The 144,179-nt window shown below is 41.5% G+C and overlaps 5 protein-coding genes across 8 annotated transcripts; 4 read left to right on the forward strand and 1 right to left on the reverse strand.

Annotated features, from left to right (window-relative positions):
* Positions 1 to 25,224: 25,224 nt before the first annotated feature.
* On the reverse strand, positions 25,225 to 34,377 carry zbtb49 (zinc finger and BTB domain containing 49). The gene is made up of 8 exons (XM_083906365.1): positions 34,344 to 34,377; positions 33,818 to 34,026; positions 31,201 to 32,303; positions 29,502 to 29,548; positions 29,328 to 29,401; positions 29,029 to 29,111; positions 27,793 to 27,954; positions 25,225 to 26,148 (listed from the first exon to the last, which is right to left on the reverse strand). Exons 2-8 carry the CDS (start codon positions 33,967 to 33,969, stop codon positions 25,442 to 25,444), a joined length of 2,328 nt encoding a protein of 775 aa, XP_083762491.1. The 5' UTR covers positions 33,970 to 34,026; positions 34,344 to 34,377; the 3' UTR covers positions 25,225 to 25,441.
* Positions 34,378 to 34,710: 333 nt separating this feature from the next.
* On the forward strand, positions 34,711 to 44,872 carry lyar (Ly1 antibody reactive homolog (mouse)). 3 transcript variants are annotated; one of them, XM_083906020.1, is made up of 8 exons: positions 34,711 to 35,347; positions 36,448 to 36,562; positions 37,934 to 38,041; positions 38,146 to 38,226; positions 41,590 to 41,905; positions 42,135 to 42,224; positions 42,360 to 42,445; positions 44,659 to 44,872. In XM_083906020.1, the coding sequence occupies exons 1-8, from the start codon at positions 35,226 to 35,228 to the stop codon at positions 44,794 to 44,796; spliced, it is 1,056 nt and encodes a 351-aa protein (XP_083762146.1). In that variant the 5' UTR covers positions 34,711 to 35,225; the 3' UTR covers positions 44,797 to 44,872. The 3 variants fall into 3 exon arrangements, with proteins under 3 accessions (XP_083762146.1, XP_083762147.1, XP_083762148.1); XM_083906021.1 differs by having other exon boundaries at positions 42,156 to 42,224; XM_083906022.1 differs by lacking the exon at positions 34,711 to 35,347 and adding an exon at positions 36,238 to 36,362.
* A 2,773-nt stretch (positions 44,873 to 47,645) lies between these two features.
* Positions 47,646 to 76,135, forward strand: tmem128 (transmembrane protein 128). Of its 2 annotated transcripts, XM_083905514.1 has the most exons (6): positions 47,646 to 47,797; positions 53,066 to 53,198; positions 54,921 to 55,082; positions 74,395 to 74,503; positions 74,636 to 74,665; positions 75,863 to 76,135. In XM_083905514.1, the coding sequence occupies exons 1-4, from the start codon at positions 47,695 to 47,697 to the stop codon at positions 74,492 to 74,494; spliced, it is 498 nt and encodes a 165-aa protein (XP_083761640.1). In that variant the 5' UTR covers positions 47,646 to 47,694; the 3' UTR covers positions 74,495 to 74,503; positions 74,636 to 74,665; positions 75,863 to 76,135. The 2 variants fall into 2 exon arrangements, with proteins under 2 accessions (XP_083761640.1, XP_083761639.1); XM_083905513.1 differs by having other exon boundaries at positions 74,636 to 76,135.
* Positions 76,136 to 80,651: 4,516 nt separating this feature from the next.
* On the forward strand, positions 80,652 to 87,019 carry otop1 (otopetrin 1; the record flags this gene model as incomplete). Its single annotated transcript, XM_083906416.1, has 6 exons — positions 80,652 to 81,027; positions 81,490 to 81,626; positions 81,924 to 81,982; positions 82,851 to 82,981; positions 84,854 to 85,758; positions 86,849 to 87,019. The coding sequence occupies 6 exons, from the start codon at positions 80,652 to 80,654 to the stop codon at positions 87,017 to 87,019; spliced, it is 1,779 nt and encodes a 592-aa protein (XP_083762542.1).
* A 9,979-nt stretch (positions 87,020 to 96,998) lies between these two features.
* Positions 96,999 to 98,421, forward strand: drd5a (dopamine receptor D5a; the record flags this gene model as incomplete). The annotated part of the gene is made up of 1 exon (XM_083906335.1): positions 96,999 to 98,421. Exon 1 carries the CDS (start codon positions 97,030 to 97,032, stop codon positions 98,419 to 98,421), a length of 1,392 nt encoding a protein of 463 aa, XP_083762461.1. The 5' UTR covers positions 96,999 to 97,029.
* Positions 98,422 to 144,179: the final 45,758 nt, after the last annotated feature.

A 144,179-nucleotide genomic window follows, 5' to 3' on the forward strand; every position in this document is an offset into this window, starting at 1 on the left:
GTTATGTTCACTTTTTAAGGTTTATATCATGTGGCAGGAGAAAAAAATGAAAAATCTCCAAATGAGCTTAACTCACTTTAATGTACACATGAACATGGAAAAACAGAAAACAAGTCCAAACAATGAAATAATTGCAAAATTTTACACTGAGTGTCCAGAAGTAACATTGTAAAGATGTTATGTTCACTTTTTAAGGTTTATATCATGTGGCAGGAGAAAAAAATGGAAAATCTCCAAATGAGCTTAACTCACTTTAATGTACACATGAACATGGAAAAACAGAAAACAAGTCCAAACAATGAAATAACTGCAAAATTTTACACTGAGTGGCCAGAAGTAAATTTAAATAGATATTATGTTCATTTTTAAGGTTTAAATCATTTGGCAGGAGAAAGAAATGGAAAATCTCCAAATGAGCTTAACACTGCAATGCGCACATTAAGATAGAAAAACAGAAAACAAGTCCAAACAATGAAATAATTGCAAAATTTTACACTGAGTGGCCAGAAGTAACATTGTAAAGATGTTATGTTCACTTTTTAAGGTTTATATCATGTGGCAGGAGAAAAAAACGGAAAATCTCCAAATGAGCTTAGCTCACTCTAATGTGCACGTTAACATAGAAAAACAGAAAACAAGTCCAAACAATGAAATAACTGCAACATTTGACACTGAGTGTCAGGAAGTAACATTGTAAAGATGTTATGTTCACTTTTTAAGGTTTATATCATGTGGCAGGAGAAAAAAATGAAAAATCTCCAAATGAGCTTAACTCACTCTAATGTACACATAAACATAGAAAAACAGAAACAAGTCCAAGCAATGAAATAATTGCAAAATTTTACACTGAGTGGCCAGAAGTAAATTTAAATAGATATTATGTTCATTTTTAAGGTTTATATCATTTGGCAGGAGAAAAAAATGGAAAATCTCCAAATGAGCTTAACTCACTGCAATGCGCACATTAAGATAGAAAAACAGAAAACAAGTCCAAACAATGAAATAATTGCAAAATGTTACACTGATTGTCCAGAAGTAACATTGTAAAGATGTTATGTTCACTTTTTAAGGTTTATATCATGTGGAAGGAGAAAAAATGGAAAATCTCCAAATGACCTAAACTCACTCTAATGTACACATAAACATAGAAAAACAGAAAACAAGTCCAAACAATGAAATAATTGCAAAATTTTACACTGAGTGTCCAGAAGTAACATTGTAAAGATGTTATGTTCACTTTTTAAGGTTTATATCATGGGGCAGGAGAAAAAAATGGAAAATTTCCAAATTAGCTTAACTCACTCCAATGCGCAAGTAAACATAGAAAAACAGTAAACAAGTCCAAACAATGAAATAATTGCAAAATTTTACACTGAGCGTCCAGAAGTAACATTGTAAAGATGTTATGTTCACTTTTTAAGGTTTATATCATGTGGCAGGAGAAAAAAATGGAAAATCTCCAAATGAGCTTAACTCACTCTAATGTACACATAAACATAGAAAAACAGAAAACAAGTCCAAACAATGAAATAAATGCAACATTTTACACTGAGTGTCCAGAAGTAACATTGTAAAGATGTTATGTTCACTTTTTAAGGTTTATGTCATGTGGCAGGAGAAAAAAATGGAAAATCTCCAAATGAGCTTAACTCACTCTAATGTACACATAAACAGAAAAACAGAAAACAAATCCAAACAATGAAATAATTGCAAAATTTTACACTGAGTGTCCAGAAGTAACATTGTAAAGATGTTATGTTCACTTTTTAAGGTTTATATCATGTGGCAGGAGAAAAAAATGGAAAATCTCCAAATGAGCTTAACTCACTCTAATGTACACATAAACATAGAAAAACAGAAAACAAGTCCAAACAATGAAATAATTGCAACATTTTACACTGAGTGTCCAGAAGTAACATTGTAAAGATGTTATGTTCACTTTTTAAGGTTTATGTCATGTGGCAGGAGAAGAAAATGGAAAATCTCCAAATGAGCTTAACTCACTCTAATGTACACATAAACAGAAAAACAGAAAACAAATCCAAACAATGAAATAATTGCAAAATTTTACACTGAGTGTCCAGAAGTAACATTGTAAAGATGTTATGTTCACTTTTTAAGGTTTATATCATGTGGCAGGAGAAAAAAATGGAAAATCTCCAAATGAGCTTAACTCACTCTAATGTACACATAAACATAGAAAAACAGAAAACAAGCCCAAACAATGAAATTAATGCAACATTTTACACTGAGTGTCTAGAAGTAACATTGTAAAGATGTTATGTTCACTTTTTAAGGTTTATATCATGTGGCAGGAGAAAAAAATGGAAAATCTCAATGCACACATAACGTAAAAAACAGAAAACAGATCCAAACAATTAAATAATTGCCAAATTTTACACTGAGTGGCCAGAAGTAAGTTCAAATAGATATTATGTTCATTTTTGAGGTTTATATCATGTGGCAGGAGAAGAAAGTGAAAATCCGAAAATAAGCTTAACTCACTCTAATGCACATATAAACATAGAAAAACAGAAAACAGATCCAAACAATGAAATAATTACCAACTTTTACACTGAGTGTTCAGAAGTAACATTGTATAGATGTTAAGTTCATTTCTGAGGTTTATATCATGTGGCAGGAGAAAAAAAGTTAAAATCCGAAAAATAAGCTTAACTCAATCTAATGCATATATAAACATAGAAAAACACAAAACAGATCCGAACAATGAAATAATTACAACATTTTAAACTGAGTTGCTACAATAAAGATTAAATAGATATAATGTTAATTGTTGAGGTTTATATCATGTGGCAGGAGAAAAAAGGTGAAAATCAGAAAATAAGCTTAATTCAATTTAATGCCTATATAAACAGAAAAACACAAAACAGATCCAAACAATGACATAATTACAAAATTTTACACTGAGTGTCCAGAAGTAACATTGTACAGATGTTACGTTAATTTTTTAGGTTTATATCATGTGGCAGGAGAAAAAAAGGAAAAATCTGAAAATGAGCTTAACTCACTCTAATGCACACATAAACATAGAAAAACAGAAAAACGACGCAAACAATGAAATTATTACAAAATTGTACACTGAGTGGCCAGAAGTAACATTGTATAGATGTTAAGTTCATTTTTGAGGTTTATATCATGTGGCAGGAGAAAAAAAGTGAAAATCCTAAAATCTGTCATTTTCAGATGTTCCATTTTTTTCTTCTGCCACATGATATTTACCTTAAAAATGAGCATAATATCTATTTAAACTTACTTCTGGCCACTCAGTGTAAAATTTTAAAATGATCACATTGTTTGGATCTGTTTGCTGTATTTCTATGTTTATGTGTGCATTAGAGTGAGTTAAGCTCATTTTCAGATTTTCTATTTTTTTCTCCTGCCATGTTATGTGCGGCTGCGTGCAGCTTCTCTTTCCTCAACCTCTCCCTCCCCTCTGCCTTTTCCTCTCCACTCATCTGTGTCTGATTTCAGCAATTACCTCCCTGCGCTGTGAGTGGAGAGGGAGGAAGCGTCATCGTGGGGAGGGAAGTTCAAAAGGAGGAGGAAATAGAGAACGGAAGAGGATACGGAAGAATGGGCAGTCGGCCGGAGGACTTTTTCCGCACCGATCCTTCCTCCACAGACCATCTTTGCTACCTATAATTATGAGACTGATTTTTCTCTTAAAATACATTTTTGTCTCAGTTGGGTGGAGGTTGCCGGCAGTCCAGTTTTAGGGTTTAGTTAAGTAGATCCATTTTTGTTTGAGGACGCACTAGGTCCTACGGACCATTGTGTGACTGGCCTGACGTTACTCATCTTTTGTTTATTTTGCCGGGATCTCTAACCCTTTCTTCTTTTTGCGTCTGAAATGACGTTTGTTAAATAAAACAATCATTAATTTGGCAAGTGTTGTGGTGTCCTCTTATGTTCGGTCTCCTATTTCGAGCCATACCTTTATTCCTCAGGGAGGCCGTAACATGCCACATGATATAAACCTTAAAAAGTGAACATAACATCTATACAATGTTACTTCTGGACTTTCAGTGTAAAATGTTGCAGTAATTTCATTGTTTGCATCTGTTTTCTGTTGTTCTATGTTTACGTGCGCATCAGAGTGAGTTAAGCTCATTTTCAGATTTTCCATTTTTTTTCTCCTGCCACATGAAATAAATCTTAAAAAGTGAACATAACATCAATACAATGTTACTTCTGGACACTCAGTGTAACATTTTGCAATTATTTCATTGTTTAGATCTGTTTTCTGTTTTTCTATGTTTATGTGTGCATTAGAGTGAGTTAAGCACATTTTCATATTTTCCATTTTTTTCTCCTGCCACATGATATAAACCTTAAAAATTAACATAATATCTATTTAAACTTACTTCTGGCCACTCAGTGTAAGATTTTCAAATGATTACATTGTTTGGATCTGTTTGCTGTATTTCTATGTTTATGTATGCATTAGAGAGAGTTAAGCTCATTTTCAGATTTTCTATTTTTTTCTCCTGCCACATGATATAAACCTTAAAAAGTTAACATAACATCTATACAATGTTACTTCTGGATTTTCAGTGCAAAATGTTGCAATTATTTCATTGATTGGATCTGTTTGCTGCTTTTCTATGTTTATGTGTACATTTCAATGAGATAAGGTCATTTTCAGATTTTCACTTTTTTTCTCCTGCCACATGATATAAACCTTTAAAATGAACATAACATCTATACAATGTTACTTCTGGACAGAGTGTTAAATGTTGCAATTTTGTCATTGTTTGGATCTGTTTGCTGTATTTATATGTTTATGTGTACATTTCAATGAGATAAGGTCATTTTCAGATTTTCACTTTTTTTCTCCTGCCACATGATTTAAACCTTAAAAATGAACATAACATCTTAACAATGTTACTTCTGGACACTCAGTGTAAAATGTTGTAATTATTTCATTGTTTAGATCTGTTTTCTGTTTTTCTATGTTTATGTGTGCATTAGAGTGAGTTAAGCTAATTTTCAGATTTTCTAATTCTTTTTTCTCCTGCCACATGAAATAAACCTTAAAAATGAACATAATATCTATTTAAACTTACTCCTGGCCACTCAGTGTGTAATTTTGTAATTATTTCATTGTTTGGATCTGTTTTCTGTTTTTCTGTTTATGTGTGCATTAGATTGAGTTAGGCTTATTTTTCGGATTTTGACTTTTTTCTTCTGCCAAATGATTTAAACCTCAAAAATGAATCTAATATTTATTTAAACTTACTTCTGGCCACTCAGTGTTAAATTTTGCAATTGATTCATTGCTTGGATCTGTTTTCCGTATTTCTATGTTCATGTGCGCATTAGAGTGAGCTAAGCTCATTTTCAGATTTTCACTTTTTTTCTCCTGCCACGTAATACAAACCTTAAAAATGTACATACCATCTATACAATGTTACTTCTGGACACTCAGTGTAAAATTTTGCATTTATTTCATTGTCTGGATCTGTTTTCTGTATTTCTATGTTCATGAAACGACTTTAGTTATCGGTGACTCTTTTTTACGGAACGTGAAGTTTTCAACTCCAGCGACCACAGTCCGTTGCATTCCTGGGGCCAGAGCGGGCGACATAGAATCTCATTTGAAGCTGCTGGCTAAAGCTAATCGTAGGTTCAATAAAAGACAAAGTTTATTAGAACCAAAACATGACAACAAGCAGTCGGGACCAGGAAACAGAGCTGCAGTTTAACACGCTTCTCTGTGCTTCCACTTGTTCAGTCGCCCCCTATAGATAAAGATAAATATAAAAATATATAAATATATGCTATATATAAAGATAAAGCTATATATGAACATAGATTTAGGATTAACACAGTGTATGCCTCAAGGGCTCCATACAATAGACAGTCACGGAGAAACAGGAGAGGACTCATTCATAGTAACCTCGTTAAAATAAACACGAGGACATTCTCCGAGCCGAGAACGAACAGTTTTAAGTGCGGTTTGTTAAATATTTGTTCTCTCCGCTCAAAAGCATTGCTTGTGAATGAATTGATAAACGAACAGGATTTTGACTTGCTCTGCTTAACAGAAACATTTTTTTTTTAACCTGTAATACAAACCTTAAATTGTAATAGTCAACCAACTATGGTTGTTGAACAGATTTTGCTGTTTGCAGGGCAAGTAATTACGGAGCTGTAATGCCCGTCCTGCTATTTATGTATTTTTTTTATTGATTTATATATTTATTACTTTTTTTATTGTGTGGGAGGACCGGGCCAGACAGGGGGGTGGGGGTGAGGGTGGGTAGACAGACAAGGGAGGTGTGAGAGAGATGGGGAGAAAGAGGGAGAGAAAGAGAGAGGGAGGGAGGGAGAGAGGGGGAGGGAGGGAGAGACACTAGATAGAAATTAACAGCATAACACACTAAGGCAATAATGATAACATTACAACATTAATAACACTGATATGCATTTGTATAAGTACAGTACCATTTTAGAATATAGAAAAGGTGATCTTGTTTATAACGGCTGTACTAGTTTATATTGGTTCTATCATGAACCAGAGTTTGTCTGTGTGTGTATCTGTATGTCGAGCGAGCACCCCCCGCCACCGGCAGGGGCCAAGCCCACACCCGTGACTTCAAGTTAATGATTATGTATCTATAAACGAAGCAACGCCCCCTTCCCACACCAATGTCCATACCCCCAGAGGGAATGGCAGAGCTGGAGGGGTCGCAGCAATATTTGACTGTATACTTTCGCTCACCACTCGACCCACGGGTACTTATGAATCATTTGAGCACCTTACTCTAAGTCTGTTAGACCCAAGTATTAAACAGAATAACAGACTCCAGTTTATTGTTGTATACCGACCACCGAACTCCTACTCTGAATTTTTAAGTGATTTTGCAGATTTTTTATCTGATTTAGTTCTCTGTTCAGATATAATCATCATAGTAGGTGATTTTAATATTCACATAGATGTAGCCAATGATAGTCTTGGCTCATCTTTTAAAGTTTTGCTTGACTCAATTGGTTTCAGGCAGCAGGTTAACAAACCAACACATCGTCATAGACACACACTTGACCTTATCTTGATTGACATACATAACTTGGTAGTATTTAAAGGGACACTGTGTAGTATTTATGGGTTTATATAACCCAAAATCCACTTTTTTATACATATTATGTGCTCCTGCATTGTCTAGTCGCTTTATAATAGTTTTTGTTTCATTTTCGTAGTGTTTCAAAAAGTCATGTAAAATAACATGGTCGCGGGCCGCGGTTGCATTGACTGTTAGCAGCGAGACGGCATGTTTCAACCAGAGCCTGTAAGGACAAACGCGAGAGAACAAATCAAGCGTCGCTTTATTTGTAGTGGAAGTCCCGCCTCCATTCTCTCAGCTTCGTCTGCTACGGCCGCGGTAGCTCGCCCTCTCCCTCTCCTCACGAACCTCATCTGCTGACACGGAGGTAGACGACGAGGACGACATTTGACCGGCTGCGGATACCGTATCGCTCAGGGAAGGGAGGGGGTGAGCAGAGGAGCAGTTCTTTGTTGTAAATTTCAGCCTTTCCTCTAGATGTCACGTTAAACTACATACTTCACCTTTAATTGAAAATTGGTAAATTGTGCTGGTGTGCACATTGGAATTTTGAAGGTTTGGATTTATTTTGTCCACCTTTACAAGCGTTTTCAAGGTGGCTTTTTGTCTTAAAACCTGTATTGTTTTGACATTTTTGATGCGCTTGTTTGTTTTCTCACTTTGTATAATTTTTCAATACGAATTAGTTAGTAGCCATAGTTCAGGACGGAGTCTAGTTTAGAAGAGTTTGTTAAGCAGCCTTGTTTTGAGGTGTTTGATAAATGCACTAAAGATCATTTGACTTTTATTGCTGATCATTATAGTATCATCGTCTCAAAGACAAAAGCAAAGAAGGTGATAAAACATGAATTATGGGCTGCATTGTTTGAGAAAGGCATGTTGCCTGACCCTAGCATGGCCGTTTCGCCAACAAACAGGCCTTTCCTGATCAAAGTATTAGGAAATTGGAATTGGAGCTCGAGCTGCGGCGGTTAGAGTTGCAGGACAAAGCTAGTGAGAGGGAGGCAGCAGCCAGGCTTAAAGAGCAGGAGTTCAAGTTTAAACAGATGGAATTGGAAGAGCAGACTAAACGAGAAATACGCTTAAAAGAGCTAGAGCTAAACCAGGCCCCTCCCCCACAACATGGCAGTGGTGCACAAGCTGATTTTGACGTAAACAAATGTATCCGTTTGATTCCTCCATTTAATGGTAAAGATGTTGATAAACACTTTATTCTGTTCGAGCGCACGGCTAACACTTTAAAATGGCCCATAAAGGTTTGGCCGTTACTACTGCAATGTGTGTTAACTAGGAAAGCCCAGGAAGCCTATACATCGTTGTCACCAGCTGACAGTCTTGATTATGACAAAGTCAAGGCTGCCGTGCTTAGAGCATTTGAATTGGTGAATGAAGCCTATAGGCAAAAGTTTCACCGTTATAAAAAAATTAGACAATCACACTTTTTCTGAGTTTGGTCGGGAGAAAGAGGCTCTGTTTGACCGATGGTGTCATTCATCTAAAGCATTGGTTTTCAAAGTGCGGCCCGGGGGCCAATGGCGGCCTGCAGAAACATTTCTAGCTGCCCGCAATGAATTACAGTTGATAGTTTTAATCCAGGATCTACTAAGCTAGTTAAATGTTTATTGGACATTACTGGATACAGACCAACAAGTGTAAACAAAAATACTGGGTATTTACCTGGTTTCTATATGGTGAATTTTAGTGTATTATTGGGTTATAAGCTGGTAATAAGCAGGTAGCTACAGCCCCCAATTACTAGCTATTTACCCAGTAAATATATGGTAACAGAAATGTGTTACTTGGTATTAACCTGTAATTAGAAGGTAAGAACAATGGCCAAAATTCTGGGTAATTACCCAGTAAATTATAAAGCGTTATTATATTAATGCTCAAATAACATTAAAACTTAAATTACATTATATTAACGCTTATATTACTTAACACTAAACAGTAGAACTGCAATCTGGTCATTAAAATTATTACAAATGGGATTTATTTCTGGTTTTTTTCCCTTTTTTTTTCTTTGGTGGCCCTCAGTCCAATGTTGGGTTCCAAAAGTGGCCCTCAGGTATTAAAACTTTGAGAACCCCTGATCTAATGTAACAGAGTTTGAACAGTTAGGTGAGCTCATCCTGCTAGAAGTGTTTAAAAACTGTTTATCAGATAGGCTGGCAACCTATATTAATGAGCAAAAGGCTTTGACACTCTCAGCTGCAACTGTCCTTGCAGATGAGTATGTGCTCACCCATAGGGACAGTTTTGAGAGGACTCCTGTGTCAGAGTGTAGTTCTTACTCATGGCGCAAGTCTAACATTCCTCACTCGGACAAATATAGGTCTTCTCACTCAGACAATGTTCAGATAAAAACCTATGTTCCATTTGTTAAACGGGAGGGTGAAGAGAAGCCTGAAAAGTCTGACAGTGGGGAGAGTGTGAAGGAGAGACCAACTTGCAGTTATTGCACCATTAACGAATGCTTTACTAGTCTCAACCACTGAAATATGTTGTTAATTAAAAGTGAGTCTTTTATTTCAGCTTCAGCAGAGCCGGTGCGCATTCCTGACCCTGAATTCCAGCCCTTTTAATGAAAGGTTTTGTCTCTTTGACAGAGGGGTACCCTAAAGTACCAGTTCATATCATCAGGGACACTGCTTCCAACCAATCTATAATCTTGGAGCATGTGTTGCCATTTTCAGATAAATCTGCCGTTAAATCAGATGTGCTTGTTAGAGGTTTTGATACGCAATATGTGGGCCTGCCGCTTCATAACATCTATCTTGAGAGAGATTTGGTCAAGGGGTGCGTTAAGGTGGGGATCCGTGCACAACTCCCAATCGAGGGGGTGACTCTGCTCTTGGGCAATGACTTGGCTGGGGGCAAATTGCTCATTAACACAGAGGTAATTGCTGTCCCTCTGCTGGAAAACTCTAATGATTTGGCATTGAAATTTCCCAAAGTGTTTTCTGTCTGTGCTGTGCTGGGCAATGGCCGGGCGCCAAAAACTGGAGGCTGAGGTGGAATTGTCAGACAGTATTCTGGTTGCCTGTTCAGCTTCTCCACCTGCCTCTCCAGAGTTCCCTGTCCGTTCTGTTTTGCCTCAACTTGACTCCAAGGTTTGCATGTCACGTGAGCAGCTAGTTGCAGATCAAAAGCGGGATGCGTCACTCGCTCCTCTCTTTGAATGTGTGACTTCAGAAGAGGAGTCGGATGATTTGCCAACAGGGTTTTTCCTAAAAGGTAACGTGCTCATGCGCAAGTGGACACCTCCACAGTTGTCTGGCCATGATAGTTGGGGGGGAGAGGAACAGATCGTTATCCCTCAAACATATTGAGGTGAGATTTTGAAACTAGCACATGATAATCCACTTTCTGGTCACCTAGGAATTAATAAGACTTTTGATCGTATCTTGCGGTACTTTTTCTGGCTGGGGCTTAAAGGGGACGTCCGTCACCATTGTAAAACTTGTCATGTTTGCCAGCTTGCTAAAACTCAAGCCATCTCTCCATATCCACTTTATCCAATCCCTGTTATTGGTGAGCCGTTCGAGCGTGTGCAAATTGCCTGTGTTGGGCCTTTCCATCGCACCAAGAGTGGTAACAAGTACTTATTAACTATAATGTGTACAGCGACTCACTTTCCCGAGGCCATTCCTTTGCGTTCTATTACAGCTCCAGCTGTTGTTAAAGCCTTGGTCAAGTTCTTCTCTGTGTTCGGCCTTCCCAAAATTGTCCAATCCGACCAGGGAACTAATTTTATGTTGCGTGTTTTTGAACAAGTTATGAAAGAGCTCAACATCACTCATTTGTGTTCGAGCGCTTATCACCCAGAGAGTCAGGGAGCCATCGAGCGTTTCCATAGCACATTAAAGTCTATGTTGCGCACTTACTTGAGTTTGACAGGGACTGGGACGAGGGTGTCCATCTCCTTCTCTTTGCCGCTCGCGAGGTGGTACAAGAATCCCTCGGCTTTAGTCCCGCAGAGCTGGTGTTTGCACACAGTGAGAGGGCCCCTTAAACTCTTGCAGGACAAGTGGTTGGGTGAAAGCAAACCACAAAATCTGCTCGACTATGTGTCAAAGTTTTGTTTCAAACTTCAATGTGCTTGCGAATTGGCAAAGCAAAACATGACCGTTGCACAGGGCAAAATGAAGAGATGGTTTGACAAGGATTATTTGACCTATTCCTGGCTCTTCTCTGCAGGCGCGTTATAGCGGCCCTTACCAAGTCAAAAAGAAGGTGGGTGATCAAGACTACATCATTGACACCCCTGAGCATCGATGGCGTGGTAGACTATGTCATATTAATATGTTGAAGCCTTATTTTGACAGGGATTCTGAGTCTGTGTCCACCCCTTCTGATGGTCCAGAGGTCAATGTTGCACCGGGGCTGGCCAGTGTAGGAATTGCTGATGGTGACAAGGTAACTCTGGCGCTGTCTAGCAATGCCAGCGTTCTTTCTCCTGAATCTAAGGATGACCAAGATGATATTGTAGGTATATCCAGTGATGTAATTCCTGGCCGACACATTGTCACGCTCTTTTTCTGATGAGTGAATGACCTCATGTTGCACTCCTGGTATTCGCCATCATAGGGTGGATGTGTTGCATGTGGCCATGACATCACTCACTCACTCACTCAGACAGTCCTTTAATCGCTGTGCTGTGCCTTAACCTGCATGTCCTTTCTTTCCTCATCAGGCTGGCTCACAGATCCAGAATCGTTGCCACCCAATTACCAGCCTGCTATATAAGCCAGCAGCTCAGTTGCTCAGGAGTCTCAGACCCAGCAACACCTTAGTCCCACAGTATGATTTGTTAAATACTTTTTCTGTTTAGTAATCTTTGATTTAGTTGTTATTTTCCTTTGGCTTGGAGATGGCCGGTAGTCTTACTTTTCGCTTAGCTTTAGTTCATAATTTGGTTTGTCAGGGAGGGAGGGGGAACCAGCTTCGGCGTCCCTATAGGGGGTGGCCTGGGCCCCCCTCCATTTTGCTGAGTTTGGCAGGCATCTCCAGGTCCTTTTGGTTTGATGATTCTTTCTTTGGTAAGGTATTTATAGTTTTCTTAAAAGATTTTTTTTCCCTGTGGGAAAAGGTTGTAAATAAAACATGTTAAAATTTTCCATTTTCTGGTGTCCTTCTTTTATGTTGAGGTCTCCAATTTGAGCCACTGATTTATTTAATTGTTTGGAGACCGGGTTATAGCATGTTACATATTTGTTGTAGTTTTACAACACTGGGTCTTGGTGGTAGCCAAAATAGCAGTTTGTTGCAGTGGGCACAAACGGGTTGTATTCCCTCTACAACACCACTGCCTGAAACAGAGTATTTTCCTTATACATAAAGAGTATACATTACATACATTATACCCTTGTGTTGTGTTCTGGTCAAATTTGACTGATTTAAAAGTTGTATGTCTAAAAAAAACTATATAGTTAATTTCATCAGACTGAGCTAAAATCCAATGTCTTTGTCCACAAAGAGGATATCAACAGACAATTCAGTTCTGGGAAAGGTGAAAATGTTCCTGAATGTGGGTTGTGGATGTAAGTGGGAGTATGCATGTTTTCCTTTTAGTATGATAAGTAGTGAGCATAGGCTAAGCCATTTACATTTACATTTACATTTAGGGCATTTAGCAGATGCTTCAGTCCAAAGCGACTTACAATCAGCAGACAGTATTGTCTGCCTTGAAAGCATTTCTACCCAGATGACTTGGTCCACCACCACCATATCTATTCCTTCAGATTATGTACTACTATATTAAAAGCATATTTATACATGTTAACTTACCTAATTGCTTTTTTTTCCCAGAATGCCACCAGCAAGAGCCGTGATACAGTGTGCAGGATGTGATTGAGATCATCCAACAACGAATACCAACCACCCATGGACTGTCCAGGGGTCTGTTTCACAAAGCAGGTTCAACAAACTCTCAGTCTAACCCTAAAATCTGAGTCGATCTACTCTGAGATAGAAAACTCTGAGTTTTCGGTTCCACAACAGCCGTGAAACAGTTCAGCTCAAAAAGATAAGTGTGTGGAAATGTAAGAACATCTATGCGCGGTCTGATAATCATCTCCCGACGAATATTTAATTATCTGCGCAGTAATGCTGCACCTTCATCCACGGGATCACTGTCAAAAAGGACATGGTAGTGAAAATAGTCACCACCTAATATAACTCCTAATGTAGACGCAGAACAGACGGAAGAACTCGCCTGCTGACTGAATGAATGAGGAAATCAAATACCGTGTGTGACTGAAAGAGGGCGGAGACAGAGAGAAACTCCAGGTTTGGCTAGCAGCTCTGGCCGAGTGTAGCCAGAGCCAGGCTGCAGCGGAGCGGAGCTGCACTGCACGCACTTCGGCCTGGCACTGGCCGGGTCTGGAGCATCTCGGACGGACGGGCAACGGGGGTAGCGGACGCCGGCCCGGTGGATGAAGGAAACAGGATAAACGGCCGCCTCCGTATAAAGTGAGTATTTTGTTTTATATTTATTTTTACCACCACATTTATATGTAACGCCAGCTGAACTAATGTTAGCATATTTGCAGTTCATTTATATGTAAGAACAGATACTTCGATTCGATAACGCTATAATCATTGTTTTACAGACAGTAACATCACCGAACAGCATACCGTCACTAGATGGATCCACAGACTGGGGAAAGACGATCGTCTTGTTTTACCTGCCTGTGTTGCTGAAAACAGTACTGTGTCTATGAAGACTGTTGATAATAAGTCTGATTTATCTTTTTATGACTATTAATATTCCTAATGTAAATTCGTATATGTTGTGGTTTATTTTCTAGCCCTTAGCGTTCCTCCATTACAGTATTATTATATGAAAAGTGATTTAATTTGGAGAAAAGGGTTGATAAACACTTAAGAATAAGAGCTACTTTGTTTACTGATGACAACTGCATAATTTTTATTATGTAACTCTAACTTGTCTAGTATAGTAATATAACAAAATCAGTAACTATTCAGCTTCCTTCCACAAGTCTTTACTTTACATCCATCCATCCATTTTCTACCGCTTATCCGGGTCTTTACTTTACACAAGTGTACAAATGCATGCAGGGTGTGAAAAAAATAACTTTATTATTCACAAAGAAAAATGTTTTACCTCATGTTTTTTCTCATCTTCTCCAGTAGGGGCAGGATTTTCTTCGTGGAGAAGAAGGACGGATCCCTTCGTCCATGCATTGACTATCGTGGGCTAAATGATATAACGGTGAAGAATCGTTACGCCCTCCCTCTTCTTGACGCCGCCTTTAACCCTCTCAGTAAGGCCAGAATCTTCTCCAAGCTCGACTTACGCAATGCTTATTACCTGGTTCGCATCAGAGAGGGGGACGAGTGGAAGACGGCGTTTAACACACCCATGGGTCATTTCGAATACCTGGTCATGCCTTTTGGCCTCACATACACTCCTGCCGTGTTCCAACACCTGGCAAATGACATTTTGCGCGACATGCTGGACAAGTTCCTCTTCGTATATCTGGACGACATCCTGATATTTTCTGAGACCGAAGAGGAACATGTCCAGCATGTCCGGCTAGTTTTGCAGAGACTCTTAGAAAACAAACTTTTTGTGAAGGCCAAAATGTATGTTTCACACAAGATCAGTTCCATTTCTTGGATTTATTGTGGAACAAGGCAGCCTTGCACCAGATCCTGCTTAGATCTCTGCAGTCAAGGACTGGCCGACACCCACCACCCGGAAGCAACTACAACGCTTCTTGGGTTTTGCTAACTTCTACAGAAGATTTATAAAAAATTACAGCCGTATTGCTGAACCACTTACCAGACTTACCTCTCCCAAACAGGCGTTCCTGTGGTCCGATGATGCCGAGACTGCTTTCCTCCGCCTCAAGGAGATGTTTACTTCGGCCCCTATCCTCTCCCACCCGGATCCTGAGCTCCAGTTCGTGGTCGAGGTCGACGCTTCCGACACCGGAGTAGGGGCGGTTCTCTCCCAGCGAAACCACAACGACCAGAAGCTCCATCCCTGCGCCTTCTTCAGTCGCCGTTTATCCCCTGCGGAGGACAATGATGACGTGGGAAATAAGGAGCTCCTGGCAGTCGTCTTGGCAATACAAGAATGGTGGCACTGGCTGGAGGGGACCACCCAGCGTTTCATAGTGTGGACCGACCACAAGAACTTGGCCTACCTCCAGAACGCCCGTCGCCTGAACTCCCGCCAAGCTCGTTGGGCTCTGTTCCTAGGCCGCTTCAGGTTTTCGTTGACCTTACGCCCTGGTACCCGGAACGTTAAGCCTGTTGCACTCTCTCGACTCTACTTACCAGACCCTCCAGAGCTGTAGCCTGGGATCATCCTGCCCCCGTCCTGCATTTTGGGCGCTGCAACGTGGCCTGTGGAGGCAAGAGTCCGCGAGGCCCAGCTGACCGAACCTGACCCCGGAGGAGGACCTCCTGACCGTCTCTTCGTTCCAGAGGCTACTCGCTCGGAGGTTCTCCAATGGGGTCACTCCTCTAAGTTGGTCTGTCATCCTGGTTCTGCACGCACGCTCCAATTTCTGAAACAACGCTTCTGGTGGCCCACCATGTCCCTGGATGTCGCCACCTTCGTCTCGGCATGCCCCACCTGTTCCAGAGGCAAGTCGTCGAACCACCCACCTGCTGGACTCCTGCATCCCCTCCCCATTCCCCATCGCCCCTGGTCTCATATCGCTGTTGATTTCGTCACTGGACTCCCTTCCTCCAATAACAACACGACTGTTTTCACCGTCGTACACTGTTTCTCTAAGTCGGTTCATTATATCCCCCTCTCCGCCCTCTCCTCTGCCATGGAAACAGCCGAGACGTCGGTCCAACACGTATTCCGGATCCATGGTTTCCCTTTGGACATCGTCTCAGACCGTGGGCCCCAATTCTCCTCCCAGGTCTGGAAGGCTTTTTGTTCAGCACTGGGGGCGTCCGTCAGTCTTTCGTCCGGATACCATCCACAGTCCAACGGCCAAACGGAAAGAGCTAATCAAAGCATGGAAGTGGCGCTACGTTGTGTCGCCGCTCGCCACCCTGAAGACTGGAGCTTTTTCCTTCCATGGATAGAATATGCACACAATTCACTCACCTCTGCTTCTACTGGCGTCTCCCCATTCATGGCTTCCCTGGGCCCAGCTCTTCGACTTCCAGGAGAGCGAGGTAGTGGTTCCTTCAGTCCAGGCCAACAAAACGCTGCCAGGCTGTGTGGGTGGAGGTCAGAGCATCTCTCGAGAAGGCATCACTTCAATCCCAGAAGCAAGCTAATCGCCATCGCATCCCCGCCCCAGAATACTTACCTGGCCAAAAGGTATGGCTCTCTTCTAAGGATCTCCTTCTCCAAGTGGAATCCCGAAAACTGGCTCCGAAGTTCATTGGCCCCTCCCCAGTTGACAAAGTCATCAACGCCACCTCCGTCCGCCTCAAGTTGCCCCAATCCCTGAAGATCCACCCGACGTTCCATGTGTCTCTCCTGAAACCTGTGATCGAGTCGGACCTGGTTCCTCCCTCTGACCCCCCTCCTCCACCCAGGATGATCGAAGGCGGTGAGGCCTTCACAGTTAACCGAATTTTGAATATTCGCAGACGCGGCCGGGGGCACCTGTGGATCAGCGTCTGGTCCAGGATTTCCACCGTGACCACCCAGATGTTCCTGCCTTGGCGCCAGGTGGCACCCGTTGAGGGGGAGGTACTGTCACGATCCACATTTCATGGCTTCTGTTTTTATTGTTGTTTTGCCTGCTGCTCCCTGTTCTTCTCTCTCTGTGTTCACCCTGCAGGGGGCGTGGTTGACCCAGTTTCCTAATGACACCAGAGATGACTTCCACCTGCGCAGTTCCTGCCCAGCTGCGCCTGATCAGCGATCATCCAAGCATATAAGGCGGGACTTCGCGTCTCTCTGGTGTCAGTTCCATGTTTTCGCTTAGCTGGTAAATGCTTCTCTACTTCGCTACTAGAATTCCTGACGTTTCCAGTCTCAATCTCCATATTCAGGTCTCCACGTCTCCTGCCGAGAGAAGAACACCCGCGGAACACCCACTCCTGGAATCGCCTACTCCTGTTCTTCTCCACCGCATTCGTCTCTTCCACCACGACGACGCGGCTTCGCCTCTCCTCAACCTTCGTGGATCATCAAACCCTCCTCGATGTACATCTCGAGTGAGTCCGTTCCTTGGGAACGTGAAAAACGAACTGTGTTTGCCACGAAGGAGTCGCTGAGGATCTGGCCTGCTGCTCCCTGTTCTTCTCTCTCTGTGTTCACCCTGCATCTTTACTCTATCTTTACTCTTCCTTATACTGTCACATTCTACACCCTCCCTAGCGCGTATATTTGTGTATATATATATATCTATATATTTATGTTTTTCGTTTTTAATAAATATTATTATTATATATATACTCACATGTGTCCTGCTCTGCATTCGGGTCCAACTCCCTAAGTTCTAGGTTTTCTCTTTAAAGGGAAAACATAACATTAGCATAGCTTAGCTTTCAAGCTTCAGCACCGCTCTGAATCTCTGACCTGCAAATAATGAGAACTTACTGCTTGTCCTTTCCTTGTTTTTACTGCACGTCCTGGTATACTTTAGCACAATAGAGAACAATCCTGTGTAACCTGCAGGTCCATAATGTGTCCGCCAACTAAGGGATTTGTGTCTGTGTGTCACGCTGGAAGCTTGGTTGCGATTATGACACATTACGCCAGCACGGAATATTATCGGAGACTACGCCGGCAGCCACACGAGAGAGGAGGAAGCGTAAGCGGTGCAAGCGTAAACAAAAGAGGGGTAAGCGAGCCAGAATCCATGCTAGGCTAAAAGCTAACCCCTTCAGACCAGCAGTACCGTCTCTGCTTCTCTCCAATGTCCGCTCCCTCGACAACAAGCTGGATGAGCTACGTCTACTGAGAGAAACCAACAGAGGGTGGAGAGACTGCTGCTTTCACGGAGACATGGCTACAGAACACCCCAGCCACGGCCATTCAGCTGGGGGGGACGACATTGTTCCGGGCCGACAGAGAGGCAGCGAGCTCCGGTAAGAGTCGAGGTGGGGGCTTATGCATCTACATCAACAAAGACTGGTGTGTTAATGCCACGTTAGCCACAAATCACTGCTCTCTGCTGGCGGAGTTCCTCATTGTGAAATGTCGGCCATTCTATCGAGGGAATTCACTAACGTGATCATAGCAGTTGTTCACATAGCTCCGGGCGCAAATGCTAATGCTAACGCTAATGAGGCACTCGGGGAGCTACACGACTCCATCAGTGAGCTTTTGACCAAACACCCAGACAGCTTTGTTGTGGTCGCAGGGGACTTTAACCACACAAGTTTAAAGAAGGTGCTCCTAAAGTTCAAGCAAATTGCGGACTTTAAAACCAGAGAAGAGAACATTCTTGACTTGGTGTATACAAATACCCCAGACGCATACAAGGCCACACCACGCCCTCACCCCGGCCGTTCTGACCACCTTTCTGTGATGCTGGTGCCCACCTACAAACCCCTACTGAAGCGCAGCAGACCAGTGAAAATACAAACCAGGACTTGGCCAGAGGGTGCAGTTTCGGCCCTTAAAGCGGAACTAGACCGGAAGTTCCTATTAACGCTGTTTTATTGGTGTGTATCTGCGTCATTACCTTGTTTATGAAGCCCTGACGGTTCGAAACAAACAGTTCAGCCACTGCTGAGAACGCTGTGTTTTATTGTAATCTCGGGGCTCAACGAGATCACTGAAAATCCTGTAATAGTTACGTAAGCAGCGGTTCTCCTGAACAACCGATCGTCCTGCTCCGGGCGGTAGTCCGGGCACATCCGGTTGCGTACATTGAACCGCAGAAGAAGAATAACATCCGTTGTGGAGGTGTTTCACGAGCAACAGTGTCTTCTGACTCTGGGTCTGACTCTGGTTTAAAGTCATAAAAGGGACTGCGGCGGGGAGTGGTGACGAAGCTATTTTTAAACACTGTTAAAACAATGTTTTGATAATGAGGAGAAGTGCATCCACCGTTCAAGAGGGAGGCGCTGCGCTTCTGAGAACGGATGTGCTGGATAGTACTGGCCAATCACAAGACTCTGTCTTCTGGGGGTGAAAGTTCACTCTGAAATCTCGCAGCAGAAAAACACCTGTGGCGAGTGTAAGGAGGGAACCAAACAAAGTAACGTAATATTGCTAAAGCTAAAGTTATTAGGACTAACAAGGTCCTGTTCGTAGCCTACTAGAGACTGACAACGCCACCTTGGGACACTTCACCCAGACATTTACCCCAATAAAGGACACGCAAGTAAATTCTACTCAGGATGCAAGAGACGTGGCTCAGAAATGTAAGAAAAATACAATTTATTGTTTAAATCCTTTTTAAAAAAAACACAATTTAACCATTCACACCAGAAAAAGGAACATGTTTTAAACTGAGGCTTGGGGTGAAATGGGGCTAGTGAGGGGAGGAGTCCAAATTAAATTTAACTCAATCACCCAGATATGTGACAGACACACGCACACACACACAGTGAATACCCAAATCCCAGGGGACCACAGCACACAGGGAAAACGAACACCGCCACCCAGGTCACCAGCACCACCACCAACGGCGTCGGCAACTAAAACAAGATAAAGAAATTAATCACACAGAAAACAAACTCAATATTCTCACAAAGACTGGGCAAATTATACAAAATATAAATTGCATAGAAATAAGAACAAATCAAACAAATAACTCAAGCGATATAAAGAAAATTAATAAACAAATTAAACAAAATAATTACAATAACGACTGGGCAAATTATACCAACTGAACGACATAAGATTGCCCAAATTAATTAAACAATAATTAAAGAAAAGAAATAACCAATATAATACCTAAATCTTAAACATATGACCTAAACAAATATCTGTAACAAAAAAAATAAGAAATGAATCAGATCAATCCAACCAAAATAAATATTGGGAATCAAAACAAAAGGACAAGTGAACAAACAAAACCAAGTTAACAAAATAAAGAAATCAACCTAAACTAAGGCATCAAACTAAGACAAGCTGACACACGACAGTCCCATGCAGTACATGGAAACGGCAGTGAACGAAAATGAGGAGCAGGAGTCACGCCTAGACGCGCCAGAATTTAGAATGAGATAAAGCCGCCTTCATGGAGAGACAAAACAGCAGCGGACAGCTGATCAACAGCTGATTGTGACATCATCCAGCGGAACAAACAGCGCACCTTGAGCAAGGCGTGCAAACCCAGTTGCTCTGCAGTACACAAAAGAAACTCCATAAGCATACAGGTAGATGAACGGTAGAAACGCGGAGCAGCACACAATCCTACTCACCAAGAGCCAAACACTCCGACAGGAAGTGACGCGTCGGGAAGGAGTGCAAAGAGTGAAACCGGGGGCGATCTACCATATTTATACGTGAATTCAAATTGACTATAATGCATGCGTTGAAACTCATTCATGCTGCTACACACCGTTGGAAAAGAGGATTTCTATCGGCTCGTTTACAGAAACTAGGAGGTTTTTAACCATAAAAACAAGTTAATATATGTAAGTAGACCTCCATAACTAACATTTATGTGCAACAGGACCACTCTATGTGAAATTAAGGACTGCTTTGCACGTACGGACTGGGGGGTCTTCAGGAGTCCAGATTGACATTCATGAGTATGCTGAGGCGGTAACAGGCTACTTCGCTAAGCGCACAGAGGATGTTACTGTACTGAAGACTTTCAATGCACGTGGCAACCACAAACCATGGATGACTTCAGAGGTGCGCTCGCTACTGACAGCCCGTGATGCAGCCTTCAGGACGGGGGACAAGACTGCTCTCCGTTCAGCTAGGTCTGCGCTCTCCAAAGGGATCAACCTACACTCGTACCTACACTGAAGAAATCCAGGGGCACCTCTGTGACACAGGGAACACCAGACAGATGTGGCAGGGGGTCGAAGGGCTGACGGATTACAAGTCCAAGCAGGCGGTCGACGACGAAGACGCTTCTCTACCAGACAGGCTCAACAACTTCTTTGCACGTTTCGAAGCACCACACTCTACAACCAGAGGGAGGCACGGCCCTTCTCCAACTGCTACAGGGCCAGCGCTCATCATCAGCGCAGCAGACACACGGAAAACCCTCATGAGGGTCAACCCACGGAAAGCGGCAGGCCCAGATAACATCCCGGGACGTGTGCTCAGAGACTGCGCTGAAGAGCTGGCAGAGGTACTGACTGACATTTTCAACATCTCCCTCAGCCAGGCCATCGTCCCCAGGTGCTTCAACACGTCCACCATTGTACCTGTTGCGAAGAAACCAGTTGTATCCTGTCTAAACGACTACTGTCCCACCGCACCGACATCTACTGTGATGAAGTGCTTTGAACGGCTCATCAAATCACACATCACAGCCAGCCTTCGCTGCAACACTTGATCCATACCAGTTTGCCTATTGTCCAAACCGCTCTACAGAGGATGCAATATCCACCACCTTGCACTCCGTCATCATTCATCTGGACCATAGAGACACGTACGCCAGAGTCCTGTACATTGACTTCAGCTCAGCCTTTAACACGATTGTCCCCCAGAGACTAATGGAGAAACTTCTTCTACTTGGCCTTAACACCGCCATATGTCTCTGGATCCTGGACTTTCTGACTGAGAGACCACAGACGGTCCGTGTTGGAAAAAACATCTCCAGTTCCATCACACTGAGCACTGGATCCCCCCAAGGCGGTGTGCTCAGCCCACTGCTGTTCACACTGCTGACACATGACTGTGCAACCAGACACGAGGGGAACCAGATGATCAAGTTTGCGGACGACACCACCGTGTTGGGACTCGCCCACGGAAATGAGGAAGCTATGTACAGGGACGAAGTTCAACACCTGAGGACTGGTGCAGGGAAAACAATCTGCTGCTCAACGTGGACAAAACGAAGGAGATGATCATCGACTTCCCGAAGTCACAACCAGAGCACACCCCTATCAGCATCAGCGGCCGTACAGTGGAGAGAGTGGAGAACATCAAGTTCCTCGGAGTGCAGATCTCGCAGGACCTAAGCTGGAATAAGAACACCTCTTATATCACAAAACGGGCCCAGCAGAGACTATACTTCCTGCCCAGCATCCTCACGACCTTCTACAGAGGTGTAGTTGAGAGCGTCCTGACATACTGCATCTCTACATGGTACTCCAGCTGCAGACAAAAAAGCACTGCAGAGGATCATCAGGGGGGCGAAGAGGGTCATCGGAGTTTTCCTCCCCTCTATCCAAGAACTATTCCAGACCCGCTGCAAGAAGAGGGCACTGACCATCGTCAAGGACCTCTTACACCCTCTCAACACCCTCTCAACAAACTCTTCGAACTGCTGCCATCAGGCAACGCTTCCGGAGCATAAAAGGCAGAACCACCAGACTGATCAACAGCTTTATTCCACAAGCTGTCAGAATGCTGAATTGCTGATATGAATCTGGACGACGATCACTATTGCACCTTAATCTGTTTTGTTTTATTTTTCTCCAGCCTTGGTGATAGCTGCAGTTTAGATGATCTAACTGTATTGCTCCAGTTTTTTCTTTTTTGTAGTTACATATCATTTCACTTGGCACTTAAACCGTACTGCAATTTAACAGGCTGCTGCTATAAATCATTTACATTGATCACTACACTGACAATTGCTGCTTAACGTCTTAGGGAAGTGTGAATGTGTGTGTGTGTGTGTGTGGGTGTGGGTGTGGGTGCTGCTTAGGTGTAAATGTGTATTTAAATATTTAAATCTTTAGATCCCTGTGAAACGCTCTCTCTTTTTGTTGCACTACTGTTGTATGTACAGCTAAATGACAATAAAAGTGATTTGATTTGATTTGATTTAATACATCAAATCCATCTTCTCAACCGTGAAATATCCCTTTAAGTTTTTTTACAATATAGACATTAAGAGAATTAATCATTATGCAAGTACTTTTACTTTTAAAACTTAGCTTTTATTATGTTTCATCTTCAACTGCTGCCAAGTGCGCTTCTCTCCCGCGGGATTGCACTTTAATGAAATAAATTAATAGGCTACCACTCAAGCAGTTTCCCCCTATGATATTACTGTGATTTCAAATGACATTTAAACTTATGAGCAGCAATGTTCTCCCACACCGTCTTACTCTCTTTTGCTGCTGCAGCAGTGTTACACTTCCTTCTAAAAACTTGCTCAAACTCACCTTATGAGCACATTAATATTTCCAACTCCAGTAGGGTGAAGAACGTCGCCCTCCGCTTGCCCGTTACCATGGTGACTCGTCGAAACGGGGCTCCATTGATGCTGTCTTTTTATACTTGTGGTGCACTCCAGGTGTAACTACTCCGAGTTCAATTCCTATCTTAACCCTCAAGCTCAACCCTTAATATTAACTGGCCCTCAAAACCAAGTGTTGAGGGTTATTTTGTCACTTAGAAATAGGACACCCCTTAAATGCAGATATACGTCTTCAGATTGTGGGGGGCAGAATAACACAAAAGCTGCGTCCAGTCTGTCAACTCCAAAAAAGAAGAACACATTTACTTCACGATTATTTATTACGATCCGTTTGTCAGTCAAGTTATAAGGTTGTCAGTTAGTTATAAGATAATACTCATACAAATACCACAACCACGGACATATTCAGCTGACAGTTACCACACACTACGGCTTATTGAAAAGTAAACGATAGCAAACGATCGCTTGTCCACACCGGCAGGCTATTGACAATAGATCGTAAAATTAAAATAAATGTTACACAACAATGACGTAAGTAATCCATAATATGGGCCTAAACTAAGATAATACAATGGTTTTCATAATTTTTTATATCTCTATTAACAAAGAAAAGAATTGGTAGCATACTCGTTTCGCTGCTTTTGGCGCCATCTTTGTTATGTCAAAACACGCAATGCATTCTGGGTAGCCCTCGCGCCCAAGGGTGGTCTCGGAAAATCTCAATATTGAGGACGATACAGGCCTTAAACTTGCCCCTCAACTTAATTTTTCTGAGAATCGGGACAGCACTTGCACTAGCGGGAGTGCACATTTTTGAGATTCAGGGTTAAGATTCAGGGTTAAGCAAGGAATTGGAATTCACCCCAACTCAGAGTTCAGGGTTAGACTCTGAGTTTGTGTGTGAGCGCGTGCGTATGCGAGCGTGTGTGTGTGCGAGCGAGCGTGTCTGTGTGCGAGCGTGCGTGTGTGCGAGCGAGCTTGTGTAAGCTGCGTGTGCGCGCGTGCGTATGGGAGTGTGTGTGTGTGCGTATATTATATACAGACCTTTTAATGTGCATTCATTCTTATGTTCTATAATATTCTTATGTTCTATAATATGTCTTTGCAGAGACAGAGTTCAGTTTTGAAAGAAGCTGATTTGCTTGCTTTGATTTATCCTTATTCAATAAAGCAGCATCGTGTTACTCTTTGATGTGTTTTTAAATTTCTATCGTGTGTATAAATATAAAATTATTATTAATTATTTTTGAATTATTGTAATCAATGATTACAAATGTTTAGATAATGACCATGGGTATAGTTGAATGTGAAAACATAGTGTAGTGGACAGTGGAATAACTATTAGTTTCCATTTGTGGTGACTGCTGGCTGTGATGAGGGATGAGATTTAATAAATCCTGGAACTTAGCATGCTCCAGACCAGGCTAAGGCCACAGGATAAATCTCCATGGTAACTTATGTCATAACATATCCTGCGTTCCCCTATCCTGCTTTTGAGGAACCGGATCACGGATAAGTTAAGCCAGGATAAGCAACATAGCCCGGCTTAATCCCTTATCCTACTTTTGTGGAACGGGCCTCTGGACTGACAATATTGATTCATTCATCTTTTCTTGCTAAAATAACTATAACTGTGCGATATGAGGGGTACCTACAGCCTTCTCCCTTTCAGTTTTCTATTTAAAAAAAAAAAAAAGAAAGAAGAAAAAAAAAAGACAGTAGAAGTTCCTTTATTTATTTATCTAATTATTTATTGTTTCTGTTTTTGCATCTCCTGTAGAATATGTGAACTGCACATATTTTCCAAGAAGAATCACTTGAGGCACAGGTTTTATGTGAGCAGTGTGGCTGCTCTAATACGATAACATGTGCCTACATGAAAGTAAGATATTCCACAAATCAGGTTTGAGGTCCCCTAACATTTAGTAAAATGTCTCCCAAAGCAAGGTTGAGTGGTCATAAAGACTAGAAAAGCGCTAAATAAATACAGACCATTTACCATTTAAAGCTAAATCATAAAAGACATTTATCCAATCAAGAGCAATGTGGTAAATTTCTAAATCGAAAACACCCGAAATGACTGGACTGTGCTGGATCCATTGCTGAAGTCTTTTATTACTGCTCCATGTCATTGTCATTCTGCAGCGTTTTCATTGCCAGGCCCCACAGAGTCACACTGGAGATAAACTGACCATCACTGGACCTGTAGGACTGACCACTGTTAGGCCTGTTGGAGGATGTCAGTGAACTACAGTGATTGTCCGTGGGAGGCAGGTAGGACCTCCCCACCACACCTCGACCCATCTCCAGTGACATACTCCCAGTCTCCACATATGGCCCATACACAGCCTCCTGACACAGTTGCTGTTTGGTCAGCTTGGTGTGGTCACTTTTCTCCTGGTGGTTGGAGGAGAGGAGATGATGTGGGACCAGGGAGCGGAGCTCTGGGAGGGAGGTTGGGGTAGAGGCTGGGCTGAGGTGCATGGTGGGAGACGGTGAAGGTGTGGGTGGTGACTGTGAGGGTTTCTCCAGTCCTGAGTGGGGCATTATACTGGGGAATTGCTGTCCACTGGTAGAGGCAGAAGATTTACTGCGGCTGACAGCTTTAGAGAATGACACTGTTCCATCTGAGCGATATGTCTGATCTGTCGTGTTGGCAGTCAGGGTATTGGCTGGCGCTCCCTTGCAGTGCCTGGAGCTGTGTTTCCTCAACATGGCTGAGCGGCTGAAGGTCCGACCACAGGCGTTACAGATGTATGGTTTCTCACCGGTGTGAGTGCGTATGTGACGTTGCAGGTCACCTGAGCCTGCAAAGCACTTTCCTGTGTTAAAGAACCAAAGTGAGTATAAAACACTGGGCAGACATTCAATTCAAATTTAAAAGAAAAAAAAAAAAGGAAAAGAGAAAGTATTTGGCCCCAGCGGCAAATCAAGGCAAAACTAAATTCTGAGAAGTTAAGAGTCAAAATAAATATAAATATAAAAATCAAAATGCAGTATTCACACAAGGTGCAAAAGGTTTGAGCGAGACGTTCAATTAATCACTGTAGGAGCATGGTCGGTATAATCTTAAAATAAATAAATAAATAAAGGTGCTGCAGTGGCAGATCTAGAAAATTCTACATGGGGTGGCAAAGCGGGGGCAAGAGGTCTTGGCAGTGTGGCATGGGAAATTAAAGATTGTTCTACAAAAGAATCACATGTTCACAATGAAAAAACAGATGTTCTAATGCTTCTGTCAAATGATTGCAAAAGGTTAATTTTTCATTTGTATAAAGGATATATTTATAGATAACATCATTTACATTGTATTTTTCCAAATAAAATGAATTTCTGATGTGTGGTTGAACTTTCTGTCAAAGATGAGGATTCCGTTCACAGTGATGCTATAATTGGTTGTAGAAATATTGTCAGAAATTGCAAGTTGCAGCGTCATATAAGTATTATTGTCAGTTGGCAGTGCATTTACCACAGTGTCATATTCAAGTTAGGAGGCAACATATGGATACAAATCTCTGTTCGTGTCGAATAGCTGTTTTACAAGAAGAATGTGTGTTATTGAACTGCTACTCAAAGAACAAGGACTTCAATGTGATATTGGCAATGTTCCATATAAATCGCTTCTGTAGGATGTACAACATGTCAAGCTTTGAGGAGCAGTTTCAAAATGCAACCTTAAGGATGAAGCACCATAGCAGTTCAATCACCCTGCTAAAACAGCCTTGTTCAGAACGGTGGGTTTTGAGTGCCCATCTCTTTAAAAGCAAATGAGACGCATGAAACTACGTCACAGTATACAAGACTGAGGCTCCGGCAGCTAACAGCAGTTAGCATTTGGAAAAGCGATCATTTGCCAGCTCTAGCAGGCACGCTGCCATCGCAAATAAAATGTATCCACTGGACACGCAAATCCTCTGAGGCTGGAAGTTTGTTTAGAACTCTGTGCTGCACTGTGCAGCCAAGAATAGAACACTTCACATACTTCCGCTCTTCCGGATACTATTGCTCTCGTCTGCACTCTCGCACTTTTTAGGGACAAAGCGGAGCTCCGCGAGACAACAATTCCAGGAATGTCTCATTGTGACGTAGCAATGAGACAGAAGTCAACATCAGATGTTTTATCTCCTGTATTTACATCGAGGTGGACCACAAAACAATCATCTTTTTTCACACTTTGCCTACTCATAGGGCCTCCAGAGACCCAAATATAAGTATTAACATGATATTAATTGATTTTACATAATATGTCTCCTTTAAAATCACAGTAAGTGACTTTATTTAAATAATCAAGTGAATAATTGAATAACTGAATACACCTATACACCTTCCCTTTTTTACAATACGTTTAAACATACTGGAACTAAAGTGGATTGTTTTGAAAGAGACTTTTAGATATTACTACATTTTTTTAGTAGAATCTGCAAAATAGAAAGATGAAAATACTTTCATAATAAATAAAGACTTACCACATGTGGCACAAATGTGTGGTTTTTCTCCAGTGTGTCGAGTATTGTGCTTCAGAAGCTTTCTGTGCGTGTTGAAAGATTTTCCACACTGGTCACAGTTGAATGTCTTGTCTATGGCATGTGTCCTCTTGTGTTCCTTCAGATTGCTTAAGTTGTTAAATCCTGGGCAATAAACATGCGAGTAAAACAGCAAAAAAAAAAGTGTCACTTTTCGCCAGTAAATTGTACAGTGCAGCATGAATTAGAAAAACTTGATTCTTAGCTGCGCTGTACTTCTCGCTCTTGTAAAATTAATTTGATGAATAAATGTATGCAGACAATAATAATAATAATAATATCTATTTGCATCATGCTCTCTCCCACCAATGTCATGTAATAGTCTCTGATTTAAATACTAGATGATTTACAAAAAAACACTAAATTAACAGAGTGGTAAATACAGCTGATCTCTGCAGTGCACATGTATTTTAGCCAATAATTTTGCTGTCCTCAATAATTTTTTTTTTTAAATAAAGCAGATTGGTAAATTCTGCTTACTTGCTGAATTATTTTCCATTGAAATCAGTGGGGGAGCCATGTAGTAACAATTGATCTCTCTGACCTCAGCTGAAACATATCTCAGCCAATTATTTAAAAAAAAACAAAAAAAAAAACTTGAATCCTTGAATTATTTTCTTATTCCCAATATTTTCACATCAACAAATAAGGGGAAATGTTGTGCTCCCACTTGCTGTCACTATAATTAAATAATTATGTATTAAACCCTGCTGTTAGTGGCACATCATCGTCTCTTGTCCCTGGTTTCCTCTGAAATACGTTGTTTCATGAGTACAGGTTCCCACACATCGTAACCAACTCATTTTCAAAACTTTTACACAATATTTTATGCAATTTCCATGTCTCAATTTAAGCAGTTAGACAATGGTTTGTCCCTATAGGGCCCAATAATGAGGATCTTACTTTGATGCACTCACCCAATTGTAGGCTTTGTTGCAAAAATGCAACATGGAATATCTGTCTCTCTTTTGAGCCACATCCTATATTTGCCATTCAAAAAGCAAACATTATTAATCCATGTGATTAATTACTTATGGATCATTTAATACACTACATTTCAATGAAAAAAAAATCAGGTGCACCATAATTGTTTTATGATCCAATAATATCCTTCTGAATTGGAATATAATCTAATCAAATCATGAAAAAGTAAACACTTGGTGGTCAAAGAAGTCATACCTCTACCACATATATCACAAAGATGTGGCCTCTCTCCTGTGTGCACAACTTTGTGACGGTGAACATCTCCTGATGCTGTAAAACTGAAAATCACAGGTGAAAATACACTTGAAATGAGCTTGTTCAGGTTAACGTATTAGTGCAACTGAAATCCTTATACTGCCCAGCTTTGAAAACTTTCAGCATATTTTACATACACCCATAAAGTAAGTGACAAACGCACACAAAAAAGTAAAAGGAGTATGTAAGTAAGGACAACTGAAATATAAATGGGAAGGAATAAAAAGCAGACACTTAACCTTTTACCACATAACTCACAGATGTACGGTTTCTCTCCAGAGTGTCGTCGCAAATGAGTCTGTAAATTTCCAGCCTGTAAAGCAAACAAATCATTTGTACTGTAATCATGTTATAATAGTTTGCCCACATACGAAAAACGGTTTCAAATCAGAAAAAAACACACCAGACTGTACCTGTGAGAAGTTTCTCCCACAAATGTTACACTGAAAGGGCTTCTCACCTGCAACGACAAACAGATTTAAGGCTTGCACATACTCTGCAAGAACAGAAACATGTACATTTTCTTGAGGTGGCAAGAACAAAGTTAGTTCTGGCCAGGACACTACATACTTCATGAGAACCTTCTGGACCCCAGGGAAATCATAAAGAATAGGTTCTGCCCAGATTATGCATTACATTACATATCATTTAGCTGATGCTTTTGAGCGACTAACATTGATCAATTCACACATCTGAGAATGGCAAGTAGCATTAAGGGGCTTGCCTCAGGGCCCACACTGAAGGACAAGCTGCAAAAACTCCAAAATGAGGGCTGCAAGAATTTAATGACGTCATTATTTTCTCTGCCCTGGTAGAGAGAGATCAACAGACTATGTGCAGGCCTTGAGGCAGCAATGTAAATGTAAACTGCATTTTTTGGAGAGATTTTTCTGTAATGGTGCATTCCATTTGGAACTCAGAATTTCTGAGGTAATGGGTAGTTGTAACTTGGATACCTAGAGCAACCTTATGTACCACCAAGGTAGAATTCCAAGATATCTGCCACATACAATCACTGCTACTTTTACCACTAATACCACTTCTGTCGTATTTGTTTCACAATAAATCAGTTGTACACATAGTGCTGTTACATCTTTAACCGTAGACATGTTGCTACTCTGCTTGTGTGCAAAATATCACATTGAGAAGCTAACAGAAGGGACGCCGAAGCTAACAGAAGGGACGCAGGGATATTAAGCTGCACCTTTACCACAAAGTGTTGCTAAATGTTTACATGCTTTAGTGGTAGCAATCAGTAATAGTATCATAGTATTCTAACTGACTTTAAATTTAACCAACATAATTATCTGATGTCATGCTGGTACTTTTACTGAAGTTTTCCTGTACTCCATATACCAAGGCTATTCAACTTAAGGCCCGGGGGCCAGAAACGGACCTTCAAGCAATTTGGGCCGGCCCGTGGCCCATTAACCCATAAACAATGAATGTCAATAAAACCGTAGGTCGCCTATTTCTGGCACTTTGCGACACTTTGCGTTGCTTTTTGGCAAATACTAGTACAGCTGTAATTGTAGGCAGCCTATGTATATGTACCAGAATATTTGTGCTTTTATTTTTTGCACTAAAAGCCAACTGTAGCAAATGTACTTGAATATTATTGGTACTGTTACTTATATTTCTGCAAAAATAGCCTATTGTTCATGTTGTTTCCTCTAATTTTGTAAGAGCCAATTGTGACCGTCATATGCGAATGTTGGTGGTACTGTAACGGTAACCTTTTTGCACTACACACAAATTGCATTATACCTGAATGGTTGGTTTTGTTACTTCATTTTTTTGCACAAAACTATCAGCCATTTCAAAAAATAAAAGCTAAATAATTTCTAACATTTTGTATCTATTTGTATCTGTTTAATGTACATACAACACAAAATAGTAGTTCAGGGGTTGACCGGCCCACTGGCTAGACAGCCTTCCGAAAAGCTGGCCCTCAGGAAATTTTAGTTGAATAGCCCTGCAATATACCACTGAAATTAAGTGTGTAAATACTAATACAAAAATCATACTAATGATTGAACAACATTATCATAATTAATGAATGTGTTAATGTAAATCATGAGTGCTTATTGGGCGATTATAAACCGTAAATACCAGTATGTGAGCGCTTGTGTAGCTCCAGGTTGCTCGGGTGCTTGAAAATCTTCCCACAGACATCACAAGAGTATTGTTTGTGCCCTGGCTGTGGCTGTGGCTTCAGACTTTGCTCTTCTTTGGTCACAGGTGGAAGACTGGGATGTTGTGGAGCTGTCTCAGTCTCAGGAACTTTATACTCGTCTGTGGCAGTGCTTTTAATTGGAGCCTCTGAGGTTTCAGTCTGGACTACAGCCTCCTCCTGGTGACTCTCTTTGGGACAGCTAAGGACGGGTTCACTCACAGACCTAGCGCACATATCTTCCAGAGCTTTCTGAGACCTCAGGTAGTTGTATTTTTTCAGGTACACAGCCTTCTTTGGGCGGACTGGCCTGTTGAGCATGGAATCTGTTGAGTCAGAGTTGATAGTGTTTAGATTTTCTGATGGTGTTAAAGACGACACAGGGTTCTTTTCCACGGCCACAGATGCACTTGGTGGATGAGTTGGCTGAACTACAAGTCCGTTGTTAAGTCCCTGGCTGACCCCAAGCTGACACTGCTGCTCTTCCACCACCACCAAAGGACATGGGCATTGGTTTGAGGATGTACTATTAGTCTGAAGTGCAGACTGTTTGAAGTACTGTTTGCTGTAGAAGTTCCGGAGCTTGTAGCCATGGACTAACTGTTTTTCTGCAGGTGCCTGAATGTTGCTCACTGTGTCACAGCTGGAGCTGCTGTTAGACAAAGAAACTGGCACCCTCTTGGTGTGATCTGTGTCACTGCTGGGGCCGTGCCGCTGGGATTCAGGGGGACAGTGGAGGTCAACGTCGTGAGGAAGATTGCTCCCCAAGAGGCAGTCATGCTCAGTGCCCAGCATGCCTGGGAGAGTAAATGTTTGGATTTCCACTGGTGGAGGACAAGGCTTGAGGAAAGAGTTACACATGTTCTGCACATTTGGGACCTGTAAACACTGGGCGATATCCAGGAGTGCTTGTACATTATCCTGGTTGATATCAAGGTGGGAGGTGTACATGTAGTCCAATATCTGGCCAATGCCACTGACATCCTGGATGACCAAGTTGAATACCTCATTCTTCTGACTGGGGGAAGTTTGGAACAGAGTCCTGGAAAAATTCAAAGTAAAGATTGGGGAAATGTTCACAAATTCACAGATGTGCCATTACATTAAAGGGCACATATTAGACCAATCACAATTGCTTAACGATAATTAGTCGTCCAATCGACTTTACAGCCCTAGTTAAAATGCTTTTAGTTTATGTCACAGTTTATGTTTATGTTTGTAAAAGTTTACATCAGTGTTAAAGTGTATAACTTATTAATATTTCATACCTTAGCTTTTCCCATACCATTCATAGGCTATATACATATATATTCAGTTCACTGGTTTTTGCACTCTGGTTAGACTGAATTGCATTGCAATGACAATAAAGTTGAATGAATCTCATCACATTTTCATTATTAGTCTATATTAGTCTCATTATAGCACACCAATCATCTGTTTTTTTTATTAAAATGTAACATGCAGTTTTCACATATTCTTCTCTTCGCTCTTCAGATGCACTTTTAAAATATTTCAGTACCACCCCCAGTGACACAGCATCAGGTGCTGCTATCCCGTCTACCTCTGCACAGCCCAGTGACACAGCATCAGGACTAAAGGCTGCACCTATAGACCCTGCTGACTGGCCATCACTTCTTATAGACAAAGTAAGAAGAGAGTTAGTCCAGAGGACCATTTCAAAACAAAAACAATTTCCCCAAAACAACGATGGGAGAAGTTGTCAACATGACTTTTAAAAAAAAAAAAAGAGTCTTAGTTAATGGGGAAAAATCAAAAGGAGCTGGCTGATGTACTCCAAAAAGAATGATAGCTTGCACTGATTCTGCTGCAAAATGTTCTCTACATAAGATTAAGAGTATTTTTAATTAATTTTACGTCACTTGTTTTTATGTGCAGTGTTCGACTTAATACGTCTGCCTTATTTATTTTATCACTTGTTTCTTTCTTTAGTTTTTATTTGGTGTGATATTTTTTACTCAAAAAAATAAAAACTTGAATACACACATGCAGTTTTGTGTGATTGTATGAAAGTTGATTGTGAAATTGACTGCTGCGATGCAAGGGGGCGCCAGCTAAAATCTTGCCTAGGGAACCAAATTACTCAGGGCCGGCACTACGTCTGGCGAGTGGCGAAACACGCGTTCCAGCGGAGAGTCCGCTTTTTTGCCCCTCATTTATATTATCTCTGTTCTGATGGTCAAAAATGGACATTACAGCCATGTTTTTGAGCCTAAAATGAATTATACACCCCGCATTGCTGCGGTTTAAAAAAGAAGACAAAAAATTAGACACGTGGACCTCGACAATCGACTCTAAAAATGTGTGAAATTCCCATCCCTAGTTTTCACAAGTACGGGAGTTCACAAGTATGCACAAGTATGGATATTGAGAAACGGCAAACGTGTCTCAAGCTAGTTCCCAGCACAGGGATCAAGCCAGAGGGTGCACACAGCAAAGTCAGTGCTTAATATGAGTCAGTACCACAGCAACACAGTTCAAAACTATGTAAAAACCTGAACTATCCCTTTAATTAAGAAAGAAAAGACAGTACAACACCTGAAGTAGGAGCTGAAAGCAGCCAGGACATTTTTGTGGGCTTTGAAGCAGACCCCTTTGACCACCAGCATGCAGTCACACAGCAAACCCTGGATCCTCTGCTCCTGGAGCTGCTGCAGCAGGTACGAGCTGTGGCTGGAGAGGCTGTCCATGGTCACTGTGTTGATGCTGAAACTGCTACTGCACTCTGCTCCGATGTCCCCATCAAACTGTTGGTCAATGACATACAAACACACAAATAAATCCCTCTCCTTATCTAGTTAAAATACATGAGGGGTAACGCGTGCTGGCAACCTTAAACCGTTTGAATATTGATAGTCACAAGTCAAATTAAACTATCTGACCATGATAGTATTTTAAGACCTCCCATGCAAAAATTGGAAAGCACAAACAAGCTATGCTAACGAGTCACAGCGAGACGAGGTGTGTGTGTGTGTGTCATTAAAGACAGACACTCTTAAGCGAAATACAAATTCCTTACTTTTGGTAAATTGAGTAAGGTTCGTAAAGACAAGTCCAGACTTACTTCAAAGATTTCCACCTCTTGTTGGGATGGTAGGTCGCCTTTTAACAGAAGAACGTTGCGTCACTTCCTGGTGCAGCAGTTCGTATGACGACCAGAAAACAGCCAACAGCGCAACAAAAAAAAATCTGTGTTATATATTGGCCACAAAATGGTGTACATTGCACGATACACGTGTGATGTACGCGTACACTACATGGTACACGCATGTACATGCATTTTCACCGTAAACAATATTAGAACAAATTCGGCACACTCAGGTAGGAACTAATGTTAGGTTGTTTTTTCACCCGGAAATCTAAGGATGTAGCAAATGCGCGTCGGTGCGGTCACGTGTGTTTTGAAAAGTTAATGCGGATAAGTAAAGGCATGCGAATCAACGATGCGTTTAAACGAGACGCTGAAACGGAAACAACTTTAGCACGATCGTAGTGTTAATACGATTTGATAGAATACCAGCTGCGGGTTGCTGCTGGCTTAGTTGCTCTCGGCTCTGGTGTTAGCGTTAGGTTTGTTTGGGCATCATTAGCTCTTATTAGCGCAGGACCGTGTCTCCCGCTGGAGTTTCAGTAGCAGACTCGGTTCATCTTCGGGAAGCCAACATTTATTAGTGTCTTTTTTATTAGGATTTTTATAGACGCTGAAACGGAAACAACTTTAGCACGTTGATCGTAGTGTTAATACGATTTGATAGAATACCAGCTGTGGGTTGCTGCTGGCTTAGTTGCTCTCGGCTCTAGCGTTAGCGTTAAGTTTGTTTGGGCGTCGTTAGCTCTGATTAGCACAGGACCGGGTCTCCCGGTGGAGTTTCATTAGCAGACTCGGTTCATCTTCGGGAAGCCAACGTTTATTAGTGTCTTTTTTATTAGGATTTTTATTAACAAAATGGTGTTTTTCACGTGTAACGCGTGTGGTGAATCCCTGAAAAAGGCTCAAGTGGACAAACATGTGAGCCTGTGCCGGGATTGCCAGGCCCTGTCCTGCATCGACTGTGGAAAAGACTTCTGGTAATGTCCAAATGCTTCCTGTCTTCTCGTTTTTATTTCTCCTCGCCTGCTGAAACAATGAAGAATACAATAGGAACAATAGGCATAATACATACGAGGGTACTATCCAATTACGCATGATCATACAGTGAAACAGCGATGAAGCGGTACTGAATAGTCTACAGTACGGTGGCCCAAGGTCAGGGCGCTGAACACAGCACATTAAAGCTACCATAGAACGGAAAGACCAATTAACGCTGTTTTTGGTGTGTATCTGCCATGGATGTATAATATGAACTGGATAGAGCACCGCCCCCTCTGACTTTAAGACAGTTTTTATATGGTGGCCACCATGGATGTATTATATGAACTGGATAGAGCACCGCCCCCTTCGCCTTCCGTTCATACCTATGAAGCTGCTCACCCAGCGCATATACCAAAAATGTATGTAATATGTTTTTTGACTTCCGCGTTTATTTCCGGGTTATGGGGACCATAGAGCATGCGCAGTAGTGTCACTACCATATAAAGATCTATAAAAGCCCGTGTCCATGTCTCGAGGTGTCCTGTGGACACTTTTACAGGCGTCTCTTTTACTATTGCGGTCAATGGGATAATTGCTTTTTGGGCTTTTATGGGGTTTTCTGTTGCAGTACCCACAGTGGCCACCATGTAAAAACTGTCTTCAAGGCAGAGGGGTCGGTGCTCTATCCAGTTCATATTATACATCCATGGTGGCCTGCAGTGAGGACTATAGCCTCAACATGGGATGGCAGCTCTACGTGAGCTATATGCTGCCCCGGAGCACTTTTTTAATATACTATGAATATTCACAGTAACTGAGTGGCTTTTCTTACAATGAAGTGAATAATCAAATACTCCATCGCTAACATCTTCTCCATTTCAGCATCAACAGATTTTCCCTCTGTTGAAAACGATGAACAAAACATATGTATCTGTATTACTCAAACTGATATAGTCAGAATCCTGGCTTTGCCCAAGTGCAACCAAAAAAGCCAAGTTGCACCGCTGTAATGTGAGTGTTTCTGAATGCTGCTCGTGTGATCTCTGCTTCATGGTATGCCTTTGGGAAATTACATTTGTTGTTTCTCTGTGAACAGGGGTGATGATTACAAGAACCACAATAAATGCATCAGTGAAGATCAGAAGTATGGAGGCAAAGGCTATGAGGCCAAGGCCAACAAAGGAGATGTGAAACAGCAGCAGTGGATCCAGGTATGATATGTAAAACAAAATGATGTCCATCAGGCTAGGATTTAGCTAGTATTTTTTTAGCAAGAGTCCCCCCTTGCTCCTCTTGCGGGCATGCAGAGCTTTTGAAAATTTGTGGTAAAAATGGGGCATTTTGAGGCTTTTTGAAGGACCATTATGGTCAGACTCATGAAGTAAGGGCAAGTAACTCAAAATGGGAAAAAAACCGAAATTAATTATTGTGCCAATTTTGTAACATTTGTTTTATTTTATTATTTTTTTAAATATAATTTTGTTGTTATGGCTGGGACTGGGTGTACTGACATCACTGAAGTCAAGGCATTGCAATTATAGAGGGTGCCCCGCATCTGGTGCGGGCCTTTTTTTTCTGCGCACCGCCCCTGCTGACTCTGCTCTTCTCTCTCCTGCATTGTGTGCTGCTGTAAGCAGACCCTATGGATGGAATATATCATTTCTCTGTGCGCAGTTTCATCCCCATATGAGACGTACATACTGATCTTTATGACGAGGATCAATTACAGTCACAATGAAATACAGGGGATCCGAGTCGACAGTAAACTGTTGACAGATTCTCAAAAGCGCACTTTTCATTGTTTTTAGTCCGTGGTCTCATTCTTTCTTTAGAAGACGCTTTAGCGCTGTAATTAAGGGAATAACAGATGCATCAGATGAGCTGATCTTTTTAGTTAACTGCTCAAAGAGAGAGAAGAGAGTGTCGCGGGGAGTTCATAATCAGCGCTGCAGGCAAGTTTCGCTTTTGCGCAAAGAGACTTTCCAGTAGGGACGGGACTTTTTTCTCGACAAAACGATCGGCAATCGACACGTGCGCACCTCGACAAAAAAGATGAAGTGTCACAAACACGTTAAGTTCAAGACCAACGTGGGTTGAGGAGGCTGCCTGCGCTCTCAGATGATGGTGCATCACCGGCTCGTTCTCTCGAGTGGCTGTGCGCGTCCAAGGGTGTGTGTGTGCGTGCAGTGCGAACAAGGTTGCGCTAAAGTTTACGACGGGGTGGTGGACATAACACAAGCGCTACACAAATGAAGACGGCATCTCATCCAGTCAAGATCACTGTACTTCACTCTGGTGGACACCTAACGAGCGCGTGCTGGCAGCAAAAACTACGGCCAGCATGCGCCTGTCTATACCCGCGTGTCATCACAACATCGTTTCGGTGGTTACCGGGGGAAAAATAGGGCGTCTTTAGGGTGTCCTGCCTAAAAGTAGGGCGTCTAATTTCTTATTATTTTCAGTACAGGTGCCCCCAGGACACCCGGACACCCTGCTGGATAAAAGCCTGATGTCCATATCTGTGAAACGGTTCTGATAGTTTGTTTTGTCAATGTTACTCTTTTGACTTTTTCTGACTGCAGAAAGTCAATGAGGCCATGAACAAACCTGGCATCGGTGCAAAGCTAAAGGATGTGCTCAAACAAGTCAGTGTGTATGAAAATATCCCAAGAAAGAAGGCAAAGTTTCAGGTGGGTGTTTTATTCGATGGTAAAATTGTAAGCACTGTCAAGTTCAGCAGTCGCATGAAATCACTCGCACAGGTTCATGTTTTTCTTTAACTTTCACTCTTCAGAACTGGATTAAAAACAGTCTTAAAATAAACAACACCAGCCTTCACGATGAAGTCTGGAACATTCTTGCTGCAGCTGATGCTGTAAGTTTTGCCACTTAAAGGTTACTTCTGTTGTTTCTTGTTTGTGTGTTCCATTGTGCATTTGATTTGGTTGCTGATAAGATTCAAGTAGGGCTGCACCGAAATTAAAATTGTGGATTGAAACTTGAAAATCAGGAGACACTTGGCTGAAATCCAGATATAAGTTATTATGCCAATTCTGTACAATTCTTTTTTTTTTTATAAATTTTTTTGTTATAGCTGGGACTGTGTGTACTAACAGCACTTAGGTCAAGGCATTGCGATTGTATAGATCAGGGCTATTCAATAAAATTTCCATGTACAGTAAATGGATACAAATAGATACAAAATGTTTTCATTATTTAGCACTTCTCTATTGAAATGGCTGCTAGTTTTGTGCTGAAAAGGTAAGTAACAAAACCACCAACATTCAGGTACAATACAATTTGTGTATAGTGCAAAAAGGTTACAGTTACAGTACCACCAACATTTGGGTGTAACAGTCACAATTGGCTCTTACAAAATTAGAGGTAACAATATCAACAACATTAAGGTGCAAAGGCCACAATTGAACCACAGCGAAACATGTTAAATGCAATCTCTGTGAAGCACAACTCTCATTCCATGGTAGCACTACGGCGATACACAAACACCTTAAGCGCTGACACCCGGAGTCGCTGTATCATCACGTACCGCAGAGAAGTGATTTCACAAATAACATTGATACCTCGTAGATATTTTTAAATCACATGCTCATTTATAAATTAACCATCCACCTATGATGCAAGTCAGGGATTAAAACTAACTTTTTTCACCACCGTCCCGGAAACGTCCCGAAAAACATTTTGAACTGTCCCGAATCGTCCTGAATCGTCCCGAAAATCTTTTTTTACATTTTGAGTTGTTACTTACTGGTAATATAATAAAAACACAATACCTTATGTTGATAATAAATAATATATTTATTTCCAGACTAGATTTGTTGTGTTGTAGATGACAACCAACACACTCAGTCACAGAACTGTGGTCTACCGGACCTAATGCCACTACTCCACCATTTAGTGACTGCATTTAGTTGGTTGTAATCGTCATGAGAAGGGCCATGCATTGAGAATTGCATGAGGCTGTTTAGGGCTGTCAAAATGACTCAAAAATGACTTTTGAAAAAACACAAATATTCTAATTGTATTTGCGCATGATATCAATGACGCTCGCATCTGGTGTGCGCTGCATCCGCTGCATCTGGGGGCTTTAAATCAGCCAGACTGTCAGGTGATGACAGCATGACGTCAATAACAGGACGAACTAATACAACCAGACAAAACTACTTGTAGATGTAGTTTATTTAAGTTTAAACATATTTCACAACATATTACCTTCACAAAAATAAGTAAATGAACTAATGACCAAGAGCGCAGATCTCGCTCGCTCTCTCTCTCTCGGCGCGCATACTGGTTTAGAGACTTTCCAGCGTTTAACAGGTGATGTTCCACAGTGAACTCGCTCTGTTTCGACCGCCGAATTATCGGTGTATCCCTAAATATAACATCTTTATTGACAAGAACGATGTAACCGTAATAATGACGCACTTGATAGTGTGACTTGAGTTTCAATCGGCACCTGGACATTCACTGCGCTGATTACATGGGGGCGCATGCGCTCTTGTTCCCCGATATAGAAAAAGCCGGGGTGTATAAAAAAATCTATTTTAAATAAATAAACAAGCAACACTAAGCCTGGCGGAGCTTCATTCAGTGATTGAAACAAACATGTCAACATTAATGAAATGTTTACATGCAGTGCGGGCGCGCAAAGCAGACAGCAGAGCTGCGGCTCGAGCGGCGCAGAGCTGCGGCTCGAGCGGCGCAGAGCAGCAGTCTCTGCGTCTCACTGAACACAAACATGAGCGCGCAGACATTTACCTTTTCACATAAGTATTTCCCACCCGTTCTGGTTCACAGAAAGTGTTGAAAACTTAAACGGAAAAATTTAGTCAGTCAAAATTCTCTTTCGTCCCGTTGTCGTCCCGAGAGAGAATATTGATCGTCCCGATGACAATTAATGACGTCCCCGGGACGACGGGACGGTGTTAATTTTAATCCCTGATGCAAGTACATAATACGTTTGTGTCGTACGTCCATCAGTCGGAAAATCATGGAAGAAGCTTGCTTTGACATACTTAATTTCAGCCCCTGTCGATACTAGCATTTATAATGAATTGTAAACCTCTTTCACTTATCAACTGTGGGATTTGGAACATATTAATTCAATATTTAAGCTGTAAGAAATCTGTGATAATTTGTTTCAGATATTTAAATGTGATAAATGTTGTGTTATTAAGGAACACACGTGAGTCCACTGTATGTAGGTTGAATAGAAGTCCAAAATAGGTGCTAATCATCCCTACAACCCCTGGCAAAAATTATGGAATCACCAGTCTTAGAGGATGTTCATTCAGTTGTTTAGTTTCGTAAAGAAAAAGCAGATCACAGACATGACACAAAACTAAAGTCATTTCAAATGGCAACTTTCTGGCTTTAAGAAACACTAAAAGAAATCAAGAAATTGTGGTAGTCAGTAACGGTTACTTTACCCAAAACAAACGCCTGCATCAGATTAGATCTGCACGTTAGTCTGCAGTTAAAAAAGGAGTGATCATACCTTGGAGAGCTGTTGCACCAAGTAGATTGACATGAATCATGGCTCCAACACAAGATATGTCAATTAAAAAAAAGGAGAGGATTATCAAACTCCTTAAAGAGGGTAAATCATCACGCAATGTTGCAAAAGATGTTGGTTGTTCACAGTTAGCTGTGTCTAAAATCTGGACCAAGTACAAACAACATGGGAAGATTGTTAAAGGCAAGCGTACTAGACCCATCTGATGCAGGTGTTCATTTACAGGGTGATTCCATAATGTTTTCCCTCTGCGTGGTCTAAAAAAGTAACTGTTACTGACTACCACATTTTTTTCTTGATTTCTTTTAGTGTTTCTTAAAGCCAGAAAGTTGCCATTTGAAATAATTATTGTGATATTGTGTCTGTTCACAGGTTTCTGTTCATTAGCTAAATCTGGTAAAAGCATGTTTTCTCTTTCTGTGTTTAGTGTAAGTTGGTCAGTGTCCCTGATACAAATAAATGTCGTAAACATGTGCTACATTCTAAATTTTATGCACATTTTGCTCCGTTGTATATTGAAAACATTAATGTTTTGCATAGAGGTAACATGACATGTAGGCCATACAGTACTTGAATGCTTCTTCTCCAAGTCCTCTCATAGCATTTGACTTGACTGATATTAATGTAGTTCTGAACTGAGGACCTTTGACCTTATATTTTCGATATCCAAGCTGATTCGTTTTCCCCAACCCACAATCTTGTCAGGCTCCGGAGGTCGTCCCACAGCAGACCAAAAAAGACGAACACACAGGAGCTGAGGTCAACGTGCTCGGTAATGGGAATGAGGAGCAGAACGGTCAGGCAAATGTTGAGAAGAAGAAGAAGCTGAACAAAAGGGAGCGTAAAGAAGCTCGTCAGCAGAAGAGTGGGAAAGCCATGAAGGCTGTTGTGACGCAAGAGGAAGACCATGCATGCAAGAAGAAAAAAAGTGATAAAAAGAGAAAGCACAGCAGTGAGGACAGAGATGAAGAGCAGAATGGCTGCAATGGTGGAAATGAGACATATAGCAAGAAAATGAAGAGTGAGTATCATGGTTAGTCAAGAATATCATAACTAATTTTTGTCTGTGTTACTGATGGGAAGTCACTGGTAACCTTTGTGGGGTAATTATTATGTTTATTGATGTCATGTTTTTTCATTCACACCCTCAAATCACAGACTCAAAGAGATGACTGTTGTTCTGTCTCTCTGCTGTATTCCATGTGCTCACTCACCTATTTATAATTGAGGTCTTAATGCATGTAATTCAGGGTTTCATTCATCTACCCTAGTTGTGGAAATGGCAGAGGTTGCTGATATAACCATGTCAGAAGAGACTGAGGATCAAACGGCGTCCAAAGGTAACATTGTATTACGTCATTTAAAATGTTTTTTAATAGCTATAGAATAAAGTTAAATCGCGAAGCCATGATTTTTCTAGGAAATTGACTTGCATTGAGGATTCAAGTTAATGCATGCTTCTTATTGATTTACAGGCAAATTCAACTGGAAGGGGAATATCAAAGCAGTACTGAGAGACTCGCCTGACCAGGAACTGTCAGTGAAGAAACTAAGAAAGAAGGTGAGGCATGGACAGTTGTAATTACCAGGATTTCCACACTTTTTAACCAATTAATTTTCAAACAATTTCCACAATATTTTCCCCAATATATGACTAAATTTTAGTAGTTTAACAAAGGTATGTTCCTATTGCGACTACAGAACCCATTATTGAGGCTCTTACTTCGATGCGCTAGCCCTATCAAATGGGCTGGGTCTCGCCACCAGTTTCCTCAATCGATTCAATTCACAAGGTCTCAATTCAGTTCGATCCATCGTTCGATTCAATTCTGATTTATTATTATATTGTTACTAATATTTCAGGTAAAATACCACTCTTGGTTAGGATTTTTGACAGAATCAAATTCTGTTAATTATACAAATATTCCTCACAGCTGGTATATGGAGCATATTTGTTTCTAAATTAACAACAGAATCCAAAGCAGTTACATGAATGTACTTTTTATTTAACATGACTAGCCCACTGGTCACGTGACATTCAAGTGCTACATTTAGAACTAAATAAATGTGAACAGCTGTCCAGTCCCTGAGAAAGAAATTTGAATTCTAAAAATGCAAATAAATTACATATTAACGAGCACATACATTTATACTATGTAACAAACACCCTAGAATTCCTATTTCCGTGAAAATCGGCCGGTTCCGGTCACTGGCTGATTAATCGGTGCATCCCTAATCATTACCTAAGGATCCTGTCTCCTGAACAGCAGATCCTCCTGCTCCGGGCACTAGTCAGGGCACATCCGGTTGCGTACATTGAACCGCAGAAGTAGTAGAAAGTCCGTTGTGGAGGTGTTTCACTTGCGACAGTGTCTTCTGACTCTGAGTCCGACTCTTGGTCAAAGGTGTAAAAGGGACTGAGGCGGAGGGGGGGTGACGAAGCCATTTTAAAACGTTGTTAATACAGTGTTTTGATGAGTAGAAGTGCATACAAGGACACGTCTAAAATCTCATCATATAACAGAGGACTCTGGTGTATTTAGCGACAGCACTGCTGAAAACCTGCAATCCCGAGCGGTGAGCCGAATGCAAACCTATTTTTGGGCACAAGCTCGGGTCGGGTGGTTGTGTGATTCTCGTCACTACCACCTAGGTGTTTGTTGTGGAGATTTGATTATTTAGTGAGTCGACCAAAGATGGAGTTTCCTGGAGTCGGAGATGAGTTAAGTTTAAAAGCTTGATTGGAAGCAACTCAGATCTGAGGAGAACTGAGACAATGCCGAACATAAAACAAGTCTGTTAACAGTTGGGCATCCTCTGTCAGTCTGCCTGTGAGTCCCAGAGTTAGGATATTTAAAGGTGTTACATTGAGCTGCCCTTTTTGGAGGACTGCGCTATAGCACCAGTCATCTGCCCCAGTCTGGTTAGGCTCAGCGAAAATATGAAGAGACAAATTCTGTAGACAACAGACTGGTGCCAGTGCTACACCAAGGCTGCTGTGATTAGATAGTTGTGGCACACACTGTCCTGAATTTTTTAGGCTTGTGCTTAGGAATGGGAGCTGAAACCTTTAGAGAAGCGCTGCTGCGTTTTAACTCTTAACTGCAGACTCTACTGAATCACATGTTGCTTCATGTGGTGAGTAACTCTGAGAGGAAAATAGGATTGTGTTGTTTTTATTTGCGATGCTGCTCGTGAAATAAATGCAGAACGATCATTGTCATTTAGCAATGACATCACATGTAGTTGTGAAACGAGATCACAGTTTTTTACCTGTTTATCATGCAGCCCAAGTTTGCTGCTTTATCATGCGGTAAGACAAACTTTTCTAAAGGGGAATTTGTGTATCACTGCACCAAAACCCATAGAAAAAAGGTTTTAGCTTGCAGGAACATAGGAGTTTCTGGTCTACTGTAGTCTCACTCAGTAGGTTTGTATCTGTTTGTTCATTCCAAACAGTTTCAAGACTAACTGAATTGGTTCAATGATTTGGCACCGTTTCACAGGCAATGGTGGATCAACAACTTGTATGTGCCATGAATTTGCTGATTTTGACTATGGACCCTGGTACAGGAGAGTGAGTAGTAATAAACTAACATATTTTAGGCTGTTTAACAGTGAGATAAAGCAGCAAACTGATTTGTAAGATTTTCAACAACTTCAACGGTACAGTATATCTTTTATGAGGTAAGCCTTTTCTCCAGTGTGTTTGTACCTATTACAACAGCATTAAAAAACCTAAACTACCCATTAATGTTTGTTCCCTTTCCACAGGTTTTGGCAGCCTACTACTCTTTCACTGGTGAAGGAAACTTTAAAACAGAGGAGGAGGTGTTCGCACTGTTCAACAAGAAGATCAAAAATAATCCCAAATTTAGAGTTTTAAAAGACAAAGTTAAACTTGCAAAGTAAACTTGTTTATCCCATCATCTGATTTTCATAGACTTGTAAAATTATAAAATGTAAGGCTATTGATGCCTGCTGTTCTTTCCAGGAAGTTTTACACATTATGGCATAATCTTGAACATTAAACCATTTTCTTAATAAGTGAATTGAGTGTCTTGATTCCTGAATCCAGGTTCCTGGTCAGCGTGAGTTGTCCAGTGTACACCAGAATGTGTCTGTTTTTGTTTAACACTTGTTCAAGATGGTTACTCTCCTACATTCCAAGGCCATGGTAAGGCTCGGAAGTGGCATCTTATCTGCAGGATTGGATGTTGGGAGTGGGGGAAGGGAAACGGGAGAGGTGCACCTGAGGTGAATTTGACTCTCATACGGGACAAAGCTAATGCACATTCCTCGGCACCCACGAACGGGGTTCACTTGGCCAAGGACACAGAAGCTCCATAGAAGCAAGATGCTTGGTGTCAGCCTCAGGTGAAGTTTTAATGCCGTCTGATTTTTCCACTGCTAGAATGAGCAGCCTTTTTACCCTATGTGCGCACACACACACACACACAAGAAGAAATATGGTCAGCTTTATGAAGCTCCGCTAATCCCAGCAGGTTTAACACTGATGCTCATTCATCACACTGTTCACCTGTAATAGTATATTGCATACTTTGGGTATTAGTCAGGCTGTTACTCGGGTTTGCTTGTATTAAAATGGTGTTTTCTAGTCTGCAGTGAGACTCGATATGACTTGAAGCTTTTTGTTTTAGTCCAGACCCCACAGGATACTCCAGAGAAAGGGAAACCAAGCCCCGTCTTAACAGCTGTAAAGAAAATATGGATTGACAGATTGTGATTTAATATCTGACATTAACTAACAGGATTAACAGTGTGGATAGTTTTCACATCGGAAGCAATTTAATCTACAAACTCTGAACTTGATGGCACTCATTAATATATAGGGCTGCAACGATTAATCAATTGCTAAACTAATCTAAACTAATTTCATAATCAATTAATTGGTCTCAATGTTTTGTTTTTCATCTTAAAGTTAACCTTTTCTGGTTTCTTTGCTCCATATAACAAATAAACCATTAAGAAAGAAAATGTATGTTTGTGGACAAAACAAGACATTTGAAAACCTAATTTTGAGCTTTGAAAAACACTGGTCAACATTTTCTGATATTCTATGGACCAAATTATTACTCGATAATCTGGAAAATAATCAACAGTTTATTTGATTAATATGATTATTATTGTTAGTAGCAGCCTATTAATGTTTAAATGGAATAAACACATTTATTCTGATGGTTCAGGTTTCATAAAGTGGCTGAATGAGGAAACCTTGAATCTCAAATCAGAGACATGGAGGCTCACTCATTATGTATGGCTGCTGGCAACAAAAGGCCCTGCTAATAAAAGCTACACCAACTTTAGTATATAACTTCAGAATATGTTTTTTTTTCACGTAATTCCCCTGTTAAACAGCCTTTTCTTAAATTGTACTACCAAGTCCCCCACACAAAAGTCCACAAAGAAAATCATAATTTTGAGCTTGTGAAGGTCACTGGAGCTTCTGGTGTACTTCTGCCATTTATGGTAAGTTTGTGGCACTGAGGTAAATCTGAAAGAAAAATTCTAGGTCACAAAATAATATATTTGAAATGATGGAGGACTCTGGTGCCTGAAGTGAGTGGTTTACAAAGTGAAACAAACTTTCTTCTTAGAAAAGACTGGTCAATGGTGAGATTAAACGGCAAAAAAATATTAAAATATGATAGACTAGTAATTAGGTGTAGATTTTATTATTATTATTATTATTATTATTATTTGTTCCAGCAATAGAAATAAAATGGATGTGAGGCCTGCTGTATTGGTTCACATTAATTGAGAGTGAAATTAGATGAAGATAAATTCTGGCATAGAGCCAGCTATTATGGTAAATGGTTTTGTATTTATATAGTGCTTTTCCAGTCTTGATGACCACTCAAAGCTGCTGTACACTACAGTTTTTATTCACCCATTTACACACACTTTCATTTTTCTATGACTCATCTTTCATACCCACTCACACACTGCCGGCACAGCCGTCAGGAGCAACGTGTGGTTAAGTGTCTTGCCCAAGGACACATCTGCTTGTAGACAAGCGAACCCACAACCTTCGAGTTGAAAGACACTCGCTCTCCCACTGAGCAACCGTCGCCTACTACCATTCTGTTGCCCCAGTTTATTTATGTTGTTTGTCCTTGGGGAAGATGTAAACCAAAAAGTGCACTCAATCTGTGCAATTTCTTTTGTTTTCTGTAGATTCCATACTATACTCTGTGATGTCAGGTTTTTCCTCTCATTAACACCTGCTGCAAACACAATTATGAAGGAAATCCATCGCACTTCAGAGTGACACAGCAGTGCTTCATGTGCAGGATCATTGCCCTGCAATGTTGTCCATAGATACACGATTGCAGTGTCAAAAATGTTCAATTTACAATATGAACTGCAGTCACAGCTGAGTGAGGATCTGGTTGGATGTCTTTGCGTGTGAGCGCCCCCAGGGGGCATATCCCACAATTTGAGAACTTAAAGGTAGTCCAATAGTCTGTTTTGGAACACAGCTTGAGTCTGCAATAAACTGGTCTCGCCTTATTGAAAAAATGATAACGCTTTCTGAGCTTTACACGTTCAGGTCTCATAGATCGGTGTTGAATAAGCTGCTTCTCCTTGCCTGCTTTTGTATTAATACATGGATATAAATAGAGAAAAACTAAATATTTTTAAGCTACCAAAAAAATAGATTCCATAAAACGGATGAGGGTGCCGCTGTCAAATGCGTCATAAGAAGGCGACTCGCACTGAAGCAGGCATTTATGAGGCAGCTGCACTGCTAATTCAAGTTACTTATATCATCATAACGTTAACATAATGGAGCTCAACGACAGTGAACTGACAACGCTGCGGAACAGATTCAAGAAGAATGCGGAGTTTCTTCTGCAATCAACGACAGCGGGGGACGAAGATGAAAAGAGTAATGTCCAGAAACGTCCTGTTGGCTAACGCTATTAGCTATAATAACTTTGACTACTTTTCTGCTCGAAGCTAAGTGGTATGTCTCACAGCTCCGGTTTAGCTACGAATATCCTGCACGTAGAAGTCACTGGGTTGGTGTGCAAATAAATGCAGCCTGTTGGCTAATATTGCGGTCAGAGAAAATGTGGCTTTCATAGTTGAATGTTACTGTGCGTAGTCGTCAGTTTTTGTAAATTAACTGACTTTCTTTTCTCTAAAATAAGTTACCTGACGCTAATTATACAAGCGCACACAGTGTTCGTATTATTGGGTATTAAGGTGGGTTAATCTGGAGACATCTACTTCAAACAGATCACAAACCCTTAAATTCTATTCAATTAAATTCAATTAAAATTATTCTGAAAATTAACACTATCAAAACGCAGCACCAATGTGGCAGCTACAATGACTATGAATATGACTGAATATGATTCAGGGACCAATATGCCATCCATGCTTAGCTTGTCCTCAATGTTTAACATGGGTTTGATAAAATGATACAGATACCTCTCAGTGCCACAAACTCTATCCTCCAAAACCACCTCTAGGTTGAGTCATCAGTCACAGGTTTATGGTGCATTCTCAGTGTTATTTTTCCTGAGCTCAGATTTCCAACTGGAAAACTTGGAGCAACCTCACTAAACTCCGATACGTCCCCCCCCCCCCCCCCCCCCCAAAAAAGAAAAACATTTGATGTAAAAATGGGGCATTCTGAGGCTTTTTGAAAGACCATCATGGTGACTCATGAAGTGAGGGTAAGTAACTCAAAATGGAAAAAAAATATATTAATTGTTATGCTAATTCTGTAACATTGTATTTTAATTTAATGTTGTTATGGCTGGGACTGTGTGTACTGACATCACTAAAGTCAAGGCATTGCAATTATAGAAGGTGCCCCTCATCTGGTGCGGGCCTTTTTTTTTCTCCACACCGCCTCTGCTGACTCTGCTCTTCTCTCTCTCCTGTATTGTGCGCAGCTACAAGGGGGCTCTGCATATCCAACTCAGAATGAATAATTTCTCTATGCGCAGTTATATCCACACATCCATAGTTGACATGATTTATTTATGATGAGGATGGAGTACAGCGATGAAATACAGGGGATCCAAGTAGATCTTAGTAAAACATGTTGACAGATTCTCAAGAGCGCGCTTTTCATTGTTTTCACTCCAGTCTCAATCTAGAAGAGACTTTCCAGCATTTAATAGGTGCTGGCTGCAGTTTTGGCGTGCGTCATCACAACATCGTTTCGGTGGTTACCGGGGGAAAACGGGAAGAAAAAATAGGGCGTCTATAGGGCGTCCTGCCTATAAGTAGGGTGTCTAATTTCTTATTATTTTCAGTGCAGTACAGTCCAGGCGTTAGTGCTGGGCGGTATGACCAAAAATATATGTCACGGTATTTTTAAAAATTCGAACGATTTCACTGTCACTTTTTTCATGCATAATCAGGTGTTCACAGCATTTTCTACTGGTTGAGAACAGAATTACTGCAGTAGATTAACTATGGTCTATTTTACTGTCATGAATACACATAAAAAAACACAGATATTAAAATATATTTGCATAGTATTTGCATTGCGCATCTTGCGTTTCATCCGCTGCATCTGGGGGCTTTCAATCAGCCAGACTGTTAGGTGATGACAGCATGACGTCAATAACAGGACAAACTAGTACAACGAGACATAACTACCTCTATATGTAGTTTATTTAAGTTTAAACATATATCACAACATATAAGTCAATTAACTAATGACCAAGAGCGCAGACCTTACTCGCTTACTCTCTCGCCCGCCCCTTGTGCTCTCTCCTCACACTGGTTTAAATGACAAACAAACAAATGCTGAGTGCTGATCAAACGTTTTGTGCAAGTGATTTTGTGCAAGAGTGGGACTCTTGTCCCAAATATGACAGGCTTCATTCAGTGATTGAAACAAATCTATAAACATTAATGAAACGTTTATACGCAGAGCACGCCGAATGTTGTAATCCAATACACCCGCAATGGCAGTATATTAAAGATTCATCCATCCATCCATCCATCTTCTTCCGCTTATCCGGGGCAGGGTCGAGGGGGCAGCAGTCTGAGAAGGGACGCCCAGACCTCCCTCTCGCAGGACACTTTCTCCAGCTCTTCCGGGGGGACCCCAAGGCGTTCCCAGGCCAGCCGGGTGACGTAGTCACTCCAGCGTGTCCTGGGTCTTCCTCTGGGTCTCCTCCCGGTGGGACATGCCCGGAACACCTCCCGGGGGAGGCGTCCAGGGGGCATCCGATACAGATGCCCGAGCCACCTCAGCTGGCTCCTCTCGATGTGGAGGAGCAGCGGCTCTACTCCGAGCTCCTCCCGGGTGACAGAGCTCCTCACCCTATCTCTAAGGGAGCGCTCTGCCAGCCTGCGGAGAAAACTCATTTCAGCCGCTTGTATCCGGGATCTTGTTCTTTCGGTCATAACCCAAAGTTCATGACCATTGGTGAGGGTAGGAACGTAGATTGACCGGTTAATCGAGAGCTTTGCCTTTCGGCTCAGCTCCTTCTTCACCACAACGGACCGATACAACGACCGCATTACTGCGGCCGCTGCACCGATCCGCCTGTCAATCTCACGCTCCATCCTTCCCTCACTTGTGAACAAGACCCCAAGATACTTAAACTCCTCCACCTGAGGCAGGATCTCTCCACTGACCCGGAGGGAGCAACCCACCTTTTCCGGTTAAAAATTCATATCATAATGAAAATATAAACCTCGAACTTCCCACTAACGGGCCATTGATTCTGTTGAACACCGCTGTTATATCCTGTTTGCAGTGAGTGTTGACTGACATCTTCTTCCTGGCACCTGTGGGTGGAGAGACTGCAGCTCTACGGGTGTGACGGGCCAGGGCATGCGCAGACTCACGTTTGAATCACATATAGGCTGCTGTAGTAACTTGACAGCAGCTGAGACGCTGTGACATAGATGTGTAACTGCTGTTTTGAATCATCAGCTGCTACAGTCTGCAGCTTTTTTTCTCTCCCTCTTGCACCGCTCTTCCTCATCGTCACTGCGGGCCACACTTACATTAAACTTTGATATAAAGTGGGGGGCCACAAAATATCGTCACGCGGGCCGAATGTGGCCCGCAGGCCGCGTGTCGGAGACTACTGTCTTACACATAGTAAAGTTTATTTCTAATGTTGCCATGTTGCAACACTGTTTGAATACCATGTAGAGCAGGGGTCGCCAACCTTTTTGAGACCGAGAGCTACCTGAAGGGTAAAGAATAATATGGAGGGCTACCATATAAACATTTTATGCACCTTTTTTTTTTTACCATTTACCAAATGATTAATATTATGCATTCATTTGCATACACATTCATTCCAGTGCTTACTCCTAACAATTATCAGTTTTTATAAACAATATCAATGATATTTTACCGAGTGAATATATGGATGCATGCAAGTGAGTTGAGGTGAAGTGAACCCGCGGGCACCATATCGGCTGCCCGAGGGCTACCAGGTGCCCGCGGGCACCACGTTGGTGACCCCTGATGTAGAGCATTGTTATCAACTTGTGTTGCTATCTATGGCTAGCCAGAGATATGTTTGCCTCCAAGTGTATTTTTTCCAACTGTAATGCAGTGAACTCGGGTTTGACTCCCAGTTCCGATTTAAATGGAATGCAGTGTTAGCTTGGTGTACCAAATAAACTGGCACAAAACAGCATGATTGTGACTGCATTGTTTGTAGCCTCAGGGGGGTTTGTAGGCAACTTGTACTGTGCTCAATGGTCCATCTTTGAGTCCTTCACTGGAACAATTCTTGATTGTTTTGACTGAGCAAACGCTGTTTAAGCTTAGCAACACAGTACAGGGGAAAGCATACCTCCTATGCTGTCCTTGGTCCAAGGGCTGTCTCTCTGCCAGTGTAAACTGATAACTGTAATACAAGCAACAGGCCAAACAGTTCATCCCATGTGATCATCCCTTTATTATTAAGGTGCTACAGTGTATCACGTATACAAGATTGTCCACTAGACAAAACTTTGATTAAAGATGTAGGCCAACTATTTGTCCGGGGACATGGCATGGAGTTCACCGTGAACTCTGCACAGAGTAGAGAGCTGTAGACAACAATAGGCTCTGATATGTTTAATCAACCAGAACAATTATAGATGATTAGATTTTGAGAAGTAAGATTTTGTCTTGGAAAACAATCACTTTTACGTTGAAAGCTCCTTAAAGGTACAGTATTGTATGTAATTGCATGAAACGTATTTAAATATCCATCATTAAATACTCAATTGTATGTATGTTGTTGAAGTGTTAAAGTTTGGTCTCACACAGCATAACATACTATGTTTTGTGTGGCTTTTGTTTAGTTAACCAGTTTAGTTTGTGTCTGCCCCATATATTATAGAAGCCAAACGTTTTCCACGTCATCGTTTAATCCTGGTTGTGTTGGACTTTAGCCATAGCTCTTGCTCAGCCATTGTTTCTAAAGCTTACAAGGTGAAGCACGCATTTACACTGTGTGACGTTTAACCAGTTCATTGGTTACAGTGTATTGGATGTAATTATGCAGTGACACATACTTTTCTTGCATCTGTCCTTTCAATAGTTGGTTGATTCAACAGCACAGTGTTAAAACGTAAAATGTTTTTCTTTATGTATTTTTCCAAATAAGACTTTTTCATAATCAATTCATAATCATTTTAGAGTGAATCACGATAGGAATTCTCCCACCTCTAGTACTGTAGATAGGGTTTGTTTAATAATTTCATGAGTACCTTTCACCAAAATAGCATCACGGGTAGCTAAAACCAATCACAGGACAGTTCAGAGTAGGCATAAAAAAAATTCACGCTTATGATTATAACAAATTTAATGTAATTGATTATGTCGACTACAAAAAATTGTCGTCGATAAAAATGTAGTGAGTAAAAATATATAAAGTAAAAATAATAAATAATAACAGAATTGCTTACTGTTTAGATCCCACAAGGAAGCAGAGAAGAAGAATGCATAAATTATGGCAGAAACGGAAGAAGAGGCTCGGAAACTCTGACCCAAATTTCCACTTTGGGAACGTTTCACTGAAAACGTGAAACGCTGAGATTAATCGACAACAAAAATAATTGTTAGTTGCAACCCTAAACCTTTATGGTTGTCTGAAATTGAATAAGTGATTGCATTGAATTGTTTCATCTTCTGTCTTTTTGACATTGGCTCTTTTGCATCATCTTTCAGGTCATGAAGAAAAGGATTTCAAGCCTCTCCCTCGTATTAACAGACACACCGTTTTCTGGATCATGGCGTCTGTAGGTGTGACCTACTATGTGGATTTCTTCCGCAACATCATAGAGAATGATGATGTTAAAAGGTGATTTCCTCAGATCTCTCATTTCTCAAAATTGAAGTGTCTGGACAAATGGTATCGGCATCAACATTTATGTTGCCTTAATCCTAAAGTCATTTCAGAGCAGTTAGGAATCAGAGCATGCTAGCAAGGTTTGCATGCTTGTGTATCTCAATTAAGCCAGCACCATTCTCTCCTGGCTCTGACATTTATAAAGACTGAGCGTAAAAATATGTAGCTGCTTTCTCAAGATGATGTTGGCATCACTAAGAACTTAAAATGTACGTGCTTAATAAGTAAATGAGTCAAGCCATAGCAACAGCAGTCATTCTAAAAGAGGAAACATGACTGTTGATATTACAGTATTGTCTAAGTTTAGCTTGCCCTCTGGTGGTGAGGTAAGAAGTACAATCTTTCCACCACACCTCTGCTCTCAGGCATCCTCTTCATAAAGTTTAAAGCTCCCATAGATCGGTCTTATCGCACATGTATGTGAGTTATGGAGGTCTACTTGCATACATTAACTTGTTTTTATGGTCAAAAACCACCTAGTTGCTGCAAACGAGCCAATTGAAATCTCTCCTCACGGAAGCTCTGGTCAGCCGCGCCGTTTCAGACTGAAATCTCACCCCAAGAAGACGGACTGCGTTGCGATTGGCCAGCCAACGAGAGCTTTCCCAACTGTCTTGTGATTGGCCAGGCACATGGAAGTGACGAAATAAGCGAATCAGCTCTCAGAAGCGCAGCTCCCCCTCTAGAATGGTGGATGCACTGCTACTCATTATCAAAACATACACAGGGATGGGACTTTTTTGTCAACAAAACGATTGACAATCGACACGTGCGCACCTCGACAAATAAAATACAATTAAAAAAGGTCTATGTGTCACAAACACGTAAAGTTCGCGACCAACGGGGTTAAGGAAGCTCTGCACGAAAAGGTGAGCCTGCTCTCCAGGCTCCCTGCGCATTCAGATGATTGTGCGCGCATTGAGGAGGACGAGTCACCGGCCCGTTTTTGTGAATGGAATAGGTGAGGGCGGGGCGGTAAGGTAACTCTGGCTTCGGCCGCTGTCCGTGGAGCTCAAAGGCTGCTTTGTAGGATGAGTGTGTGGTCAGTCACCTGTAACGTTAGCCTATATGGTGACAACAGCAGTTCTCTCCAGTGGCTCTGCATGTCCAAGCATGTGTGCGTGTGCAGTGCGAATGAGCTTGCACCAATGTTTAGGATGGGGGTGCAAGCCGTCTACACGAATGAAGACGACATCTCACCCTGTCAAGATCCTGCACTCTGGTGGACACCTAACGAGCGCCCTGTTTCAGTGAAGAGAAAACTCTCCTATCATACAAACTGCCTTTAGTGCCTGTAGCCCTCATAATACTGTTATGAACATGACCAATCATTGCCTTTCCACCTAACAGATGGATTTTCTGTTGTCCCTGGCTCATCTTCCTACCTGCACGGTTCATTATGATGATGTTTAGTGTTTACTCACAGGTGATTCAGTATCTGTAAAGTTGTCCTCGCAGCATTCTCTCCTTCACTCGGTTTCCAGCAGTTGTGAGGCAACCTGTGTTTTGAGGGCAGAACTTTGTTGCCTTCTAGACAGGAAGAGGTTTTAATAAATAACACAAGTGTCATAGTGTTTGATAAACATATTACAGTTTTAACAGCTTACTTATGTTAAAATACAAAATAGTTATTTAGCTTTTAAACTGATTCTCTTTTTAAACCCCATTTCCCAGTTGGTGGTTCAACGTGGGTCTGGCACTGCTCGGGGTCTGCCTCGCTCTGGCCACATTTTGCATTGTTTACCTGGAGTGGGTCAAAGGAATCCAGCACTATGACCAAGTATACCCTGCCATTCCTCCCCTCGCCACTGCAGCCTTCATTGCTGCATCATGCAGGTAAATCAGAAAAAACAGAAACATTGTATGAAATGCTTTAGCGTGTCTTTGTACTGATGCATTGTCTTTGCTGACTGTGCTTTGGCCCCCTCTTCGCTGAAAACCAACTTGAGACATAGACACTCAGCACGACACATTTCTTTAAAAAAGTAATTGGTTATATTTACTAGTTAGCTTCCATGCAGATTGAGCCGGTGCTTGAGAATGTCTGTATAGGGAACTCGATCTTCTGTAGGCAGCGGGTGTGGAAAGCCTCCAGCTTAGTGATGTGCTGGCGGTATGTGGTCCATGTCTGGAAAGAGGCACGAAAGAAGGACGTGAAAGAGCACCAGAGCCAAGACACAGCCCTGTTTAACCCACCACTACCTCTCTTGCTTGACCACTCGCACAAGCACACACACACACAGCTGCATCGCTCAAGCACCCACACACATTAAACTGCACCTCTCTCTCACTGGAGGACTCCTTCATACTCATGCATAAAAAAATACTGTTTTATACCGTGAAACTGTCGATAATTTGTAAAATACTGTGATATTATTTTTAGGTCTTGCCACCCAGCACCATCTAACTTACCAGTCTTGTATAAATTATGGGTTTCTCACTAGAAAATGTCTTTGGTAGAAGCTGAAGTCACTTTTTATAATATTTAGGGCTGTCAAAATTAACGCGTTAACGCAGGAAGATTAATTTGTGGAATTAACGCGTTAATTTTCTTTAACGCATTAACGCATTAACGCACTTGCATTAACGCACTTTCATCGCGCTACGGGTAGACGTGCAGTTTATGAACAGGCAAGGCGGCGGGCAACTGCTTGGGGCCCCGAGCCGATAGGGGGGCACCCGACACTCGGAGCCTAAATGCATCAGTGACCAGCTGCATCCCCATCTCCATTAAACAACAAGGGTTGATTAGCAATGACATCTCGGTCGGAAACCTCCCTAAAGGGGCCCCACGTCTCCTCACGTTAACCTGTGTGAAGCTGAAGGATAATGAAGAGGAGTTTTCAATCAGGATGTTAGAAGAGGAAGAAAAAAGAAAGAAAGACACAGTTGTAAGTGGCGCTGCTGGCGCAGATAATGATATAATAATCATAACATTAACAGTCACTGTCTAATGAACGGGGACACAGACAGCAGCTAACATTAGCGTCAGAATGCTAGCTGACGCTAACGCTAACTAGTAGAAGCAGTGCTTCAAAGTGCTGATGAGGAATTTCTTGCTGTGGGTTTAGTTCCCCCAAGAAAACTATTTAACTTCTATACTTTATATTTTGTTTATAATGCGAGTTATTTACAGTGCAATGTATAGTTTTTTTTAAAGTTATTTACAGCATTTTATTTTTTCTATTTATTTATATTGTCTTATAATGTGGGTTTTTTACAATATAATGTTTATTTTTTACTTGTATAGGTTTTTACAAGTTATTTACAGTAATTTATTGTTCTTTACATTCATATTTTCACATACTTTATTTATCTCTCCGTTCCTACAACAATATAAAGAGAAAATTTGATTTTTTTTGGCATATTTACGAATGGTAATTAATTGTGATTAATCGTGATTAATCCACAGCTACCCTGTGGTTAATCTGATTAAAAATTTTAATCTTTTGACAGCCCTAATAATATTACTTAACTTAAAGTCTTAAAGTATGTGACATTTACTGTACTTACTACAGTATCAAAAAAAAAATTCTGATTGTAAAATGTACTTAAAGTAAAGGTAATTAAAAGAGTGAGGAGTAAGGATTGAGTCATAGTAGTTCAGTGGTAGGGCTTGTTGCTTTGCTAGTCTATATGTGTCCTTGAGCTAGACACTTGACCCCATGTTGAAGCATGTGAATGGCAAAACTGTGGTGTATGTGTAAGTGCGATGCAAATACAGACCATAACCATTAGTCGAGTAAAAGTAGAAGTTGATTGAAATATAAATAACAAAGCAAATATTTATTCAGATTCAGCCTGGTAATCTGGTAAACTCACTCACTTTTCACTTGATGCGATCAAGACTTAGATCTGATATTTACTAGGGATGCAACAATATTCGGTATGTTACCGAACCGTTCGGTTTAATACACAACGGTGAACAACGGTATTTCTGTACGTTTCGTCCCGTCACAAAACGTTTATAATCGCACGGCTATACAAAAAACTTTGTATAGCCGTGCGATTAGATCCACTCAGGAGCAGAGACATAATGCTGTGTTCCAGAGCCCATCCAAACAAATGGGATGTGGGACTTATCCTACCTGAATTGTACTAGCTCCTACTTCAAAGCGTTCCAGCAATTGAAGTCGAATGTTAGAAAACATGGACGATCGCGGCGCTTTCGCTTTTTGTTTGAAGAGGCATTTTGACTGTTAGCAATTCAGTTTACTTAAATACACAAGCAAGCCGTATATGTAAAAGCGATACATGTCGATATGTAACGTCCTGAGTATACGGAGGAAGTAAGGAAGAGGAAATGACCTGAAATGTGATGGCAATAATGGCGTTAGTAACGCCGTTTTTCAGCCATGTTACTATATTGAAGGCAGTTGTTTTACATCAAACATCTGAGCCGAGCGACAGAGAAATGTCTTGTTCCTCCTTCTCCTTCGTGAGGGTGGGGGCACGAGACAATCACGAAAGTGATGACTATTGGCTGAGGTTGAGTAAAATTCTATGGTAAGCCAATCCGAGTTGAAGTTGGTTATTTTTTTAACCAGCTGTGTTACTGCTGTGTCACTGCCCTGTTGCAGGCACTATTTGGAAACATGCATTTACTTTAAGTAATTAAAAATTATGATAAAAACGTCTTTCTGTGTAAATATTTCATGTTACAACGTGGATACTTGCAGCTTATAGACAAGTGCGGCTTATATGTACACATTTCTTTTTTTTTCTAAATTTAGTTGGTGCGTCTTGATCCATCTCTGGATCCCCTTGCTCTCTCTGACTTGACCTTGCCTGTTGATCTATTTCTCCCTCAGCATCTCCTTCTGCCTGACCCTTCAAGATACATAGAAACACAATGAGTTGAATTAATAACTGATCAACATAGAGGCTAATGCCATGACTTTCGCTCACAACAAAGTAATTGTTTGCTTCCAAATATTTTGAGGTCGCACAGATTCCATTTTTGGCACATATGTAACTAAAATGGTTGCAATTTCAAGTCCTGAATTAATTAATTGTATAATTATATATTATAATTAATTACTTAAATGAAAGTAATATTCAGATACTGTTGAAAATAAATAAGTTTCTTCAATTGAAACAAAAACTATTTACATAATTCATCAGTTACTGGTGCCACAGTGATTTGAGAATCGGAAGAGAAAACAAGCGACGAGGAAGTAAACAGTTTGGCAGTCACTGTTCTTTTAACAGTGTTGCAGGATGCATCAATTTACTGAGAAACAGCAAAAAAAAAACTGACTTTGATTTGAATTTGTTCTTCTGTCTTCAAGCAGTTGCTTCTTGTGTTTTTTTTAGAATTTTATCACAGTTTTCTGGACACACTTTTATATAAATATCTTGACTTTCTGCACAATTCTAATCATTACCTTCCCCAATGAAATATGGAATGAAAATGGAACATTTTCACAAAACAGCTGTTGTAGTATGACCATGGGGAGACCCTTGATGTGTGTACTGATTCCATATTGTATAACAGTGGAGTTATTGATTAATATTGGTAGATAATAATGATTTATACTAATAAAAAAATCACCAAATCACCATAGTTTGTCTCACGGGACTTCACAGGGTTGTAACATCCTCTGTCCTCAGACCCTCGACCAAGGTTAGGAAAAACTACCAGGGAAAAAACCCTTATAACAGGGAAAAAAGGTAGAAACCTTAGGGAGAACCACTGGTGAGGGATCCACTCCCTGGACGGACAGATGTGCAATAGATGTTACCCAAAACATACACTACACAATGACAAAGAATAACAAGTAATAAGTCTTTAAATGCCAGGATCCATCTGGATCACTGGGTTTGTCGCAGCCTGTAGTGACGGTTGTTGTGGTCAGAGACTTGGGGATGACGGAGTCCTCTTTCCTGTCCTGACCTCATGCCGTTCAGGTGGCAGCAGAACTGTAAGAGATTAAAAATCAGTTAGAGATGTGCTACATGTGGATTTATAGGCTACATCTCATGGAGGGACATCGGGTAAGTGGTGAGAGTTGAGAAATTGAGGACGGAGTAGAGAAAGTGTGGCTCGTGCAAAGTCTCAAGTGCATGATGGGAAATTCCCCCATCAGTCTAAGCCTTTGGCAGCATAAGATAGACTATTCTACAGGACATACCTGATCTAGTTTTGACTATAGGCTATGTTAAAGAGGTAGGTTTTCAGTCTCACCTTAAAGGCGGAGACAGAGTCAGACTGTCTGACTGAAAGTGGGAGTTGGTTCCACAGGATAGCAGCCTGGTAGCTAAATGTTCTACTACCGATTCTACTTCTATTTATTTTCAGAATAACCAGTAGACCTGAGTTCAGGGAGCGGAGCAGTCTTTTCAATACCGCCATACCCGTGTATTTGATTACACATCCGCGCAGCCGCGGCGCTGCTGTCTGCTTTGCCAGTGTGCGCACTCTGCATGTAAACGTTTCATTAATGTTTATATATTTGTTTCAATCACTGAATGAAGCCTGTCATATTTGGTACAAGAATCAGGACCTTAAATCACTTGCATAAAACGTTTGATCAGCACTCAGCATTTGTTTGATTGTCATTTAAACCAGTGTGCGCAGAGAGCGCGAGGCATTTTTGGCACGGGGCTGGAGAGAGAGAGAAAGCGAGCGAGTGCGAGAGAGTGAGATCAGCGCTCTTGGTCATTAGTTAATTTACTTATTTTTGTGTAGGTAATATGTTGTGAAATATGTTTAAACTTAAATAAACGACACCTACAGGTAGTTATGTGTCGTTGTATTAGTTCGTCCTGTTATTGACGTCATTCTGTCATCACCTGACAGTCTGGCTGATTGAAAGCCTCCAGATGCAGCGGATGCAACGCACCCCAGATGCGTGATGCAAATACTATGAGAATATATTTTAATGTCTGTGTTTTTTTATAGGGAATATTCGAATATCATTTTTGAGCAATTTTGACAGCCCAAGTAAGCATGTCTTGGAATATTGAGAATGTATGAAGTTAAGTCAGCACCCTCCACATCAGCAGGTAACGCAGGGATTTTTTATAAAAGATGTTGATTTGCACAGTCAAAGTTCTGTAAATTGTCTTTGCATTCCGATTCCTCACTTCATTAGAATCATGAGTAGCTCTGAAAACAGCATCATTTTCTGGGGCCATGTGAACCTGTACTAGTGTGGAGTTATTCTACAGTATTTATGTCAGTAAAATAGACCACCCTAAGTTAATCTACTGCAGTAATTCTGTTCTCAATCAGTAGAAAATACTGTGAACACCTGATTATGCATGAAAAAAAAAAATACCGTCATATACCTTGAAACCGTTCGAATTTTGAAAAATACCGTGATATATATTTTTGGTCATACCGCTCAGCCCTAAGCTCTAGTAAGAATGACTTGGAATATCAAGTCAAAGTTCTGTATTTTGACTGTAATTGTCTTTGCATTCCGATTCCTCACTTCATTAGAATCATGAGTAGCTCTTCTTTGTAAACAGCATCATTTTCTGGGGCCATGTGAACCTGTACTAGTGTGGAGTTATTCTACAGTATTCATGTCAGTAAAATAGACCACCCTAAGTTAATCTACTGCAGTAATTCTGTTCTCAACCAGTAGAAAATAACGTGAACACCTGATTATGCATGAAAAAACAAATACCGCCATATATAGGCCTGTCGCGATATTCAATAAATCAATTAATCGCACGATAATTAAAATTAGCTTGATCATTTTTCTGGCCGAGATAAATGCCATTTGCATGCTTTTTTGTTTTCCCCGTCTCTCTCTCGGGTCCTAAAGTGTGTGAAATTTGATGTAGTATGCATGCCAGGTGGCTAGGTGGTGCTGTGAACAACAACACCAGGAGCACGCGCATGCGCTGAAACTTCCTTCTACTTCTCTCTAGTAGCGCCGAGTAGCCCACAGTCGAAAACCAAAACATTGACTCGGCGTAATTGCTGAAATGACTCCTGGATAGGTATCAGAGCAGCTAAGGCGACTTGAATGTGCGACTGATGGATTCTAATCCACATGCTTGTTGTTGTTTGTCTGTACTGCACATGGATCTGACGTCAGCGTACAGGAGGATAGCCTCCGGTTCTCTACAGAGATGGCACCACATTCGCCCCCGGTTCTCTTTGGAACCGGGGGCGAATGTGGTGCCAACTTCAGCGTCGGGCCAGCGTGAGCAGCTCAGAAAACACTTTTGCGTTTTCAACCCTTTAAACGGGAACGCGACAGCGGAGCGTTTTTAAGATTTCCACTCCGGAGGGTGGGTTAATTTTTTTGCGTTTTTAAGCCCGTCGCCGTCTAAACGAAAGGCACATCTGATAAAATATTTTGTCGGTTTCACCCAGGAGCGTTGCCGTGTAAAGCCAGAGTAACGATGAGTGAACCTTCATGTCAGTCACTTGTCAGTCGCATGGTGTGTGGGGAGGCGGGACTCCTGGCGTAGCCTACCACAGCAGAGTGCAGCTAACCCATTTTATTTATTGATTATTGATTTTAAATATTCCTTAAAAATAAAAGTTTATTTCTCTTTGAAAAGGGTGTACCTGCATTATTATACCATTATCATTGTATTAGATGAAAATTATCTCAGAACAACAATATTATCGATTATCGCAATAATTTCTGAGACAATTTATCGTCCAGCAAAATTTGTTATCGTGACAGGCCTAGCCATCTCTGGCCATGGACCAGCGGCAAAGGTAGTAGCAGGACTGATGCTAACTGATGCCAATTATGACAGCGCGATCTCTCTGCTACAAAGTAGATTTGGAAGGAAAGATCTGGGGCCTCATGTATAAACCATGCGTACGCACAAAAAGACGGCGTGCGCTTGCTTTCACGCACACAATGGCATTTATAAAAATGTACTTGGTGTGGAACCTTGCGGACCGCAGCGCAAACTATCGAGCTGCCGTGAGAATTTGCGGAGTGCTCCGCAAACTCTTGTCAGGTGGAGACGCTGCAAAAAAAAGCTCTGAAACTCATCAGAGTGTTTGAGAATAATATTATTAATGTGTCTACAGTGACAAACATGAATTATTCTAGACAAACAACAGTAATACACCACGTACGTTTGAACATGCGTGGATAAGATCAGAAAGGACACTGAAGACGAAACTGATCCCGCGCGCAAACACACACACTTCAAACGTGTGCGCGCGCGCGTGTGTGTGGTGTGTGAGTGAGTCACACTTTTCTTTAAGTCTTACTTACTTACTGAAATTTAACACAAATTAATCTTTTCTTAATGTAAATAGACACACAGCTGCTGACGTGAAGACATTCACACACGTCAGTCTACAATGTTTTAAACTCTCCAAAATAAAGTTACAAACTAAGTTGTTGTAAGAAAAAGGGACTTGAATGTTGAGTAGAACATTTCCTTATCCCATTTTAATCCATACGATAACAAAATAACTGCAAAAAAGTCATAAATTGATGCGTTGATCGCACACTTTCCATCTTTTTATTTTATTTCCCTCCTTCTTTGCTGCCGCATTTGTCATTGTTCTTAAGGAAGGAGGCGTCAGAGAGGGCGTTTTAGAGTAATTTGTATATTAACGTGTGGGTGGAACGAGGGCGTTGTGTGTTACTCATTCACCTCCACTGAGTTTCACGTTTGATGGGATGTATAAAGAGGAGGTGTGCAGGACTCGACGTACGCACGGTTTTATAAATCTGAGAATTTCTTCGCGTACGTACTTTTCAAATTTTGAGTATGCCCTCTTTCAGTGTGAAAGCTGCGCACTCTTTTATACATGAGTCCCCTGGTGATCAGTGCACACATGTCAAGGCTGCTGAATCTAAATCATGTAAAGAGATCCTCTGATGTGCATGCATTAAAGGTGCATTATGTAATAAATCTAAAGCAACTGGCCATAAAATCCTCCTAATGTGTCAGGAATAATGTTCATATAACATACTGAACTCACCAACAAAACTAGTTAAAAAGATATTTGCATTAAAAAATATATTTTCTGCACCGGAAAGTTTGTTTATGTTTTGGTATGAGGCGCCTCCTACTGCCGTCTACCAATCATTGAAGTCAGTAGTGCCTGAGCTGCCGAGCAACCCCGGGTTGCCAGTTACGTCTGAGCTACAATGGCGGAGGCAACGAAACCGAAGAGATCTCGGTATGAATCGCAGAAATCTCAAGATAAAGTTTGAGGCAAAGTAGGAGCTGCATTCGAACGGTGGAGAGTGTTGAAAGTGGAGAGGAATTTGAAAACGGATGCAGAATTGGCTACTTCTGTTCCCTTGGTTTTGGAGGTCCGTGCTCTTGGATTTGGGACGAACAGCTGTTTTTATTTGTTTTCCGTATTGCTGACAATAAACAAACTATTTACACAAACAACACCGTCTCTCCGAGTCTGAACTTACCCATGATAAAACAAGAGACACTCACTCTTCACACGTTTGGCTCCTCTTTTTTCTTACAATGTCACAACGCAGCACAGTGAGAGTAATATTGGAGAATGTCTGGGACAACTACCAAAGAATTGAAATTGAGGCCATAGAAACTCCACAGGTGTGCACAGCTGTGATGAAGATTCCTGGTGACCAGATTCAGTATGAGCTCAAGAAAAAGGGATTACAACTAGCAGACTTCAATCCATGTTCATTCCACTTGAAGAGGACGCACTTGTCTCCAAACAGCTAAGTGCATTCTGGGAAATTGATTCTCTGGGTATCACAAGTGAGAAAATACAGAACCCAGATGAAGAAGAGGCTCTGCAGATGTTTGAGAGAACAACCACCTGCAAAGATGGACGATACCGTGTGGCATTGCCATGGAAACCAGAAAGAGTAGAGCTCCAAGACAACTTCAGGATTGCTAAAACCCGATTTAAAGGTCTGAAGAAGAGACTTCAGAAAGATGTCACATTTTACAGCAGATACAATGAAGAAGTGGAGGACTATTTACAGCAGAACATTGCAGAGGATGTGCCAAAAGACAACGCAAGTGCAGACACTGTGAAATATTTAGGGCGGTAAAGTCAAAGTAAATTTTTTTTATAGTGAATTTCATTAGGAGGAAAGTACCACATGCTAATAGGGGTGTTTTATAGCACCCTGGCTTCACAGGTAACAGTTTGTCTTTAGAGAACACCCCCCTTGTTTTCCACTATTTTGGTTTAGTCCAGCCCAGTGGGTTGTTGTCGCTCCGTGGCTCAGCGGAGCGACAGACACAGATTAGCGTTGTCATTAATTAGACGTGAATTTTGAGCTTTCATGTTAGGCTACAGTCAGTCCTCCTGTCACATCCATGTCAAAGACATCAGCAGTGTGGAAGCATTTTTCAAAAATAGATGACGGTAAAAAAGTGGAACACAAACTTTGCAAGCAACAGTTTGCTTTTCACAGCTCTACAAACATGACATATCATTTAAAAACGCTAAGCTAAGGTTGCTCCGTCCGTTTTGAGTATGAACATATCAGAATTATTTGCATATTTCAATGTTTTAGTCTAATAATCGTTGATTGGTTTCATAACTGCAGGCTCACCTGCGCGCAGCAGCGTCCCGCGGTCTATTTGTGTCTGAGCCGCGAAGCTGCACTGCGGTGTTCAGTCTCGATCTGTATTCCTCAACACTTATTGTGCTGATATTACTAGTTATTTTTGGATATCACGGGCTATGATATTGCGCAGATGAAGGTAATGCAAAACGCTGTCAGAGCCGTCAGACTCTGTTGAACTCCAGCCGCGGCTGCGGGTCTTTTCAAAATAAGAGCCGCAGCCGCACACAGGTACTTTGCGGGTGCGGGTCTTTTCAAAATAAAAGAGCCGCAGCCGCAAAGTACCCTCCGTCGATTAGTCGATTTTTGGTCTAAATTTCAGGGCTTTAGTCGACCAAGAGTTTCTTTGGTTGATTACAGCCCTGGAAATATTACTTACCACACCACACAGTGCTCAGAGAAGATAAAGTGACCACAAAACTGAGAGTGGTGTTTGATATGTCGTCTCATGAAGATGGATGTCCATCCCTCAATGACTGTCTCACAGGACCCAACCTGAATCCAGATCTCCTCGCTGTTCTCATTAAATTCAGAAAACATGAAATAGCCTTCATGGCAGACATAAAAAGATTAATAGCCAATGCTCAAACAAAAACGAAGAGGAGAGGAGAACCGACTGCGGACAAGCTCTTTAAGACAGAAAAGTACTGGATCAAGACAACACAAAACCAGAGTTTCAGTCAGGAAATAAAACAACTGAAGGCAGGAAAGAGCCTAAACAATGACTGAAAGATCAAAGAACTTAAACCGTTCCTGGATGAACACAAGCTGCTCAGCGTGGGAGGAAGGCTGCAGCAGTCCGTCTTTACATTCAGACAGCAGCACCCATGGATTATGCCCAATAAACACCGATACTCAGAACTGCTGATACAGAGCTGCCATGGAAAAGTGATGCACTCAGGAGTAAGAGACACTCTCGTGCAAGTGAGAGAGCGATACTGGATTTTATGTGCAAGGCAGCTAGTGAAGAGCACTTTGGCTGACTGCACAATATGCAAAAGATACAGGGCAAAAGCCGGACAGCAGATCACTGCGCCCTTGCCCAAAGACAGAATAACAGAATCCCCACCATTCGAAGTCACAGGTGTTGATTTTGCAGGGCCAATTTATGTGAAGGTAGATGATTCTGTGAACAAGTAATTTATTGCACTATTCACCTGTGCTGTAACCAGAGCAGTTAACAGAGTCATTCCTGTTGGCGTTGAAGAGATTTATTTCCAGAGAGGATTATGCAGAATAATCTACTCGGATAATGCAAGATCGTTCAAGAGAGCTGATCAGGACCTCAGATTAGTAAAGACATGCCTGAAGAAGATACTTGGGAGAGATTCACTTAACTTTGAAGAGATGTGCACAATATTGACAGAAGTGGAGGCTATCATAAATTCAAGGCCTCTGACATTTGTGCACAATCGAGTGGATGAACCACAGCCTCCAGCCCATTTCCTGGTGGGAAAACGATTGACTTCACTGCCACCAAAGCCCTTCTCTGCTGACACACAGCACCCAACTGCCAACAAGGCGGATATCACACGAAGATGGAAATACAGGCAGAGACTCGCAACTAGCTTTTGGAACGCTTGCCATAAGGATTACCTGTTGGACTTGAAGTGAGCACACCGCTGTGCCACACCGACACCCACCCTACTGAAGGAGGGTAATGTTGTACTCATTGGAGAAGACAATACCCCCAGACAAACCTGGAAACTGGGAAGAATCACAAAACTGTTAACGGGCCGAGATGGACTTGTCAGATCGTGCATAGTCCGCATTCCCTATGGGACCTTGCTGAGAAGACCTATTCAGTTACTGTATTGTCTTGAGATTTAATGAACAAGTAATTAATTGGGGGGGGAGGATGGTCGTAATTTATTTGTCACATTAGTTGATTTATGTTGATTGTTTATTTGTGACATTATTATTTATTTACAGTATTGATTAAAAGCTGCTAATTTAATGTGATTATTATTTAAGTGGAAAACAGAGTTAAAGGGACAATGTGTAGTATTTATGAGTTTACATAACCCAAAATCCACTTTTTTATACATATTATGTGCTCCTGCATTGTCTAATCGCTATATAATAGTTTTTGTTTCATTTTCGTAGTGTTTCAAAAAGTCATGTAAAATAACATGGTCGCGGGCCGCGGTTGCATAGCCACTGTTAGCAGCGAGACGCCATGTTTCTACCGGAGCCTGTAAGGACAAACGCGAGAGAACAAATCAAGCGTCTCTTTACTTGTAGCGGAAGTCCCGCCTCCACTTTCTCCGCTTCGTCTGCTACGGCCGCGGTAGCTCGCCCTCTCCCTCGCCTCACGAACCTCATCTGCTGACACGGAGAAAGACAACGAGGACGACATTTGACCAGCTGCGGATACCGTAGCGCTCAGGGAAGGGAGGGGGTGAGCAGAGGAGCAATTCTTTGTTGTAAATTTCAGCCTCTCCTCTAGATGGCACTATAAACTACTTACTTCCCCTTTAAATATAACATATAGGAGACAAACACAGTGATATTTGAGACGTATCCACAGATTCTAACAGTACCATTTTTATCACTCTACGAAAAAGATTCACGGATCCAGCCCCAAAATGAGAGCAAAACAACAACTGACTTTCAACAAATACAAGCGGAAATGTTGTCTTACCTTTGCTGTTTATCAAAACAAGTTATTTCCACTGGAACAAAACTGCTTCTCATGAAGAACTACACTTCCCAGCATGCTTTGGGGACAAATCCCAGTCTGATTGATCATTTACTTTGTATTTTTCAAAAGTATTATTTTGTTACAGAGAAGAGAGAAATCTTTGGTTATTTATTTATTTATGTTCAAATCTGTTCACAGTGTTCCAAAATATTTGTTATTAAATGTTACATTAAGTTGCTATATAAGTAAATGTTGTTTAAATAAAAAAAATAATTACATTTAAAAAAAAGCATGGAATGTATCGAATCGTGGGTCAAAAATTTGTGATACAAATTGAATCGTGAGTTTGTGTATCGTTACAGCCCTACAAATGATTTATAAAGGAAAATCATGAAATTTTACAGGGGTGCCCAAACTTTTGAATACCACTGTATTTCCATCATCTGTTTTTGTTGTTTCATGAAAACAAAATATACTATGTATACTTAAGAGAAAAGGATCAAAGATAGACACACATTTCTAATATCAAATCAAACTGCCTTGCTGCCGCAGGCACTAATGAAATACAATCAAGTGGCTCTGTGGTGTAGTGTTGATGGATCAGTCTTTTACTGAATGAGCTGATGATGTGCTAACTCTCAGCTAGTTGCTAAATCATTAGCATCACAGTCAGTACTTCATAGAAAAAGCTGTGTCATTCACACATGATTCAAGCACATCCGCACGTTTGTACCGGCCCTGAAGCTAGTTAATAACAATGCAGCCACATAACATTCTGAAACGCACTGTGGATTATTAAATGAATAAACGTACCTGTATGTGACTGAACACTAGCTTACAATGCTAACGAGTCCGAAAAAAATTTTTTTCATGATTTACTCGTTTTGCGCTGCGCCCTCTATGGCTGTGGCGGAAGGGGGAACAAGTTGGCCCAGCGCAAAAGAGAAAAAATAGGAAATTATTATTATTTTTTTTCTGTTATTTTCAAAATTACATATGTTGAAGTTTGTAAGAAGCCACTACATGCTTCAAATCACAGTATTGTGGGTCTTAAAACCATAAGCTTTGTATTTGAATCAAGGTTGTTTTATCGCTTTGAATCATTCCTAGTTTGGGTGTGGCGATCTCACATTCCAGTGCTTTTGTTGCTTTTTCAGCCAATCAGCTGATTCAGCCAATTCTCACGGAGAATACACATGGCTAATTAATATGCACGCATGGAGAGAGAGGAAGGGAGAGGAGGGGGAGAGAGAGTGTGGAACGCTCCAGCAGTTATTCAGCGTGTGCAGTGTGTGTGTGTGTGTGTGCAGTGTGAAATAAAAAGCGTGATTGTTATCAAAGCAGACGTCATCAAAGCTTTGTTGACCAAAGGAAGGCAAAGAAAACCGGAGAATAAGTCAACTGTGGCTGAACTTCTTAACAAAGACAGAGACAGCACAGAGACCGCTGGTGAGTGGACTGTTAGCATTTTAAGCTAACATCAAACAGATGAGTTATTCAGCGGCTGAAAGAGAGCAGGGGTCCGTTTCACAAAGCAGGTTCAACAAACTCTAAGTCTGAGTCTAACCCTGAACTAGGGATCTCATGGTTAACGGTGTAACTAGGGATGCACCGATTAATCGGCCAGTGATCGGTGTATTTGATTACACATACACCGATCTGCGCCGCTGCCGTCTGCTTTACGAGTGAGCGCTCTGCATGTAAACGTTTCATTCATGTTAAAATATTTGTTTCAATCACTGAACGAAGCCTGTCATATTTAAGACAAGAGTCCGGATCTTAAATCACTTGCACAAAACGTTTGATCAGCATTTGTTTGTTTGTCATTTAAACCTGTGTGCGCAAAGAGCGCGAGGCATTGTTGGCACGGAGCGGGAGAGAGAGAGAAAGAGAGAGAGAGAGTGAGGTCATTAACTTATTTGTGTGTAGTTCTATGTTGTGAAATATGTTTAAACTTAAATAAACTACACATACAGGTAGTGATTCATTGTTGTATTTTTATTTGGATATTGGATGTGAACAACATGGTTCCATAACACTGCACTTTTAAGATGTGTGTGAATATTCCAAAGCATTATTTAGTTCTATTTTATAGTGGTTATCTGTTCAAAAAGTCACACTTTAAGTTATTATGTTCCATGGTAGCATGTTCAAATGTATCATGACAATTGTTTTTGTATTTTTATATATACTTCTATTTTATAGTGATTCGTTTTTGCATTTTTAGTTGGATATTGATGTTAACTGATCGTATTTCTATTTTGAAATGTTCTATTAAGGAGAAAAGATGCAAAAATATATATCTTTCTGTATGCTGAAAAGTGGTTTAAAAAATTGTCGGAGTCGGAATCGGCTAAAATCGGTATCGGCATGTCAAACTTCTTGAAAAATCGGTAATCGGAATCGGCCCCAAAAATGGCAATCGGTGCATCCCTAGGTGTAACGGTAAACCGCGATAACATTTTTGACGATAATAATTACCGTCTTCATTTCAAAACAAATTATTATCTCGGTGAATAACCGCACCCGTGGTGTAGGCACCGTGAGCCTTACCAGCGTGTCTGTCTGCTGAAGTTGCCGCGCAGGCGCACTCTGTAGCCTACAACCTGATGTTCAAACTTTATCGAAGCTGGAATCATGACCGAAGGAGGAGACCACAGCCCTCAGGACATATACGTATATGAAAACTCACCCATAACAGTATAGCGCGGTCCTGGCGTCATGTCATCATCTCAGACAACTGCCGTGTAAGTCCTGCTCTCTTTCAGCCGCTGAATAATCCATCTGTTTGTTGTTTTTGTGACGATGAAGTCTGCTAACACGTTAGCATAAAGATCGCTAGCTTAAAATGCTAACAGTCCACACACCAGCAGTCTCTGAGCTTTCGCTGTCATTGTGAAGATGTTCAGCCACAGACGATTAGTGTCATGTTCTCCTTGATGACTGCTTTGATGACAATCACGCTTTAATTTCGCACTGCACACACACACACACACACACACACTGCACACATAAGCACAGGAAAGTTCTATGCACTATCTCTCCCCTCTCTCTCGCTCTCTCTGTACTGCATATTAATTAGCCATGTGTATTCTCCGTGATCGTCAGCTGATTGGCTGAAAAAGCAACAAAAGCTCTGGAATGTGAGATCGCCACACCCAAACTAGGAGTGATTCACAGCGATAAAACAACCTTAATTCAAACACAAAGTTTATGGTTTTAAGACCCACAATACTGTCAATAATGTTAACATGATAGTACAGCTGCAGCGCCCACCACCAGCATATTAAAAATGCATAGCTTTTAGGACTATCAATGCTTTCTGAACATATTCACACACTTTTTAAAAAATACCGCGATAATACCGAAAACCGAGATAATTTTGGTCACAATAACCGTGAGGTTCAATTTTCATACCGTGACATCCCTACCCTGAACTCGAGTTGATCTACTCTGAGATAGGAAACTCTGAGTTTTCGGTTTCAGAACAGCTGATTTGAGTTAGTTTGTTCAACTCGGAGTAGTTTCACCTCGAGTTTAGCGTGTGCACCACAAGTATAAAAAGAAAGCATCAGTGGAGCCCCGTTTCGACGAGTCACCATGGCAACGGGGAAGCGAGGGAGCGACGTTCTTCGCTCACTGAGCGTCTGCGAACTTATGCACGCAGACCCACTGGTGTTGTAAATATTATTTTGCTCATATGGTGAGTTTGAGCAAGTTTTTAGAAGGAAGTGTAACACCACTGCAGCAGAAAAAGAGAGGGAGACGGCGTCGGAGAACACTGCTGCCGATGCGTAAGTTTAAATGTCGTCCTTTGCAAAATCACAATAATATAACAGGGGGAAACTGATTGAGTGGTAGACTATTAATGTATTTCATTAAGGTGCAATCCCGCGGGGGAGAAGCAGACTTGGCAGCAGTTTAAGATGAAACATAACAAACATTATTCAAACAGGTAAGACCTCGGTATAATCTCATGGGATTACCTCATTTTGATCATGTTTTACATTGTGTTAATAAGTAAATATAAAGTGGCTGTTTGGCTGTATACAGTTGTTTTATCCCCAACATAATGCTGTTTTCACAAACATAAATGACTTCTCATTCTTTATATCATGTTCAAGTGTTCTGCATCTCCAACTTTGTATAAAAAACTCCCATTCGCAAAAAAAATGCAGCGCAGCACACAATTATCTGCTGGGATGTGAGCGCATGACTTCGGTTGGTAATGTTGGAAATGTAAGGACTGATCAGGTTTTGTATGTAAATGATGGACTGTGACGTGAAACAGTACCACTTAAAAAGAGGAGTGTCTGAAAATCTATGCGCGGTCTGATGATCATCTCCCGACGAATATTTAATTCTCTGCCCAATAATGCTGCACCTTCATCCCCAGGATCACTGTCAAAAGAACATGGTAGTGAAAATAGTCTCCACCAACAGACTTCAAAACTCGCCTGCTGACTGAATGAATGAGGAAATCAAATACCGTGTGTGGCTGAAAGAGGGCGGAGACATAGATAAACTCAGGGTTTGTGCTGAAAAACCTGGTCCCGACCAGGTTAGGTTCATAGAGCATGTTACCATGGTAACTGACCGGGGGAGCTTAAGTTACCTCTCTCTGTGAAACAGGCAAGAGTGACTCCACTTTCTCTGGTTTGACTTACCTCCCTTTGTGAAACGGAAAACCCTCATTTCAGGGTTAACAGACTCAGAGTTTTCACCAAACCTGCTTTGTTAAAGGGACCCCAGGACAGACACAGTAGTTGTCTGAGATGATGACGTTACGCCAGCACCGCTCTATCTCCTTATGGTGAATTTTCATCTATGTAACGTGTGCCACTAGTGTTCAGTCACATACAGGGAGGTTTTTTCTCCAGCACAAACATGTGCTGATGTGCTTGAATCATGTGTGAATGACACCGCTTTGTGTGTGAAGTATTGACTGTGATGCTAATGATTTGAGTTGAGAGTTAAGGCCACATTATACTTCTGCGTATGCGTTATCCGTCTGCGTCACCACGGAGACGCCTCGAGCATTTATACTTCTGCGTCGTGGTGACGGACACTCGCTGCAATTTCCCGCCCGATCAGTAGGGGTCGCTGCGCAAGGTTGTTGTGCTTCTGGCTACAGTGAGCAATGGTGTCCGAGAAAGAAAGAGAGCGAAAGACTGTTGTTGTTGAAACAGTGGCCGTTTCTCAATTTTCTGTGTGACGGAACGCAGTTTTAAGATAATTTGAGGCGAGAAATTGGCCATTTAGAGTCTAAACATGTGCTGTGTGTGTTAAGATATGACGTATTTATAGTTCGGCAGCGGCGTTATCGGCGGGGATCAGCTCCGCCTCTGTCAGGACGCCCGGAGCGCACTGAGAGCCGGCACAGAGCAGCTTCGCTCAGCCTGTCCTGAGGACCAATCGCAGCTCTTGCCGTCTCCGTTGTCCCTTGACGGAGTGACGGACACTTAAAAAATATTTCGTGCACCCGGAGACGATGCAGAGGCTCTTCGACAGTCTCTGCGTCGACGCAGAGTCTCTACGTAGCCTACGCAGAGCACTTTACGCAGAAGTATAAATTGGGCTTTAGGACATTATCAGCTCATTCAGGAACAGACTGATTCAGCCACACTACACCACAGAGCCACTTCAATGTATTTCATTTGATTTGATATTAGAAATATGTGTCTATCTTTGATCCTTCCCTCTTAAGTATATATAGTATATTTTGTCCTGAGAAAAAAAAAATACCCCTGTAAATTTTCATTTATAAAGCATTGGTTGTTTGGATAAGAAATGTCAGTTAAATATATCATATAGGAGACAAACAGTGATATTTGAGAAGTGAAATCAAGTTTATATGATTTACAGAACGTCTGCAATATCAGCAGATTCTGGAGAACAATGTCCAGGAATCAGTGACAAAGTTGAAGTTGTGCCGGGGCAAACTGAACTGGAGATGATTTGTAAAGAAGAATGGTCCAAAATACCTTCCTCCAGAATCCAGACTCTAATTAGAAGCTATAGGAAGTGTTTAGAGGGTGTTATTTCTGCAAGAGGATGCACACATGTTTTCTTTTGTGGTGCCTAAACTTATGCACATGCCTAATTTTGTTTAATAATTCTTGCACACTTTCACGTCTCATATTTTTTTTAGGTTATTTCATTTCAAATTTTAAGAGGACATTATCCTCTTAAAATTCCAAAGTCCAGGTTTCATGTATTGGTCTGTATAGCAGTGTAGCTCACAACAATAGTATCTGTGTTCATACAGAGCAGGGTGTGGTTTTACTGAAAGCTTAGACCAGGAGGGGGTTGTGCTATGTAAATGTGATGATTCTGTCTCTTGGCTCTCAGAAGGTGTAAATCTTTGAGGCTAAAATTCTCCCTAAAGCAGTTTGAGGAGTGCCTACATTCAAATGGCTATCCATCCATCCATTATCTACCACTTTATCCTCCACCAGAGGGTCGCGGGGGGCGCTGTGCCTATCTCAGCTGACATTGGGCGATAGGCGGGGTACACCCTGGACAGTTAGTCAAATGGCCATATCTTCTTCAAATATTATCCGAATTGCATGTGTTGGACATTGTTGGAAAGCTTAGAAATCACACTTTCAGAATCTATAAAGAACTCAAAATGTCCCTAAGTAGACTTGTGACCACTTTTGCCATGGCTGGACACATATGTGCGTGCATTACCAAAAACCACACGCATTCAAAGTAAAACACGTTAAAAGACAAGTTGGATTGGTTATTGTTCCAGCAGTTACCACCGCCCAAGTTATTCATACCAGCTAAATAGTTTTCACCGACAGACAGCCAGCTCCATTGAAAACAAGTCAATCAGAGATTGGAGACTTCACCTCATTCATACAACAAGCCTCTGGCAGCCTCTGTTGGTCATATTGACAAGTGCAAGTGTGGAACCACAGATTTATCACTTCTTTGGCTTATTAACTTCAGTTTGGTACATGTTAGTAAGCAATGATTCTTTCTCTTGCAGCTTTAACATAGCTCTGTGGCCAGTGTGGGCTTTCTTCACCCCACTCATCCTCTTCACACAATTCATGGGAGTGGTTATGTTCATCTCTTTACTTGGATGACTGTGACAGGTGAGGATGACTGTTTTTGATTTGAATTTCCAAAAAATGGCTTATTTTGAATGTTAACACTACATTTGTCCTTAGGTGGTTCAAATCAAATTAAATCTCAACTTCACATAATTGTTTCCTTTTGTTTTCCAGGTCAAGAATAATGCCCTTTTTTACCACACAGTTAAGTTTTGGTTTTAGCTTTTTTTTCTCAACTGCTTACACAAATCTGTTGTTGACTCCATGAAGACTATTCTGTAGTCAACACTGACAAGTTCACACATGCCTTCAGAATAAAAGCACTTGCATGACAACAGGAACCCACCTGTAATGAAGACTGAAAGACAGACCTATTTTTTTAATTGTATGCTGTTTTTGTTTTTCAACAAATGTCAAGCCCAGGTGTTACTAATCATGGTGACAATGAGTCTGTTTTGTTTAGTTGTACTGTATGAGTCAAGACACTGACTGTGTTTACATTGACAGCAATATTTTGATATGATCCTGATTAAGACATTAAAGAGATTTCACCGCTGGGAAGTTGAATGTCTATTATAAAAGGGTCATCTCTGGGGTAGAAATGTGAAATAATATTTGAAGAAAGGGCCTTCTTGGCCGAGAAAGGCAGAATGTATTTATCGCTCATGTACACAAACGACAACAACTCCCAGAATGCTCCGCTCACTTCCGGCTCCAAATCTCGCAGCAGCGCTGCCTCGCTGAGTTGTGCAAAGTTTACACAGCTCACGCCTTGATGAATTAGTTGGCAAATACATTACGAATCTGCAAATTACAGTTTTGTTTTCTCTATGGTGCTAAATTGTACCGGGACGTGCAGTAAAAACAAGGAAAGGACAGGACGGCGCAGGAGAGGGAGAACAGTACAGCGCAGGGGCGGTGCGCAGAAATCCGTCTGCATCAGATGAGGGGCACTACCATTTTTTTTTTTATGTTTATTATTTTACTTTTAAATGTGACCAGCATTGCATGGCTTGTTTTAAGATTCACTGGCATTTACTTAATTAGGATTTAACTTAAGTCAAAACAATTGAACAATTGAGAAGTCAGTGGATTCAAGAAGAAAGTTGCATTTCAGTGGACATTTTATTCACTGACACAAAAAGCACACATTCTATGGTGGTAAAGTAAGTATAAAAGGTAAAAAAAAACAGAATAAAAAAAAAACAAAACAGAAAAAACGGAATTCTAAAAAATTAAAACGGAAAAAACGGAATTGGGGAAAAAATAAAACGGATTTCATAGGGCCCTAATTATAATGTTCACAGCTCACCGAGTTGGTATATTTGCTGAAAGGTTTGTTTTCCTGAAAAAAATTGTGGTCTATATTGTATGTATGATTGCATTCCTTGTCCTTTACAGTTGAAGCATGGTTTAATCAAGTCTTGGAGAAACTCTTCACAGCATCCATCTCTGCTCTTCACCACTGTGACTCCTCCAGCTGTCCCACATCAGATTCTGACACCGCTCTACATGTTTAATTATTTATTTTGTGTTTGCATATTGTGTTAGACATGCTTTTAGATTTGGATCGTTGTTGATTTTATTTGCATTTGTACACTTGTGTAAAGTAAAGACTTTAGGAAGGAGGCAGAATAGTGACTGATTTTGTTATATTATTATACTAGACAAGTTAGATTTACACAATATAAATGATGAAGTTGTCATCAGTAAACAAAGTAGCTCTAATTCTGAATTGTTTATCAACCCTTTTCTCCAAATTAAATCACTTTTCATCTAATAATTCTGTAATGGAGGAACACTAAGGGCTAGAAAATAAACCACAACATATATGAATTTACATTTTTATTAATAGTCATAAAAAGAAAAATCAGACTTATTATCAACAGTCTTCATAGACACAGTACTGTTTTCATGACCTGCGTATGTTTTTCTGAACAACACAGGCAGGTAAAACAAGACGATCGTCTTTCCCCAGTCTGTGGATCCACTTCACGAAGTGATGGTAAGCTGTTCGGTGATATTACTGTCTATAAAACAATGATTATAGCGTTAGCGAATCGAAGTATCTGTTCTTACATTAGCATAGATGTAAATAAACTGTAAATATGCTAACGCTAGCTCAGCTGGCGTTACATATAAACATGGATAAATACGGTGGTAAAAATAAATATAAAACAAAATACTCACTTTATACTGAGGCGGCCGTTTATCCCGTTTCCTTCATCCACCGGACCGGCGCCCGCTACCCCCATTGCCCGCTGGCCGAGTTGGAGCGAGCTGCTCCAGATCCGGCCAGGCCGCAGTGCGTGCAGCTCCGCTCCGCTGCGGCAGCCAGAGCCCGCGGTAGCACATTCAAGTGCCCACAAAAAGTTCTCCAGGTACCCGGTTCCGGCCGCGGGCAGCGCCAAAAAGCTGGTATTTTCCCTCACAGCCATATCAGTTTGAAAACTACATTCTGTCATTGTCTTCTCAGTTTACAAAGCCAAATTAAAGAGAGCGACAGCTGGTGGTAACTTTGAGCAAAGATGGCGGACAATGTGTTTACATTCTGGGAATGAAGTCTCGTCCATTCTGGGAAGTCTCGTCCCCCTATGGGTGAGTCCAAAAAGTGCAGAACTAGTGTTGTAGTTCTAATCTTGACGTTGTGCATTCCCTCCGATGATGCAATATGACGCGTTACGCGTCATATTGCGTCATCAGAGGGAAGCAAAAATAAAAAAAAATAGTGTATTGATGTAGTGAAATTTGTGTTATTTTGTGACAACTGCACCAAAGTTCATAGATAAAATCAGCGATTTTTCTGAGACATCAGTAGACCAACAGCTCCTGTGCCTGCGCTAAAAACACAAATACTGTCTATGCAATTTGGTGTTGAAGAATTAGTTGTTTGAATCTTCAGTTTCCAGTCAGAAAAACGCTGTCAAGTGGTGAGTCTTTTGTTAAAATCAGTTTTCTCTTGTGTCGGTCAGTGTAGTGTGTGCTCTGGACAGTGGACCATGCATCAATAAGGTCAATGGTCTGATGCTTGTCTGTGGAATTAATCTGTAATTAATGTTTATCATGTACACATGATACCTGCACTTACACATTGCAATGTCTCCTGTGAAGTGTTTGTGGTGAGATTTGTAAAGATATCTGCTTATAACTTGTTTTTGTCTCTAATAAAATTATTGTTGCTATAAATGAGCACAACATTTAATGAATACAACATCAATGGAGGTGGAAAAAAAAAAAGTTAATTCTACTGCTGCTGTATACACACAAGCGCTCCCTCCAGATCCAGCAGTTTGCTTGATGGAGCCTGTTTTCAGATAGAAGTGGCAGGACACAAATGTTACATTGTTTCTGTTCACAAAAAGCAGAGGCAAAATGACAACAAAAACCCCCATTGTTCATTTAAAAGATCATATGTGTTGCAATTCTTTTATATACCCAGTTGTTGTTAATTATATGGGCAGTTGTAAAGTTCCCCTATGAAATACAGTGACCTTGTCTTTGTGCTGTTTTTTATAGACAACAATAAGGCTTACTATAATCCAAACCAATTAATCAGCCAGACTTGCATGATAAAACAACGCCTCACATCATCGCTGACCTCCACCAATGCAAGCAAATAAAACAGAACGAAAACAATCAGCAAAAAAGCAACACTGGAGATTAACCAAGAAATACTAATGAATGAACAAGCATCAGCAGGAATAAAAAGAGACAAAACTATTATAATACAATAAATGGTAGTAAATAATTACTAAAATAAGAGGATGAAGTGATGGAGTCAGTAAGTAAATAAAAATTAATTTGAGAGTCCGTTTCAGAAATACAAATTATAAAATGAAAAAATAAATACAAATTGTATAAATAGAATCAGATGTTTTGTTAACAATCAGGTATTAACATACAAGGGTTTAGTTTTGATGCAGAACAAACACGATAACAAGGAAATCCAACAAAATATTAAATTAAACGCATGATCAATAGAGACGGACATAGTTTAAATTAATAGAGGAATCAGCAATAATCCAATAAAAAAACAAGTTTATAATATAATAATACATTTACACTAGAAATATCTGTGCTGTGAGTTATATGAATATATTCACGTATATTTACAAATAAATATAGCACAAATTTTTCATCATCAATATTTATACAGGTAATAACTTGGTAACTTGGAATTCCTATCAGTGTAATACCTTCACATGAATACGTGAATCAGATTTAATAATTAACATATTATGAAGTTAACTTTGTCCCTTTTGGTGATTACTATAGAAATAAGATGCAATAATATGACTTACCTATTGTTAAAATGTTGACCATACTACTATGCAACTACCTTATTGTTACTGTACTATAACCTGTAATTTTGCAGTGGGTAGTTGTTATAACGAATATTATGTGATGTGGTATTCCTTCGTAATATATTCAGATATTACATTTACAACAAACAGTAAAAATCGTGTTTAAATATAGTTCCCGTTATACCCTGTTAAAGATGTATACCATTTTTATTAATTAAATTAACCATTTGAAGTTCGAAGGGGTGTGCTTGTTTGGTCTGATGCTTCTGCACGTTCAGACAAAGGGGAGCTAACAAGCTTCCCAATTGAATCATTGAATGGCTCGGATCTAATCAGTTTCCCATTACATTCCCTTGATATACAATCTTCTTCTTTATCACGCTGATGCTCTCTGATCAAGCAATCAATACAGAAGGCGTTGAAAGGAGCTTTTTACGAGCACAACTTGATCACATCTGTTGTGGCAAATGTTGTTGTAAGATGTCTGATATGAGAAATGTACACAGTCCTCGTGATGTTGTAATGGCGGTGGAGAGATATCTATGTGCGGAACTGTCTGCCCCCGAAATCACTGTCAATCAAATCAAAACAATACGAATTTGATTACGTAACGCCATAGTTGTGCGCACGGGAAGAGTTTATCATCTTCTATTTTTGTGCTATTATTAAGATAAATTGACAATTAGAATATCATGTGACTCATGACGGGTATATTCAACCCCGGCCAGCGAGCAGCTTCTGAGCGTAAATACGCACCATCACGCCTTGCGCACTATCCATTCCGTCTCCAAAACAGTTACCTACCCTTGTACGAATGGAAATCTCATTGTGACATCGTTTTGATCGTAATTTTCAGTTTAATATGAAAAAAGTTAATGCCAGGGCTGGAGAATTAATAGCGAACTTACTTCTCCATTCTCCAGCTTCCTCCATTGTGTGGTCAGGGCTTTTTAAAAACGTGTTTTCTTTTTTTCTGGACAATAAAGACTGAGGACATATACGGAACTATGAAGTCATTATTTGTGAGCCTTCATTTTTTTTCTAAAGTTCACGTGATGATTAAATGGCCATTTACCACATATCACGTCTATCTACTCTAATCTACAAGTCTACGTCAGCAGCCTTTCCATTGTCATGCTGATTGCATGCATCCCATCCCAGTATATTTATATTGAATTACAGCCTCTCACAAAAAAGGCATTGTGAATTTGACCACTGAAATCTGACCACCTGCCCGATCCTTCCCCCTCTTTAATCGGAAAAGCAAAGTTTTAACCACCATACCCCATCCAGGAGGTATGGTGGATTTAGGATTTTGGACAGGTCACTTGTCTACACTTTGTAAATAAAATTAAAAAATATATCATCTCATTTAGATTTTAACATCTGTGGATTCCAGCAGGTTCTTGGAAATCACTGGCATCTGCTTTTGGATTTGGACTCAGCTACTTTTTTGCTTCCCTTCTGTTATTGTGGATACTTAACGCACTGAATGGTTGGCACAGTGCGCCCAGTGGATTCTCAGAAAATCATTGAGGAGGTTTCAGGAGGACCGCGCTGATCTGGGATCAACACACTGAAACGCAATCTCCCATTTTCAGTGACTCAGCGAACCGCACCCAAAAAAGAGCCACCACATATTTCAGTTTCAATGTTTCAAGGTGATAATGGCATCTATCAAGTCCAGGCCGGACACTGAAACTACGCATGGTCACTGAGCCGAACCTTGAAGATTGAATGAACATGTTTGGCACGGCACCTGTGCGTCCTGATCCCCACCGTGTCTCAACAGGTTACTCACCTTAAATACGCTTACACTGCGCGTTTTTGGCTTCTCCTGCTCTCCCTCTCTCTGCTCTGTGCTGCGGTTCCTCCACGTCTCCACCATGGTGGAACACAGTGGTCTGGATATAATGTGTCTGAACAAGTACTGCCACAGTTCGTCCTCCTCCTCCTCCAGCTCCGAGCACGACAAGAAGACCTTCGCCCAAATCAAGCTCAATCTGTCTGGGGACTATCCGAGGAAGAACGCGGAGATCCTGAGCGGACAGTACGGCACCAACCTGCTGCTGATCGGGGCTGCTCTAATGTTGGCCATCGCGCACCACGACCCCTTCGTCAAGGAGGATCACCTGCTGTCGCTGGTCACCTGCCTCATGATCCTGCAGCTGCTGTGGATGATGTGGTACATCCTGGTGCGGGACAGACAGAAGAACACGCGGACCGAGAAGGATGTCCACGCCACCACATGCTGGATCAGAGGTTTCACGCTCACCTGTTCCCACCATTTTTACAGGCTTTAACATGAGGTTTAAGTAAAAGATAAAAACATTTTTATATTAGAGTAATAACCTGCATTACTGTAATACTGCATGGCATCAACACTCTGAAGTCAGAGTAAAATGTAGTACTTACAGGAAAATACTGCTAAATCAGTTGTACATAAGTGTGAAGTTACATTAAACAATTGTCATATTTAAAGCCAAATGACATGAGTGTACAGTATCTAAAAGTGCAACATAAGTAATATAATTAGTTTGACCATGCATATGATAATTACTGAGATGCATTTCAACATCTATTTGATCAACAATTATAAGTACATAATAAGTATATGTGGTTGGCAAATGAACAAAAACGTTTCATTATGAGTATAAATATATCTGTTTTTTGCATCACTGTTAACTCTAACTAGACATTTTTTCTTTCTTTTTTCCTCTGTAGGTGGTTTGACTCTCCTTGCAGTCCTCTCACTGATCATGGACTCTTTCAAAATCGGGTATTATGTTGGCTATCACTCTTGTGTGTCGGCTGTGCTCGGGGTATATCCTGTCATCCATGCCACCCACACCATAGCACAGGCAAGTTTACAACCCCACTTTCCTTTCAATGCAGTGATAATCTTTCAGCAGCATTAGACACTGTGTCTTTATTTCCCTCTGTGCACCATTTAACCAGATAGGGCTCTGAATAATGTGCTCTTTGTTGCTGAGGCGAGTACAGCAATATAATCCAAATCATTGTCCTTGTTATCCTGTGTTTGTAACTGCTTAATATTACAAGACAAATCATACAGACTTAAATACTTTGAAATAAGCTACAAGTTTGGTTTATACTTTGATTCTTCTTCTTTAATGTTCTTTTTTTATTTTGTTTAGGTGCATTTTCTTTGGTTTCACATCAAGGATGTCATCAAGAGCTATGAAACATTTGAGAGGTTTGATGATATGATATATATAAATGATATTGAGATGTAACAAAAATGAAAGGGATAATTTACTTGTGTGTTGTCTAAATATAGCTGTACCAGCCTGAGCAGGGACTGAAAAAAACAACAGAATTTAGCCACTTAAAAATAGACTCACACATAAAGCCCTACACATGCTTCTTTGATATCTTTAAAGTATATGTTAGCTACTTTTTCTCTCTCTGTTAGACATTGTTTTCCAAAGAAAACTGAAGTTAGTGTCTTTGACATTTGAAAACCACTCACTCCCTTACAAAAGTCCATAGAGAAAAACAAGGATTTTATATCACAGCACGCGTTGTTATGTGAAATCTACGGAGCCCTGCTAGGGTCAGGTGTGGAAAAAATAAAAATCATTTGTAAACCCTTCCCTCAGTTTAGTAACGGATTACTATACTGAGGGAACGGTTTACAAATGATTTTTGTCAGGTGTGGAAAAAATAAAAATCGTTACTAAACTGAGGGAATGGTTTACAAATGATTTTTATTTTTTCCACACCTGACCCTAGCAGAGCTCCGTAGAAATCAGTGACGCGTGAGCTAAGAAAAAAAAGCTGATTTTCTCTATGGACTTTGGTGCGGTAGAGTGAGTGATTTACAAACTTCTGTTTCCAGTTAGAATCGTGAAATACAGAACTAAAAATATTTTTATTTATGTTTCACGTTGGTGTAGGTTTTGTTTGGCAAGTTATTTAAGTGGCTAAAATGTGCATTACCCTGTGTCCTCAGCTGGCAGTAATTATTTCTGAGTCAGATCAAGTGTCGTCAGCTACAAAGACCCCGACGCATGCTAATGGACAATTGGTCACCAAACTTGTTTGTGTGTCTGTTCTGTTAGATTTGGTGTAATCCACGCCGTCTTTACAAACCTCCTCCTGTGGTGCAGCGGTGTGATGTCAGAGGCCGAGCACTTCCTGAACAACCACATGAGGAGACTTTCTGCCCTGGGCTACGGAAACCTCACCATAGGTAAGAAAAGTACAATAGTCCACTTGAGCTCTTGCTTCAATGAATAAAAGAAGGAAAGAGAGGAGGGCTTTTGAGGGGAAGGGAGGTTAGACCGGCAGGCCCAATGGGTCTTGTTTGTGTTGAACATCTCTCTATTAGGTTTCAGGAGATACAGAGTGTTGCTAGTGATGAGGCCCCCCTCCCAAACCTCACCCCACACTTCCAGCTTCCACCACCACCCCCACTTGACCTCAGACGGCTTTGTCCCCATGGCTGCTTACTCCCAAGGGTGCTGCAATTACAGTAACTGATACATCTAAGCCCAGGATTGGGGGGTCCAGCTGCTCCTCCTCATATCCGGCTGACTGTGAGGCTGGCTGCACCCTCACGCTTGTTCTTGTTTTAATTACAGGGTGCAGGACCATGGTAGTGGCATTTTTTTGGTTGGCTATAAAGCAATAACATTGCTATCATATGTTCAGTTGGGCTTTACAATGTGTGAGTGAGTGAGTGAGTGAGTAAATAGTGAGTTCAACTATTCAAATGGCTCCCCTCCATAATCTATGTCAACTTAAATCTTGCACCTAAGTCTATAGAGAAACACAGGAGCTGCTGGTTAGTTTGTGTCACTTTGTAAATAAATCTGATTTAAATAAATACATTTCAAACACAGAAGTAAAAAAAGACACATTTGAACTTACTAATGGAGGCAGCAGTGGATCAAAAACTGCTGTGTGCTGTGATGTAAAATTACAGTAAAATTACAATTTCTCTATGGACTTTGATGTGGTCAGCGATTAGTTTGAGTGACACAAACTTCAGTTTCCAGTCCAAAAAAGTAGCATTTACAACAGTGTAACAGTGTTGTGTTGCGTCCTGCATCTGATAATGGACATTTGCGGGTATTCAACAGCAGTGCAGGGGTGGACGGGGACAAGAAACATTTACAGTATCTGCTGAACAACCAGGTTTTTTTAGCAGAGTAATTTATTACCTGAGACTTTTCGTTTGGCACTGTGTTTTAAGTCATGCTCCAACCGGTTTGCAGCTGTCACACATGACAGTGAGCATGTTCTCCCTGTGTGGGCGTATGTTTTCTCTGGGTTTTCTGGTTTCTTCCAACAGTCCAAAAACATGCAGATGTTACCCAGACACGCTTAATTGACTGTAGGTGTGAATGTAAGTAAATGTGAGTATATGGTTGTTCTCTATATGTTGGCCCTGTGATGGACTGGTGACCTATCCAGGGTGTACCCCTCCTTTCCTGAAGACCCTTTCTGTCTTCCTGATAATCTGCAACATTTTAGTGAACACATTAATTCACTCATTGTCTGTCACTTTATCGCTGTGATTAGCTCCAGCCCCAGACCCTTGTGTGAGGATAAAGCGATAGATAATGAGTGAGTGAAGTGGGAGCCAGGGCAAATGTCATTTGACAGGGGTGATGTGGTTTGTGAAAGGGGCTTTGGTGATAATACAAGTTGGAGAACATTGATGAGAGTGGGATGAAGACCTATGAGGATGGACTTGCATTAATCAATACAGGAGGTGACAAGGGCATTAACCAGGATAGCAGTGGTACATAGAGTGGGAGACGGTGAACAACAGATATTACGTAAGTAGAAGTATGCAGAATAAGTGACACTCATACTCATGGGGAGGAGGAAATTAAAGCGTTGTTAGTGAAAAGTGTATTTGTCAGATTTTACCACGGTGGATTTAGAACCAATTTAGAGAACCTCAGTTTTACACAACATTAGTAAATCTGAGGTTCTCCAAATCTGCATCCAAATTTCTCCTGGGTGATAGAAAAAGTGCTGCATGTAGTGTTTGTAAAAGAGAGAGTGTAAAAAGCTAATCCAGTGCTATATAAATGTTGTTGCTGTTTTGCAGGTCACCCCGAGCCTCTCTGTAACTGCACCACCAGCACTTGCTCCATGTTCACCAGCAGCCTCTACTATCTATATCCCTTCAACATCGAGTACCACATCTTTGTCTCAGCCATGCTCTTCGTCATGTGGAAAAACATCGGACGGACCATTGACCTTTCTTCAAATCGGAAAATGCTTGCTACCAAAACCCAGGGCCTCTCTGTGGGTCCCATCCTGGGCCTGCTCGCTCTGGCCAGCACCATCGGGATCCTGGTGGTATACATCACCCACGTGGAGTCCCTTCAGATGCGCCAGTCTGCTATCTCCATGTTCTACATTTACGGCATTGTCCTGCTGCTGTTCATGTGCTGTGCCAGTGCTTCAGGTTTACTCATATACCGTGTTGACCACATACCGCTGGACACTTCCAAGAACCCGTCACGACAGCTGGACACAGAGCTTCTCTTTGGTTCCTCTATTGGCTCCTGGCTCATGTCATGGTGCAGCATCGTGGCTGTTTTAAGTACCAACAGCAGTCCTCCATACCTCTGGACCAACTGCATCTACTCTCTGCTCATTGTTGTGGAGAAGTGCATGCAGAATCTCTTTGTCATAGAGTCCCTTTACCGCCAGCAAGGGGATGTAGAAAGTGACGACCCAGAATTACCATCTGCTCCAGAAATCTTCTCTGTGACTTCCTCTTTAGCCCCACCGTATAATGGTATCATCAACCGAGCTTATGAGACTCCGGATAAAGCGTGTGCCACCATGGAGAATGAGCAGGAGGAAAGCGGTCCAGTGTACAGATGTCCCAGGAAACCGTCAGAGGTGCCGCTGCCTGTGGGAAACAAAGTAGTGGAGCCTCTAAATATAAAGAGGCAAATCCTGAAAAACCTTTCTGTCTTCCTGATCATGTGTAATATTTCGGTGAGTCTGTCAGCATGTATGTCATTCATTCATTGTCTACTGCTTTATCCTCCACATGAGGGTTGCGGGGAGCTGGAGGCAATCCCATCTGACACAAGGTGAAAGGCCGGTTCACACCCTAGACAGAACGCCCCGGCAAACACATCGAGACAAACAACCATTCACTCTCACATTCACACCTATGGTCACTATAGAGTGTCCAATAAACCTTTGCATGTTTTTCAACTGTGGGAGAAAAGTAGAGAAAACACAACACACATGCAAATCCAGGTCTTTTTGCAGCAGCATATAACTCAATGTCCATGAATTGGAATTTGTTTCATTTTAAGTTTATTTGTGAAGAATCTAGATTTCTACTTAAACCTGTTCTGAGCTCCTCTCATTAGATGAGCACAAACAGATGCAATCATTTTATACACAACAGATGAGCCGAGGCAATCTCTCTGCTGAGATTAGTACGTTGTAGTGAGATCTCTTTTAGATTGTTCCCATTTTTTTTTTTTTTTTTTGCAAAGTGCTGGTGTTGGAGTAGCAATCATTACACTGAAGCCACCTGTATTCCGAATACAGTAAGTGCAGAGTAGTGATGTTAATATTAATCTAATGATATAATCTAGCTCATTGTTATGGTTTTATCTCTCGACCAAAACAGAGTTAAAAGGAGGGTGGATGTTGACAAAGTCATGACCTCCCTCAGTAGCAGGACTCAATTTTGCTCAAGCAATGTTGACTTGGGCTTGGCCACACGCTTGTTGTGGCGAAAGCAGTCTTGTCTGAGATATGATTTGATTGGCAAATGCCTTTGCTGGAATGTTTGAATTATGGGCTTTAACCAGTTATTCGATTGGAAACATTTAAAGGGTGAGAAAAACAAAGCAACAGATCTAAAATACAGAATACAGTTCATCAACCTTGTTATCAGTGCAGTGTGTTTTGTGCAGGGTAATGTGCATCAGGTGTGTCAGTGTCTTCAGGAAAACTAAGTTTTTGCTAAAACATTAGCTTCACACAACTTTTTAAGGTGATGTGTATCCAGCTTTTATATCAGTGAATACTTATCAGTCAATGCAATTTCTTTTTATTCCTACAGCTATGGATCCTTCCCGCCTTTGGCTGCCGGCCACAGTACGACAACGGGTTGGAACAGCAGACTTTCGGCTTCAGCATATGGATTACCGTTCTTAATTTTGCCATCCCTTTGAACCTTTTCTACCGCATGCATTCTGTAGCCTCCCTCTTTGAAGTGTTCCGACGTGTCTGACAAACAAGCCAATGACAACAATACCACGTAACACGCACAGGAACACTTGTCATCAACAGCTCCAGAGAGTGTCTCAAAGCACAGGTCAACCTTCAGGAGGGAGTCAGGGTCGCACAGACTTGAATGTGGAGGGGAGATAAACCAAACTTAGATCCCCCAGTAAGGACATGACAGAGGAAGATAAACCTGTTCAACAGCATTCCTTGAATAACCATGTGTAACACATGGCTTATTAAGATGCTGATTAACAGAACCTTTGGTTTCAAAAATGTAGATTGGCATCTACATGTATGTACTCTTTGTTTTATAGGCATATTCCAGTTAAGATTTTATAACTGGTGATGTTGAATCTGGCATGCACACTTTATACTGTTTCGTATTAGTACGTGAAATTATAAAATAGACTAAATACTTGATTTTCATATTGTAAAATACAAGTTAAGCCACTGAAGCAGCCATTATGGTGCGTTCACACCAAACTCTGAGATCCACTGAAATACATTGGATGAAACTTGCAAATTTGCATCAAGTTTTATGTATAGCAAGCATTCCAGTGAACACTATTCTTCTTCTATCTATCATTATCTAATTATGAAATAGTATTGTAATTCACAGAGCCACCGGAACAATGATATACCACATTTAATCTGCACTTGAATTGTGCATACTCTCGATGGATAAGGCTCTCATTTTCTTTAATTAGTATTTCATGATGTTGTGTTTGTCATGCAGTTTGCAGAGTATTTCATGGTGTGTTCAGACCAAAGCAAGTCTTAATAAACAGACACACACACTGTACATGTGGTGAAATTGTTTCAACATTGGCCAAAAATGTGCGATGCTATCAAAGACTATATTTACTTGATAGAAAGAGCAAAATGATTTTGAAGAGAAGTCAGTGAAACTGTAGAAAATACTAGGCATGTTCTGAATATACATGTCTGTTATTAGGCATGGGATAATATGTGGAATTTAATGTCACAATTCACCTTCCAAAATATTGCGATTCACAAAATGATTGAGATAATTGTGAAAATGTGCTTACTTACTGAAATGACTTTTCCATACATTTTGAATTAAAAAAAAATCTCAGATAGTATACATTTTTAGGGAAGTCTTTACAGTAAAAAAATAATAATAATACAGCTCTAGTGTGGAACCTCTATTCAATTGTGTCTCTAAGACCCTGTTGTGTATGACCTTCTCGACTCTCACATATGAACACACACACATAGAGTGAGAGAATGTAGTGATACACATATACCTTAACAGGAGCTGCATAAGATTGCATCCAGGAACCTTAACAGGAGCTGCATAGTGAAGGAAACAGCAGAAGCTGTTATTGAACACACAAACACATAGTCAGGCAGCTGTTCAGGCCAGGGTATGTCAAAGCATTCATTTTCAATGCATGACGATGTTCCAGAGAGCATAAAATCGTGATTTTTGTGTAAAACTGCTCTGTCATGAAAATGCACCACTGACCGTATGTCTCCACAGAAAAACATGAAAAACGATCAGCATTGTGTGAACGCCTTTGGCAATAGTTTGAATGTTACAGATCGACATTTGTTTTCATTTAAATATTCCAAAATTCTGTTTTAGAAAAGATAATTCTAAATCAAGAGCTTCTGGAATGACTGGCTACCACTGAAATGAATCGAACGGAATGTTGTTGGCGAGTGAAACAGCATTTTCAAGTCGTGAACATGAACGCAAATAATTTTCCCCATTCACTGTAATCCTTTCAATAGAAATTCACCTCATTAAAATGATTTTTAGTGCTTTTCATCATAATGTGATAATATTGTGTATTATTAAATCCTTGTTTGTAAACAAATATCAGCCATAGTAAAATAAAGCTTATTTAGTCTGAACACACCATTATATCAGCATTATATGGACTAAAGTTCTCAGAAGTAGCAACTGCATGTTTCATCATTTTCCTCCTGTTTCATGATTTTCCTATGTTACTAACTAAACTTAAGTGATAAATACGACTACTTCCAAAACCTGTTTTCATTCCTTATAGAGCCATCAAATGTTGAAATCATGCATGTTAAAAGGCACTGGAAACATGAAAACATAGTTACAATTAAGGGCACATTGTATGTTAATAATTACAACTTTATTACAATGATAATTGTACAATGAGTGATAATGACGACATGCTGACCAGAGATTATATGTATGCACACAAACAGTTAACCCAGTCTGTGACATCACAGATGCACTGTGTAGTTGTACTGTACAATCATCAGTCCAGCAAGTTCTCAACCTGGTGCTATTTTCTCTGTATGTAAGTGGCAAAATCCTTGTATTTTTAAGGTGAAAACGGCAATGCTCTCTGTAAATACTGCCACGCTGATCCAAATCACCCTGAAACTGTGATATGATTGTGCAAAATACCAATGAAATGGTGCTCATATAAAATTATTTGTAAGTATGTATCTATCCATCTTTTGCATAATGAAAATAAAGAATAATTCTTCTTTTTCCTATTCAAGACATTTCAGATCCCTTACGTCAGCTCTTTGTCAATGTTTCCCACTTTTAACACATTAGATTCCCAAATTAGACTCTAAATTAACAAAACTACTTGTTCAACCTCCTCATCATTTCACTGGTTCATATCATTAACACAGTCTAATTCAATACGGTCTTTATTGAAGCACCCCAAGAGGGTCCTGTGCAGTAGATGTTACCCAAACATTCAATACACAATTACAAAAAATAAAGAGTAAAAGCTAAAGCTTTTAAAGTTAAAGCTTAGATGATGCCGTTTTCAGACTCTGTACATCACATTTCTCAAAAGTGCTCTTCACACGAGACGCCAGGGGACATGAAAAGTTGACTTGAACTCTGCCACCTGGGAACCTGCAGTCTCACTGAATCACTGTAAGCCACCACAAGCTTCTTCAAACTGCTTTTCTGTACATAGGTACATGGCACATTGGCGATGGCTAATGGTGGATCATTGGCAGAGAAAGTCTTCTTTAAACTCAGCCAGTTCGATTCCCAACTCCATTTCATGCCGATGTGTCCTTGGGCAAGATACTTAAACTTACATTGCTCCAGATGGCTGTGCCTGCAGTGTGTGATAGATATGCTTCACATAGATGCCCTGTATGAATGTGTGAGTGAATGGCAGAACTGTAGTGTAAAGCAGTTTTGAGTAGTCATCAAGACTAGAAATGTGCTTCATAGATACAGATCATTTACCATAGGTGTGCAAAAAGCTCTACATATTTAACATTGACGGAGCACATGGAGGATTTACTGTCATTATCACAGACTTGATCAAGATTTTTCCTGTGTTTATCTTTTGCTCTCTTGTGTGGCTACACCTGGAAGCAATCACTCAATCACCCTTCCTGCATTTAAGCCTGAGATTCTCCAGTCCAATGACAGATCTTTGCCTTTACTGTGGTATTACAGCTGACTACATTATACTTATCAGTCAGTTATCTTTATTCATGCTCTAACCTCTGGATATGTGTGTCTCCTGTTTCAGTGATTCTCCACCACCACCACTGCTCTCCTTCTGTCACACATCAGTCCTGACACTCTTTCCACCACTGTGGACAAGAAGATGGCAGAGGCCGTATAGAGTTCTATAGTTATCCATGCAGATTATTTTACCAGTCTTGTCCATAATAACAGGCAGCATGTTATGTTTTCCCTTTAAAAGGGAAAATCTAGAACTTAGGGAGTTGGACCCGAATGCAGAGCAGGACACAGGTGAGTATATATAATAAAATAATAATAATATTTATTAAAAACGAAAAACATAAATATATATATATATATATATATATATATACACACAAATACACGCGCTAGGGAGGGTGTAGAATGTGACAGTATAAGGAAGAGTAAAGATAGCAGCAGGCCAGATCCTCAGCGACTCCTTCGTGGCAAACACAGTTCGTTTTTCACGTTCCCAAGGAACGGACTCACTCGAGGTGTACAGCGAGGAGGGTTTGATGATCCACGAAGGTTGAGGAGAGGCGAAGCCGCGTCGTCGTGGTGGAAGAGACGAATTCGGTGGAGAAGAACAGGAGTAGGCGATTCCAGGAGTGGTAGGAAATCCGCGGGGACTCTGTGTTCTTCTCTCGGCAGGAGACGTGGAGACCTGAATACGGAGATTGAGGTGAGTACTGGAAACGTCAGGAATTCTAGTAGAGAAGCATTTACCAGCTAAGCGAAAACGTGGAACTGACACCAGAGAGACGCGAAGTCCCGCTTTATATGCCCGGATGATCGCTGATCAGGCGCAGCTAGGCAGGAACTGCGCAAGTGGAAGTCATCTCTGGCGTCATTAGGAAACTGGGTCAACCACGCCCCCTGCAGGGTGAACACAGGGAGAGAATAACAGGGAGCAGCAGGCAAAACAACAATAAAAACAGAAGCCATGAAATGTGGATCGTGACACAGCACTCAGTGTTTTGAACATATTATTCTGTATATTCTGTTATAATACTAATAATATTATTATTCTATTATAATACATTATGCTGTACAAGTGTCTGCTGTTTCCTACATTATCAAATACTGATCAAACTGCATGACACTGGTTTTATGCTGAATAGACTGAGCCCTTCAAAAACATCCAGATATTATTACATGATCAAGTTTCACATGTAAAAAGCAGTTGCTTTAATCTACTGGTAATGTTTTCTATGCATATACAGCATGGCAATGTTGCACAGAGGTCATGCTCTTGGCTGTTTGTCTGTCTTTGAGCATCATAACTATATATTTATGACATTTTCGGGGGATGTAGTTTATTGCCTAAGGACACAATTGGTGGTGATCCAGACACTGAAATATTTTTTTTAATTGTTTAGTCTAGGAGACAGGGGGCACAGTATAAAAGGTCAGGGGAAGATGAGTGCATAAAAATAAGAAAAAAATAATTAATAAAGTTAAATGAAACATATTATGCAAAATCAACTTTTGAATAATTTTAATACTTGGGACTCTGGAGGCCCTGTGATTAGGCAAAGTGTGAAAAAAGATGACTCACTTTATCTCAAAAACACACAATGTGGACTTCTGTGTCATTGTTTTGTCTGCAAAGTGTTCTATTCTTGGTTGCACAGTGCAGCACAGGGTTCTACACAAACTTCCAGCCTCAGAGGATTTACGTGTCCAGTGGATCCACAGTCCAAAAACATGTGATATGGGGATTAGGTGAATTGGTCACTCTTACCTGACCGTAGGTGTGAGAGTGTGAGTGAATGGTTGTTTGTCCCTATATATGGCCCTGCGATGGACTGGCGAACTATCCAGGGTGTACCCCGCCAATCACCCAATGTCAGCTGAGATAGGCACAGCACCCTCTAGTGGAGGATAAAGCGGTAGATGATGGATGGATGTCTACTTTAAGACAAAAATAATAACATGAAAATACTAATACAGAAATTTAAATAGAATAGGCATCAGATGTAGATATTGTATTATATTATATATATGTCTATTTATTAGATATTTTATGAGAAGATAAAAAATGTTATCTTCTCAAAAAAGGTGATTTTGTAGTGGACAACAACAAAACAAGTACCAGTTCTCCCACTATCCATAGGTGTGTATGTCTGTCAGTATTATTAAACCATTTAACATTGAATTATTGAAATCTTCAGTAAATTACAAATTAAAGATACCAGAAGATGTTCGTGAAGTCCATTTTATGTGGTGTCCTGTTATTATGCTGTTCCTCCAGGACACAAATGTGGCAAGAAGTCACTGAATATAACTAAACATTAGTAAAACTTTTTAAATACTTCCAACATATAATGTTCTTTATTCTTGTTTAACAATAAACATAAAAACGCAAGAAACTAGAAACAAACACTTAGGGCCTGATTTACTAAAGCTTTGCGCGTGCAAAAACGTGCACAAACGTTAGATCAGCATAAATTTGCGTTTATGCTGATCTACTAACAGGGCGCAACGAGGAGTGCGTCCCTCAGACGGGCAAAATAACACTCACAACCCCCATAGCGTTCTTGCCTTAATGAATATGCAATGTGGGGCATTTACACGCAATTGTGCGCGTGCTGGGAGGAGAAAATGTAAATATGTTATTTTAGCATGGGCAAACCTGAAACTGATTGCGGTGCTTATTTTTGCGTCTATAATTAGCACGTTTGTTAAGGCAGATCTTAACTGGCACAGCGGTGCGCACACATGGCTGCGGTTACGCACATATCCTCTGAGAAATCCATAAACAAAAATACTTTTTGTAAATCAAGAAATTACTCTTTTCCAGAGCATGTTCAACTACCTGGTCACAGATGACGCACATTCATTTCTTATTTGGTATATCTGAATAAATTAAATATAGATATCCAGAGGAGAAATGCGTGTTTGTACTGGTATGGGCTTACCTTGGTCTGCAGTTTGTGGTTCAAGTAGGGGTCGTACCTATGTTCCCCGGTTAAGACCGGAAGAACAGGGAACCCCGCTTTACCTTAAAGGGACACTGTGTAGTATTTATGGGTTTATATAACCCAAAATCCACTTTTTTATACATATTATGTGCTCCTGCATTGTCTATTCGCTGTATAATAGTTTTTGTTTCATTTTCGTAGTAACGCCATCTTTATACTTGAGCCTGTATAGACAAACCTGAGAGAACAAATCAAGCGTCGCTTTACTTGTAGAGGAAGTCCCGCCTCCACTCTCTCCGCTTCGTCTGCTACGGCCGCGGTAGCTCACCCTCTCCCTCGCCGGCTTCTCACAGCTCTACTGCAGCCACGAAGAGCTGTCCCTCGTCCTCGTCCTCGTCCTCGTCCTCTCCCCCTCCCTCTCGTTGTCTGAATAAATACAAGAACCTCATCTGCTGACACGGAGAAAGACAACGAGGATGACATTTGACCGGCTGAGGATACCGTAGCGCTCAGGGAAGGGAGGGGGTGAGCAGAGGAGCAGTTTGTTGTTGTAAATTTCACCCTCTCCTCTAGATGTCACTATAAACTACTTACTTCACCTTTAACGGGTCCAGCTCTAACCTGGTCTACTCTCGGTGCACTGTGAAGCGCAGGCGGGAGAGTGTGCAAACGTCACCAAAACCTCACAGGCAGGTTTCCGCAGTTCCAGGTACATTTAAATGCAATAAATAATCACAACAATCACTATTTAATGTAACTATCTGAATCAGCTATAGATATATCATCTATATCGATTGTCCCGTCGCCTCTGACGTCAGATCAAAAGCTGTTGGCACGCGTAATGGAAACTCAGCCTGACTGAATGAACACAGATGAAACCAGGGACGGACTGGGACTAAAAAGCTGTTGTGATGATCCGCTTTATTTATTCATTTACTTGTAACAAAATAGTCACACATCCATTGAGAGTAGACCTATGTGTAATCAGAGCGCCCCCTGGCAGCTGTCAGTGAGCTGCAGGTGAGTCAGGAGGAGAGCGCAGCACCTTCTTTTCTTTTTTTTTACGGAAACATCCATAGTCCATAGTTTTCTTTGTTTGATAAGTCAGGTAATGATGAAGCTGTCCATCATACCGACACAGGATTAAAATAATAATAATAAAAAATGTCCTATGGACCCGGGGAACAAGGACGTCATATCCCTCGATCCCAGTTATCTGCTTATAGCAGAACGTCAGCTGTACTTTCTGTTCAGTGGCTTCAAATTGAATTCCGCGCTTCCGTTGAGTCTGCTCGTTCTCCATGTTGCCAACCCTTGACTAGCGCAAAATCCTCATTTAAATAGGGCGCTCTTAACCACTTCTGCGTCAATTGTAGTCAATTGCGGTCGCAATCAAACCCTGGATTTCCACTGGACGCGGAACGGCCGCGGAACGGCGGCGCGGTTCTGCGTCGTCCTCGGCGGCAATCCCCACCGGGCGCGTTATGGCAGCGGCGCTGGATCTCGCGAACGACTGTGTGTATAAAGGAAACAACAACAACACAGCTTCTTTTCATTCTCCGACGTGGAAGAACTGTTGATCTGGTGTCATAAATGATTTTATGTTTCTCCACTTCAACAATCATTCTCTCGTCGTACATTATGACTCTCCGAGACGCTCTGATTAATTGACTGTTTACCTGGCAGCAGCGGTGACGACGTAATGTTGATGTGAAGTTGTGACAGGCGATATTACCTGCGTATTGTGTTTTATTTTGAAAGGGGGGCGGAAATGTTTTACTTTGATTCTGTGTCGCTTTTCCTGTCTGGTGCGATCTGCTTCATTGAAATTTACGAGGTTCAGCAGCGGCAACGGAAAAAATAGAACTGATTCCTATCAATAGCGATGCAGCGCGGCGAGCCGCTTCTGGGACGCTGCTGAGACGCGCCGCATCGCGTCTGGTGGAAATGCTCTCATTGATTAGAATGGAAGCGATTTGCAACGGCGACCGCGCCGTTGCCGTTCCGCGGCCGTTCCGCGTCCAGTGGAAATCCAGGATTAGACTCTCGCGAGAACGGCGAACGTCACCTCATTATTCAAAAAATTATTCTGGCCCATAGTTATGAACCATGGATGTATTATATGAACTGGATAGAGCACCGCCATCTTGCTTCCGTTCTTTCCTATGAAGCTGCTCACCCAGCGCCACCCAGCGCATATGCCAAAAAAGTTTTTGACTTCAGCGTTTATTTCCGGGTTATGGGGTTATTATACATCCATGTAATGAACACATAGGACAGATGCTAAACAGAGTACCTGCATCTCGTGACAATTTCACAAATAAAAGTGCCAGTATTCCAAAAAGTACAATTAAAATGTGCCGGTACTGCATACAGATCAGTACCAGCCCACTCCAAGTACTGCTTTAGCAAATATCACAATGATCCCAACGCAACTATGGAACCCTGTTTGAAGGGCAATTGTAATGTTCTTACGCACCACAGGATGGCGCCACGAATACATGTTTTGGCAGGACACTTCATCTTTGCTTTATGAGATTACAGCTTGGATAACAGCTTTGTGATTGTCTTTGTCAATCACGACGCAGTTCAAATAAATTATTAAAATAAAAAATAATTACAATAATTAAATAAACAAAAATTATATAAAATAAATAATGAAATAAATAAATAGTACAATTTGTGACCTAATTAAATGCGTAACCGTTCATGCAGCACCAATGTTTTAGTCGGAACCTCTTATATCAACGATTAATGAAGACGCTGTGGAAACATCAGTGTGGAAAATGTAACCTCTGTTGTGTCACGACATTCACAGATTGTTGTTTGTTACTCCAGGTAATTTTGGCGACAGGGGATTTTTTTGGCGCAGTGTCGGAAGGATTTAACAGGTTCATCCAGACACGTCTAAAAATATCCCTGACGTTCAACAGGCCGGAAATTCCGCTACTGTACGGGAATACGACGCATGACGCGCATTGATCTGAGAATATGGCCCGCGCAGAGTGGATAGATAGATAGATAGATAGATAGATAGATAGATAGATAGATAGATAGATAGATAGATAGATAGATAGATAGATAGATAGATAGATAGACAGACAGACAGACAGACAGATAGACAGATAGATAGATAGATAGATAGATAGATAGATAGATAGATAGATAGATAGATAGATAGATAGATTCATTTGCAATTTTCTGTACCATGGACAGCTCCGCATGCGCCTCCGCCTTACAGCTGTGCTTCTGATAAATACTCCACATACTTTTGTTCACAGCGCGCGCCCAGTTTCGGTGTGAGGCTGCAGGGACTCCCTCCTCCTCACCCCCACACACAGACCGTGTGAGCTGAGACTCAGAGAGGCAGAGCCGTGAACAGAGAAGCCGTGAACAGAGGAGCTAGGGACAGAGGAGCCTGGACGGCCAGGCTTGCATCATGCGCTCTCCACTGCCCGCTGCGTCTCAGCCCCTCAGCGCGCCTGGTCCGTGGCTCGGCTCAGTTCTAACGAGCTCACATCTCGCGGATGAATGCGCGGATGAATGGAGATTCCGTGGTGAATGGCTGATGACTGCGCCCGTCCCCGCTCACAGAGCCATGGACTGCAGTTTTACATGAAGAGGCACATGGATAATCCAGCCAAGTACCTGTCATCGGTGCAGAGCACCGACTCTGTGCCGGCGCCTCAAGGAGACATGACGTGGAACAGCACAGAAACAAAGGCAACGGGAGATGACAGTAAGGATGTGGTGTTGCGCACCGTGACAGGCTGCCTCTTGTCCCTGCTCATCCTCTGGACTCTGCTGGGGAACATCCTGGTTTGCTCCGCGGTACTGCGCTTTAGGCACCTGCGGACCAAAGTCACCAATATTTTTATCGTCTCCTTGGCTCTGTCGGATTTATTCGTGGCCGTGCTGGTGATGCCGTGGAAGGCTGTGGCGGAGGTGGCGGGCTACTGGCCGTTCGGTACTTTCTGTAACGTGTGGGTCGCGTTTGACATTATGTGCTCCACCGCCTCCATCCTGAACCTGTGCATCATCAGCGTGGACAGATACTGGGCCATCTCGAGCCCCTTCCGCTATGAGAGGAAAATGACCCAGCGAGTTGCCTTTGTTATGATCACCATCACATGGACGCTGTCTGTGCTCATTTCCTTCATACCGGTGCAGTTAAACTGGCACAAAGCCACTGACGACATGGCCGGTGCGCACAACTTCTCCACAAGTCTGCACATGGAGGAAAACTGCGACTCGAGCCTGAGCAGAGAGTATGCCATATCATCCTCTCTGATCAGTTTCTACATCCCTGTGGCGATTATGATTGTGACTTACACACGAATATACCGGATTGCACAAACACAAATTCGAAGAATCGCGTCCTTGGAGAGAGCTGCGGAGCATGCGCAAAGCTGCAGGACCAACAGACTCGAGTGCCAACACCACAACACACTGAAAACGTCGATTAAAAGGGAAACCAAAGTGTTCAAAACATTGTCGGTGATCATGGGTGTGTTTGTTTGTTGCTGGTTGCCCTTCTTTGTCCTAAACTGCATGGTCCCCTTCTGTGACAGGCCGGCCACAGACCGGGACGCAGGTCTACCATGTGTCAGCGAGACCACTTTCAATGTCTTTGTATGGTTCGGTTGGACCAACTCGTCCCTGAACCCCATTATTTATGCCTTCAACGCAGAGTTCAGGAAGGCCTTTGCCAGCCTCCTGGGCTGTCGCTACTTCTGCTCCAACACACCTGTGGAAACTGTTAACATTAGTAACGAGCTGGTTTCATATAATCAGGATACTCTCATACATAAGGAGATTGCGAAAGCCTACGTCAACATGATCCCCAACGTGGTTGATTGTATCGCTCACAAAGAGACGTTTGACAGGATTTCACAGTTCTCTCACAATAATGACAATGCCACTGACTCGGTGTGTGACCTGGAGGACTGCGAGGCAGATATCAGTCTTGACAGGATGTCACCCTTCACACCGAATGGATTGCACTGATTCCCACTCCATTGTAACCCCATTCACGCCAGGTATTAATATCTCTCCTGAGAGATCTGATCACATGTATAGGTCGTGCCCCCAGTCCGTCCTAATGTATCCTCAGATCCAGTCACAAAAACCACATTCAGAGTTGGTTTGAGGACACTCTCCTCAGCTGACATCCTCGGATTCGCTGTGCTTCCTCTATATTTTTACTCTCATCAGAACCAATACTTGCATTTATTTGTAGCCACAAACAGTGATAAACAAGTTATTTATTTTCCAATGGTTAAATCTATATATAAAAAGTGAATGAAGTCTTTTTCAGTTTGCAGCATGAGCTTTTGACTGAGGCTTTGACAGGGCCACTGTCTCCTCATGCATCATTGGATGTATTGATACGAACACCATAATTCATTTATTCATTAATTCATTCCTCTACACAGGGTCAGGCTGCTATGAGCTACAGTGCACTGAGCAGCATCCCGTTGCAACTGCGACGTAATGACTTGGAGTGGGCCTGCCTTGGCTTTTTTCGTCATATATGAGATGTGATGTTATTGTCATGTTGTGAAAAAAAGAAAAGAAACATTAAGTGATGTGTAGGTGTTAATTTACATGGCACGTGACGTCTGTGTCCATTTGTTCAAAGGTTCTGTGTTGTTGAAGCTGTCTTTTACCCGCAGCATCCTTGTTTCATGTTCATCCACTCTGTGGGGAAGAAATGTTTGTAAACGACTTTTCTCAATTTTGCTGCTTAATAACCTCATGTGTATCCAGTGCCGCTTGTCCACTGAATATGAAATGTGAGGGCAACCTTACACTCAGTGTAGTCCAGACACTTCTGCTATAAATGCAACGCTGTTGCTCTTTTCTGTTTTTTTTTTTTATGTTATTGAGGCCAAAACTTGTTTTCTCTGTAGCAACCAGTCTAGGGAAGAATAAACTACTGTCCTAGTTGACCAAATATGTCAAAGAGAAAATCAATAACTTAGACACAACAAGAGGAACCGTTGCTATAGAAACTGCTGAGCCAACGTGACTGGATGTCATTCAACAAATCTCCCACTCTCTTTTATCTTTGTACTGTATAGGTGACCTGATCTGAATGTATACTGCTGTTCTTTCAACAGTGATGTGTGTCATCATTTGTCTAATAAAATGCTGTCTTATACTGAACAACTGAACTGAACAGCGCCCCATGGTGTCTTCCTTAAGGTGACGTCACAGTGAGGAAGATCTTTGTAGGGTTTAGTTCAGGGATATTCAACTAACATTTCCAGAGGGACAGCTTTTTGGAAGGCTGTCCAGCCGGTGGGCCGGTCAACCCCTGAACTACTATTTTGTGTTGTATGTACAGTAAACGGATACAAATAGATACAAAATATTATAAATTATTTAGCACTTATTTATTGAAATGGCTGATAGTTTTGTGCAAAAAAGGTAAGTAACAAAACCGCCAACATTCAGGTAAACTCAGCTGAACTCCGTGTCTTTCTCGGGAGCAGGAGACGTGGTGACCTGAAGATGGAATTCAGGGTAAGTAACAATCATAGAGTCAATGTTTCTGATAGCAAGGTAAGTAGCGACTATACCAGCTGAGTGAAAACGAGGAACTGACACCAGAGAGAGGCACAACCCCGACTTAAGAGCACACGTGATCGCTGAGCAGGAGCAGCTGGGGAGGAGTTGCGCAGGTGGAGGCAATCACTGGTGTCATCAAGGAAGTAGGTCAACCACGCCCCCTGCAGGGTGAGAGAAAGAACACGGAGCAGCAGAAAACAACAACAAACAGAGAGAATATGGAATGTGGAATGTAGATCGTGACACTAGTATTGGCTTTTTAATAATACATTATTTATGGATTAATGGGCCGCGGGCTGGTCCAAATTGCTTGAAGGGCCGGTTCTGGCCCCCCGGGCCTTAAGTTGAATAGCCTTGGTTTAGTTTGACTCTCTACTCAGCAAAGACTGCTGTTGGACATGTCAACCTTTGACTTGTTCTGATTGAGCATTTTGCAAGCAGAGGCAGAGCCTGTACAATTACTCCAGGCCACACACACATTTCTTTTTTCTCAAGACCTTTAATATAAGATAAATTATATTCATTGATTTTATATATATATATATATGTATATTATTATGTATATTAATTTGATAATGGGATGATAGGTTCCAGCGTTTGTATGTCAAAATACCATGAAAGTATCTTGTTAGGTAACACTTTACAATAAGGGTACCTTAATTAATGTTAGTTAGTACATTATTAAGTATTAATTAACTGTTTAATAATATATTAACAATCATTATTATGTATTACTTAGCATTAGTTAACATATTAGTTAATGCATTAATAAGCAGTTAATGTTTATTACTCAAAGTTAGTTAATAAAATGTAAGTATTAATAAAAAAGAATATTGTTATTAGTTATTAGGTATGCATTACTCTGCATTAATAACACATTATTTGGAGTGAATAAGCATTAAGTAACAGCTAACTAATGCCTCTTCTAATCATTCACTATATGGTGTGCATGTTACCTGGATAAGCATTTATAAACTTCTTAATCATTTACTCATGCTGTGCATGTCATCAGGTAGCCCTTACCTAACTTGTACAAGGTATTGATTAATAACATTAGTAACCTGACCTTACCCTTAATAAGTGCCTCATAAACTTTTTTTATTTAACCATAATCAACCATTACTGAATGCTGTTTCTAAAGTGTAAACGTGTATCCCTTAGGAAATGCATAACAGTTGTAAATAAGCATTACTTTACATAGTAATTATTACTACAGTACATATGGCCACTTATATATTGGCCAACAGATGCATTTAATCATGCCCACAGAGAATATTCTCTAAAAATATTCACAATATGAATAGGGTATGTCTCAATTATCTCAGATAATTCATAATCATCTACATTATGTAATCATACCATATGGAATCCAATTGCTACAATATACATGTGCAACAAGACACTGATCTGACATTATACACAGTATACAGGAAGTAGATGAAGTAGAAGAAGCACCTGCTGCCTTTAGAATAATGTAATTTATTCACCATCCACTAGTAGAAGCCTATACATAAAAGTAGATAAACATAATAATTTCCTTCTTTCTTAATATTGATACTGGGAAGTATTTTCCCTTAGTATTCAGAGAGTGCAAACCTCTGTCATGGTCAATTTCCAACTGTCATTCCAATCTGAGACCCTTTCATCAAAGCCTACACTGAAGTGGGTTTAAATGCAGACAGACAGACAGACAGACAGACAGACAGTGAAACAAATGTGGAAAATGTTTTGTTCAGTGTGTAGGAATATAATCTGAGACAGGTTTCAAGTTTAGAGTCGTTCACAATAACACAGGCTCAGGACACGGGAATCGGTCCACTCAGCAAAGGTAATAAATCCAAACACATAAAACCTACTGAAAAAGAGGCTACAACACTGACACAAAGGTCAATCAATCAATCAATCAATCTTTATTTGTATAGCCCACAGTTTACAAAACATGTTTGTCTCACGCAGTGGTGGAAGAAGTACTGAATCTCAGTACTTAAGTAAAAGTACAAATAACCAGAGAAATATTTACTTTAGTAAAAGTATAAGTACCAAAATGACAACCCTACTTAAGTAAAAGCAAAAAGTACCTGATTTTAAACGTACTTTAAGTATTAAAAGTAAAAGCTTGCAGAATGATTAATTCTCTTAATGTCTATATTCTAAAAAAAAAACACTGTGGCATTTTAATTATGTTTTAGGTTAATGTAATGTGCTTAATGTGTTAAATATCAACAATAGCAAAACCAACAAAGAAGTCTGGTTATACTTCTTTAAAAGATTTATTCAACACAAATATTTAATGACAATTGCAGTACATTAACCATTTTAACAATGTAACAACAACACTGTTGATTATGTTAAAGGCTGTAAACATTTTTGATTCAGTGCATGAGTTTTAATCTGACATGAACGGCGCGGGTCATAAACTCGCGTTGAACCTTGTTTATACTCGTGTGTGTGATGTGGCGCGGGGCTCCGCAGACGGCGCACACACACGGAGGCGTTTTATACTCACCACGTTGTTTGTTGCAGTATTCTCCGCACCGGTAGGGGGCGTACAACCAAAATATTCAACTTGTGCTGCCGGATAAACGTCCGCTGCCTAGCAACAGTAGTAAACAACAACTTTCTGCATATCACTTACATTGGTCTCAAAATGACTGTCTGTCTGTCAGTGTTTGACGTATTAGGACAAACCACATAATCCACCAGAATCACCTGGAGGGCTTTTCCCCCTGGGTCACCACTCTTTACATGGGTTCGTCTTTCGCCCTTCAAGCAATCCCTCTATTCTTTTCACGTCCTACGTCAAAAACAATCGTCTTTTTATAACTTTGTAACAATCTCCTTCCGTGAATATAAAGCTATGTGACTGTTTTGGACAGAAGAGTCATACAAATGCGGAGAAGAGGAGGCTCCTCGCGGGTCTCCTCCACACTCCCGCTTCCCATCGCTCTGGCGGCGCTCTCTCCCCTGACTCTCATCTGGGCCACTATGTCCGCACACGGAAGGCCTGGTGCTTCCCCGGGCCCCTCTCTGCCCGTCCGCAGCTCAGCGTCCCCGTCGTATCCACTCCCAGGGCTGACGGACACGACTGCGGGGCGCTGTGCGAGGGTGGAGAAAGAACGGGTCCAGGGTCCAGAACTTATCAGAAAATGTAACGAAACGTATTGTGAAAATGTAGCAGTAGAAGTAGAAGTACAGATTATTGCTGCAAAATGTAAGTAAAAATAAAAAGTATGCACTATTTATTCTACTTTAGTAAAGTACAGATACTTGAAAAATTTTTGTACTTCGTTACATTCCATCACTGGTCTCAAGGGACTTCACAGTTGGTAACATACTATGTCCTTAGACCTTCGACCGGGGTAAGGAAAAACTACCAGGAAAAAAAACCATTATAACGGTTTCTACCTTTTTTCTCTCATCTACTGCACGTCTCCACTCCCTGGACGGACAGACGTGCAGTAGATGTTACCCAAAACATACACTACACAATGACAAAGAATAGGAAGTAAAAAGTCTTTAAATGCATGGATCCATCTGGATCACTGGGTTTGTCACAGCCTGTAGCGAAGGCTGTTGTGGTCAGAGACATAGCTCATACCTCATATCAGGTAAAATACTAACTGGTAGATAAGAAGGCAAAGGCAGAGATTAAATCATGGGTGGGCAACATTTTTTTCCCACTGGGCCACACCAGCATAAATGAAGCACAGTTTTTAAATAAGCAATAATCATTAAACAAATTTTATACAACATACATAACATGCTTAGCATTTACATTTTAAAAATAATTTCTCTTCATATGTAAAAAGTATTTTGATGTCCTCTCTTGGTTAAAAACCCAACTTGCGAGGAAACTTTTGTCATGGTTTCAACCTGAATCAGTACATTTTTCATTATCTGTTTCCTGCTGTTTACTAACTCTCATTTCAGAACCTGTCAATCATTCCAGCTGCCACTCACCTGATCTGCTCCGCCCCTGTCACACGCCTGTCTCCCATCTGCTAATCACTCTGCCCCCCTTTATATACCAGCCCATTTCCTCTTGTCCTCTGCCAGATTGTCTAGCTTCAAACCCTAGTAGTCCAGCGTTATATTCTCTCTGCCTGATTATTGCCTGAACCTGCCTTCGACCTGTTTGCCTGCCCCTTGTCGGATTAGTTCGCCTCGTGGACTGATTTCCTGGTTTTGATCCCTGCCTGTCGTCTCCTTGCCTGATTTGTTTGCCACGCGGACTGACTTCCTGGTTTGAACTATGTCGAATAAACTTGACCTCTTATACCTGAACTGCTCCATCTGGTCTGTCGGGGTTCACGCCATGCAGGTAGCCAGCAATGGGCCTGGCCGGCACTGGCCCACCCAGCCAAGTATGATAAAAATGTATTTTGTTACAATAAAAATAAAAACATGCATGTAAAGGAAATACATTTCAGAGTCATGAGCCCACAAGAAGGTAAGCCTGGTCCCAGACACTGACGTTTGTTCCCCGGCACAGTTGCTCTCTCCCGGTCGGTGTAACGCGCCAGGTTTACCTGCAGGCTTATCCCTGCACTGCATCGACGCTGCCTCCACGCAGCGACAAAATCGTCATAAAACCATATTTAACTTTAATAAACATTTTGCATATCCAAATAAAGGTCAGAAACTCAGCTAAAAGCTCAAATAAACCATTCTTATGTTCACGAAACACAATTAAAATGAAGAATGATCAAACCAGCAGGAGCGAAAAAAACGTTACAGCGCACACATCGAAAAGCGGCACCGGAGCGTCAGCGCGATTATGTAAACAAAAAAAACACGAGTCGACTGGACAGCGGAGAATCCTCAGATTCCAGCGGTACCATTTTTATCACTCTATGACCAAGATTCACGGATCCAGCCCCAAAATAAGAGCAAAACAACAACTGACTTAAACATGTTTACATATTGTTCCATGTTTGGTGCAGTGCCTTTATCTATCTTATCTAGAATTGTTTAGGATGGCAGGTTAGTCGTACACCTTTCATAAATTCTGTTCATATAAATATTCCTACATTGTTATTATTAATATTTTTTATTTGTTTTACTTTTTATAAATCCCTTGGTACTTTGTAAACTTAAGACACCTTTACTCTTTTCTTTGCTACTATCTCGCATTTTAATAACCTTTTTTTTTTTTTACTAATTGGTGCGTTATGCATATCTACAACATAATTTGTGGAGATCACAGGGTTAAGGTGGAGGATCCTTTTCCTTTTCCTCTGTTAGGGCTCCATTGCCCAGCAGCCTTACAGAAGTTTTTGGGTTGTACTGCTTATCGGTCGGTAAGCGGCACTAGTGGGGGACTTATGTATATGTTTTTGTCTTGCCAGACAACAGCTTAATCCATGTCAGATTCCATTTGTAACCATTACTCAGTTGTAAGATGCAGACTGATTCCATCACCTTTACGTCCTGAAACTGTAGAGGTATGGGTAAAGCATTAAAAAGGGGTATGGTCTTCTCACATCTTAAATCCATTTCTTCTGATATTATTTTTTTGCAGGAGAGGCATGTTTGTCCTGATCAGAGGCGGCTATCACAGTGGATATCAAATGTGTATCAGGCATTTTCTTCCAAGGCTAGAGGTGTTGCCATCCTCATTCGCAAAACGGTTCCATTTGTGTTTACATCCATGACAGCGGATTCAGGTGGGAGATATGTTCTCGTAATAGGCTCATTCATTTCCATTAGCACTAGTTAATATCTATGCCCCAAATTTCGATTGTCCAGACTTTTTCCCAAAAAATTTCAATCTTGTTGCCAATTATAGCAATTGTAATATAATAATTGGGGGGGACTTCAATTGGTATCTCAACTCTGTTTTGGAAAGGTCGTCATCACAAACACCCTCTGCTTTAAAATCTGTTCCTGTACTTAACAACTTAATCAAACAATTAGACTTGGTAGATATTTGGAGATTACAGCATCCTACGGAAAGACGCTACTCCTTTTTTTTGACCTGGCCACGGTAGCCTCACTAGAATAGATTATTTCCTTGTTGATTCCAAAGTAACTGCTCACATATCCAGTTCTAAATATCATAATATCATTATATCGGATCATGCTCCTCTAACAATGAAAATTACCTTTAATTTACCAGCTCAAACTTATAATTGGAAATTTAATCCTTCCTTAAATACTGACAAACCTTTTATTGAATACATTTAAAGCAGGATTTAAAATGTTATTCTCACTAATGACAATGGTACAGTTTCAGATTCAACTTTATGGGAAACATTTAAAGTTGTAATTCGTGGATATATTATTATCAATCCAACCAGAAAAGGGTTAGGCGTAAACGCTTTCAGGAAATTGAATTAGAATTGGACATGCTTACAGTAGGTGAAATATGGCCAAAAATGACACTTGGACAAACAAACGGAACAAATATGGATTTTTAAAGTTGAATTTCTCCCCATTGGTACAGTAAACATGCTTGATATTGACTGTGTGTGTAGTCTTACATAGAAGACAGAGATACTATCCATAGCTTTGAATTATTGAGCAAAATGTTTTTACAGTAGCTGAAATATGGCCAAAAAGTCACATTTGGATGATCAAACATGCATTTTTAACGTTGAATTTCTCCATATCGGTACAGTAAAAATGCTTGATAATGACTGTGTGTGTAGTCTTACATGTGTAGAAGACAGAGATACTATCCATAGCTTTGAATTATTGAGCAAAATGTTTTTACAGTAGCTGAAATTATGGCCAAAAAGTGACAATTGGATGAACAAACATGGATTTTTAATGTTGAATTTCTCCATATTGGTACAGTAAAAATGCTTGATATTGACTGTGTGTGTCGTCTTACATGTGTAGAAGACAGAAATACCATCCATAGCTTTGAATTATTGAGCATAATATTTTTACAGTAGCTGAAATATGGCCAAAAATTACATTTGGACAGACAAACATGGAACAAATATGGATTTTTAAAGTTGAATTTCTCCACATTGGTATAGTAAAAATGCTTGATATTGACTGTGTGTGTATTCTTACATGTGTAGAAGACAGAGATACTATCCATAGCTTTGAATTATTGAGCAAAATGTTTTTACAGTAGCTGAAATATGGCCAAAAAGTGACATTTGGATGAACAAACATGGAACAAATATGGATTTTTAAAGTAGAATTTCTCCATATTGGTACAGTAAAAATGCTTGATATTGACTGTGTGTATAGTCTTACACGTGAAGAAGACAGAAATACCATCCATAGCTTTGAATTATTGAGCAAAATATTTTAACAGTAGCTGAAATATGACCAAAAATGAAACTTGGACGGACAAACGGAGCAAATATGGATTTTTAAAGTATAATCCTCCATATTGGTACAATAGAATTATTGAGCAAAATGTTTTTACAGTAGCTGAAATATGGCCAAAAAGTGACATTTGGATGAACAAACATGAATTTTTAACGTTGAATTTCTCCATATTGGTACAGTAAAAAATGCTTGATATTGACTGTGTGTGTAGTCTTACATGTGTAGAAGACAGAAATACCATCCATCACTCTGAATTATTGAGCAAAATGTTTTTAGTAGCTCAAATATGGCCGATTATGCCACTTGGCAAATATGGACTTTTATTTTGAAATTTCTCCACACAGTAGTAGAGTTAAGATACGTTGATCTTTTTTATCATCGTGGGAGGATGGAACACAGGAATGTTTTATTTTAAATCTGTTAGAATTATAATGTACCGTTCTTAATACCTTTGTTTTGAAGTTATTCTGACCGGAAGTAAAAACACTGTTTCTGTACTCCGTTGCCACGCATTTACCATAATGCTGAGAATTTGACCATGGGCTGTTCTTGGTCAAGGAGCTACTGAAGATGACCGTCACATACGCAGGCTGACATCTAAAATTCCTGCCACCCAAAATGGATGAGAGGTTTAAGCTATATGCTTCCTCATACATATGCATCAACAACCGCAGTGAAATCACTTTCCAGTGGCACCCTCCTCCGCCTCTCCCCAGAGATAGGTGCACGATCACAGCTTGTTCAAAGTCCGACCCATCGCTCTCGAATACCGCGGTCTCAATTGTGGACCATCGATTGGCGTTTAAATTTGTTGATGGTCCTTATGGATGCACCTATCTCTGGGGAGATATTGCAGGAGGGTGCCGCTGGATCTGGAGCGAATGTCTGTTGAATATCCAACCTGAAACTGATTTCACCGTTGTTGTTGTTGCATATGTATGAGGAAGTGTGTAGCTTAAACCTCTTATCCATTTTGGTGGCAGGAGTTTTATATGTCAGCCTGCATATGTGACGTACATCGGTTACCGTCATCTTCAGTGACCCTGAACCGGAAGTACTAGAACACGTTACATACGAATGTAAATTCATTAACATTCACCAAGCATACACCTATGGATGATAAAAACACAGACTTGTCGTGCAATGAGCGGCAACCCTGGTCGATTGTGGGAAATAAAGTTTTTCATTAATGTTTTTTATGTTTTGTGCTTTTTGATTTGCATTTCCATTGTGTTGTCTGCTTTAGTGTTTGCGTTTTTGATTTGAGTTTCCGTTGTGAGATAATGTTATTGTGTTGTCTGCTTTAGTGTTTGCGTTGTGAGATAATGTTCTTGTGTTGTCTGCTTTGATGTTTGTGTTTTTTGCTTGAGGCGGGATTCCAACCGGGGCTATCTGTAATGTACGCTTCTACATGGGACGGCAGGTCTACTAATGTTTTCGTGTTTTCTGCTTTTGTGTTTGCGTTGTGTGATTTCTATTTCCGTTTTGAGTTAATGTTTTCGTGTTTTCTTTCTTTCGCTATTATAACATAAATAATGATGACTTGGTGAAGATTATGAATCTCAGGATGGGACTCTACCTACTCCAAATCATATGTTGTTTAACCCATTTGATTTGAGCCCATATTGATGATGTGAGAGTGTCTTGATCCTGGTTCAAATTTTTTTAACTCCTCAATTTAATTTATTTAATAGTCTATTGCTCGATGCGCCAAAGTCTCAGTTTAAAAAAATTGTCAATCTTTCATCTAAACATTTGTCTCTCCAAAAATTATAATTCTCTTCCATTCTCAATTTTCAGTTCTAGCATTCTCTGAAACTTGGCTGACCGATTAATTAACATTTATTTTTGACATCCCAAATTGTAATGCTCAGCATCATTGTTGAACAGCAAGATCTGGAGGAAGTGTATCAATAGACATAATCATTTTCAGTCCAAAAATAGAGATGATCTTACTCTCACTTCTGAGTGCAATGTTTGTTTCTTGTGATATTGTTGATGTTAAGTGTGTTATCTTAGGTTGCATTTATAAGACTCCTGACACAACATTGAACCTTTTACTTCTAAGCTTACTTGTGTTTTGGATAAAATCAACCAAGAAGGTAAAGCATGTTTTTTCTGGATGATTTAAATATTAACCTATTTACCCACTGCTGATGAGCCTGTATTATGTATGCTTACTCTTTGTATCCATTAATTACTACCCACTAGATTCACTCTTTCATCTCTATCCCTTATTGATAACATATTTACCAAGTATTTTTAACAATTTATGGAAGGCAGGTGTCTTTTATTATGATATATCAGATCATTTTCCTGTATTTCATCTTGCTTCAGTGACTTCAGTTAGCCATCAGGAAAGAGAGAACGTTTCAAGCTTTAGAGTGTTCAACAAAATACATTTTGATCAATTTGAGGAGATGATTGATTTCATTCCCTGGGATGATGTATATGCGCATGATGATGCAGAACAAGCATATCAATCTTTCTTTATGTCTTTCAATGCTGTATTTAATTTAAGTGTTTCCCCTAATCAAACAAAAAAGAATAGTACTTCCAGTAAACCCTGGTTTACCCCGTCTCCGGAAGTCTTTACTAGCTAAGAATAGGTTGTATAAAAAATGTATGAGTAATCCATTTCCACTGAATACTGTTACTTATAAAACATATCGAAAGAAATACAATCATCTTATTAGAAAAAATACTTTTCAGACAAATTTGATGAGGCCTCAAATAACACCAAAAGTACTTGGAGGGTCATTGTAGCTACACCGGTTCAACAAAAAGGCCACGATTCTTACAGCTGTCTTGAGTTTTTGCTGTATATTTTCTTCTCCTTCGCCGTCAACACCAATAAATCATATGACACCGTGAAAACTATAAATACAAAACATGAAAGTCCATATGAGTCCTTTGAGGCTTATTTTAACAAACCGAAAATTAAATACAAATGACAATTAATACAAGTACAATTACCGTGTACGCCTCTTGAACACAGTGCAGAAAACTTCATAACCTCTTGCCTCCATGACAGTGATACCGCTTCTGACCCACAATCCCTCAGTTCAACCTCAAACAGACCCCAGTCATGTGATCATGCACTTCAAAATAAAATGATCTCACTTCAAGGTATTTAAGTGACATTAAATTATTATACCAACATTTTTTAATTCAGTTATACATAAATGTAAAGCCCTTTTTGTCTCCTATTTATTCATTTTAACACTTAATGAACTTAAGTCTATAACAATGAAATCTGTCTCACAGACAGTTATGGCGCTTTTCCACTAGCTCCAGGCTACACGGCACTGAGCGACACGGCACGAAACGGCACGGTTTAGTTGTGTTTCCACTACAGAGAACGTACCATCTCAACGTGGGCGTGGTTATCACAACACGGCTGCAACCCGGCTGCGCGAAACTGCTATGACGTCTTATACGCGAGACACACACGCACATAAACCATAACGGACGTGGACTCGTTCTGTTGCTCGGTCTGTGGCATTTGTTCACACACAGAAGAGAAGATCGCCAGAAAAAGCTACAGGCGGCAAGAAGAAATACTGTGGAGGCGTACAGAAAAGTTTGGGAAGTCATACAACATGAAACTGAAGATGAGATGTTACGAGACGACGAGTGAGGGTAAGCTAATATAGTTGCTATCGCTAACTAGCTCATATACAGTACTGTGCAGAAACGATGTTGTTTTTTTGAGTATGTAATACTCACGCATGTCTTGAACCAGAAACATTAATTAAGGTTCCACTCCAGTATTAACAGAGTTGTGTTACTGTTCAAGTGTAAGGGTAGATCACACTAAATACTGGACACCTGTAGAGGATGTTTTTTTTTAAACAACAAAAAACTGCATACATATATTCTGATTGTGTTCCAGTATGGTGAAATAGAAATAATGATCCTCTATTGTCATTATAGCAACAATCTAATGGTGGCCTCAGACTTCTACATAGTACTGTACAAGTGTACAGCGTAGTAATGACCGAAAGCTACCTCTATTTTTGGTATTCTGGTATTAACGTAAGCATGCTGCCTGTGTGTTTCAGATGGTTCTGTCACTCCTGAAAAGGAATGACTGATGTCCAGCCGGTGAAATCCATGGTGGTGACCTGCTGTGCTCTGCATAACCTGTGTGAAAATCATGGTGAGACTTATGACACTGAATGAGATGCACACACAGCAGCTACAGTGGTTGAACCTGTGGTGGCAGTGGCACAGGGTGTAGAGGAGGGCAGAGATGTAGGTGAGGGCCTGATGTGTCACTTGTTGTGAATTTGTAAAATGCTTTATTATTGTACTGTTTTTCACTGAATTACAAATAAAAGTTTGTACTTTCTGCAGAGATGTCTCCTTTTGTCTGTATACGTTTTGTTTGTAAAGGCTGCCACAATTAAAGGAAAAGAAATACGCATGACGTAATCACATAAGTCACATTGTTGTTTATTCAAACAAAAAAACACAGCAAACCAAAGTTAAAGTGCACAGCAAATCAAATAAACTGTACATAGGTGGTGGAGTCCTAGGACAGGAGGGAGGAAATAGGTCACATGCTCCTGCCACCTATTGCCTGGACAAGCTGCCCAATCACTCAAAGGAATGCGTGGTTGAACGCAGCACTCTCGTGGTGTGGCGGTTACGTTGTGTCCGGTTCCACTCCTGCTACTGAACATCTTCCACCTGAAGCTCTGCTAGGACAGCTGTGAGCTTCTTTTTCTCTTCCCTCCATAACACTATAGAGAAGAAGAAAGGGGTTATTAATCAAACCATTAACCCTTTAACACACCTAGACACCTTTTTGTGTTTTTGACTTTTTCTTTTTAGCATATCTTTTTCATTTTTTCATGCATATTGTTCAAAATTTGCTAGGTTGTGTATTTTTGGGTGCTTTAAAAAAATTTCATGTGAATTTTTTTTTTAGTCCATTCTAAACAACTGTGACAAATTTACTCACGTTAACACACCTTTGCACCAAAGTGTGCTCATTGAAACCCATTCAAATCACTATTTTTGATCCTGCTCAAATGTAAAGTAAAAAACATGAATCATCTAATTTTTTCACATCATTTGAAGCAAAAGGCTTTAAATGTGTGCTCTGACACATTTCCATCAAGATTACGTCATTTTTCTTTTTTTGGCACATGGAGAAAAAAACTGCTTTTTCTGATCGAGGGCACTCCCACTAAACCCCGCCCCCCCTCTCTCCACATAAGGTCTGAGGCAGAAATTTTGTGTGGGTGTGTGAGTACATGTGTGTGAGTACATGTGTGTGGGCATGTGTGCATGTGAGTGTGCGTGTGTGCACATGCACGTGCATGCGTTCACGTGCCTTTAACGTGCACAGTGCTTTTACAGTGTGACACAATGCGTAAAAGCGCAGGTGGCTTTCAAGTGGCACCTTTTCCATGCCCTCCTTTCATGTAAAAAAATTTTTTCAAACTTTCAAAGCACCAAAACTTCAAAGTACAGTCTCCAAAGCACCCCGACATCTAAATTGTGGGGTCCCCACAGCTTTTGAAATATCCATAATGCAGGCGATTTCCCAGCACATGAAATGTACAGCAAAAATTAGAGCCAAAACAAACCCCGATCTGTGCGCCGCGCTGCAATGATCACAGGTATACAGGTGATGAGGTGTCTGTGCAGAGCTAAGGAGCATAGCTGGACTTTGCATGTCAAACCGCACACAATGAAGCATCACAGCGGCACCACGGAGGCGCTAAACATGGTAATTGAAGACGAGCGCACGGAGTGCAATGCGTTCCATCAGCTTTGGACACCGACACAGCCGATGAAGAGTACTTCCCGGGGGCTTTCCCGTGTCCCACCAACTCCACTGACTCTTCTGTCTTTGGGGAAGAGGTGACACCAGCGGACCTTTTATGGAAATCCAAAAACGGAGCGATCTGGGCACCCACAAACACCCTGATGCTCCAGTTCAAGCTTCCAGACTCAGGACTAACTCAAGAACCTCCCCGCTATGCCGTGGCCATTGTTAGTGAGCTGATTGACACTTTTTATTTATTTTTCACCACGGAGATCACAAAACTTATCATGGAATGAACCGAACTGCATGGGAGAAGGACAGTGCCCGAGTGGAAGGACCTCGATAACCACCACCGTGCGGGCTTAGTTTGGACTCCTTCTGTTGGCGTCTATTGGGCAGCTGGTGCACTGCAGAAACAAAACCAAGGACAGAGATGGTCGTGTTGGACATGACGGAGGGGCTGGGAGGGTGACTGTGACTATTGATCATTTATTTTCCTCATTTGGGCGGGCAGAGGAGCTGCTGCGACGAAAGATCACCATCTTTGGCACAATGCGTAAAAACTGACCAGAGCTTCCCCTTCAGCTCCCGAGGCTCCTCCATCTCTTCATTTACTCACACCCTGCTGTCCTACACTCCGAAGCAGGACAAAAATGTCCTCCTGCTCAGCAACAAACACCGGGAGCCGGAGATCAGCAACGGGGGAAAAAAAGAGGCCCAGAAGCCCCAGATCATTCTGATTATAACCTCTGCAAAGGAGAGGATACCAAGGATGGAAGTTCTTCATTACAGCACAAAAAAACATTTTTTTTAATTTTATTTGGTATCTATAATGAGGTCTAATGTTGGTCTAAGAAATAAGAAAATAAAAAAACAAAAATACATATGTACACAATTTGCATAGCTTGTATTTGTATGAGCACACGTTGGTGCTATAGGTGTGTTAACTGAATATTTTATGAAATCTAACATTATAAAATAATAATAATGCAATTTTTTTTCTGCTAATCTTTCACATATACTAGGCTGCAATAATCCCAAAGAAAAAAAATCCAGTTTGCATGAATTATATTGAAAATATTTAATTTTTTGTCTTCTTTTTTTTCATAAAATTAGGTGCATCATGACTAAACCTGGCAATTTAAGGGTAAAAAATATAAAACATATATTAATATTTGACATGTATAGAAAGAACAGATGTTGGTCTAAAACCTAAAAAAAAAACAAAACAAAAAAAACAAATGTATGCATTTGTTATAGCTGTGTACTTTATGAGCACCATTTGGTGCTCTGGGTGTGATTCACGTGATTTTATGAGACAATCTGACATTACAAAGAAAATAATAATGCAAAAAAATGTTTTTTTCTGCTTATCTTTAACATATACCAGGCTGCAATAATCCAAACAAAAAAAATCCAGTTTGCATGAATTATATTGAAAATATTAAATTTTTTGTCTTTTTTAGATCATAATATAAGGTGCATCATGACTAAACCTGGCAATTTGAGGGTTAAAAATAAAAAAATATATATTAATATTTGATATGAATGGAAAGAAGAGATGTTGGTCTAAAATCTAAAAAAAAAAAAAGGCAAAAATACAGATGTATACTATTTTTATAGCTGTGTACTTTATGAGCACCATTTGGTGTGCTAGGTGTGTTAACGTGAGTGTTTTAGGCCATCTGACATTACAAAAAAAATAATAATGCAAAAAAAAAATGTTTCTGCTAATCTTTCACATATACCAGGCTGCAATTATCCAAACAAAAAAAATCCAGTTTGCATGAATTTTATTGAAAATTACTAATTTTTTGTGTTTTTTTAGATCTTAAAATAAGGTGCATCATGACTAAACCTAGCAATTTGAGGGTTAAAAATAAATATATATATTAATATTTGATATGAATGGAAAGAAGAGATGTTGGTCTAAAATCTAAAAAAAAAAAAAAGGCAAAAATACAGATGTATACTATTTTTATAGCTGTGTACTTTATGAGCACCATTTGGTGTGCTAGGTGTGTTAACGTGAGTGTTTTAGGCCATCTGACATTACAAAAAAAATAATAATGCAAAAAAAAAATGTTTCTGCTAATCTTTCACATATACCAGGCTGCAATAATCCAAACAAAAAAATTTCCAGTTTCCATGAAGTTTATTGAAAATAATTCATTTTTTGTGTTTTTTAGATCATAAAATCAAGGTGCATCATGAATAAACCTGGAAATTTAAGGGTTAAAAATAAAAAATATATATTAATATTTGATATTGATGGAAAGAGGAGATGTTGGTCTAAAACCTAAAAAAAAAAAAAAGGCAAAAATACAGATGTATACTATTTTTATAGCTGTGTACTTTCATGCGCACCATTTGGTGCTCTGGGTGTGTTAACGTGATTTTTTTAAAGGCGCGTTTAAGGGTTAAGGAAATACACAAATGCTGTAAATCATGTTTATTATTTCTTACAAGTTGCACAGATCTGCGGTCTGTGGCGAAGTTGGTGCCCCCGATAACGAAGCAGCTGATGGCTCTGCTGGGGTGGATGAACAGTCCTCACATATGGAATGGGATTCTTGAACAAAAGAAGTGTACACATACGTTGTAATTACATGCATAACAATATATATATATTCAGCCACAGACTGAAACACCCTAAATGAAGGAGCTTTATCAATATTATTATCCTTTATTCCTCCCTGCAACTGTTAGCTCTCAGTAGACAACATATAACCACGCTCCTCATCCCATGTGCAATATACTGTCTTTTTGCAAAAGTGTAATATAGACATATAATATCCGATGCTCATTCTCTGTCTATAATGTAAATATAGAACCCATACTGTATATTCTGGTCTAGTCTGTTTTAACACGCAAAAACAAAACGTTACACGGTAGTAAGTCTAATTCATGACTTGTACAAATCTGGTTTCTTTTACAGGTTTACGTAATGTTTTGTTGTAGGTTGAGCACCTAATAGCGACATTGCTAACTAGCTAGCCAACTACGTTGTCTTGTGTAAACAGACGGACAGAGCTTACCGACACACATGATGTTACTTTTATAATGTCTTGTTTAAGCGAGTTTATTCCCAGCAGTAGTTAAACGTTGCTCTCAGGCTGAAAATAAAAAACTTACCGTTGGCGTGTGCGGAGTTATTGGAGTTGCTGTGTACGCCGTGAGCGGACATCGACTCCCGGTAAGACCTGCTCGTTACGGGCGGCTCCGTCCAGCTCTCTGTATTTTGTCATCTCCGACTAAACACAGGACAGTCTGGACCTCGTCGTTGGACCATGGAGTGTTCTTATGCAGAGTCGCCATGTCGAAGTATTTGCGCGCTACTATTTTTTGAAAAATGGTGAAATAGACTCCCGCATCATGTATTTTATGTCGCGCTCATGACGCACCCAGTGACGACACTTCTGGCCAATCAGTTGCCGGCAGTTTTGACCAATCAGCGCATAGTACCTGCGCATAGTACCAGCACCACTTAATGGAACCTCACCACCGCAGGTACTAAAAATAGTGCTGAGTTCCAGGTACTACGCTAGTGGAAACACTCGCTAAACCGTGTCGTGTAGTGTAGTGCCGTTTAAAGTCGGGCCGGTGGAAAAGCCCTATTACAGTCATTAATCAGCTCCTAAACTCTAAAAAAGGGCTCAGCTACTCTTCCTTCCCAGTTTGTTGATGAAAATAGCAAATACCTTGACCCCTCTGATATTGAAAGTGCTTTTATTCAAGATTCAAGAGGTTTATTGTCATATGTTCAGTTAAGACAGACATCACACTGCACAATGAAATGCTTACTTTGCACATCTCCCTGGTCACAAAAAAATAGAGTAATAAATGAAATAAAAAAATATATATAACTTAACAGTGTCAGAAATATAATTTAAAAAAAAGGCTACAATAAAAATTTAAAGGGGAAATAAGTAGTTTATAGTGCCATCTAGAGGAGAGGCTGAAATTTACAACAAAGACCTGCTGCTGTGCTCACCCCCTCCCTTCCCTGAGCGCTACGGTATCCGCAGCTGGTCAAATGTCGTCCTCGTTGTCTTTCTCCGTGTCAGCAGATGAGGTTCGTGAGGTGAGGGAGAGGGCGAGCTACCACGGCCGTAGCAGACGAAGCGGAGAGAGAGGAGGCGGGACTTCCGCTACATGTAAAGAGACGCTTGTTTTGTTCTCTCGCGTTTGTCCTTACAGGCTCCGGTAGAAACATGGCGTCTCGCTGCTAACAGTGGCTATGCAACCGCGGTCCGCGGTCATGTTATTTTACATGACTTTTTGAAACACTACGAAAATGAAACAAAAACTATTATACAGCGACTAGACAATGCAGGAGCACATAATATGTATAAAAAAGTGGATTTTGGGTTATATAAACCCATAAATACTACATATTGTACCTTTAAGTTAAAAATGTACAGACTCAAAATATAAACTTAGGTTTAAGAGTTAACCCTAACCCTTAAACTAAGGTAACACTTTGAAATACTAAATAGGGGTGTGTGTGTGTGTGTGTGTAAATCAGTTCAGGGACGTGAGGGAGGGGGGGTCTTGATGAGGGAGCTGTTCACCAGCCTGATGGCCTGTTGATAAACACCGTTTGTCATCCTTGTAGTATTGGATCTCAGACTCCTGTAGCGTCTGCCTGATGGCAGCAGCGGGAAGAGTCTGTGCTGTGGCTGTGTGCTGTCTTTGATGATGTTGTGGGCTCTTCTGGTGGCCCTGGTGGAGTAAATATCCTGAAGTGAGTGGAAGGCTGCTCCAGAGATGGACTGTGCAGTTTTGACCACCCGCTGGAGGGCCTTCCTGTCTTGGGCAGTGCAGTTTCCATACCAGACTGTGATGGAGCTGGTGAGGATGTTCTCAACCGTACACCTGTAGAAGTTGCTCAGGATTTTGGTGACATGCCAAATTTTCTCAGCTTTCTCAGGAAGTACAGTCGCTGCTGGGCTTTTTTAATCTTCTGCTGTGCATTGTGAGACCAAGTGAGGTCCTCGCTGATGTAAGTCCCGAGGAATTTGAAGGTTTTCACTCTGTCCACTTCTGTCTCACCTATGCACAGTGGTGTGTGCTGCAGTGTCTTCCTTCTCGGGTCAATGATCATCTCCTTGGTCTTTTCTTCATTCAAGAGAGATTATTGTCCTGGCACCAGGCCACAAGTTCTGCCACCTCTCTCCTATAGTGGTGAGTCTTGTGCACGCTCCGTGGTCAGTGGTCCTCTCTGTTGGTTGGTGTTGAGGGCCTCGAAGCGGGCATAGAACTCATTTAGCGCATCTGGTAGTGAGGGCTGGCTGGTTGTGGCCCATCTGCTCCCCTGCTGGTAGTCAGTGATGTGCTGGCCTTTTTGTAGTCCTCAGTGCTGCCTGAGGCAAATGCAGCGGAGCGTGCACGTAGCATGGACCGAACTTCACAGTTGATCCAGGGCTTCTGGTTTGGGTACATCCAGCGACGTTTTGTGGGTACAATGTTTTTGTCACATGTACTGATGCAGCCTGTGACACTGGAGGCATATTCCTGCAAGTCCACAATACAGTCAGTCCCCGTAGCAGCAGCTTTAAAAATGTCCCAATTTGTACTACCAAAGCAGTCCTGAAGCACCAGTTCAGTTTCTTCATTCCACACTTTAACAGTAGTACTTACTGGGGGGGCTTGCTTGAGGCGTTATCTGTATGCTGGGGTAGAGGAAAGCTGAGATGTGGTCGGACTGACCAAAGTGAGGCCGAGGCAGAGCCTTGTAGGCTCCCTTTATGTTGCAGTAGACCTGGTCCAGAGTGTTGTGCTCCCTCGTCGGAAAGTTCACTTGTTGGTGGTATTTTGGGAGAACACTCTTGAGGTTGCGGCAGTTGAAATCGCCGGCTGCGTCGAACACTGTGTCCGGGTGTGTGGTCTCGTGTTTGTTGATGATGTCATGCAGCAGCCTCAGTGCCGTTGCGGAGTCCGCCCGTGGCGGGATGTAAACACTCAGCAAAAACACAGCACTGAACTCCCTAGGCAGATAGAATGGTCTGCATTTCACCATTAAAAGTTCAATATCAGACGAGCAGTGTCTTTCAACCACCTGTACGTCCGAGCACCAACTGTTGTTTACGTAGACACACACGCCGCCGCCTCTCTTCCTTTCCAAAGCCACTGTACGGTCTCCGCGGTGGACGGAGCGCGTTGTAAGATGAATGGCAGAATCTGGGATGCTGTCCGAAAGCCAGGTTTCCGTGAAAATAAGAGCACAGCATTCTCTTATCTCACGCTGTGTTGTTATCCTGGTCCTCAGCTCATCCATCTTGTTATCGATAGAGCAAACGTTGGCTTGCAGCAAGCTAGGTAGCGGTGGGCGTGTAGCCATTGCCTTTAGCCTAGCATGTAGCCCCCCTCTTTTGCCGCGTAGCCGCCTTGTCTGCTCTCTCCGTCGGCTGCGCTCGTCACCCACTGCCGGTGCTGTTGGGCCTTCCTGGTTGTGGTTAGCGGGGTCACGGCGTAACAGAAAGTCAAAGTCCGTCAAGCTGAAAGTGAGCTCATGTTGAGCTAAACCAATCTCCAAAAGCGCATCTCTGTTGTACCTAACTGCAGCATTGCCATACTTAAAATCTAGGGTGCAAATCCAAACAGTAATATAAATAAAACAAAGTAGTTGCCGGGGAGACGACGCAAACACGTCAGCCACGTGGGGCGCCATGTGGCATGTCCTCAATTAAAAATAAACAATTTTAATAATTGTTTTGCAAATATTGGCAGTTCTATCTCAGAGGATAAATCATATTGCTGAGTCTCCATCAGAGTTTTGGAAATCCTTCTATTTAGAACTTTAAACCTCCTACTGAGAAAGAAATTATGGACATAATTATTGGTTTGAAAGATTCAGCTGCGGGTCATGATGAGATCAGGTACAGCTTAATTATTAAAAATACTTCCACCATTATCAAGCCATTGGCTTGTATCTTTGCTAAATCCCTTTAAACAGTAATAATACCCAACAACCTCAAAATTGCTAAAGTAGTCCCTGTGTACAAATCCGGAGACCTTAGTCTTTTGACTAATTATTGCCCGATTTCTGTCCTTCCATGTTTCTCTGTGATTTTAGAGAAATTGGTTTTTAACAGAATGATGGAACATCTCCAGGAGTGCAATATTCTTTTTGAACATCAATACGTTCAGCAAGGAAAAAGTATTTTACTGCTATGGCTATGCTTGAACTGTGATAGAATTCAAAATTAACTTAACAATGATGAATATGGTTTGGGGATTTTTCTTGACTTATCCAAAGCCTTTGATAATGTTAATTATGAGATTCTACTCATAATGTATATTGATTTTATGCTCTAAATGATTTTAGGGCTTCTGGTTATTTTGTGGATTATTAGTGTGCTTGCTGAAAGGCAGCACACTATTGTCCTTCTTAAGGCTCACATAGAGTGGTCCTGCTGCACATATATGTTAGTTATGGAGGTCTACTTACATATATTAACTTGTTTTTATGCTCAAAAACCTCCTAGCTGCTGTAAACGAGCCGATAGAAATCTCTCTTTTCTGACGCTGTGCTCAGCCGTAATATTTCAAATCTCACACCCAGAAACAGAGTCTGTTGTGATTGGCCAGCCAGCATAGAGCCTGTGATTGGCCAATACTCGGAAGTGACATAATGAGCACACCCGCTCTCAGAAGCGCAGCTCCCTATCTTCACACCGTGGGTGGGGGTAGGGGGCTCTTGGTCGCTGCACGCTGTGGCCCGTGGGATGGGGTTGGCCCCTGGCGGGGGGGGGTGGTTTCTCCTTAGGGCCTGCGCGCCGGGGGGGTGGGATGGTGTGCGCTGCGATACCCCCGCTGCACCTGGGGGCGGGCTTGTGCGTCCTCAGTCCCTTGGGGAACGTGGGGGGGCGTACGGGTGACCGGCTTGCTATGGGGGTCCTCGGAGGCGGAGGCGGCGTGGGGCGTGGGCCTGGACTGGGCTGTCCCTGGGCGATGGGTGGGGTCAGGGAACTGGGGGGCGCAGTCGTGGGCGGCATCGTGGTGGTCTGGGTAGGGGCCCCGCCTCATCTGGGGGGGCTGTGCCCATCGGTAGCCTACCCCCTGGTCGGGTGGGGGGTGGATCTGCCCCTCCGCTCTGGTGATGCTCGTGGGGCGCTGTGGTATGTCCCTGACCTGGACGGACCCCCCTCCTAGGGCGGGGACGTGGGCGGGGTCGGGGCACATGGCTCTGCCAGTCGGGAAGCTGGCATCCAGCGGGAGGGTTGCTCTTGCCCACCTCAATATCCCTCCAGGATGCATACACCTCCCCACATACATTTAGGGCACTGGGGGGAGGAATGGCGGGACAGAGGGGAGTTGGAACCACCACATGATGGGACCACTCTCCACGATCCGCCGCTCTCCCCCCTAATTTTATCGCACCATAGACAACAGGGTCTGGTGGGGGAGGGAGCACGTTGATGTCCACTGTCAGCCAGCAGTGGGGCGTCCGTGCCATGCCTTCCCCCTCCATTTTAATTTCACACTAGTTTACAACATACCTCATATTCCATACCCCATATCACACACACATGCACACACACACTCACCACCAAGTCATCCCTGGAGGACGGGGGCCTGGGATTGGGCATGAGTACTCTCCCGGTTACCCGACCCCTGCTCACTCCTTGGTCTGGTTGGGGGCTGGCTGTTTGGGTGGGGGACGGCTGCGGCGGCTTGGGGGTGTCGCTGGATGTGGGGGGGCCGGGTCGCCTACGCTCGGCTGGGGGGGACTGGGGGGCATTGCTGCTGTCCATCACGGCGCACCTCCCGGGGGGTGCAGTGGTGGGCGGGCACCTCCCGGAAGGTGCGGTGGTGGGCGGCTGACTGCTTACCCAGCGGGGGCTGGCGATGGGCAGCGGCACTCTTGGATGTTTGGTGGGGACCCTGGCTGAGGCGGCGCGGGGTCGAGCATGGCGGCTCCTCGGACCTCTGCCCCCGCCTATGCTTGGGAGCTCTGCCCTGGACTGGCTTGGGGGCCTTCCCGTCTTCCGTCTTTGGGGATCCCCTGGCTTGGGGTCCTGTGTGAGCCTCTACCTGCCCCTCCTGGGGATGGGGGACGTGCGGTCGGTCTCTGGTGTGTGGTGGGGGTGGTTGTGGCGGGCTCTGCCCCGCTTTCCCGGTGGGCGGTCTGGGGGGGCTCTACCCCCGTCGGTGGTGGGCCGGCCCCGCCCCGGGACACTTGTGGGCTCTGGGTGCGGGAGGCCTGGACCTCCTCGAACTACCTGGGTGTGGGGTGGCTGGGCCTCTGTCCATAGCTTTGCCGCCGTCTGCCCTCGGGGGCTGACCCTGCGTGGGGGGACTTCCGCCCCGCACCCCTCCGGCTGGTCTCCTGTGGGGTGGATGCGCGGCCATTCTGGGGGGCGGTGAACGAGGGCTCCTCCTGCCCTGCACGGCCGCTGGAGGTCCCGGGCATCGGGGTCCTTACTGGCTCGCTGCTGGGGGTTGGTCGGACAATGGCTCAGTCCCCCACTCAGATTCCAACCACATCTAATGACAACACCTGCACATTTACACACGTGCGCGCTTATGCTTTCTCACACACACACACGCACCACACTACACTATAAGATGAAACTGAACTGATATAGCTGTTGCAAACCTGGATAACCTCTCTTGATATGGTCGTTAACGATTACTAGAAACCATACCTGTTATACAAATGAATATTATGTTCTGTGAAGTATGTTCAGTATTAATTTGTTGTCATTCATGTTCTGTCTTGTGAAGCATTTTCTATCTATTTTGTAGTACCTTAATTGTTTAGTGTTGTTTATGCTTTGTTCTGTGAAGTATGTTCTGCTTTGTATTACCTTAATTGTTTAGTGCTGCGTATGTTCTGTGAAGTATGTTCTGTCTGTTTTGTATAACCTTAATTGTTTAGTGTTGCGTATGTTCCGTGAAGTATGTTCTGTCTGTTTTGTATAACCTTAATTGTTTATTGTTGTTTATGTTCTGTGAAGTATGTTCTGTCTGCACTGTACTACACTGTCACTGTTAATGTTGTCTGCGCATCTCTCTCTCTCTCTCTCTTTGTTTCAAAACTTCAGGGCTGCGTTAACAAGGTAATGACGCAGATACACACTAGAAAAAGCATTAATTGGAACTGTTTGGAAGTTTTCTTATTCCTGTAAGCAAGATTTTTGGTAAAAAAAAAAAGAAAAAACTCCATCATGCCATGGGGTTGTATGGGCTTACAGATAACAGTGATGTAGAACCATGTGTTATATGTACCTAGCAAATTCAAAACATTTCACAGCCATGGTGTTGAAATCTAACTTGGTTCATTGTGATGATCGTACAATGGGCAGCATTTGAGATTGCATGTTGAACCTGTCAGTAGCGAAAAAAGAGGTTCATCTCACACTTTCAATGTTAATGCGTTTATACACAAGGTGGCAGTGTTGTGTTACATTTCACATCTAAATACGGTGAAATAATTACAGTTACTGAAGATATTATGGTATACAAATTTGTTCTGTGTGTCTGTAAATTGAGAAACAGCTGTTACAAGCAGTTCGCATTAGTGTAATGCACCCGAGCAAGCACACTCTGCAGTTCCCCCTGGAAATGAATTAGAGTTATTTTGTGTTATTGTTATAAATATTATTATTATTATTATTATTATTATTATTATTAATAATTTGTGCAAATACAATACATACATAAATAAATAAATAAATCACCAGCACAGCCACTCCTCCCTCTCCTCCAGCAGCCGCTGCCTTAACCACACCCCACTGCCACATATGTATTCTGTTTTTTTTTTATATATATATATTTTTATGTAAAGCACATTGTGTCCCCTTTGTGCATAAAATGTGGTTTACAAATAAAGCTGCCTTGCAATATAAATGTGCATACATCTGTATACCTGTTAAGTTTAAATGAAAATTTGACCAGGTCATTTTATGAGAAACAAATATGCCTTGTCCACACTGGATGTTTTTTAAAAGTGGAGATTACCTTCCTTAACTTTTTTTTTTTAATTCTAAACTTCTGAAGAGACGCACAGGGTAGATATAATGAAATATCTACATCTTTCCCACCTGTAAGGTGATATTGAGTTCAATTCAGTCGTGCTGTAAGATATTGGATATGTTAGATATTGTCTGATATTTGTCTCTCAAAAGTTCACATTACTCGACAAAACACTTTTAGGAAAATATGATAATTAAGCTTAATAGCTCTCTTTACTTGACGAAAAAATTCAGAACTTACCAAAGACTTAATTTTCAACATATTCCAGATGTCTTCCTCTAACTTTATGATCCGACATGTGCAGTCAATAGCATCCAAATGGATATTACTTGTGCAGCGGATATAGTGCTGCCCTCCCAGTTTTTATTTCCGCTTCCGTCAAACAGCAGACTGGACAAACGGCTCAGGGTCTGCAGCTGGATATTACTCGAAAATCCTGCCTAAAAGCTTGAGTCTGTAATTTGTCTTTCACCTTCTCCACAGCAACCTCTCCATTGTGTTACACCAACCATCTTCATGTCCTCCTTCACAACATCTATGAACCATGTCTTTGGTCTTCCTCTTTTTATCTGGCACAACAGCTTCATCTTCATCATCTTTCTCTCACAATGTTAATGACATAAACAAAGGAGAGTGCAGAAATCAGGTTCTCATTCAGACACAAGCGATAATCTTTTCAAAATTCACAACACTGAATAACAATCTTTACATTGCTGATGCGTTTCTTTTGGACGACCACTGAGAATGAAAGGAGTCATTGCAAATGCACAATCACTTTTTAGTCAATCAGCAGAGACTTGTGAATGATAAATCTATCTATTGATTAAACAGAATAATATGCTGGATTTGTTGGAGGAGATATCAAAGCTGAGGGCTTCTGCTCTGGGCAGCAATAAGATGCAATTGATGAAGAAGATGAAATGAGACTTGTTGGTGAAGTGAGGGGTGCATATGACAGCAGTGCAAGAGATGCTTTAAAAAAATAGATGAGATGATTGGCCTATAAGGCAAGTTTGTTGCACTACTATTGGGACAGATAAGACCAGCTGATGATCAGATGATGGCATATTGCTTTCCAGGGAAATGACAGCAAGAATTAAGTGCAGGTGTTGAAAGATAGAGTAGAGTTTGTGACTGAACTTGTGATAGATCTTAAAGGTCACATAGAGTGGTCCTGTTGCACATATATGTGAGTTATGGAGGTCTACTTTCATATATTAAGTTGTTTTTATGGTCAAAATCCTCCTAGTTGATGTAAACGAGCCGATTGAAATCTGTCCTTTTCAAAGCGCTTGTCAGTCGCGCTATTTTTAGCCATAAATCTCGCCCGAGAAGACAGAGTGTGTTGTGATTGGCCAGCCAGCGTAGAGCCTTCCCACCTGTGTTGTGATTGGCCAGGTATCTGGAAGTGACGTAATCTATCACGTCAGCTCTCAGAAGCGCAGCTCCCTCTCTGGAGCGGTGGATGCATTGCTACTCATTATCAAAACATTGTTTTAACAATGTTTAAAAATAGCTTCGTCACGACTCTCCGCCGCAGTCCCTTTATGACTTTAAACCGGAGTCAGACCCAGAGTCAGAAGACACTGTTGCTCGTGAAACACCTCCACAACGGACGTTATTCTTCTTCTGCGGTTCAATGTACGCAACCGGATGTGCCCGGACTACCGCCCGGAGCAGGACGATTGGTTGTTCAGGAGAACCGCTGCTTACGTAACGTTAACGGGATTTTCAGTGATCTCGTTGAGCCCCGAGATTACAATAAAACACAACGTTCTCAGCAATGGCTGAACTGTTTGTTTCGAACCGTCAGGCTTCATAAACAAGGTAATGACGCAGATACACACCAAAAAAAACAGCGATAATAGGAACTTCCAGTCTAGTTCCGCTTTAATTTTTCTTTGACAAAAGGGACAAAAGTGACTATGTGGAAAAGGCTCTGAGACATTAGCCACATTGCAGCTGATACAACTGATACATGTCATTACAGACATCATATAAACGGTAATAGACTGTTTACAATTGAACGTTTCTTGTGTTTTTTAATGTCACAATTCCAACCCTCCTCTTTTCTTGGCTAGCTTTGTAAGTGCAGTAATTTATTTTACATTTACAGATCTACTGAAAAGAGTTGCTGAGGGGTCTAAACACTTAGTAAATATAGTGAGAAGTTGGCAACGCTTGGTAAAACTACTAGGGTCTGATTTACTAAAGCTTTGCGCATGCAAAAACGTGCCCAAACTGGATTGCACACGCAGATTTGCGTTGATGCTGATCTACTAACAGGGCGCAACGAGGAGTGCGTCCCTCAGACGTGTAAAATAGCACTCGCAACCCATTTAGCGTTCTTGTCTTAATGCATATGCAATGTGGGGCGTTTACACGCAATTTTGCGTGTGCTGGGAGGAGAAAATGTAAATATGTTATTTTAGCATGCACAAAGTGATTTATCGAACCTGAAACTGATTGTGGTGCTTATTTTTGCGTCTATATTTAGAAAGTTAAAATGCAGGTCTTAACTGACAGTGGTGCGCACACATGGCTGCGGTTACGCACACATCCTCTGAGAAATCCATAAACAAGTACTATTTGTAAATCAGGAAATTACGCTTTTCCTGAGCATGTTCAACTATGTGTTCACAGATGACGCACATTCCTTTCTTATTTGGTATATCTAAATAAATTAAATATAGATATCCAGAGGAGAAATGCGTGTTTGTACTGGTATGGGCTTACTTTGGTCTGCAGTTTGTGGTTCAAGGAGGGGTCGTACCTATGTTCACTGGTTAAGACCGGAGGAACGGGGAACCCCGCTTTACCTTAACGGGTCCAGCTCTAACCTTGTCTACTCTCGGTGCACGGCGAAGCGCAGGCGGCACAGTGTGTGAACGTGACCAAAACCTCACAGGCAGGTTTCCACAGTTCCAGGCACATTTAAATGCAATACATAATCACAACAATCACTATTTAATTTAACTATCTGAATCCACACACATAGATTTATATCTATATCGAATGTCCCGTCGCATCTGATGTTTTAATTTCTGACAGGCTGTACACCGGGAGACACAGCGCTGCCCTCCACAGCTCACAGTTCTGAATTACTGCGATATTGTTCAGCATGCATGTGCACAAATTTTACCTTTTTACCTGTATTATCAATAACAGAAAACATAATATTTGTGAAGCCACAAACAAAAACAGATTACATACTATATAGCTTTAACTGAAATCTCTTCCTTCCTCCTTCTGATCAGAGTTTCCCTCGTTACGGTGAAAGAGAGGAGGAGAGGGTAACATGTCAAACCTGACAAAAACTGTGATATCTTACCAACAACTTTTCAGATTGTGAGTAAACTGTGGCGACCTCAGAAATCAATAGTGCAGGCTTCCTCAATTAACAACTGCATTCCAAAATGCCAAATATCTGCTACTGTTTTCTTATTAATATTTTATTGAGGCAACTTCTTGTGATTGTGTCAAAATCAGTGAAGAGACTGGCAGCATTCTGAGGGTCTGCAATGTTTACTTGTTCTCTGTGCTGTGTTCTTGCTGAGAAACAGATATGAAAGGGGGTTTGACCTCGATATTCAGCCATGACAGGAGTGCTGGTGAGGAGGTTTTTAATCAGATTAATCACAGGGTAGCTGTGGATTAATCACGATTAATTACCATTCGTAAATATGCCAAAAAAAATAAAATGTTCTCTTTATATTGTTGTAGGAACGGAGAGATAAATAAAGTATGTGAAAATATAAATGTAAAGAACAATAAAATACTAGAATAAATAGAATAAATAAATAGAAAAAATAAAATGCTGTAAATAACTTTAAAAACTATACATTGCACTGTAAATAACTCACATTATAAACAAAATATAAAGTATAGAAGTTAAATAGTTTTCTTGGGGTACTAAACCCACAGCAGGAAATTCCTCATCAGCACTTTGAAGCACTGCTTCTACTAGTTAGCGTTAGTGTCAGCTAGCATTCTGACGCTAATGTTAGCTGCTGTCTGTGTCCCCGTTAGTTAGACAGTGACGGTTTTCCCTTATCCAAATGTGCCCTACTGTGAGTCAAATGACGCGTTTTGCATCACTGTAGGGCAAATTTTGAAAATGGAAAACAGATTTTTTTACAACTCAGTGAAAAACTGAGGGAGGGAAGCACATTTTCTAAAAAATACTACTGCTATTCTAGCAATACAAAGCCACATTCAAATCGGTGAAGTATCCCTTTAAGGGAGACGGGGATGCAGCTGGTCACTGATGCATTTAGGCTCTGAGTGTCGGGAGCCCCCCTATCGGCTCGGGGCACCTAAGCAGTTGCCCGCTGCCTTGCCTGTTCACAAACTGCACGTCTACCCGTAGCGCGATTAAAGTGAGAAAGTGCGTTAATGCGTTAAAAAAAATTAACGCGTTAATTCCACAAATTAATCATCCTGCGTTAACGCGTTAAATTTTGACAGCCCTAATAAAAAGACAGCATGAATGGAGCCCCGTTTCGACGAATCACCATGACAACGGGGAAGTGGAGGGTGACGTTCTTCACCCACTGGAGTTGAAAATATTAATGCGTGAGTTTGAGCATGTTTTTAGAAGGAAGTGTAACACAGCAGCAAAAGAGAGGGAGACGGTGTCGGAGAACTGCTGATGCGGAAGTTTAAATGTCGTCCTTTGCACAATCAATAATATTACACCGGGAAACTGCTTGAGTTGTAGACTATTCATTTATTTAATTTAGGTGTAATGCCGCGGGGGAGAAGGGCAGTTGGCAGCAGTTTAAGATGAAACATAAAAACATTGTTCAAACAGGTAAGACCTCGGCATAATCTCATGAGATTACCTCATTTTGATCATGTTTTACATAAAGTAAATATGAAGTGGCTGTGACTGTACAGTTGTTTTATCCCCAACATAATGATGTTTTCACACATAAATGACTTCTCATTCTTTATATCACGTTCAAGTGCTCTGCATCTATGACGTTGTATAAAAGAAAAATTTGTAAATTTGTAAGTAAAAAAAATAATTTAAAAAAACCGCAGCGCAACACACAATTTCTGCTGTGATGTGAGAGCGTGACTCCGGTTGTTAATGTTGAAATGTAAGGACGGATTAGTTTGTGAATGTAAATGATGGACTGTGACATGAAACGGTACCGCTCAAAAAGAAAAGTGTCTGGAAATGCAAGAACATCTATGCGCGGTCTGATAATCATCTTCCGACGAATATTTAATTCTCTGCGCAGTAATGCTGCACCTTCATCCATGGGATCACTGTCAAAAGGACATGGTAGTGAAAATAGTCTCCACCTAATATAACTTCTAATGTAGATGCAGAACAGACGCAAAACAGACTTCAAAACTCGCCTGCTGACTGAATGAATGAGGAAATCAAATACCGTGTGTGTCTGAAAGAGGGCGGAGACAGAGAGAAACTCAAGGTCTGTTGAGAAAAACCTGGTCCTGACCAGGTTAGGTTCAAAGAGCATGTTACCATGGTAACTGACCGAGAGCTTAAGTTACCTCTCTCTGTGAAACAGGCTAAAGTTACTCCTCTTTCTCTGGTTTGACTTACCTCAAAACTCAGTTTCCCTCATTTCAGGGTTAACAGACTCAGTTTTCACTAAACCTGCTTTGTGAAACGGACCCCTGGTCTACTCTCGGTGCACGGCGAAGCGCAGGCGGCACAGTGCACAAACATCACCAAAACCTCACAGGCAGGTTTTCCACAGTTCCAGGCAAATTTAAATGCAATACATAATCACAACAATCACTATTTAATGTAACTATCTGGATCAGCTCATAGATTTATATCTATATCGATTGTCCCGTCGCATCTGAAGTCAGATCAAAGGCTGTTGGCACGTGTAATGGAAAATCAGCCTAACTGAATGAACACAGATGAAACCAGGGACGGACTGGGACTAAAAAGCAGCGGCGGTTGCTGTTGTGATGATCCGCTTTATTTATTTATTTATTTATTTATTCGATTTATGTATTTAAATGTATTATTATTTATAGACCTATGTGTAATCATAAGAGAAACAGCAGAGCGCTCCCTGACAGCTCTCAGTGAGCTGCAGATGAGTCAGGAGGAGAGTGCAGCACCTTTTTTTTTTACAGAAACATCAATAGTCCACAGTTTTCTTTGTTTGATATGTCAGGAAATGATGGAGCTGTCCGTCACACACCGACGCAGGATGTCCTATGGACCCGGGGAACATAGGTACAGCCCGGTCTTGACTATGAGGTGCCTATTGTAAAGTTGCACATTCTAAAATAAACAGCAAATTTTTTCCACATTTAGCAAAAAAACATGTATAAAAAATATTTAGCTAATATGCAAATTCACACTGCCGGTAACCAAAATAAAAGCTTGAGGAGGTCAGGCTGTGTTTATACAATCAAATAACGAATTAAAACCACCCTGGTGGGGGCGTACCGGAGCTTTTATTTTGGTACATCCGGTTGTTGTGGAAGAAGAATAACGTCCGTTGTGGAGGTGTTTCACGAGCGACAGTGTCTTCTGACTCTGGGTCTGACTCCAGGTCAAAGTCATAAAAGGGACTGTGGCGGGGAGTCGTGAAGAAGCTATTTTTAAACACTGTTAGAACAATGTTTTGATAATGAGTAGCAGTGCATCCACCGTTCCAGAGGGGGGAGCTGCGCTTCTGAGAGCGGGTGTGCTGATTATGTCACTTCCGGGTATTGGCCAATCACAAGACAGTTGGGAAGGCTCTACGCTGGCTGGCCAATCACAACACACTCTGTCTTCTGGGTGTGAGATTTCAGTCTGAAATATCAGCTGAGCACAGCACCAGAAAACAGAGATTTCTATCGGCTCAACCCAGCAACTAGGAGGTTTTTGACCATAAAAAGTTAATATATGTAAGTAGAACTAACATATATGTGCAACAGGACCACTCTATGTGGGCTCTAACATTTAGATTTAGATTTAACACTTAGATTAAGATTTAACATTAAGATTTAGATTTAGCATTTAGAATTAACATTTATATTTAACATTTAACATTTAAATTTAACATTTAACATTTAGATTTTGATTTTTTATTCAGATTATAAATAAATATCGCTGTAAATCTGGTCAAAACTAAAATTCACATGTTTTTTTGCTAAATGTGGCAAAAAGTTATCATCTTCTGCATTGGGATAATCATCGAAATTGAGGGGATTGAGGATTTCTCTGTGCTCATGAGGGTGGTTACATTCTTCAGGGGTTTAAGAATGTCAATGAGACCCTCTGCCAGTCGTGTCTCACTGTCATTTAACACGGACGTGTCCGTTACTTTTTTCTTCACGTCTTTGTTTGTCAGGGTAGAATAGATTGCAGCTTGTTGCTCCACATAACGCTCTAAACATGTCATATGTGGAGTTCCAACGAGTTGCTAGGTCATGTATTAGACTGTGAACAGGCAATTCCAGCATGTCCTGCTTGGTTTTGAGGACATGGGCAGCTGTCGTGCTTCGGTGAAAGAAGCTAACCACCTTCCTAACCTTCCCTAGGAGTCGGGATACGGGGTTGAGCGAGATTGCATTCACTATATTTCTAGCATTATCTGTCGTGACAGGAATTGTGCTGTTGGCTCTCTCCAGTTTCCATTCCGCCACCGCGTCTGTCAATATTTCAGAGAGATGCTCACCGGTATGACTTTCATAAACAGGGCGGGTTTGCAGAACGCAGCTTCTCATTTCTCACTCCGGAGTAATGTAATGAGCAGTTAGTGTGACGTAACTTTCAGTGGCCCGGGAGGTCCATCCATCGGTGATGAGCTATGTGGGCTGTGTCGGAAATTTCTTTCACAAGTTTGTCTCGCGTCTCGTCATATAGTTTTGGAACTACAGAGGTGCCGAAGTGTCGGCGGGATGGAATGTTGTACTGGGGCTCGAGTATTTTCATCAACTGACGAAATCCTTCACCCTCAATCACACTATATGGCATCATATCTTTTGCAATAAACATCCCGATCGCTTTCGTTATGGCCATTGCCCTGGCCGAGTTATCGCTGAGAGGCTGCTTAAATGCTGAGGAGAGAAGTTGTTGTGTTACCTGCGGCTCTCTCTTCCTTAAGCTGTCTACCGACACATTGGGGTGATGTCTTTTGAGATGTCCTTGCATGTTAGAAGTGTTGCCAAAAGCATATTGAACACGTCTTGCACAATGCTTGCACACCGTCGCAGTCTTTTCTGTCGTTTTATTTCCATTGTCATCATAGGTAACCTGAAATCCAAAATGTTCCCACATCCTGTAACTCCGGGCAGTCTTCCTTGTCTCTCGCACTTGCCATTTCTAACGTCCCGTGCACAGCACTCCACACTCCTTCTTTCACACGAAAGGGAAACACATTGTCATATATGGGGGGTTGCGCATGCCATAACTAGCCTGAACCGTAGGAGCGTACGACGAACACAGTCTCCGAACCGTGACATGCGAAGTATGTAAAAACCATGCCAGTATGCGAAGTGGCACATTTTTTTTTCAAAAACCGTCCCACCCCTACTCCTGTGTGTGTTGTGTTCCGTATCCAAACCTTCTGACCCGGCTTGAGAGGTGGAGTCTCCCGTGCTCTGTGTCGCCTATTGTATCCCTCCGCCTGTCTTTTAAGCTCCTGTTCTTTCAACACAAAAGACCTTAAGTCCGGCCAGGCTGGTTTGAGGCTGTTTGGACTCACCGGTAGCGGTGTTTCGCCCCATCAGGAGCTGTGCTGGTGATACTCCATGGGCGAGGGGAGTTGCTCTGTACGCATAAGGGTTTTGTGAGGGTCCTCACTCTTCTGTAGCAAGGCTTTGGCAGTTTTTACTGCCCGTTCGGCTTCCCCGTTGCTTTGTGGGTAGCGGGGGCTACTGGTTACATGTTGAAAGTTGTAATCCTTAGCAAAATCTGCAAACTCAGTGGCAGCAAACTGTGGTCCGTTGTCTGTGATGAGTGTATCCGGTACTCCGTGGCTGCTAAAGATGGCTTTAATTTTCTCGATCACAGCTGTTGCTGAAGTGCGTGTAAGATTGACAACTTCAATGTAACGTGAATAATAATCAATGATGACTAAGTACTGACCCTTTTTCCACTCAAACAGGTCAGCTGCTAGCCGCTCCCAAGGGCGTGAAGGCAAGGCTGTGGTCATTAGAGGTTTTGTGGCATTTTGACACTCTAGCGCAAATTTCACACTGACGCACCTTCTCTCTGATTTGTGTAGTCAGCCCTGGCCACCACTGATTCATGCGCCCTGGCCATGCATTTCACCATGCCTTGATGACCCAGTTTGTCCAAGATGTTCTTTTGCATGCTTAATGGGATAAGTATCCTGTTTCCTTTCATTAACAGGCCATCCACCATCAGCAGGTCATTCCTGTACTGCCAGAAGGGCTTTAACTGTGGTGCAGAACTGTTTCCTTCCCACCCTGCGTGGATCAGGTTGGACAGCTGCTTGCACACAGGGTCTTCCTCCTGAGCTCACCGTATTTGTAGTAGCTTCTCAGGTGAGGCTGGGAGTTGCTGAATGACCTCCTGTATATGAGCACTCACGTCATTCTGAAGCACAAGATCTTCCTCTGTTGCCGTAGACTGGAGTGGCGCTGTCGATAAAGCGTCGGCTGCTACTAGATTTTTTCCAGGTACGTGTATGATTGCGTAGGAAAAACGCATGAGTTGTAGCCTAAATCACATTATACGAGGTGGGACGTCATCAAGCGGCCTTGAGCTGAGGAGACTGATTAACGGCTTGTGATCTGTTCGCATCACAAAGTGCAGGCCCAGGAGATAAGTCTGAAATCTTTCGCATCTTTTCGTGGTGGCATCTCTCTAATCGCTCTGATCTTCTCTGGATCTGCATGTATGCCTTCTGCACTGACGACATGTCCAAGATATTTAACCTTCTTCACGGCAAACTGACATTTGTCATTTAGAGTGAGGCCATGCTGCTGCAGTCTCTGCAACACCTTATGCACCCTCTCATCATGTTCCGTGGGCGTGGCACCGAATATCAGGATGTCATCTGCATGACATGAGGTTCCCTCCAGGCCATCCAGCAAACAGCGTCAATCGCTTCTGGAAGTGCTCCGGGGCTGATGATATCCCAAAAGGGAGACGATTAAAGCAATAACGACGTGAGGGCGTGACGAAGGTGGTGAGTGGGGCTGAAGCTCTGTGCAAAGGCACCTGCCAAAAACCAGCAGTGGCGTCCAGTTTGGAAAAAATTGTAGCTCCCACTAGTTTAGCTAGTGTTTCATCAACTGCTGGAAGAATATGTCGCTCCCTGCATACATTTTCATTCAGGCGGGTTAGGTCAACGCATATTCTAATTTTCCCATTTTGTTTTTCACCGCGAGGGCAAAGGGAGAGTCATTGTCATTTAGTTTAATTTTGTATTCTCCCTGTAGCTTACCTAAGCCAGTGAAAACTCTGGGATATTGTTCTTTGTAGCTTGTTTCGGCTGTTGTGATAGCCTGTACTGGACTGAGCAGGCCAAGGTCTTGTATTGCTGGTAATCCTAGCAAGGGAGTAACTAAACCTGGCACAACATACACATGCTGCTTCGCTACATTTTCCTTATGGCTAATCTCTGCAGTAAAATGTCCTTTTACTTCTATGGGAACGTTACTTGGTCCACACAGTCTTTTGGTTGTCGGTAACAGCCCACCTTGAATCTTTTTTGAGTATAAGCATGCCGGAATAGCTGTCACTGTGTCGGGTAGTTGCGTTCATATCGGAGGCAAGGATGGTCACTTCTGAAACCATGTCTTGTACTTATATGTACTTAGTTCTGTAATAAATGAAGCCGGAGACCAAGACGTGCAGTTGACCATTTACTGGTATAATTCCCCCAACAACCAACTTGCGCATGCGCGCTCAATACATAACAAAACCTGCTCATTACAAAAGTGACCCTTTTCTCCAAATTAAATAACCTATCCCCAGTAATACTATAAAGGAGTGACACTAAGGGCTTGAAAATGAACCACAAGCAAGATTAATAAAAAAAATAATTACAAAAAAAATACAAATAAATGTGAGACTTATTATTATAGAGTATCAACAGTCTCTTTATAGACACAGTACTGCTTTTCATGAGCCGAGCAACTTCTTCTGATGTCCTGAACAACACAGGCAGGTAATACAAGACGATTGTATTTCCCCAGTCTCTCTGGATCCAGTGACGAGTGACAGTAAGCTGTTAGGTGATATTACAATCCACAAAGCAATGAGCAACTACTTTTTAATTTAAAATTAGAAAGTTACAGGTCATCCAGGATTTAATGTCTCTGAGACATTCCCGGAGTTGAACAACCGGATTTATTTCATCTGGCCTCATTGATAAATTAAGTGTGTCATCTGCATAACAATGAAAGTGTTGTGAAAATGATGTACTTTCCAAAAACTGAGTATTCAGATCCCTCTGGTGACTGCCTACTTTTCAAACAAGCGTGTTCGAGTGTTATTAGAAACTTTTGGAGCGCTTTATTTTCACTTTCAATATGCAGTGGGTCATGCACATCAGGAATGAAATTCTGTTGCATTTTTCACCATCAGACTTATACAGGTTCTCTTGAGACAGCATCTGTGGGCAATGTCCTGAGTGTCAGAGAAGTTCCATGATATCCTCCACTGTCCTCACCACACTCTGCAACCTAACCAGAGGGAGATGAAGTTGGTCAGCACGCTCTATATGGTACCTCAGTAGAAAGTGGTGAGGAGCAAAGGAAGGAAAGGCAGATGCTACTGAGCCCGTTTTACCAGTGATGATGTGTTAAAGAGCCCATATTATACCCTATTACCCCAAGTTAAAGTAGTTCCTGATGCCCTAATGAACATGTCTGTGACATGCTTTAGTCAAAATACCATAAGAATGAAGCACCATAGCAGTTCAATAACCCTGCCAAAACAGCTTTTTTCAGAATGCTCGGTTTTGTGCCTGGTCATTAACTCATTCACTGCCATTGACGTCTATAGACATAATTTCGCTCCCAAACTTTCACTGCCATGGACGTCTATAGACGTCAATACCGTTTTTCATATGGGGGGCGCAAGACACTCTGGCGGAGCTTGTCCTTTAATATCAAACCTATAAAATAAATAGTGTAAGTATAATGACCAATTTATCAGGTAGATGACAACACTGTTCTTTTCGAATGAGTGATCAGAATAGATAATGAAAAGAGAAGAAGAGAGGTGAGGAGGGGCAAAATTGAGAAAATGGAGAAGGTGAAAATGGTGAAGGTACGGCAGCTTACACTCGAACAGAGCATGTTTCGCGGAAGTTCGGTGAGGAAGAGAGTGTCTGATGTAAGAGATGTAAGAGGGCGATCAGGGAGAGCATGAAAGGAGGGCGTTACGGAGCCGTGAGGTCTCCGAAAATGCCCCCGGCGATCCCCCAGGGGGAGGCGGTGGCAGGCCGCATTGCTCGCGCCGCGTGTCAGTTTCAACTGACGAATCTGATGGATTCAGCGAACCGGACCCGGATTCGTCAGATGAGTGGTTGCCGTCCGAATCGGGCAGGAGCAGCAGAGACTCGTCCCCAGATGCTGGAGGACACGGAGGACATGAAGAAGGTAAGAGTGTGCTAACATTTTTAGCTTTAGCTAAAGGAGAGACGGCGGATCGCTTTGATCAAATCGATCACCCCCCCAACCACCACCACCACCATTCTGTCCATGTCACCATGTCTGTTTCCAGTACTGATGTGAAGGAATTTTCAATTTACAGATTGCGCATCAAGCAGGGGTCCCACTCCGACTCCTGTTGGGAGTGCAAAGAAAGGTAAAACAAACATATTTTTCTCCACATCACACTGCACCAATAAAAAAATATATATTTATGGTAATTGTTCATATTTTTGTGATTTCCAGGGCGTGCATCAAGCAGAGGTGCAGATTCTGGCTGGTATGAAGGCGACAACTGGCAACCAAGTCAGATCCCCTTCACTGCAACCCCTGGACCCTGGGGAGCTGCTGCGGAGCTGGATTCCGACCTGCCAGCTGACTTCTTGGAGCTGTTCCTGACAGACGAGCTGCTCCAACATATTGTGGACCAGACAAACTTGTATGCCAGTCAGTATTTACAAGTACACCCTGATACTCTGCCATATAGCAGTTTGGAAACCTGTCACAGTTAGAGAATTGAAAGCATTCTTTGGCCTCACCTTTCTAACTGGGTACATAAAAAAGCCTAGCCTTGAGTTGTACTGGAGTGTGGATGAGGTTGAAGCAACACCGTATTTCAGTCGCATCATGTCAAGGAACAGGTATCAAATTATTTGGAGGTTCCTTCCTTCAATGATAATCAGGCACAGGATGCGACTGATAAGATGTATAAAGTCTTCCCAGTGTTGGATTACATTGTGGATAAGTGCAGGGAGCTGTTTCAGCCAGGGCAGAATATTTGTATAGATGAAGGCATGATGCAGTGGCGGGGTCGTCCATCTTTCAGGGTCTACAACCCACAAAAGCCTGTAAAGTATGGAATAAAATCGTACATACTGTGTGACTCTGCCACAGGATACTGCTTCAACATGCAGCCTTATGTCGGGACAGGTAACACTCTGCCAGACAAAGTGTTTGTGCTGTTAGATCGTCTTTCAGGCCATGGATATATCCTATTCATGGATAACTTCTACAATTCTGTTGCGCTCTGTGAAAGATTACTTTCAGCACAGACCAATGTGTGTGGAACGTTGAGGAAGAATAGGGGGGAACCGAAGTGCATCACAGTGCTGACAAAATCTGACCTGGGAGCGGGGGGGGGAGATTGTGCTCCATAACACGAAGGTGATGGTAGTTGCGTGGCAGGACAAACGGATAGTAAAGATGGTGACAACCTGTCACCAAGACAGGATGCAGAGGGTTGACGTGTGGCAGAAGGGGCACAAAGGAAAGGTTGCTCAAACCAAGCCGGAGTGTGTCGTGGCATATAACTTATCATGAATGGGGTGGATAAGTTGGACCAGAACATTGCCTACTACCCGTTCATCTGAGGTCATTGAACTGGTCCAAAAAAATTGTGGCATACCTCTTCCAGCTCTGCATGTTCAATGCACATGTCATTTACAGAGCCAAAAACCCAGGGGAGTGTAAAACTCTCCTGGAGTTCATGCGCAGGGTTGTGAAGTCCTGGACGGCAAAGCGAGTTGTGGGGGAGGAGGTAGAGGAGGAGGAGGAAGTAGATTTGGGGGCTGAGGGGAATTGAGAGGAGGAGGAAGGAGGAAGGTGTACTTTGAGGGCACCGTACAAAAGTGACCCAGTAAGCAGGCTAGATGGGAACATGGTGAAGCACACACTGAAAGACCTAAAGTGCTGTGCGCGCAGGGGCCAGCGCAGTGAGACAAAGATGTGGTGCAAGTCTTGTTGTGTCCCCTTGCACGCAGGAGACTGTTTTACTGCATACCACACAAAGCAGAACTACTCTGTGGAGTATTGAACACACACACACACACACACGTTTTTGTAAAAATTGTTCAAATTATTTATATTTGTAGATAAGTTATTGTTTTATTGTCATGAAAAGCCTTTTCTGGATTTTGAGAACACACGCACACACACACACTCACGAACATACATGCATCCTAATAAGTTTTTTGTAATAATTGTTTTACATTGTGCCTGGCTAGTGGGGAGGGGTCCCTCACAGACTGGACCCCTGGTGGGGTGGTCTGTGAGGGACCCCTCCCCACTAGCCAGGGCGGCAGATGACGTCCACGGCAGGCAGCCGTTCATCCATTGGTGGACACCACAGGATGCCCCGCCCCCGAGGCAAAGGTATCAAAACTGAATGAACCCCCAGAGTTCGACCTCTTCACCATAGCTCTCAGCGCTCTCGCTTCTCGTTTAAGAAGAGGAAAACATCAAGAAAATCTAAATCCTTGCTGGCCAAGCTTTGAAGATTCTTCTTCGTCCATTCCTACCCCATTTTTGGTTTTTCCCTTTTTGCTCTCTTTTGTTTTTGATCAGAGACTGAACGAATAACTCCCTGCGAGTTATTCCTTACCATTCCTGCAGAAGAGGAGATCGTGGTTGCTATACACGCTCCTAATTCACCGTCGACTCGCTGTCCCTACCGTGAGTCGGTTGACCACGCGTTACACAGCTCTAGAGCCGCGCACCGAGGCGCCCTCTCATCTCTCTTATCCCGGCAGAAACCAGCCGACGCACGAAGCAGAATCGCGTCCCGAGGCGTCCTCTCATCTCTCCTATCCCGGCAGAAACCAGCCGACGCACGAGTAGAATCGCGCAACGCGATCCCAGGACCCCTTCCTTACTCGTTGGAAGGCAACTCATAGTAAGCGATTGTGTCTGGGCAAAATAGCTTATTTAAGGCTTATTATAAACACGGGAGTTCACCCCGTAGTTTCATTGTGTTTTTATTGTTTATGTACTTTTTATTTTCTTTCATCGTCACCGTGTGTGAGGCTGTCACTTGTGTAGTATAATACCTGTGAACTAAGCTAGCGGACCGTTTAGCTGAAACACTGCGGCGCCGTCCACCCAGCTGATCGATTTGTTTATTATTTTTTTTGTGCCTTTTGCTCCACGCACAGCGCCAGCGGCGATCGTAATAGAAGCCTTAATTTGACCGGTAAGAAGACAGGCTCACGAGATAAACTCTCGCTAATCTGTGTGGTCGAATTTGCTTTCTATTTCTCCTCACGTGTCTCTCCTTTTGTACTGTGACTTGTCCCTGTGTATCGCGATCCTGTGTCCTCAACACAGCCCGCGATCACTCATTGAGAGGAAACTTCCGTGATCTGTAAGAACCACAGTTTAAGTCGGACAAGCCGAATAAACTGTGTGATTACAGAAGTTTTCTGATCAGACTCGTTCCTTTGTCTATTTCACTTCCTGCCGCCATTCCCTTTAAATTTTCCACGTCACTGCTGACGTAATTTCCTGCTTCAACGCTCCTCTTTTACTCAGCGCTTCCGCTGGTGAAAGACGGAAGAGCGGAGTGAAGAAATCAGAGCACGAGCGCCATCTCGCGTCGCCTCACGGTAACAGCGAGTGACGCCATTTTCACGTGACGTACCCTTTTGGTAACCCGGTAGTGGGAGGCGCGTCGCCGTGACAACCGTTACGTCAGAGACCCCTCCTTCTTTTACCTTTTGGCTTTGTTTGTTGCTTCCTGTTTTACTTTGGCTTTGTTTTGTTCACTTCCTGTTACCTGCTGCCAAAGTGACACGCCCCCTTTTCACACACACACACATTCCTGCACTCAGATCCATACCCCCTTTTTATTTTATTTTACTTTCTTTCTTTTATATTGAAACCTTTTTACCAGCAGTTATTTTAGATTAAGGAGATAGGCACAGCACCCCCCGCGACCCTCTGGTGGAGGAAAAAGCAGTAGATAATGGATGGATGGATTGATGTTTATTGCTGTTATTGATTAATTTTAATGCTTTAATAAATGTTTACCCTTTACTTTAACAGTACTGTTTCTGTCTTTTGTGCTTGCTTGTTTGTGACAAAGGGTAATTGAAAGAAGCCAGTGTACGATCTCACACCTTCTTTGTTATTTATTAATTAATATTAATATACTTATTATTAATTAGTTATAACTGATAGTCAAGCGACACCTGAAGGTTGTAAAGTGACAGTTTCTCTGTCATTCTCCTCACGCTAAGAGGAGTGGTGCCCCGTTTTTAAGAAATTAATAACAAAATTAATTATTAAAAATAATTTATCATTTGTGTTAATATTTTCCCACCAATTACCTAAGTTGAATCACAACACCTGCCAGGTAAAGTGTTGGGAGACAAAAGAATAAAATGCTAAATCAGAATAAGAACACATTGTACATATTCCCAAAATATTCAGACAATGGGGATTTATTTTCAAATGTAGGACTACTTTTATCACCTCTTTGTATTTAACATGTAAACATTAGTCGGTTTATTTTAAATGAATGATTAACATTACATTATTTAGCTGCATAACTGGCTTACTTTGGTGTGGCTGTATGTCCATACGTAATAACAAAAAGATTAATTTGATTGATATTGAAATCACGATTGATAGACACGGCATTGTAAGGGGTATCATTAATAGAGGACTGTGTTGTGGTGTCGCTGACTGAGTAAGTTGGTCGTGTTTCCGAAACGTTCATGTAACATACTGAACTCACCAACAAAACTAGTAAAAAAAAAAATATTTGCATTAAAAAAAACATTTTTGTGTTTTTTTTGTTCGATCGGTTTTGGGGCTGCCGTACTGACGCACCGGGAGCGGGTATGGCAGCCGCTCCCGGCGGGCTGCTGCCATACCCGCTTCGGTACGGCGGGGTTGTGGCTCCGGGCAGAACCTGACCGCGGCGGCGCCGGCAGCTGCGTGCCACGACCACCGCCCTGTGGTGGAAAGCGTTGCCCGGCACGCATCTCCAGGCAGTTCTGTCCTGTCAGCTGGTTCTGCTCGGCGCGGGCTGCAGCGGCAGTTCAGATGACACAGAGATGCGTCTTTTAGTTTCTTTCTAATCTTACCTAATAGTCTTCTCCTGACATGTAAAGAGAGAATAATAGCGGTAGCCGAGTGGTTAAATAGGTGGACGTGTCGGGAAGGTTGTAGGATTGATTCCGGACAGTGTCAAAATGATTTACCTTATTATTGTATAAAGCATTAATACGCTTGTGATGCATAAAATATTACCATAAATAAATATATTGGGTGTGTGGTGGTAATTTGCACCGCATGCCACGATGTCTCACTCTAAGGTTTTGTCAGAAGTTGGCAGCCCTGCTATATAACATTGTAAAAGGGGAGGCAAAAATGAAGGACAGTTCTGTCAAATATCATGCATAAAGTTATTCCATCTGATATATCCATCCCTAGTCAACAGCTAATGTTACCATAATTTATTATACATCTTGATCTTTACTGAGAAAACAGAATTGTGTGTCTTAGAGCCACTCATTTATGATCAAACGCTCGTTCCTCGCTCGTTGCTGACGGAGTTACATGTCAACCGCTCTGGCAACCTCGACTCTGGAAGGGAGGGGTGTAGTGGGAAGCGGATACGACTTGCCGCAGTGTTTTGATTTTGAGTGTAGTAACCGTTTTTGGCCACATTGTTACATAATGCACCTTTAAACATCGCATGTTTTATCGCCTACTTACACTAAGTGGAACCACTAAAACATGACTGAGTCTTGTTTTTTCACATGGCCCCCTGAGTCCGAAATAAGTACTAAATTGATTAAAAAGTTGATTTTGCACAATATGGGCCCTTTAAGTGACCAGTCCAGAGTGACTGTTATCTGCACCTCCCAGGAATTTGATGCTGCTGACCATCTCCACAGCTCTGTTGTCAATGATGAGTGGTGAATGACTGTTTTTCTTCTGAAGTAGATGATGACATTCAGGATCAGACTGTTATCACTGCGCTCACTTCACCTCCTGTAGGTCAGGTCGTCATTGTCCCACGGTTGTGTCATTCGCATACTTGATGATGTGGTTAGAAGCAAATGCAGTGCAGCAGTCATGTGTCAGTAGCGTAAACAACAGGACTCAAGACACAGCCCTGAAGGGAGCCGATGCAGAGGGAAATGGAGCTGGAGATGCTTTCCCACTTTTACTGCCACTTCATACTGTTATCATTTACCAGTGATAACAGTCTGATCCTGAATGTCGATGTCGTTTTAGTCAGGCTTCCTTCTTGTTCAGAACACCAGGTGATGAGATGACAATGTAGAATGAGACTCTGTGACACAAGACTTTTCAACAAACAAAGATATCTTTATTCTGTTACAGGTCAAGTGTCAATTCTAGGTGCTGCAGATCACCTGGGAGAGCATTGGCCAAATTCCCAAAAATCTTTCCCTGAGCAAAACCACACTTAATAAAGGTTACCTGCTCCTCCTCCTATCATCATCCTATGCCCTCGGTTAGCCATTCGACCTCCAGTCTCCCCTGGGAGCACATCAAAGGTCAAATGCCAGGACACTTTATGGTCAACCGATGATCCATCTGAGCAGGCAATGCTCAGATAAAATCTGCAGACTTCCGTCGTAAAACTTAGACTTAAAACCCCAGTCACAGAGTATGTGAACCCACATACTCTGGGTATGTGGGTTATCTGACTTATAGTGACATAATATGCCATAATTTGCCATGGCTGGACACACAAGTCTACTTCGGGACATTTGGAGTTATGTACAGATTCTGAACATGTGATTTCTAAGCTTTCCAACAATGCCAAACACATGTCCATCTGATCATTTTTGAAGAATATGTGGCCATTTGAATGTAGGCACTCCTCAAACTGCTTTAGGGAGAATTTTAGCCTCAAAGATTTACACCTTCTGAGAGCCAAGAGACAGAATCATCACATGGCACAACCCCCTCCTGGTCTAAGCTGTCAGTGAAATCACACCCTGCTCTGTATGGGCACAGATACTATTGTTGTGAGCTACACTGCTACACAGAACAATATATATACACAATACATAAAAAACTGGACATAATATGCTCTTAAGATTTGAAATGAAATAACCTAAAAAAAAATGGGGGGGGGGGGGCTTATTCTGTTATCATTTGTGTAGTCATACAGTGGTATGCAAACCCCTGTAAATGTTCATGATTTTCCTTTATAAATCATTGGTTGTTTGAAAAAGACATTTCAGTTAAATATATCATATAGGAGACAATTGAGACGTGAAATAAATTTACACACTTCAGATTTACAGAAAAAGTGTGCAAGAATTATTTAAAGAAAATTTAGGATTTATAAAGGAAAATCATGAACATTTACAGGGGTGCCACTACCATACCATGCATACCCCTGTATTTCCATCATCTGTTTTTGTTGTTACATGAAAACAAAATATACTATATATACTTAAGAGAGAAGGATCAAAGACAGACACATATTTCTAATATCAAATCAGACACTAATGAAATACATTGAAGTGTCTCTGTGGTGGAGTGTGGTCTGTTACTAAATGAGCTGATAATGTCCTAACTCACAACTCAAAGTATTAGCATCACAGTCAATACTTCACACACAAAGCTGTGTCATTCACACATGATTCAAGCACTTCAGCACGTTTGTGAAAATAAAATCAGATTAATCACAGGGTAGCTGTGGATTAATCACGATTAATCACGATTAATTACCATTCGTAAATAAGCCAGAAAA

Source organism: Microchirus variegatus, assembly GCF_963457635.1.
Source record: "Microchirus variegatus genome assembly, chromosome: 19".
In the NCBI taxonomy this organism is placed as follows: Eukaryota; Metazoa; Chordata; class Actinopteri; order Pleuronectiformes; family Soleidae; genus Microchirus; species Microchirus variegatus.

What these genes read in the sequence shown, in the direction of transcription:
- tmem128 (XM_083905513.1), top strand. Translation starts at nt 47,695, where the DNA reads ATGGAGCTCAACGACAGTGAACTGACAACGCTGCGGAACAGATTCAAG. An exon ending in GGGGGACGAAGATGAAAAGA is followed by an intron (nt 47,798 to 53,065) that starts GTAATGTCCAGA and finishes ATCATCTTTCAG; the next exon opens with GTCATGAAGAAAAGGATTTC. An exon ending in GAGAATGATGATGTTAAAAG is followed by an intron (nt 53,199 to 54,920) that starts GTGATTTCCTCA and finishes CCCATTTCCCAG; the next exon opens with TTGGTGGTTCAACGTGGGTC.
- zbtb49 (XM_083906365.1), bottom strand. Translation starts at nt 33,969, where the DNA reads ATGGACAGCCTCTCCAGCCACAGCTCGTACCTGCTGCAGCAGCTCCAG. An exon ending in TGTGAGTTATGTGGTAAAAG is followed by an intron (nt 29,112 to 29,327) that starts GTTAAGTGTCTG and finishes TGTGATTTTCAG; the next exon opens with TTTTACAGCATCAGGAGATG. An exon ending in ACACATTTGTGCCACATGTG is followed by an intron (nt 26,149 to 27,792) that starts GTAAGTCTTTAT and finishes TCTTTAACACAG; the next exon opens with GAAAGTGCTTTGCAGGCTCA.
- lyar (XM_083906020.1), top strand. Translation starts at nt 35,226, where the DNA reads ATGGTGTTTTTCACGTGTAACGCGTGTGGTGAATCCCTGAAAAAGGCT. An exon ending in GACTGTGGAAAAGACTTCTG is followed by an intron (nt 35,348 to 36,447) that starts GTAATGTCCAAA and finishes CTCTGTGAACAG; the next exon opens with GGGTGATGATTACAAGAACC. An exon ending in TTCTTGCTGCAGCTGATGCT is followed by an intron (nt 38,227 to 41,589) that starts GTAAGTTTTGCC and finishes CAATCTTGTCAG; the next exon opens with GCTCCGGAGGTCGTCCCACA.